The sequence below is a fragment of the Arvicanthis niloticus genome, chromosome 5, assembly GCF_011762505.2.
Source record: "Arvicanthis niloticus isolate mArvNil1 chromosome 5, mArvNil1.pat.X, whole genome shotgun sequence".
NCBI lineage: Eukaryota > Metazoa > Chordata > Mammalia > Rodentia > Muridae > Arvicanthis > Arvicanthis niloticus.
The window spans coordinates 34,582,434-34,703,480 of record NC_047662.1 but is presented as its reverse complement, the minus strand read 5'-3'; the positions used below and the strand labels follow the sequence as shown (position 1 = coordinate 34,703,480).

The window sequence follows — 121,047 nt, the reverse complement described above, 5'->3', positions numbered from 1 at the left end:
TTTATCTCAGGGGCCACCAATGCATCAACCACGGCTCCTGGACTGGGCACCGGGGGCCGGGCATGGCCTGTGCTGGTAGGAGTTGTGCTGGGGGCGGTGGTCCTCTCCATACTCATCGCGCTCGCTGCCAAGTGCCACCTCTGCCGCCGCTACCATGCCAGCTACCGGCATCGCCCTCTGTCTGGAGCAGGGGATGGGAACCGCCCACAGGTGGGTGAAGATGAGGATGATGATGGCTTCATTGAGGACAATTACATTCAGCCTGGGGCTGGTGAGATGGAGCCGACAGGAAGCCGGGATCACTTCTCCCTTTGAGCCCTATCTTTGGACACTTCCCTCCCTGCCTGGTAGTTTAAAGACAACGACACCTCAAGTCTCAGGGTCAGAACTCACTAATACCTAAAGCTTGACCAGGAGCCTGTTTTCTGACACTGGTCTCCAAAGTGACAATTCTGTTTCTCATTAACTTTCCATGGCTCCCCGCTGTCCCAGAATACAGCCTGACAGTGTAGATGTGGGAAAAGGCCCCTCTGAGCAGGCCTCTTGATTTCCTTTCTTTGCCCCGCCTTCCTACTTTATCCCTTCTTGGGCTGCCCTAACACCCCTCATGTAGGCAGACTTGACCAACAAGTCCCAGGATTTCACACATGTCCCAACAGGAGAAGACAGTGCCAAACTTCTTACCAAAATTTTTTTCTTATCAGTAAAGTATATGACTTGGTTATAATATATCATGTTTTACACAATAATTAATAAATCTATTTTCATTTTGGATTAGCATAAGAAGTCATTCTTTTTACATTTCTCTGAACCTAAATGCATTGTTCATAAGTGAAAAACAGCACCCAGGCCTTTTCTCCTTCAGGATGCCTTCCATGAGCGTCTCTGGTTACGGTTCATTTTATTAAAATGGCTCAGAAGGTAAGGGGGCTTGCTGCCAAGGCTGGCGTCCTGAGTTTGATCCCCAGGATCCACATGTGAAAGGAGAGAACTGACTCCTGAAGCTGTCATCTGACTTTCTTTCTTTCTTTCTTTCTTTCTTTCTTTCTTTCTTTCTTTCCTTCTTTCTTTTTTAAAAGATTTATTTATTCATTTTATGTATGTGAGTACACTGCAGCTGTCTTCAGACACACTAGAAGAGGGCACTGGATCCCATTACAGATGGTTGTGAGCTACCATGTGGTTGCTGGGAATTGAACTGAGGACCTCTGGAAGAGCAGTCAGTGCTCTTAACCACTGAGCCATCTCTCCAGCCCCCTCATCTGACTTAAAATAAATGTTTTAAGGGGCGTAACAGTTTGTTAGTAATTGACATGTTCATACATGTGTATTGTGCGTTTTGATCACGTTAACCCCTACCGTACCCTCCCTCATCCCTCTCCCCTCCCTCTGAAGCCCCTCCTCCTGTCACACCACCCCTCCACTTTCAGGTAACCTCAGATTCTTACCCAAGCTTGTGTACTGATACTCAAGAAGCACACTTAGCCCTTCCTGCCCAAGGGTTTTGCATTCACAGACTCAGCCAACCTTGGATGGAAAATATTTGGTGAAGATGCCCACAGAGACCCACATAATTAAGTTTTGACTTTACCCCACACACCATTATTGTGCTGAATCCATAAAACTGGAATAACACGAAGGCATTCTATTAGGAGTCAAGGTGGGGCTGGCTCAGTGGTTAAGACAACTTATTGCTCTTTCTGAGGATCTGGGTTCATTTCCCACAGAGTGGCTCCAATTCCAGGGGCTCCAAAACCCTCTTCTAGCCTCTTCTAGAACTGCATGCACACACTCTGCACAGATGTGCAGGCAAAACACCCATGTGCATAAAATCAAAAGAACTGAAGTATTTCTGAGATGGGAGAATATGCATGAGGTATATGCAAATACTGTAAAATTTTGTGTAAGGTGTTTGTGTACATGGATTTTGGTTTCTGCAAGGGGTTCTGGGGCACATGGTTCCAAGGAACAGTGGCATTTGTTGAATGACTGAGGAATGAATCTAAAAAGATGAGAAAGTAGCTGGGCAGTGGTGGCATACGCCTTTAATCCCAGCACTTGGGAGGCAGAGGCAGGTGGATTTCCGAGTTCAAGGCCAGCCTGGTCTACAGAGTGAGTTCCAGGACAGCCAGGGCTATATAGAGAAACCCTGTCTCTAACACCCCCACCCCAAAAAAGATGAGAAAGTAGAGGCAAATGTGGAGGATATCATCAAGAATCTGTGATGGGAAGGCCAGACAGTGGTAGTGCATTCCTTTAATTCCTTTAAGTGCCTCTGGCAGAGACAGAGGCAGAGACAGAGGTAGAAGCAGAGGAGGCAGAGGCAACCAGATTTCTGAATTTGAGGCCAGCCTGGTCTACAGAATGAGTTCCAGGACAGCCAGGGCTACACAGAGAAATCCTGTCTCATAAAAACAAACAAAGAATGAAAAAGAAAAAAGAAGAAGGAAAAAAAATATATGAGGCCAGCCCAGCATGATGGTCCAAAAGGGAAAGTGCTTGCTGTGTGAGGTTGACAGCTGGGGTCTGAGCCTGGTAAAGGTCTAAGGGAAAGACTGGCTCCCTAGAGCTGCCCTCCGCTTTGTGCATACGTACAAAGGCACAATGTGGAGGGAAGGATGAGGGGTGATTCAGCTAGAGAGGCCAACTTGAAATGGGAGGGACTTGAGTTAAGTGTCTTTTATTATATGCAGAAAGGAATTCGCGAGAAGGACCCTGACTTTGTATAGAAGCAAAGGGACAGTTAACATAGAAAGCAGAAAGCAGGTTGTCCTATCCTTGTGGCTGGTGGCTGGCATTATACTTATAATGCTGTCTGTCGTTTAGAAGGACATTAATGTGTCTCTCCATTCCTAGAATTTCCAAAATCTCAAGTCCAGTTTCAAGCAATCAGGCAAGACACTGGCTCAAACTGGTTCATGGATTCATTTCTGATGTAATCACCCAGGACTTGGGGGATGCAAAGGGCAGGGTCCCGGAACACATATGAGTTGGGAGGTTGGGTGTATCTGTTTGCTTCAGATCATTCCCAGACAAGGAGTCATCCTCACAAGCTAGGCAGCCACCATACTGTGTCTACCCAGCATCAGCACTTAAAGGAAAGGCCCATAGAGAAGAAAAGGGTTAGGAGAAGAAGCTGATGCAGGGAGGGGCTTGACAAAGATTTCAGACAGGCCACAATGAGGTGTCTGAGAGTCCCTGGTCAGCAAAGTGAAGTGGCGTGAAGCTGGAATGGACAATTCAGGTTAGGGCCTCAAGCCCAGAGACAGAGCTCACACTTGAGCTGAGAGCACCTGAGGCATGGCTCTCATCTGTGTCCCCTGCCCCCCCCTTTTTCTTCCTCTCTCTCCAAAGTGGGAATAAAAAAAGAAGCCCTTGTAAGCCTGGTGAGATGGCATAGCTGGTAAAGGCCCTTACCTCATGCAAGCAGCCATCATGCAACGTGGGTTCAAACCCTGGAGCTCAAATAAAGGTGGAAGGAGAGAATCAACTCCACAAAAATGTGTGTGCTGTGGCATGTGTGTTCATCCATGTGTGAGGACTAACTAACAAATACATACACACACACTCACATACATCATACATGCATGCATATATACATACATTTAAAGCCATTGTAGTTGCAGAGCAGAGAGGGGCTGAGGAAGAGGCCAACGATGTGGGACAGGCTCCAGAGACAGGAAGTGGGCAGAGTTACCAGAAATTGCTGACTCTGGGCCTGGGAACTGCCCTTGTGTCTGGCTTGGCATCTGGGTCCTGCGACAGAAGAGCAGATTGGAGAATGACTTTTCCATGTCTGAGGAAGGATTTCCAGGGGGAATACCCAAGACAGAGTGTTCACCTGGGAGCCATCCAGCCTGGGGTCTTGGGTTTGGAAGTGTCAGCACTGTGGTCATAGGGAATAGTAATGTATGACCGTGCCAGAGAGGGCAACTGAGAGATGGTGTGGGGGAGCAGAGGGGAGGGAACACATTGCAGGAGTTGGCTGAAGAGAAGAGCCTGGCCAGGAGACGGGAGGAAAGAGCAAGAGGGGAGCAGTCTGGCTCCTGGGGTCTGAGTTACCAGTTGTTCCTGAGTTCAGAGATGATTTGACCCTTGAAAGCTTGGGGAGAACAAAGGCTTCCATAGCTTAAGACCCTGAAGGAGGGCCACTGAAGACCCTGAAGAGCAGGCCTAAGGGACTACGGTACCTTCCTGCCTCTGAGGGAGGAGCTGCTGCAAACATGGTTTGACCTGCTCTCTCCCCTCAGCCTCCACTGAGGTGGAACAGCCCTGAGTGTAATTCTGGACCTGAGAGCGGTTCAAATTCCTCATTTCTACGTAGAACCTGGGACCCAGGAGATGGTAAGTGCCTGATTCAAAATTAGCAGTTGCTTGTCCTGCCCACAGCACTCAAGGTTCCATAAGTCTGGCTTCCTCTCAGAACCTGCTGTTGGATGCCAGGCCTAGTCACAGAACCTTGGACCCTGTCCTTCTAGGACTCATTTGATTCTATGGGGCAACCTGCTCGCAAGTGTTCCACATGCTTGGTTCCAGGCACAGGGAAGAAACCTGACCTGGGTCATAGGCTTTAAGGGACAAGGTGCTGATCCCTGGAGGAGAAGGAAGCCACTAACCCTCTCTCTCTCATCTGGGCTCTTCTGGCTTCTGGTCCTGGCCTCAGCTTGCCACTGCCCACTCCTCACCAGTAACCACTACATGCTATGCCCCAGAGCCCCCAATCCAGACCTGATTTTTGGAGGAGAACCCGGCTTCTTGGCTACCTCCAAAGCTATGGCCGTGTCTCTTACACTGTGGGAAGACCCAAGATGGGGGTGGAATTGTGAAAGCCACAGACAGGAAGTTTAAGAAATTCCCAGGCTTGGGAGACATCTTGATTGGTAGAGCTTGCTGCACAAACAAGAGGATCTCATGATTAAGTCTGTATCTCAGAAATAGAAAAAGCTGGGCATGGTGGTGCATGCTTGTAAACCCAGCACTGGAGAGGGAGGGCAGAGACACGTGGGAATCATTGTCCAACCACCATCCTACTTGGTGAACATCAGGCCAATAGAGACGTCCCAAAAATTAAGGTGAATAGCTTTTGAAGACACTTGAGATTAACTTCTGGCCCCTATACAAAGGAGCACATATGTGTACCTATGCATTCATGCTCTCTCTCTCTCTCTTTCTCTCTCTCTCTCTCTCTCTCTCTCTCTCTCTCTCTCTCTCTTCTACCACCCCCCCCCCCACCATCTTAGCAGTAATTTGAGAGGACAGGTTAGTTCAAAGCTCGGCTCTGACACTGACACGCTGTCATATTGTTGTTGGTGAGACTGAGTTCTAGATGAAACTTAGAGTAGGTCCTAACTATGCCCCTAATGATTGACTCTCCACAATAGTTGTGTATGATGGGCAGCCAGCGTTCATTCTGAGGGAGGAGCTTGCTAAGTCTCCCTTCTCATTCACTTCTTGCTGGAGATTTGAAAGGTGGCTTCCCAGGACTCAGATCTGTTGAGGACAGTAGAGGATTTGGATTGAAACCTTGAATGCTGTAAAAACAGTCAAACGAACAGCAAGACCAGCATTAATACTGTACCTTCTCTCAACAGCTCTGCTGTACAGACCCGCAGGCTAAGGCTCAAACATCTTAGCTGTCACTTGTTGGCTACGCTCAGCAACTGACACCATGGTCATACCTGGAAGTAGCACAGACTCAGACAAGAATCTCTACCTGGGATGGAAACATGCCTGAGAATATGGAGCTTTACTATAGTCTCGGCGGGGAGAGAACCAAGTTCCCCTCTGTAACTCACCTGCTGCTAATGTTTTGCTCAATGCTGGTTTGGATATTTGTCTGTCTGTCTGTCTGTCTGTCTGTCTGTCTGTCTAGACACTGTGTCTTACTATGTAGCCTTGACTGGCCTGGAATTGGCTATATAGATCAAATGGGCCTTGAACTCATGGAGCTCTGCCTGCCTCTGCCTCCCCTTACCTGCTCCCACCGGTCCCCTTTATCCCTCCAGTTTGGACTTTGAGGTCCTTCATGTCAATCTCTCCACAGTACTTGGGATTTCTCTGGGCCATCTTTTCATCACTGAATGTCCCAGGGATACTTTCCAGCCCATCGCCTGCAGCCTGGCCTCCAGCCATGCCTGAAGATAGCTCAAGTGGGCTTTCAAAACATCTAGGAATCCTGGAGTTTTCTTGGTCTTGCCGCAGGGGAGATCTCAGGTTTCCTGGTTTCAACTCCAGAAGCAATCTCCATTCCTGTGGTGCAGAAAGAGAATTCCAACTGGACCAGGTAATAAAGAGAGCCATGAAGAGCTTACTGTTAGCAAGCAAGGAAACAAAAAACATGTTCTTCAGAAAGGATACAGAGATGGGCATCCACATCCCAGATCCCAGCAGGCAATGGGGCTCATATTTCTCCACTTCCTGATGTTCCCTCCCTTGTACTTCCCCAAGGCCTGAACTTCTAGCAAATGAGTGTATTTTTCTCAGAAGCCCATTTTACCCAGATTCCAGTCTGTTCTAAAAAGATATATAAAATGCAAAAATATATACAGACATTTAAGTGCCCAAAGTTGAAATGTAGGTAAAAGGGGAGTAGCACTCCGGGCATGCTCCCTTGGTCACTTTTATCCTGCTTTAGGGACTTCGAGCTAGCCCAGTGGGAGAGCCTGTTGTTCTTTATGTCTTATTTTGGAAGACTGACTATCAGTCCCTCCTAGAGCTAACCTGCCTGACAGTCATACCTCTGACCCTCCTCCAGCTTTCAGAGAGACTAGCCAAGGGTCAGGGCCTTCCTCTGTTTTCTGCTTCAAACCCACACACATACCTGTGTCAACATTCTTCCTCATCTTTACTGCGGGAGGCGAAAGCTCATTCCAGCCACCTTGTGCCCTGAGGCCACCTGCCTTCCCTGCTCCAAAACTGACTTCTGTCTTAATCTTCAGGTGATCACTGCTTAATCAACCACATCTCTCCTATCTGGGCCCTCCTTTATGGGCCCTACATTTCCCAGCATCCATTGCATCTTGGACCTTTAATGGAGCAGCCCGAATACCTTATGTCTAAGTCCCAGTACCTTACATCTGTACTGTGCATTGATTTCTCAACTACTTCCCTACCTCTATGTCTGCCCCTTTCAAATTCACTATGTGCAGACACAGGCTCACCTGAACACACAGTTCTGACCAGGCCATTTCTCTATGTACAATTCTTACCTGGGAAGTGGCTTCCAGAGTACAGTGTTTGACATGCAAGACTAAATACTAGCGTTTGGATCCCCAGAGCTCAGTGGAGGCAGGGAGTCTCCAAGTCAAGCTGGGCTGCTTCAGAAGAGGAGGCCTCAGGCTCAGGGATAGACTTCCGCCTCAGTATACAAGGTGGAGAGAGATGGGGGAAGATACTCAGTGTGAACCCCCAGAGCTCCACATTCTTGTGTGTGTGTGTACATATGTATCCATGCATACATAATGCACACCACACATATATTCATGCTACCAAACCAGAAACAGCCTTCATTAGCTTCCGCTTGGCCATAAGGAAGTGGGCTACTCGCCTAGCACCCCCTTTCTAGCCTTCTTTTTTACCTCTCCTCAGCCTCATACACCCTCTCTGCTGCCTCTAACTTGCTACAGTCTTTTGCTTCCCTCTCTCTGAGCTCCTCTTCCCAGGTCTGAGATAGCATTTCTGGGATGTTTAGTCAGACATTTTATCTTTTCCTCCTCAGACTAATCCCTATCTCCCAGGAGGAGCCAAGCAGTCTAACTAACTTTAGCCACAGACCTCCCTGGATTAAAATCTTCATGTTTTTCAGTGTCTTGAGGACAAAGTCTAAATTCCTCCCTAGGCTCTCAAAAGAGAGCAAGAGAGGATGCCTCTCACATCCTCTTGCTGTGTGTTTGTGTGGTGGCGGGGGCTGAGTCCGCAGTGGAGACTGAGGTGGGTGGTACACGCAAGGCAGATTTTCTCTAAGGACTGTTCACTGTGGGGTGCTGAGTCAGTAGGGGGCAGTAGGGGGCAGGAGCAGCAAAGGCAAAGGGTGGGCTCCTCGTGGGAGGACGTTTTTGCTGAGAGCAAACTCGGGGCTAAGGAGTAGAGGAACCTGACAGAGGGTGAAAATGGGCAGCAGAGTTTTAACCCAAAGACAAGGGAGGTGAAGATGAAGGGGAAAGTGTCTTCAAGAAGAGACAGCATTTGGAGAGAACAGAGAGGCTAGTGGGCTGCTGTTGGGGATACGGACCAGGCAGAGGTTGAGTGAAATGTTTGCTGCAAGGCAGCAGAAGGCAGTGGGCTGCAGGCCTGCTTTAGTGATGGGAGTAGTAGACAGCTCCATTACCTGACTCAGGTATGGTCGGGTGGGTAGATGCCCGACTTCTACAGCGGTAGGGAGCAGGTCATGGGGCTACAAGCTCTATTCTCTCCCTCACATCCTTCCCTGGGGGCCTGAACCACTGCCACACACTCTAAGCTGTGTGTCCCCTTCCTGTCTTCTAAGTCTCTGTGTTTCTGATTTCCTTTAGTGTCTTAAAAGAGATATTGTCTCAGCCAGAAGGAAAAGAGACCCTTTGCTTACTTAGTCCAGGTGACAGGATGTTCTGTGGCCCTCTTGCCTCCCAGGACTTGGTCTAGGGCTGCATCTCTTGTGAGAATTTCTCAGGGAAAGAGTTAAAGGCCTCAGGAGGAAAGGACTTAGTGTAGTGACCTAACTTTCCTTCCCAGCTAAATGAGGGGGTGTGTGTGTCTCCCTGTCCCTTGTATATACATTGTCATCTGCCCAAGTTACAATGTTTCAGCCACTCAACAGAAGCACCTGTAGCATACTAGGTCTTTGTTGGAAGCAAGAGATACATAGACAACCGAAAACAAAACACACAAGTTGCAGGGATGAACTTACACCCAGCCAAGTCTCCTCAGACACATTAAGACCTGTGAGTTAAGAGTCTGCAGCAGAGGGTGTCATGGGCACCAAAAAGGAGCAAGCCACTAATGTAAGGGAAGAGGGTCAGGGAGGACTCCCTGGAGAATGGAGCTCCCCAGAGACCAGGGTCCTGAAGGATGAGAAGGATGGGACGAGTGAGAGAATGCCGGAAGTGTGTGGAGAGTTTGGTGTGGCTGGTCCAAGAGGCTGAGAGGAGACCACATGACATTAGGAAAAAATTTAAGGTAAAGATTTTAAGGTAGATTTTAATTTTAGTTTTACTATAATCACTCTGAAACATGTATCTGACAGAAACTGGTCTTGAAGACAAAAGAACAAATCAGTGTGGAGGCAGCTGTATAATCAGGACCAAGACAAAGAGTGTCCCTTCTAAAGAATAAAGATGTGTGTTATCAGTCAAGTATCTGTGGGGGTGCTCAGAGATGATGTCATTGGTCTTGGGAGAGGAGACAGTGAAAGAGCCACCACTGTGTGGGACCTCGCTGAGGCCTCTGACTCAGATGCTGAGGGATTGAAGGCGTCTTCAGTCCAGATGCAGGAACTGCTAAGATAGACAGTAGCGATCCCATTTTGAATGAGCAGAGGGACTAAGCTCCATGGAACACCCAAGGTTTCTGTTGTTGTAGGCATTCCAGGGTGTATGCTGTTTTCCTCTCCTGGCTCTGCCCACTTTGCCCTCCTCTCAGTTGGCAGCTCCTTCCCCTTGTTCCCTAGCCCATAGCATCTCTTCAGGAGGCATGTTTGTCCTCTTTGCTGACTTTGCCTCATCAGAGCCTGCAGCTCTGCTGTCTATAGTTGTTACAAGGTTCATCTTTGCCCACCCAACAGAAGGATGCTTCTCAGGATGGGAGCACAGGGGACTTAATGGCAGGCTGGGAGTAAATGATGATTGTGACCCTGCCCTGCCCACTAGAGCTGCCTTTAGAGGCACGTTCTTGGTTATGGGCATGGGCCTAACAGTTGAGGGTGAATCAGGGTTGTCTCCTTTTATTATGGAAAAGAGCCTAAGTGGAGGTCAATCTTAGTGAATAAACTAAGCAGGAACTTTCTCAGCAAGTCTAAACTTTAGTTGTGATGCAGAATTTTCTTTCTCACAGTTTCTAGCAAGCATGGTTAGTGTGCTAGTCATTGGCCAGTCCTTGGCTTAGCTCCTTTAGCTTTATGTAACTTAATATTTCCCAAGCAAGTTTATTAGTAAATCCTTTACAGCACCAATTTTACTACTCCAAGTTTCTCCTGCATCAGCGTCTTTTAGGAGACAGATGTCTCTCTGAGTCTCCGATGTCTTCAGCTAATCTCCACCTTGTGTAGCAGGAAGTGGCCAAAGCAGTAACCTATGTTCTTGTCACTTGGAAAGGAAGCACATACCACGGGAAAAGAGAGCCCTTCCAGGATGACTCCAAGCAGGAAGTGACTTACTGCCTTAGAAGGGCTGTCACACCTCTTCAGTGCCCGGAACCCAGAAGCGGGCTAACTGGTACAATGGCCATAGAGACTGCAGGCTGTTCGTGTTTCACAGAAGGCAGACTATACATAAGGACAGGGCACACTTCTAAGACACGTCCGCTGGTTAAATCTCCCCTTGAACTGCAAGTGAACATGTGTGAAGGACTGAGTTCCTCACTCTCTCTGGGACCAGAAACCTACTGTCTTTGCAGATCTGTGTAATCCTCTTGACCTTTCCCCCTTCTCTCATGAGAAGCGAAACCCCAGGTCTGGCTGAAGACACCATGGCTCCATAGCCTGGGATGAGTGGGCTGTGGGGTTGGGGGGTGAGGGTCTCTGAGGTGAGATGCCGTGGTGAAGACAACAACTACAGCCACCCTTTCCCCATAATTTATTTTTTTTTCACTAGAGTCACCTTTTAATTGAACATTTGCCAGGAGCCCAATCATCTTGCCCAAGAGGCATTTAATCCTAAGAATCGATAGCAACACTGTTCTAAGAAACTGAGCAGCTGAGTCACCTCTCACTGGCCCCGGCTGCTAGGTTACAAACTCAAAGGCATTTCCCCGTATAAGTCCATCTCATCCGGAACCCATTTCTCCCAGCTTTGCCAAGAGTCACTCTTTAAAGAGTGATCGTTGATGTAGTCTTGGATAGGCAACAGTCACCTGTGGAGATCCTCCAGGATGTCATAGGGCAAGGCTGGAGGTGAAGGGTCTTAAGACTGTAGACCCCAGGACTAGTGTAACAGTCCATGGATACAAACAGCCCCAAGCAGGTACCACTCACCTTCTCATAGAATGGATATGTGGGTGCACATGAGCTTCTAATCACATATCATGCAATGCCATGGCAGGGGGACACACATATATGCATACACCTGTGCATGTCTGCTACAAGTTCTGGGGGTACTGAGGCAGGGCATGGGAAGAAGGGCTCCATCTCTGTCAGATGAGGCTGGCAATGCTGGAGGTAGTCTCATGACGCTGGCCAGAAGACAACTGTCCTGAGATGCTAAAGATGCTGCCGCTATCACCGTGGCCATTTCGGGTGGAGAACGCCCCTGTACAGATCGGGGGGCAGTGTCCACTCACACCCACCTGGTACAGTAGCAAACCCAGCAGCAAGACTGAGCCCAAGGAAGCCAAGGTAATGCCCACAGACAGCATGGCAGCCAGTGGCCGTGCTGGGGCTGGGGCAGCAGCCAGCCCAGCCAGGGTCAGACCAGTGACCAGAAGCACAAAGCCACTGAGCAACACGACCACAGCATCTGCCCCTCCCCCGCTGCGCAGCAAGGCCACGTGCTGGGCTTGGCGGATGCAGTTCATATCTTGCACTGCGGAGCTCATCAGCTGCTTCACCAGAACCAGCAGGGCCAGCAGGCACAGCACAGTGCCCACGGCGAGTCTCCATTCGCCAGATCGGCTGCTGGTGGAGGACAGCAGTGCCACGCCGCCTGCCCCACAGCCAGCCACAAGGATCACCGCCACGGAGAAACAGAGCAAGGAGCGCCGGGGCTGCTGGGACCACCATAGCTCCACCTGCTCTGCCAGCACGTCTGGGGGTAGCCCCCTGCCCACTGAGGCTTGTTGAGACATGGCTTGGTCAGGCAGGGTCAGGATAGAGGATCCGTGTCAGCGTTCAGAGGGTGTGTATTGTCATCCTGTGTCCCCATCACCTGGTTGGCAGCTAGAGGCCCAGTCTTTTCTTCTCAGTCCAGGCTATGGTTACTCTCACCTGCAGGACAGGATCACACGTTTTTCCCCACCGTCTGGCCCTTATAGCCTCTCCTAGGAGTCTTAGGGAGGGGCCCCAAGAATCTTCCCTAGGGTCCTCAGGACCTGTTCCTGAAAGCTGCAACCCCAGCACTGCACCTTGGGAAAGCACCTCCCCTGACCCCAACAGAGTTCCTTCTACCACAGAGCCCCACCCCCACCCCCTTTCCCCATCAGAGAATCCCCTTGCCCAGCTCCTGACCTCTCTTGCTCAGGCTGTCTTGGTTGCCCTGTTCCATCCAGGCTGTTGGAGGAAGCTGGTGGTGCCACAGTGGACGATGGGACAAGCCGTCAGAGATAAAGCCTCATTCAGGATCAGACTCACATGGCCTCAGCTGTCACTGCTGGGTCCTGGGTGGGGGAAGCTATGAAGAAGGGAGGCTGGTGACTTAACCCTTCTGGAACCAGCACACTGACCCTGACTCTTCTCTCATAGGGCTGTACCCTTCCTTCTCTGTGGTCAGGACCTGACCCCTAACACCTTTCTTCCTATAGTCCCACCCTATTTCGGTCAGGCAAAAAAAGATGCATGCTCCAAGTTTCTCTTTTCCAGTGGTGCTCTTCCTGCTGGGCCAAAATCAGTCTCTGATGCAACAGGGCCCAACCCAAATTCCACATCTTACCCTAAACCTGTTCCTCCTGTGTTCCTTTCTCAAGATGCTATTGCCACCCTCTCGCCCGCTCTGGGGGCTCCTCAACGCCTTCTGCTGTTGCCAATCCATGGCCCCAGGGTCTGTCTCTTGCCTCCAAACATATCTCTGTTTAGTCCTGTCCTCAGCTCTCATCCAGAACCTGCCTGCTCCCCACTGGTCCATCCCCAGCTCCACGTGTTCTCAAAGGCAGCAAAAGGAGGACTCAGGATTTGAACCGTAGCCTAGTCCTTCCCACCGTGGGAATGTGGGGAGGGATCTAGTGGTGTTACTCATTTAACCTGTTCCCTACAGGACAGGCAGCATGACTCACACCAGGTAAAAATAAAGCTAGCTCTGCAGGCAAGGAACTCAACTTCCTGTAGCAGGAGAGACCGATCCTGTAGGTGTCAGCTGCGAGTCCAGGAGGGGCTTGAGTGGAGTAGGGAAGCCCCAGCTCACCTCTTAGAGGCTTTATCTGAAAATAAGGACAGAGAAGTTTATTCTGAGGAGTGGGAGAAGTCATCCAACATCTTCCTTTCAGACTTCCCATGGGCTCAAAACATACTTTTTGAGTCAGAGAGACTCCGGACCACACTGAACCACACTTCCAAGACCGAGTTTTTACTCCAAGGAGACAGCTGGGGTGCGGGGGTGACAGCTCTGTTCTTTGCAGAGGTTGCCCGGCACGCAATGTGGGTGGGGTAGGTCCCCACGCCCCCACGGGTGGTGGGGGAGGTGCCGTGGGCGGAGACTGTCCCAGCATTCCTCAGGACTGTGGCTTGCTAGTCTGAAGGTGCTGGCACTGTCTACTGGGGAACGACCCTAACGTGGGTGGTGGTTCCCGGTAGTAGAACCAGTGCAAAATGTGGGGGTGGGGCATGTGGGGACACTCACGGGAAGCCTGGCTGTGCCGAATCCGATTTGAGCAGGCAGGACCCAACAGGTGGGGCGCTCTAGGTCTGTTTCCGGGGAGACGCTTCACCTGCCTAACCTGCACCCAGGTGAGCTGGAAGGAGGGGGGATTAACAGGTGCTGTTTCCAGGGCAGGGCTGAGCCAATTGGCTGACGTGGCCCTGTGCCTTCTGTGGGGCTGAGACATTCCTGGGAAGGGAGTGGCTTCTGTCCGCTGCTGCTGTTAGGTCTGAAACACAATATGCAGATTGGGTCAGCAGCGGGAAAGAATGCTGTCCCTCTGCCCTAGTCTGAGCCTAAACCCCCCCCCCCCCCCAGCTCCAACCTCTTTTTACCTTCAGCCCCTTCCCGAAGATCTACAGCCAAGCATGCATGTGATTACAGTCCAGGCCTGTAATCTTTGCACCCAGAGAGGCTGAGGCAGGAGATGAGCCAGTAGGAGGTCCCAACTGGCCTGAAACCTGCCCATTCAAGCTCTAGCTGATTCTGGACTTAAGTTCTGAATCTCTCTGTACCCCCAGTTCCAGTCTAGCCCCTCAAAACCCAGCTTTGCCTTAAAGTTAGCCTCAGCCCCAGCGTCCAAGCATCAGCGATACCCCAAACCTAGCTCCAGCCCCATCTTAGGCTTTCCCTCAAGTGAGTGGCAGGGTTAGCCTGCCCCATGGGTGGGTAGAGGCTTTTCAGGTAGACAGCTGGAGCTCCCAGAGCAAGCACTACGTCCCTTGACAAGACAAAGGAAGCCCTGCCCTTCATCTGGACTGTTCTCCACCTACCTCAGGCCTCTCTCTCTGCCTGAGTCTGGCCAGCTTGAATCATTGAGCTGAAATGCCCCGTCTGACCCAGCAGATTCGGATGCACTCACGGCCTGTGCTTCCTCCATGTTCATCCACAACCCAGATGTGTATCCCCAGCCAGTCCAATTCAGGGCTAGCGACCAGTTTACTAGCCACCATTATCTCAGCAGCCAGCACTTGGTAGCCTGTACATGTAGGGTAATCGATAAATGTTTGTTGAGTGGCTGGCTAAATAAAAGTGTGAGCCAATGAGTGTGACTATTTTGACCTTTGAATATTTGGGATGAAACCAGAAGAACAAGTTGGGCCCAGGCTGTGTGGTCCTTGAATGCCTCAGGGATGCTGGACAATGCTGGGTGTCCACAGGGGTGTTCCGGAGTGGAACTGGGATATGGTTCAGGGCTCTGCTTCAAATGAGCAAATCTGGTTCTTAGACACCTAGGGTGACTGACTGGCTGGAGGGTGTGCAGGCTGCCCCACGTCTTCGGTCTTACTCCTTCTGTAAAGTATACGTTAGTATGTTGTCTCTCAGTTTGATGTGTATTAAACAAACAAACAAACAAAAAAAAAAACACCACCACTACCAAAACCCCCAAACAACAAAACCAAAACAACAAAATGAAATCCAAGCGATCTTCTCAAGATCAGTTCACAAAATAACTGCCTGGCCTGGCTTCTTTGTTTTGTTCTGTGCAGAAGACTCATAGCTGAAGAACAGCGTGGTTTGTATGTATGTATGTATGTATGTATGTATACATGTATGTGTATATGTATGTATACATGTATGTGTATATGTATGTGTTTCAGCTTAGTTATGCATTTTTTACACTTCTCTCACATATTACATCCAAATTCAACTGCAGTTTCCCCTCCTCCTCTCAGAGACTCTTCCTCCCCCTCCCCCAGATCTACTCCTCCCTCATTTCTCAAAAAAAAAAAAAAAAAAAAGAGCAGGCCTCCCAGGTATCTCAATGGAACACAGCATAACAAGTCACAATAAGACCAGGCACAAACCCTGATATCAAGGCTGGACAAGGTAACCCAGTAGGAGGGAAAGGGTCCCAAGAGCAGGCAGAAGAGTCAGAGACGCCCCACTCTCACTGTTAGGAGTCCCACAGGCGCACTGAGCTATACAACCATAACATACATGCAAACATGCAGAGGACCTAGGGCAGACCCAGGCAGGCTCCCTGACTGTCACTTCAGTTTCTGGGAGCCCCTCTTATTTATGTAACTTAAGCCTCTCTAATAGCCTGTTTCAAAAGAACAGGGAAAACTGACACATTAAAATGAATGTGTTTGCTGGGCCGTGGACGTAGGCCAGTAGTTGCTCAGCACCTGGTTCAATTCCCCAGAGCTGCAAAAATATGTGTCGTTGGATTCTAAACTGTATTTTATTCTAGAAGGTATTAATGAGCTCTTTGAAAGTCTTTTCTTATACATACAAACTGTATCTCAGTTCACATTGCTACACATTGAGTAGCCAGTAGCTGTGCCTGTGGCTGTGACCTTACTGGGGAGTACAGCTCTGGCTAGCTTTCCCTTGAAGACAATTTTAGGGCTGCTTGACTGGTGGAGGGCAGGGGACATTGGATGACATAGTATTAATCCTGCCACTCTGCAAAGCATTGTACATGTGCCCCCTTTATAAGAAACAAGCCTGGGAGAGCCGAGATCTGGCAGAGCTTGCCAGCCTGGATTCGATCTGAACTCTTCCAATATCCTGGACCTTAGGAAACTTTGGTCTCATGCTAACCTAATGTCCAGCTGCCCTAGACAAAAGCTGATGCTGGGAATCCCTGAACACCCCTTTTCTCTTCTCTTCCCTTTGGAGTCTATAGAGGAGGAAGCAGAGCCTAAAGCTTTGGTCAGTTTGAATACTGGCTGGGCGAGTCAGTCAGTGTGGCTCAAAGTAAGTGTTTGTTGAATCCGTCCCTAAGGCAGACAGAGGCTGTGGGTGGTTCACATGGGCAGAAATGGAAGGTTAGGAGGTAGAGGTGGCAGTGGGCATGCAGGAAAAGCTGTAGGTCTGAGGGGGTGTACAGGAGGGAGGAGGTGAGCTAGAGTCCCACCTTCCCTCATGCCTAGCCAGAGGTTGAAGTGGGCCTGTTACATCGTAATGCCACTGCCTGCTTGAGTCCCTCCTGTGGCCAGCCTGGGTTCTTCATGATCCTTGAGGCCCTCTTTGATGTCATCCCACTGCCTCAAAACCTGTGTGTGATGGCGGCTCCCTCTGCTTTCCTTCCAGATGATTCCTTCCTTTCGGGAATGAGCTCAAATGTCACCTTTGGCTGTTAAAATCCATTCCCAGAGGAAGGTGTAAGCAAACCCTCATCCTAAGGTCTCTGATTCCATTCCATCAAAGTTTACTCTGGGGGGAAGCAACAGGTTTATTGGGATTACTTCCAGAGCATAGGCGAGGGGTTAGTTACTTGAATGTGGGTGCTGCCCACCAAAGACTGCACTGGAAAGTCTTTACCCAACAGGGATGATGGTTTTCCCACAGTTTCATAGATCGGTCCCCTCTAACAGGTCCCCAGACCTCAGCACAACTGATTCCCCAGTGGAAGTACCATTCAGTAAATAAAAATGGTACCAGTCAAAATGAAAATAAAGACCTAATTCGGCAAAGTCCATAGTTTTGGGAAAGTCTCTAAATGTATTAACCTTGCCTTCTGGTTTCTATAGTTCTGCTTCTGGCCAACTGTTCTTGTTACCTGAAGTGTGTCAACCCAGGACACAGAGTCTGTGCTTAAAAGCTCATCCTGAGAAAGGCTCAGGCCTACATTGCAATTCTGAACACCTAATGTAGTTGCCAGCCGGATAATAAAGAATTCTATTGGCTGAAACCCATGTCTGAGCAGTCTTCTCCGGTGGATATCCCATGCATCCCCCTTCAGTGGTCTTCCTTGGCCGTACTGTAGCCCTTCCCCAAGGGCGCACATAATTAGGTCAGAGATGCATGCAGCAGCACGTGGTATGGAGTGGCTGACACTCAGGTGATGGCCCCCATGACCCTCTCTGCTTCTCTATGAGAAGTAAGCAGGCAGCAAGACCAGCTGGGTTGATCTTTTGCAAGTGGCTCAGCTGAACTCTGATGGTCACTGTTGGACTCCGAGGATAGTCATGTACATCCCCTTCCCAGAGAGCTTTCTGGATGCTGTCTAAAGTCACCATGTCCCCAGCGTTTCTCATCTCCTTACCCCTGCTTCCTTTATTCCTCTGACCTTCCCCTTTTCACTCCCACATACATATTACTGTGGGTTTCCTTCTCCACCTTTATGAAGAAGGATTTGCTTTGTTTGTTTGCTGCTGTGTATTCAACTCCTAGAACAGTAGGTGTGCAACTCAACGTTGTTGAATGACTGAGTGGAATCGTGGTTTTGGAGCTCGGCTGATGTTGAAGTCCTAGCTCTAGTAATGTGACTTTAGAAAACCTGCTGGGTTTCCATTGCTTTGTTAAAACATCATAACCAAAGGCAGCTTGGAGAGGAAGGGGCTTATTTCACTTACTCGTGTGCATCACAGTCCATCCCTGAAGGAACCTGGGCAGGAACCTGGAGGCAGGAGCTGATGCAGAAGCCATAGAAGAGGGCTGATAACTGGCTTGCTCCCCATGGTTTGCTTAGCCTGCCTGAAATGAACACTTAGGACCACTAGCCAGGGATGGAACCACCCACAAAGTGGTGGTTCCTTCCCACACCATTGATCAAGAAAAGCCCTGTGTAGACTTGCCTACAGGCCACCCTGGTGAAGGCATTCTTTCATCTGAGGTTCCCTCTTGTCAAATGACTCTAGCTTATGTCATGTTGACAAACATTTCACCAGGACAGGCTTGGTAGAGCTGGGTCTCTTCATTTATAAAATGCGGCTAATGGCTTAGTAAGTAGTTATGAGGGGAATTAAATGGTAGAATCCACTCATTCAGCAAAAAAAAAAAAATTTATTGTACCCCTTTTGTGAACCAAGTATTGTCAGGAGTGCTCTAAGGAGCTAATGTTCCTGTCATCTGGGAGGAAAGGCTAGGAGAAAAAAGGACACACAGCACAGGGTAGCCACAGGACATCAGTGGATCCATACCTAGTGTGGTGAGTGACCATCCCTCTAGTACACATTTGTGGGGACATAGGCCCCACTTAAGATTCTCATCCTCTCTCCAAAAAAGAGCTCTAGGATTACACATTGTGACCCATCCCTATGTCTACAGGTGATTGAACAGAAGTAAGCTCCTGACTCAAGCTAGGCCCCAAAGTCTCCCTTTGAGCAATTTAAGACTGGGAGAGGTGGCTCAGTGGTTAGGAGCACCCGCTGCTCTTGCAGAGGCCCCTTGTTCAATTTGCCAGACACGTGCCATGCAGCTCTGTTGCTAAAATTCTTCCCTGAGGGGGAGAAGTAATGTCTACCTCTCTCCTAAGGTCCCATGACAAGCTGAGGTACAAATTCCACCATCGTTCACTCTGGGAAACCAATGAATTTATTAGGCTGCCTTGTAGAACACTGGAGGTCATGGGTGGGAGTGTGGGTGGCCTTAAAGCAGTCATGCTGCATGGTCTGCACACAGAATACACGACAACTCCCCCATGGATGCATAGATGGAATTGTTCTCTCTAGTCCTTCAACCTAGATACACTAAATCCCACCTACTCAGCCCCCCCACCCCCCAGTCCACTTAATTAGGCCAGAATTGTATACACCTGGTTGGGAGGTTCAGCTGGCTCCTCAGTGAGGGCCCTATGACCCTCTGGCCGCACAGGGAAGATTAATAGTCAACAAGCCCAGCTGTGGTGACTTTTTTTTTTTTTTTTTTACAAGTGGGCACAGCTGGACTCATGAAGATAGTAGTAATCAGCAGATAGTCCTGTAGAGAAGGCTCAAAAACACCTTCAACCTCAGTTCCAGAGGATCTGATGCCCCCTTCTGGACTCTGTGGGCACCTGCACTCACCCATGTGCTTGTATTTGGGAGAGTAAGGGTATGTGCACGCGCACGCACATAGCAGGCAAACCTTAAAAACCAAAACCAAAACCAAGATTGGGCTGGAGACTTCATTTCTGTTTGGGGCTTCTGAGGAGCTGTATTAAAGTGCCCCTCTGCCAGTTGAAATTGTGATAGGGTGCCTGTCTGCTCAGAGGGTCCCCAACAAGAGAGGGGGATGTGCTCCAGCTGTGTCCCAGGCCCTGGGTCAGTTCCTTCTTGAGGTTTGGGTACTTCTCAGCCAAAAGAAAGCCCGTGAGACACCACCAGTGGCGACAGAAAACAAATTCCTCTCTCTTTGCTTAAGTTGTCTGGAGTCATAGCCAAAGAAGGGCACCTGTAGCCTTGTGCTAGAATTCATAGTTCCAATTTTAGGTTACATTAATACACGAGTGTGTGTGCCTAGAGCATTCTAGCCCTCTTCTATCATGTGACACCTACTAGGTGAGCAATAAATACCTAATATTTATTAGTACTTACAAGTCATTAGTAATTAGGGGGCATTAGTATTTACAAGTAGTTCTTGTAAACCTACCAACCTCAGCAGGTAATCAGTAACGCTGGTCCTGCCTGCTACTTGGCACACGACAAGGTTATATCCTTATGGGTATGCCTCCAGTGTGGCTCCGCTCATGAGAATCTGCCTGCATTTCAGATATAAACAAAGGGTAACTGCTCTCTTGAATCTTTGATGGTCTTGGGGAGCTCAGGGAGGATGAACCCGCTTCTGATCCTGAGATGTCACTTGTCTTTCTGGATCCAGAGCAGAAATTGTAACGAGGTGCTACCTTATTATATAAAATGGCTATAATGATCATACCCAGGACTGCCTGTGCCTTTCAAATACCTCTTGGGAACAGCTGGTTGATGCACAATAGTCAGTCATGCTTTCTGGAAATAATGGAGGAAGGCAGACATTGATGCCAAGACTGGGACTGTGGAGTCTTTCGTGTTAAGAAGGCAGAGAAGGCACATCTGAGATCTGAGCAGTTTATGCTGTCTGGCCAAAACTGATGTTGAAATTCTAGAACTATGGGAGGTGGGCACACACATTGAATATTAGAGGCATAGGGAAAGAGAATGCTCCTGAAGCCTCTCACACTAGGATGACAAGCTTCTCCCAGGGCCACTAGCTGTCATACTTATTGAATCCCCAGAGCTCAGTGATGGAGAGCAACCAGAAGAGCAGGAACTGAGTTCATGTGCCAATGGGTGACTGGCTCGGCTTCTACAGCTGCTGTGGGGGATGGGGCGCAAGGAATGGCTCCTAGATTCAGTCTGCCAGTGAAGGGTCAACCAGCCAAAGAGACCTCAAGGACAAGGTGATTGTCATGCCTTCTACCTCTCCATGAAGTCATCATAGGCAAAGTGGAGGGAGGTCTGAGATATAGCAGCCAGAGAACCAGGATCACCCAGCAGGTATAGGAGCATGGAAGGCAGGATATGGAGAGCTAAACAAGACTGAGCCTCTAGCCTCAGATGCTGAAGCTATGTTCCTCTCTCTGCAGCTGAGAAAACAAGCCACTGACTCAGGCATGAGCTGGGGTGGGGGTGGGGTAGGAGTCTTTCTTAGTCTCAGCTACTTCTTCTGTCTTCTCTTCATCCGTTGGACAGCAGCCACATAGTCATAAGATAGTTCATTTGGGGCATTTTCCACTGTCCCCCTCCCTCTTGTTTAGATTCTCTGGGAGTCACATTCTTTTATAGCCTCCGACTCCCCCTGGCCCATGGTGTTTGTACAGGACCCTCTCCAGGACAGTGCACGAAAACAGGCTTTGGAAGCCACTAGGCAGCAGAGTCACAGTCACGGCCCCACCTATGTGACTGTATGCCAGTTACTCCCAAGCCATCTCGTAGGAGGAAAGTTGATGTCTTGATCAAGCACATTCCCTGGTGACGTGTGTGTCATTTGAATGACAACCTCAGTGAATTTGCCTCTGCTCCTCAGAGCTCCATTTTCACCTGCATATTTCTCCTTTCCAAGCCATGCTTCTTCTCCCTTGGATTGGCTAACTTCCACCAGTACTGAAGTCAGAAGAGTTCATTTCTCTCCCTCCACTCAGCCATCTTCCTGGGCCAAGCCAGCAGTGGGCAAGGGACAGGAATGGCTGTCACACTGGTATGAAGGAGAGGAACTGGCTGTGGTGACAGGGTGTGGGCTGAGGAAGGAAGTGATCAGTAGAGACAGAGCCCCCATGGACAGCCCTCACCCCCAGAGTCCTTTCTAATCTTTGCCGTGTACCTTCCATTTTGGAAATAGGACAGCAGAGTTTCTGGTCTGGCTGTGAAAACACCCAGGGATAGTGGTTACAGTGTGTTGGCAAAGTAGTCTGAGGGAAACTGAGGAGCCATAGGGGGATCATGAGGGGCCAGGAAGGACTTGGGCTTTAAGTACCTGTATAGATATCTGTTCTCTGCAAGAGAAGCCAGGAACATTTGTGCGACACTCCTTTGCTCACTATGGCATAAAGGAGTCTCTTTCCTGGTCCGTACATGTGGCTAGGCTTCGGGGATGCATCCCTGGGGAGAAAAGTATAAAGTGTCCCCAGAAATGGAGGAACCAGGCAAGGTCACATAAACACGGATGTGAAGACAAGAGGAAGGACAGGAAGTCCCTCATTATGTTTCATAAGGAAGAAGAAACTGGAGGAGACCTTGTTTGGTCCTGACTTGGCTGGGAGAGAAGAGAGCCAGGAGGCAAGCAACAGGTGAGTTACTTAAGATGTGAGCAGGTAGCCCTGTCCTCATCCCAGACCCATAAGCAGGAAGCTGGCCCTGGATCCCGCCAATCTCTGCAGTACAGGCTGCCCAGTTCCCACACAGTTAACAGACAGCAGTGGCTTTGGAGACCCCACAACCCCCAGTCCTCAGGCACTCCCTCCTCCTGGCTTTCCTGTGTGTCCCCACCCTAAGCAGAAGCTGGACAGGGTTGTGAGCAAACACCTTTATTCTGACCGTGACCTCAGCTTTCCAGGATGAAAGAAGTTGGTGGGACTCGGGAAGGAGTCTGGCTCGGTGGCTGACACCTGGTGCCTCCCATGCTTCTGGCTGTGACTGGAAATGGCTTACTGGAGGTCACTTGGTATGTATTTCAAAATCCACATCCGAGTCAATGAGGGAAGGAAGCCGAACTCCGGCGATGGTGTGGAAGCCTGGGACCTGCTCCTGCTCCTGGATCTGGTCTCTGAGGCGGCGGATTTCCAGGCGTTGCATCTCGATGATTCTCCCGGTTTCCTCCTGTTCATTCAGCCTCATAGTAGAACTGGTGCCGACTATGTCCTTACTGATCACTGTAGGGACAAAGCAGGATCACTGTAGCCTGCTTACTGAATGAACTGCTGAAGTCCCCACCCCCGCCCTCCAAACATCCTCAGAGAGGGAGAGATAAACAGGCCACTTCACTGTCACTCCAAGTGGTAAGTAAGCCTGCCTAGTGCCTCCCTGAGGTCACTTGTAACTCCCCAGGGGACAATGCTGGAGTCCCAGCTACCAGTCCTCTGGTAAAGATGCTGCTTCTGGATCCAGACTCCTCTCCTCTCTCTGTGTGGCATCTGTTAATGCTTCCTGAACCTCTGATCTTGCCATCTTCCCTGACTTGGGGTTTGCCACCATCCTGGGCATCCACAGTCTGTGGCTCTTGTCAGACCTGGGCCTCAAGGGGCTGGGGTCCCAGCAGTAATATTGGCTCCCATGTCATGCCACCTGCCCCTCTTTCTTCAGTACCCAGAGGTCCCTCTGCTGTCCATGTCCCATGCCAGTGCTCCAGCCTGACTACAGACTCTTTCACTGTACTCAGTAATCAAGACGAGACCGCTTCTTCCTGCAATTCCCTCCTACCCGTGAGGTGGGCTCTAAATTCAGTCTTCTCTGGCCACTTATATCCATGTGAGTCTTTTGTCACCCCCCCCCTTCATTTTCTTGGCACCCTTTCTGCCCTATTTTCCAATTGCTTTGTTCTTCCATTTCATCTACCCTGCTCGGCCTGCACCTGAGACAGCCCAGCCCTTCAGAGTCTCCCCATCTGTGTCTGGCCTGCTGTGTGCTCCTGAGAAAAGTGGCAGGTAAGAGCGGTGCTTCTTCTCCAGCCGACTGTTTCGGCTGCTGACTGTTTAGGCTGTTGCACAGCCCACAGACTTTCCCATCCCCACAGCAGCACACCTGAACTCTGACCTCCATGGTACCGCCTGTCTGTCCTTCTCATAGCCAACCCTTTCCTGTGGCTCTAAAGAAAACACTAGAAAAGAACAGATGTTGGAGGCAAAGGGAAAAACCGTTTCTACAAGGAAACAGTCAGCAGTGGCCAGTGGTCAGCCTTGCCTTGGCCTCTAGTTGGTGTGATGGGGCCAGCATTTAAAGACCAATTGGTTTATCTTGCCCTTCTTCCTCTTTCTGCCTTTACGTCTAGATGTCCTTTGCTGCAGTCCCACGCTCATGATCTTGGTGCCCTCCACCCCCAAGTAGCAACCCTCCACCCTCCCAATACTCATTGTTTCTGGAAACTACTGCCCTGGATTTCTTGCTGGCTTCCGGCGCCTCCCACTAGCCCTCACATGCAGATACTTAACCAGCCACCATCTGCCATCCCTGGGGATGAGGTGCCTGTGAAACCACAATCCTGGAGGCACTTGGGGTCAGCCTGAGAGATGCAGCACAGAGCTTCTCTTCCTGGCTACCACAGGCTTGGCCACAGTGGCTTATTCTCTCCACAGGACCTCTCTATGTGTTCTAAGAATCTTGCTCTAAATTGTAACTTTCTTTTCAGATTTATTTATGTATATGAGTATAGGCACCAGATCCCATTACCAGATCCCATAGTGGGATGCCACCCACTATGTGGTTGTTGGGAATTAAACTCAGGACCCCTGGAAGAGCAGTCAGAGCTCTTAACCACTGAGCCATCTCTCCAGCCCCCACTGGTCTCTCCATTCTTACAGCAAATTGCCTGACTCTCATACTGTTGGTGAGTCTTACAGGGGCTGCCCTCTTTGGTGTATAAACCTGGCCTCTTCCACAGCTGTGGGAAGTGAGTCCTCGCCATGAGGCTCCATCTACCCTTGCCCCCCTGCTCACATCCTCACTCTCCTCTTGCTCCTTTTCTGCTCAGAACCTGTCTCCTTCCAGACCTGGTCAGTGTTCCTCTCTGCATGCTGCTCACAGGCTTCTTTCAATAGACAGATGGCCGGTATTGCTTAAACAATGAAGTTATTATTATCATCACTATTGTAATTTGCAGTGTTGGGGTCTGAACCCAGCAGCCTCATGCATAAGGTAGAGATTCGGCAACGAGCTGCATTCTCAGCCCCAGATCTGATGGAAAATAAGGAAGTGGCCAGGTACACAGTGACTCACTCCCACCTCCTTTGTATGCATTGTCTCACATCTATTTTCCCTCTATTGGTTTGGGAGATTTCTCTTTCTTTCTCCCCTGTCTTCCTTTCTATCACCCCTCTAGACTCTAAAAAGTTTAATATGCTTATGTAACATAAAGAACGCAAAGCAGGGAGGCTGAGTTAGAAGCTCCAGAACACACATGAAGCACAATGTTTATATTACACACATATAAAATACACATGTATATAATATATATCATATGTGTATAAATCATGTATATAATGTATATATGTGTATATGTACATGCAATATATTGTACTTGTATATAATGTACAACACATGTATATATGCATACAATATATGCATATATTATATATGTATATATTATACATGTATATTATATATATATATCGTGTGTGATCTCAGAACTCCTGCAGTTGAGACAGGAGAGTCCCTGAAAAGCTTGTGTACAGCTAGCCTGACTCTTCTGTCTACATGCACTCTGTGGTGCACGTTCACCTGCATTTACACACACACACACACACACACACACACACACACACACACACAGACACAATGGTTTCCTGTTGTGAAACAGAGACACAGGGTGGTTTGGTTCCCGAGCTCTGGCCTTGATGCTTCTGCCCAGTATTTCAGTTCTTCTGAGCTGCTGTTTGGACCCACAGTTCAGCCTGTGCTTCCGTGTACTAAACCAGCCCAGCTCTTCAGCGCCCACATCTGCCTCCTTGACTTACTGTTTCTCCTCGCCAGCACACTTACCTCTGGGACCATTTTCTTCCTGATGTACAATCTTTAAAAATTATTTTTAAGAAGGTTTTGTTGGAGGGCAAAGTTCAATTTTTGTCAATGTTGTTTTCTTTTATCTCCATTTTAAAGAGATTGTTTCCCTGGTGGTCTGTGTCTGGGGATAGCCACCAAGCTTCAGCACTCTGAAGGGACTGTGTCACCCGCACTGGCTCTCACTGTTGTCACTGAGGAGTCACATGACACCTGCCATTATTCTCCTGTGTATGAGCCCTTAATCTCCCCGACTTCCCATAACTTCTTGTCTTCCATGTTCTGTGGTTGTGTGATAAATTTTTTTTTTTTTGGTTTTTCGAGACAGGGTTTCTCTGTGTAGCCCTGGCTGTCCTGGAACTCACTTTGTAGACCAGGCTGGCCTCGAACTCAGAAATCCGCCTACCTCTGCCTCCCAAGTGCTGGGATTAAAGGCGTGCACCACCACCGCCCAGCAGGTTATGTGATAATTAACACTTGCTGTTAATTATCCTTTGGAAACTGTTAGGATTCCTGGACCTGATGGTCACCATCTTCCATCTGTTCTGAAAACTCTTAGTCGCTCCTTGTGGTGGCCTCTCATTCCTCAGAGTCCACTCAGACAGCTGCAGGCTTACCCCAGGCCATCCTGGCTCTGTTTTGTCTGGGCTGAAACCTGGCCACCACTGTCTTCATTCGTTAGTTCACAGAGTGTGCCTTCAGATGTGTGTATCTTCTATAGGGCTCCATTAGTTCACTGAGACTCTAATTATAATAATTACAGTTCTCACTTCTACTAGTTTAATTATTTGTGGTTTTAAAATATAAGCTGTCTGTAAAATTTTAGAAGACTTTTGCTTTAAAAAAAAATTAAAGGGCTAGAGAGATGGCTCAGCAGTTAAGAGCACCGACTGCTCTTCTAGAGGATCTGGGTTTAATTCCCAGCACCCCTATGGCAGCTCACAGCTGTCTTGTAACTCCAGGATTCAACACCCTCACACAGACATGCATGAAGGCAAAATATCAATGCACATAAAACAAGAATAAATAATTTTAAAAAATCAAGCTGGGAGGTGGTGGCTGTGGTGGCAGCCAAACCTTTAATCCTAGTACTTGGGAAGCAGAGGCAGAGAGGCAGAGAGGCAGAGAGAGAGGCAGAGAGGCAGAGAGGCAGAGAGGCAGAGAGGCAGAGAGAGAGGCAGAGAGAGAGGCAGAGAGAGAGGCAGAGAGGCAGAGGCAGGTAGATTGCTGAGCTCACGAGCAGCCTAGTCTATGGACTGAGTTTCTGGAGAGCCAGCTACACATGGAAACTGTCTGAAAAGACTAACAGTAGTGGCAGCAGCGGCCGCAGCAGCAGCAGCAGCAGCAGCAGCAGCAGTAGTAAGATTAAAAAATAAAAATTCTCTCGAAAAACCAAAAAAAAAAAAAAATTCAAATTCCTCTTTTTAATCCTTAAACATCGAATCTTTATTACATTTTACTCATCTGTTTTACATGTGTGTCATATGTGTGTGTATGTTGAGTCCTTGTACAGCTTCAGTGACTCCATCTGCTTGGGGTAGCAAGGAATTGCAGAACGGACAGACAGAGAAAGAAAAGCTAGGACTGAGGGACTGGCTCTCTGACAGAGAAGCCACAGCAACCCCAGCAGCTCAGTGTGTTTATTATACGGTTGAACAGAGAGGCCAGATTATTACACATAGCTCAACAAGGAGGAGGTCTCTGTAGGGAACAGTCTTCAGGTCATAAATATTTGGGTTGGGGTGGAGAAGAAACTACAGTGGGCATCTTTTTTTTGCTCATGCTGTCAACATTTGCACTTGGACCAGGAGGGAAGATTTTGGCATTTCCCGTGGGGCTAAGGCTCTGGGGTGCTGTCAACACAGACATGGCTCTTGACACAGTGTATGTCAAAGTACATATTCACTTGCTCAGCACTTTCTCCATTTCCTGTGTGCATGTGAACACATGTACACACATTCGTGTGTGTGAACACATGTGTGCATGTGTGTGTGCATGTGCATGCCTGTGTTCATGCTGAGTGTGTATGTGTGTGTGTGTGTGTGTGTGTATGTATTTCCATGTATGCCACCACACACATAGAGGTCAGAGGCCAATTCTCTCCTTCTACTAAGCGAGTCCTGAAGATCCAGTCCTTTTACCATCTTGTGGGTTTACTGTCTCATTTTGACAGTCTGACTTTTGATTGTTGATTTTATCCTACAGCTTGACACTTTGAGGGTTTAACGTGTGTTGTGTCTTTTCCTATGCTCTTTATTTTCCGTTTAGGATTTAGTTCCCTGGGCCTCTGCGGTGGGGAACATTCACCCACCCATTTCCCAGTGTTCCAGCTGTCTCTTATCTCCTTCGGTGCTCTCTTTGTTCTCACAGATTATTTGTGCCATTTTAGTTGGCTTTTTATAGTCAGCCTCGGTTGTAAGTTCTAGTGATGTAGTTTTGGTAATTGGAAAACAAGTGGGTCTATCTGCTGGATCTGTTAATTGTCTTGAAAATTTGAAAATAATATGAATGTTGTTAAAACTAAAGTAGTGGTTAGGGAATGACAAGCTCTCTTCTTCAAAGGAATCTTAAACGCCAGCCAAATGGGCCAGGTCCCTAAGCATCTTGAAGAATGTATAGTTTGCATTGACTTGTCTTGGGAAGAGGGCAGGCACATATTTCAGAATCGAAGGTCAGACTTCAGTTGTGCACAACAGAGGTTGACGACTGACATTCCTTCTCACCAAGTGTCACAGCAAGTGTCCCTTGAGTAAAGCTGTAGTGGATGATGGATATGATTGATTTGTTTTCAAACAGCTCGTGCTTGTGTGTGTGTGTGTGTGTGGTTGTGGTTGTGTTGGATGTGTGTTAGGGGGAACAGATATTGATGAGACAAGAGAGGCAAGGGATTGATGCTTCCTGAAGTTGGGAAATGGATTTGTGCAAATTCACCTGATTTCTGCTCTCAACTTTTTTTTGTTTGTTTTGTTTTTTTTGTTTTTTGTTTTTTTTAAATTTTGTTTGTTTGTTTGTTTGTTTGTTTTTTGAGACAGGGTTTCTCTGTGTAGCCCTGTCTGTCCTGGAACTCACTCTGTACAGGTTGGCCTTGAACTCAGAAATACGCCTGCCTCTGCCTCCCAAGTGCTGGGATTAAATGAGTAAGCCACCACTGCTCGGCTCTGCTCTCAACTTTTTATGTCTGGAAATTTCCATATTAATAATATAAAGAGCTGTGTGTGTGTGTGTGTGTGTGTGTGTGTGTGTGTGTGTGTGTGTTCTCAACTAAGAACTTTTCAAAATGCTTTGGCAAATCTGTAGTATTTTCTCCCTGCTTCCCTTCTCTCCTCTCCTTTTTTTTTTTTTTTTTTTTCCTGAGACAGGGTTTCTCTGTGTAGCCCTGGCTGTCCTGGAACTCACTCTGTAGACCAGGCTGGCCTCGAACTCAGAAATCCACCTGCCTCTGCCTCCCAAGTGGTGAGACTAAAGGCATGTGCCACTACTGCCCAGCTTCCTCTCCTCTTTTATGCTTTCTCCTCCGCTCCCTCCTTCCTTGCTGTGTGCACAGGTGCACATGGAGAGGCCACAGGAGGCCATCCCATGTCTTCCTCTCGCTCTCCACCTCTTATTCCCTTGAGAAAGGTCTCTCACTGAACCTGGAGATGGTTGTTATTGGCCAGGCTGGTAACCAGCAAGCCCCTGGGATCTTCTTGTTGTCCTTTCTCCATTCACCCTGCACTGGGGTTATACTTTCATTTTCACCCCGCCAAATGCTGAGACTATAGGTGTGTGCCATTATACCCAGTGACACTTGTGGCAGGCTTTCTTTTCTCCCCCACCCTTTTCTTCTCTCCTCCCCTCTCTTTTATGAGGCAGGGTCTCATTATGTAGCCCTGACTTTCCTGGAACTCACTATACAGACCAGGTTTGTCCTCAAACTCACAGAGTTCCACCTGCCTCTGCCTCCTGAGTGCTGGAATTAAAGGTGTGTGCCACCATGCCAAGTTTGTCTTATTTTAAGAGAAGTTTTGCAGTTGTTGACAGGCATATCTGGGCTTTAACCTCCCCCGACCCTTGCCGACCCAAAGGAAGGTGGCCTTGTCTCTGAGAAATCCACAGCTTGTGCTTTAGGATGGACACTGTGCTCTCATGTTCATGTTGAGGACTGACAACGGTGGTACCGCTCTGGTCCTGTCATACTAACCGTAATCTGACACAACTGTATACCTGCAAACATACATGATGCTTAACAACAGAGTTGCATGTGGTCCAGGAACTGAGAGTCACTGGGTGATCCCATCATTGTGTGAACACCAGACAGTTCAGGACAAGGCACCAGGGTCATATGTGGAGCTCATAATAGACTTCACATAGTCACGTAGCACAGGGCTCTACACAGATTGCAAAAAGCAGCCCAGAGAGTTCCCTTGGCATCTGGAATTCCAAGGCATTACTCTGGGACACTCCAGCACATCGAGTCTTTGTTCTGGAATAGCAATCGACAGAAGACAGGGTGTGCTAGCTTCGCTGGCTTACCCTTCATAGAGATGCCTTATGTTCTTGGTTTGTACTGATTGTCAAGTATGAAGATGAGAGAGTATTTGTTGCCACAGAGCCTGTGGAGACTGGAGGCTGTTGGTCAACATTCCCTTCTTAGGGAACTGTGTGATTTGTTTCTTATGGAATTCGATGCCAGGAAAAAGTTTATTCTCCTGGGAAGCAGCAAACAAGCCAAACCCCTTTCCTTCTGCCATGCGATGACAATTGTGTAAACTAGCCCCTTTGCGAGACAGGGTCTCTCACACCAGGCCTTGAGCGCATGGCAATGCTCTTGTCTCGGTCTTCCAAGTGTGGGGATTCACTATTTTACTTCTCTTTTTTCCATTTTGCCTTGGCTAACAGATGTTCAGAGGTGCTTTAATGTTTCATAGGAGTCACCAACTTAGTGAACATTTCTTATGTAATTTCTCCCTCCCTTTAAATAGTTTCTCATCATTTTGCCTTAATTTTAATTGTACAGGTCTTACACAATTCTAAAATGTAGGTGAGAGGTGGGGGGTAGGGATTGAGATTTTAAAATGGAACATGTTTTTTTTAAATTCATGAAGCCTGCTTTGAATATTCACAAGTCACTGCAGAATACTAATGTGTTTGATTTCAGGGCACTGCCCTAGACCTCCTGGGGAATGTTACATAATCTACAGCGTACACTTTTCTAAAACCTGCAATGAGTTCTGAATTGCAGCTAACACTGAGGATTTCAGACAGGAGCCTAGGGCAGTCAGTGAGAGCGTGTGTGTGGGCAGGTCCTCAGATCTTCTGGAGAGCTGGTGCATGCCTTGGAGAAACTCTGAAACTTCATGGTTTCCATGATGTGACCCTGTATTGAAAGACGCCAAAGGGAGACCTGCTCATGGCTATCACTGAGTCTTGGTCTCGATGCCCAACCCCCAGCGGCATTACCTGATTCTGGAACTTCTTGTGGTCGGGTTTTCTTGGATACTTTCAGGGCTGATTCAAGGTCATAGATTTGGGAGCGGGTTAACTTCAGCTCCCTTCGGAGCTCATTAATTTCTTTGATCAGAGAGACATTTTCCTTTTAAAAAAAAAAAAGAGGGAAGACAGTGAGTGTGATATGCAGGTGATCTGTGGGTGCAGGGTGAGCCCTCCTGGGCTTAAGAACCCAGGGGCCCGGAACTAGGTTAGCCCTCTGGATCCTGCACCCAGCAGTAGTCTCTGCCCTGCTCATTGCCAAGCCTTTCAAGGTACCAGCTAACTTGATTTCAGGTGGACTTGGCACCTTTCCTACCCATCTGTGCTCTTTCAAACATCCATAACAATGCTTTCCTGGGTACTGTGAATGTGCTTTAATGCACAAGCATGGCAGCCCTGAGAGAGGCTATTACTATCATTTGGCAATGGTTCTGGAAGTTGAACCTCGGGCCTTATGAATGCTAAGCATTGCTCTACCACTGAACTAGACCCTATAACCATAGGTTTACAGAGAAGGAAACTGAGGCATCAGAAGGTTATGTAAGTAGCCTAAGCCACAGTGTTAGCAAGTAGCAGAGCCAGGATGTTAACCTCAACAACACTGTTAGGCACTGCGCTACTCTTTCCTCATACCTCCATTGGTTAAACTAAAGGACATCTATTAGGTCCTTAGATGCAACAACAAATTCTTGCCCTCAGCATCATGCTGTTTAGTGAACAACACAGACAAGCCAGCAGCTAGTTCACATCTGCTATATATCCACCTGTTTTATGTTTGCCTGATATCCATCTATTTAGTAAGTCTTTACTAGGTACCTGTGCTGGCTAGTTTTATGTTAACTTGACACAAGCTAGAGTCCTCTGAAGGGACAGAACCTCAGATGAGAAAATGCCTTTGTAAGATCTGGTTGTAGGGTTGTACCATCCCTGGATAGGCAGTCTTAAGTCTATAAGAAAAAGGGCTGAACAAGTCAGGAGGAGCAAGGCAGTAAGCAGCATCCCTCCATGTCCTCTGCATCAGCTCCTGTCTCCAGGTTCCTTTCCTGTTTGGGTTTCTGTCATGACTTCCTTTGATAATGAACAGTGATATGAAATGTAAGCCAAATAAACCCTTTCTTCCCCACCTTGCTCTTGGGTCCTGGGTTATATAGAAAGATAGAGGGAGTGGGGCTGACTCTGACTCCCATGCCTGCTCTGGAGACCCTTTTCCTCCTACTGGGTTGCCTTGTCCAGATTGATATAAGGGTTTGTGCCTGGTCTTATTGTGACTTGTTAGGCCACGTTTGGTGGATATCCCTGGGAGGCCTGCTCTTTTCTGAAGGGAAATGGAGGAGCAGCGGATGGGGGGGGGGGGGAGAGAGAGAAGGGAGGTGGTGGGGGAGGGACTGGGAGGAGAGGAGGGAGGGGAAACTGCAGTCAGGATGTAATATACGAGAGAAGAGTTTAAAATGAATGAAAGTGAGATCTGGTCCCTGCTCTAGAGGACTTTACAGTTCAGTCGGGGTAGGAACATATTTGTGTTGCTCTGGCTTGCTGATGTAACGGTCAAAGGCACATAGAAAGACAATCTTGTCTGAATGACAGATGGACTCTTAGGGGTTGACCCCAGGGCTGAGGCTTAAAGGACTTAGCAAAGAAGAGAGAAAAGAATGTTCTAGGCCATGGAACAGCAGGACAAGGGGACAGAAGTATGGCATGGCTGATATGAGGTGGGGGGTGAGTTTCTTTTCTTTTTTTTTCTAATTTCCTGCACCTCAAATCTTTGCTTCCACTTTACACTTAGCACTCAGGTCCTCAGATATCACCAAGGAGGAGTCTCTATCCCTGTAGGTATGGAGTGACTGGCCTCTTCATTCTCAGAGCCATAGCCTCAGTATGCAGCCTGTTTTACACATGCCTGCAAATAAATCAACTCAGCATAGTTAAATGGAGCTGCTAACTCAGCAGTTCTGGTGCAGGTTCCAAGACTATTTCTTCTTTGTACACTCAAGTGTGTGTGTGTGCACGCATATATGTGTTGTACACATATGTGCATGTCTATGTGGGCATGGAGGCCAGAGGGGGACATCAGGTGTCCTGATGAGACACATTCTCTCACTGGACCTAGAGCTAGGCTAGTGGGCACCAAACCCCAGCTATCCTCCTGCCTCTTCTGCCCACAGCATTGAGGTTATGGCACACACACAGTCACGGCAGCTTTGCATGTGGCTGCAGGAGATCTGAACTGAGGTCTTCACACTTGTGCAACAAGTGCTTCACCTCCTGAGCTGTTTCCCCAGCCCAGTCTCTGCCTTCTAAGTGGCAGTGCCTGTCTCCAGGCTTGGTCTGTGTAGGACCGCACTGGACAGTGCTGGGTGGGGGTGTTGGACCAGAGCTTGGATGGCAAGTCCTCCTCTGCTGTGAGGAAGCACCTGTGGAGCCCTTGGGAGAGCAGGGAATGCTAGAGGCAGCCAACAGACCCCTCAGAGCTTCTCATCTTGGCACAGACCTAGACTTTAGAGTTTCAGCATACCACTACGTTTCAACACTCCTTGCTTTAAGGGTCCCCTCCATGTTGGAAGCCGTGCCCAGTGCTCACTGCCAGTCCTCATTCTCCAGGCCAGGCACCATGCCTGTTTTTCTGAGTTCGAGGGTTTTCTTCATCTAATGCTTTACTTTTTTTTTTTTTTTAAGCCAACCCAGGCCCTGGCAATGGGTCACTCATCTTTCCTTTCCAGATGCTGTCTAGTAAAATTCCCTGCCAGTCTCCCCTGGATCTTTTCCATGCCGGCTTTATATTGTAATGTGATTGCTTCAATACATTTTTTTTTATTGGACACTAAGACCTAGGGCATTGCTCTGCCTGTGAGGTGTGCTCAGTAAATATTTGTGGGCTGGATAAACAGGTGAAAAGCATGGTGGGCACAGAGACAGAGAGAGAGAGACAGAGACAGAGACAGAGACAGAGGGTCTTTTGAGAGCCACAAAGAACTCCTGGGCATGCTCTCTGGCCTGGAGGCTTGGGGGGGTGGGGACACTTTCTTTACCTGTCTTTGCTGGCTCTGTTTAACTTCACTTCTGCCACATTCAATAAAGGAAGAACACTGGGACAGAGACCAGAGGCTGTGGGTCCCAGTCCCTCTGTGGCCCTTTCCTGTTCTCTCAGGTTCCTCTCCTAGGCATTTCCAATCACTGTGTCAGTGAGCCCTGTCAGGTCTGTGTCTGAGCCGGGTCTCCCACTGTGATGTGTCTCAGCTGTCTGGCAGCCCCTTCTACTAGTGAAGTGACTCCAGGCAGAGTCCTATGTTCTTCCACCCCCTTGCCAGCCACAACCCTGTGACTGGGATTTCAGGCTCCTGGTACCCTTTGGTGTGAATGCCTGCCTCTGACCCCACTGCCAGTTTTTTGATACCACCATGATGAGCCCCTGGAATATGGCCCCATCCCCCCCTTATTACTTTATTTTATATGTATGTGTGTTTTGACTGTCTACACCTGTCCATCATGTGCATGCTCGGGGCCCGAGGAAGCCAGAACAGGACATTAGATCCTCTGGAACAAGAGTTACAGGTAGCTGTGAGCTGTGGGTGATGGGAATCAAACCCAAGTCCTTTGGAAGAATAGCAAATGCTCTTAACCACGAAGCATCTCTCCGGCCCAGCAGGATGCCAGCTTAGTGGAGTGTGGCTGAGGCCAGAGATCAAATGCCCAGTACCCTGCATCTGCTCCTTTGTTCCTTCATTGACCCTTTACCTCCAGTGTCATGCTTCCTGATAGCTACCTATGAGCTGGTCTTTCGGCTAAAGATGGAAGTCTCGCTTGGCTGTAGTATCTGATGTCATGTGAGTCTGAAGCATGAACCTAACCCAGTGAGAGGCAGGGATGACAGAGGGTGAAGACAATCTCAGCCAGGAGCCCTTAGGGACCAAACCCAACGAAAGGCACTAATACTGTGATGATAAAAAGAATGCTAAGAGTGACAGGAACTGTGAGGCTCACAGCCTCCACGTGCTCAATCTGCAAGCATCACCTCATCTCATCCTTCAGCAGCCTCACAGGGAAGGTATTCTCAGATTCCTATGGCCATGAGGACATCGAGAAAGTGGATAATGGGGGTTTGAGTGTGGCTGCGTCCGCCTCCAGAGTGGTGCCCTGTTTCTACATGTCTACTGCCTTCTACACTCCCCTCTTTATGTCAGTCTTAGTCCAGTGACTCAGACAGAAGGATAGCCAAAGATACCCCAAGAAAGACACAATGAGTTTCCTAAAAATGTTTTCTAGGGTGGTGTATGTTCTGAGGAACCCAAAGGCCATAGTGATGTCAACTGTGTGTAACTTTGTAAATTAAAAAAAAAAAAACAAAAAACTAGTGAGCTCATCAAGCTTGCTAAGCCTTCTCTTCCTGCTGGCATCCTGGCAGAGAGGGGCTATAAATACTTCCAACTGTCCAGACCTACCTGTCTCAGCTACTGGGCGGCAGGAAAGATCTGATCAGTCCCAAGTTTGGAAAATCCCAGAGCAGTCTGTAGACGCTATGTTTATGTGCAGGCTTTGAAACAAGGTAACCAGGGCTGCCTGAGGCCTTTGGAACAGAATGAAGACTTGGCTGAATTTTCTGATAGCTATGTCAGAGAAGGGAAGGGAATGCCCATAGCGCCCCCTGCCGGCTGCTCTGAGTTAAAGCCTTTCAGGGGAAGCTGATCGTCAGTGTGTGAGATCTGGCCACGGATGCCAGCTGTGATCTTGGGAGCCTCATGGCTGTTAGCAGGATCACCCAACTGCACAGATAAGCCATCCTGTCATTCTCCCTCCTTTCCCCACCATCATCCTGTGCCTGACCTGGCATTTCATTGTGTCAACTCTACCCTGAAATGCCTTTGGCATCGCCACATTCTGCTCCCCAAGCTCTTTTTTGATCCCTAACCTGATGGGCTTTCCTGTCTCACGGGCTTCTTTTCTCACCAGACTGAATTCTCTGCTAATGGGGTCCATCTGTATGAGACAAAGACAACCGTGTCCGAGAAGCACTCTGATCTACATTCAGGGTGAACCACAGCTCTTGGCCACATGATCCAAGGCTAAGACTGTTCATTCCCGTGGGCTCTCGCTGCCTTGGATGCTCTGCAATACACCGAGGTTTGTGGATTCAGGAGCCTCCACTCTCAACCCCACCCCAGCCTCTGCTTTTTCTCAAGCTCTTGCCTCTGCCCAGAAGCAGGGCCCTTCTCCCAGCTGGTCCTCAGCCACCCGCCACCCACCCTGGGGCCAGACTTCAATGGCCCTTACTCCTTTGAGACTTTGAGGACCATGTCTCCTCTGTGGGCCCATGCCACTGGATAAACATAATGGTCTATGTTCCTCAGGAGCTCTCTGAGGGTGGGAATACTTTTCGATCTTGGAATCCTCTGTGGCTGAGACACAGCTTGATGTGTAAGAGGACCTTGACAAATGTGTAGGGAAGGGATAAAGTATGTGTTCTAGGTGTTTGTACTGCACAGCAACTATGATTTCCGTATTTGTTTAAGCATGCCCGGGGAATGGTATGGAAAGGCCCTGAGCACCTATCTGGATATACAAATGAGATGGTGGCCCCATTCTTTTTCCTCGGTTATTTTCCAATGAGTTGCTCAGCCACTGTGCCTGCCTGGCTTTCCTTAGCCAGTATAGGATAAAGCCCTGGAGCCCTGATAGTCACACAGGAGGCTCCTAACCACCATGCACTAAGGCATCCAGGGTTCCGACCCAGCACCTGGGTGTGTGCGTCTGGAATCATCAGTGTTCCTCTTTCCTGGCTCAGGCCGCAGGCCTCCCTAGCCCATGAATGATGGACTTTTAGAGTCATTTATTTCCACAGTGGTTCTTGACTGATTTCTTTGCTGGGGTAAAGGAAAAGAGATGGTAGTTTTGAGCCCTAATTCTGTACCGGGCCAGTGGCTGCTGTTTGTCTTGGCCAAGCATTGGAGCAGCCATTGGAGTCAGTGTCATTTGCCCCCTGTTATAGATAAACAGAGCAGTTTCTGGAGGCCCAGAGTCTCCTGGCCAAAGAGCAGTGAAGCACTGTTACCTTGGTCTACATGGATTCTGTATCTGCTCACGCCTTACACCCTGGGTGAGAATGCAGCTCCTAGTTAGGCTTTGCATGCATGGGTCCTGCAGCCTCTGGCCTGGTCCTCTTGCTCAACCTCAAGATCGAAGAAAATAGTCTTGGCACCCAGAACAGTAGTTCTTTTAAAAAAAAGAACATTCTTTTTAAACGTCTTCTGGGCTGGCCATGTGGCTCAATGACAGAATGTTTACCTGGTGTGCACTGAAGCCCTGGATTCAATCTCTAGCTCTTGGGAAAAGAAGATCTTCCTAACTTTTTGTAAGCCAGTCTTATTCAGAGCCCTGATATAATCAGCAAGAAGTCTCTCTGTGTGTGCATGTGGCGGTGCTGGTGGGACCCGGAGCCCTGCCCCAGGCTCCCTTCTTGTCTCCAGATGTTGTCTGAGTCACTTTTCTAGATCCACAGAAGTCACAGCACACAGGTTTCCTTCCTCCTTCCCTTCCTCCATCCCTTCCTTCCTTCCTTCTTTCTTTTCAAGACAGTTTCTTTTCTTTTCTTTTTGAATTAGCTCAGTAGAACAGGCTGGCCTTAAATTTAGAGGTCCACCTGCCTCTGCCTCCAGAGTGCTGGAATTAAAGGCATGTGCTACCATGCTCGGCTAACACACAGGTTTTAATGCTTTTAAAGACAGAAGACTCTCTGGGATCCACCTCACAGGGAGCATTGGTTGAATCTGTTCTGTTGCTGGCTCCTACCCAGCATTTTCCAGGGAATGGGGGAGGGGAAGAAACTTGGCGGCTGCCCTAGTGCCCTACAGCAAGCCTCTGGTCTCCTCTTTTTTCCTTCCTGGAACTGACTTTTGCTTTAAGCTTCTGCTCAGTGTGGAGAGAGGGACCAGCCCCAGGAGGTCCTCAGGCCTATGGAGGACTCAGAGGTCCTCCACTTGGCAGTGAGACAAGGTGACAAATATGGCTGTTACCCTGGTTGCACTGCCTAGCTAGCTTCCTGTGCTCAAAGCCCATGTTTTAGGTAGGCTCTTAGCAAGGCTGTGTGAGGTTGCTGGTACCAAGGGACCTACCAATCACATCTGCTCCTCTTTCCTGGTCTCTGAACATTTTTATGGTCCAGAATAGAAATGATTTGAATGGGTAGTTGGGAAGGGGTGCTGATTTTACAGTGGGGAGAGACCAGCTGTGCCTTGGTGTCACCTGGATTGCTGTGTGCTCTGCCCAAATGCTTGTAACTCTACAACCTAGTATCTGGTTTCAATCCAAACTGCACCCTGTTCCCATCCCAGTATTTCAATTAGGATGTTAAAGAAATGTAACCATAAAAGTATGTGCCCAGTGCAATTCTGATGTTCTCTTTTGATATAAATTCTTATTAATTGCCTCACATGATACTGACACCCAAATGGAAATCTGGCAGAAGCATCTCGATAGGCAGTCCCAGTAAAGTGCCTGGGTGGGGGCGGCAGGAATGGGGCCAGGCTCTCTGCACTGTCTGCTGAAGGACCCTGGGTGTGGAGAGCTCACTAAGTGCTACCGCCACCAACACTGTGGGCGTGGCTCAGTCTGGACCAAGAGATAAGGCTAAGACCTGAGGCACCAGAAAGGAAGCCGAGGCAGGTGGAGACTAGCCAGAAGGAGGTGGAGATAATAAAAGGCAGCAAAGCTGGGTGGCAAAAGGGAGTTGAAAACAGAGGAGAGAAGGGAGCAAAGGAGTCAGGAGAACTGGGACCTGGATGCATCATGGGTAATGGAGAAGAACGAGGCAGGTCACTAGCTTGTCAGAGATAAGAATGGGATGGCAAAAGGAATAGGGCTACCAGTGGGCATGATGATGCCTAGGGGCCCTTTGGTGGGCCCCAGGTGACAGCTAGGACGAGCTCCGGGAGATCAGAGAGGAGGAGTTGTGAGAAAGCTGTGGGTCCCAGGATGTGGGTGGTGTCAGGCCGCAAAGGGATGCATCCCTGCATCTATTACCTGCATGATGCGGACATAGTCCGTGCGATGCAGCTCGCCCTCCTTGATCACTTTCTTCTTGAGTGTGGCAAGGTTCCTCTCCAGGTGTTCCCGCTGGCGGGCATACTCTTGTTGCAGGTCTGAGTTCAACCCTGCAATCTCCACCTGGCGCATCGTATGGGGAGACACTCAGCCAAGGAGGGGAGATGTGAAGCCCTGCACAGGGCAGTGTGGGAGGGCAAGGGCGGGGCACTCAGAGCTTACCATGTCTGCCCGCTGCACATACTTCTCAAAGAGACCACGAATCTTCTCCTTCAGCAGCCGGGGTTCCTGGATGTACGCCACGCAGTTGTGGAGGTCTGTCTTAAACCGTCGGACCAGTGCTTCCAGGTCCCTTTCCTGTAATCAGACATTTACTCCTGGGACAGCATGGCGTACTCCATGTGGAGGAGCAGGGACTTCAGTCAGAGGCTAATGAAGGGGTCCAGAGTGACCTCATCTGGAATTGACACCTGACTGTTGGGGCCTACCCTGGGCACAGAAACCTAGATGGGCAGCCAGTCCAAAGGTAGCAGTCCTGAAATGCTTGTGCACCTGTCTGGACTGGGTACCCCGCCTGAACAGCTGCCAAGAAGAAGGGCTTGAGACCACACACGTGGCGTCCCTATTGCTCTGGATTCCTTTAAGGGCCTCAGGCGTAGATGATGAAAAGGAACTCAGGTGGCCCCACTTTCCGTTATCGCCAAGATAAATCTGTCATTCTGTCTCACAGGTCCTTACCCAGGGCTGCCCCATGCCCCTTAGGACCTCACTAGTGATTATCTCCTTGGACAGTCAGGAGCGCCGCTGTGGATGGATGAGAACCCCCTAAAGATTGCTGTAGACTGGACTTACTCTCCATCTTCAGCCATGCTTTCTGACAGCTACCTCCCCTTACCCAAGAGGGTGTCTCCTTTCTCTCTTCTCTCATAGCCCTTTACTGACCTTCTCTCTCTTCTCTCTCTCTGTTTATATATACACTGATATACAAAATTTCTCCCCATATATATTTTTCTCTCTTTACATATTTTGTGCAAAGGTTCAAATCACTTATCAGTCCTTTCAGCAAAGAGCAGGGCCACACCCTCTCCTCATGTGTGGCTCTGAAGCTTTGGCAGTGTACGCTGCCAGTATTTGATGTGGACAGTGGAAAAGTTCAGCCTGGTTTGAAAAACATCTCAGTGGCCTGTGGAAAGGGTGCACAGCTGCATCCTAGCCAAGAGCCAGAGGTCCAGGCTTTCCCAGGCTGGTTCAGAGTAGGAACTAGCTGCAGGTACCCTGGTGGGGTTTTCTTCCCGGCTCATTTCTCTGCCTGGATTGTTCTTATTTACAAAACAAAAAGACTGGAATGGGCCAGGCGTGGTGGCACACACCTGTAATCAGCAGCACTTGGGAGGCAGAGGCAGGATTGAGATTCTTGGGCTACACTGTCAGTTTCAGATCAGCCTGGGCTACAGAGGGAGGTACTGTCTCCAAACAGGTAGGGAGCCAGAGAGACGGCTCTGTGTATAAGAGTGCTCGTTGTGCAAGCATGAGGATCTGGGTTTATGGCCCAGCATCCAGATAAAAGCTGGGTGGGTGTGGCCGCACACACCTAAAACCCTAGCACTGGGAAGTGGAGGTGAGAGTCACTGGGGTCCCTGGCCAGCCAGTGTAGCTGAAGAAAATGACAGCTCCAGGCTGAGGTGGAGAGTGATGGAGCAGACACCTGACTTCCTCCTCTGACCTCTGCACATGGGCATCGGTGTACACACACACACACACACACACACACACACACACACGCACACACACACACGCACACACACACGCATAGGCACACGCACACTCACACGAGCACTGCACAGGAAATAAACAAGACTGAGGTGGATGGTCTCTAAGGTTCTCCTAATATCAGCAATTTTGGGGTGGTCAAAGCTTTTAACCACTAAGGACAGATGACCTTTTATATCATGTTCTTCTCCAGGTCAAACAAACAGAAGGCTAAGGGTGTTCCTTCCTATAAAACCAGCACTCTGGCCCTCTCTACCCAAGTTGTTTTATAGTCTTAGATGAATTTGAACATGTAAATTTGTGCAAGCCTGGAACCAGACAGGCCTGTGGGCAAGAGCGTGAGTTAAAATGGGAAGTGTTTCTTAGCAATGGCTGGCTCTGTCTCGAGGAGCCAGCTGCCCGTTGCAGGCAGGTGCCAGATCCTGAGTCCACACACTGCCAGACTCTGAAATCCTCGCACCTTCTGCTGCTCTTTGCGCATCTCCTGATCTGTGGCTCGCAGTTTCTGCAACAGTTCCGTGATGTTCAGCTCCAGTTGCGTGTTCTGTTTGTGGAAACGCTCCAGCTCGGCTTCCATCTACAGAGAACCAGGGGATGGAGGCATGAGTAGGGAAGTCAGGAGCAAAAACTGCAAACTCCTGACAAGCGCAGTATGATGTGTTGGGAATGAGACCTCTCTCCTTACTGCTTGCCATTTTACAAGCACCGCTCTTGACAGCACTCTCACTCGGAGTCCTGCATCCATCTGTGGCCAAGTTTCCTTCTTAGTTGCCTGCCCTTCCCTTAATGGTGCAGATTCCTCTTTTCTTGCATTCTTTCTAATTCAGTTGCTGCAAATCCTGAATTCTCAGCTCCTGCTCCAGTCAGGTCTCTCCAAAGAAACACCTCTCTCACCCAATTTGGGAGGGTGTTATGAGTGAAGCCTGACCCTCGGGTCCATAATCCTTCTCAACAGAAAGTTGAGGCTTGTTTCTAAAGTAGAGAGTTTTGAGGGACCAGAGTAGCACGTGGGCATCTTCAATCCAGGGCATGAAGCAGGGACAAGCTGGGACAGACAGTCTGATCACCTAAGGGTCAAAAGAGTACAACCAAGGGCCATCGCCTATTCAAAGGGATGGCAGGAGACACCAGCGAGCATCTGAACGCCTTTCTCTTCCTTGCTAAATCCATCTTACCCCGGGCATATCTGGTTCAGATGAGCCTGGCTGTGGAGAAACCCAGTTCCCACTCAAAGCATAGGGTGATGTTTGATGGACACCCCAAATCTGATGGGCAGTAGTACTCCGGGTGGTTCTATGGGGGCTCACTGGCTGTTTTCAGGGGATGGGCCAGTTCATTGTCTGGTGTGATGGGTGAAGGTAGATGGAAGGTCCAGCTCCCAATTCTGTCATCACACTTTTAGGTGCCTGTCTACCTCCAGAAGGTCTGAGATGGTGAAAGAAGCTGCTCTCATGTTCTGGACACAGAGGAATGCCTCTTTATTATTAGGAGGCATTTTCCTAGATAGAAGAGCCCTCTGAGGGGATGCCTGGCATCTGGATGGACTCTGTGAACATCTGATGAAGGAAGGAAGAGCAGGCATATGTGCTGGGCAGGACTGGGGAGACTGAGGGCTGGGAGGGGAATTGGGAACTGCCTGCCTCCAGAAGAGGCATGGCAAGATAAACAGGCAGAGCTGCAGAGACTTCCCTCCTCCGGGGAACACACAAGAATGGGGCTTTGCAGCAGCTCAAACCAGAATGAGCACCGTAGCGGTTGGAGAGATGGCTCCATAGTTAAGAGCATGGAATGGCAGAGGACCCGGGTTCTGTTCCCACCCCCACATGGTGGCTCACAACTCTCTATAACTCCAATTCTAGGGGATCTGATGCTCCTTTCTGGCCTTCGTGGGAGCCAGGCACACATATGACACACATGTATACATGCAAGAAAAAAACATATTCAACTAAATACTTTTTTTTTTTTAAGCAATGAGCACTGTAGGAGGCTTAGGGACACAGAACTGATGTAGTTTCTGCATCCTAGAAGCCTCCAGTCTAAAAGAGTGAGAGAACTGAGTCAGAAGCTGATATAAAATGGATTAAACGTCATCTGTGATAGAGGCAGAAGGTGCCTGTGTACACAAGGAACTTGAGTAGGAGCCCACCCTGGGAAGGGGCACTCTGGCTGAATGCATAGGGAAAGTACTGGATGACAAAGTAGAAAAGAGAACGGCAGGTGGAGACAGCCTGCTTACAGAGGACGGTGGGTGGGTAGCCAGGTGCATTTCTGTGGGCTGGCATTGGTCTAAACAACTGTAAGATGGCACAGCACCGGAGGTAAGCTGAAGGGTCCACCACACTGAAGAACACCACCAGGAGCAGCAGCAGCGACTGGCATCTCAGAGGTGGACCTACATAGAGGTTCTATCAGAAGAGAGAAAGCCCGGAGACTAGCTTCTCCAGGGAAGAAAGACGGTGTCCTATGACAGGGAAATGGCGGTTGGAAGAGACAAAGGATGCTCCTGATATTCAGGGCCCCTGAGGTCATGGCTGAGTGGCACAGCCGACCTCTTACCAGTTCCAAGCCAGAAGAGACAGACTGGGTCAGGATGGAAGACAGAAGTGGCTGTGTTCTTTGCCCTTGCCCTTCCCTTCACAGGCAGAGCCTCACATTACTTCAAGTATATAAATATAAGCTGTAAAATATGTAAAGTGTGAGCATCTGGCTGGAAAGCCAGAAGACAAGCCCAGAATGTGGGAACAAACATCTCTCACCCAGCATGGACATCTCATCCACTTTCCTGTGTTATTCATCGTGATAATTCTCAGTGGGGAGGGGCGGGAAGGTGGAAGAAGCCATTTGTCCCTCAGTGGACATTTGGCAGTGTCTGGGGAGGTTTTGGATCATAACAACCTAGGCAGGGGGTGCTTCTAGCATCATATGGGGAGACAAAGGTTGGCGCTAAAGCCCTCGACAGCTCACAGGACAACCCCTCCTAATTCCACAGCAGAGAATCAGCCACCCCAGAACACTGACAGTGCTGAGAAACCCTGCCCTAAAGGAAAAAATAACTGAATTGAAAGGAAACCCACAAGGACCCTGGAAGAGATTCATTTGCTCCACAGAGAGGCTGGAGAAGCAGATATGAAGTGGAGTATCTTAGTCAAGGCTGGCTTTGTATTCATTCACTGAGGCCTCTGTACACAATCCTAGAGTTTGAGCCTGCCTTCCTATAGGAGAAACATCACAGAGACAAGCAGTGGGTATTTCTGAATGTGTCAATAACGCCAAGAGGAAAGGCTCTCGGTCAGAGGTTCCTGCAAAGAACCAGGTCCAGATGACAGCCCTGAGCCACTGGAATAAGGAGTGGGCATAGTGTGTGTGTGTGTGTGTGTGTGTGTGTGTGTGTGTGTGTGTGTGTGTGTATATTTGCGCGCGTGCACACATGTGCATAAGGGTTAGCTAGGAAGGTCCCTGCCCTATTCACCCAAACAAGTAAATTCCCTGCTTAGAATCAAGGTTATGTTCAGCCTCCGTCACTGCAGGGGCAGTGAATGACCCCACAGGTGTGTTGATAGGCAGATCTGAAAGCAGAGCCCTCATAAATGCCTGTATAAAAGAGGCCTGGAGGAGCCTGCCACAACCCCGTCACTCTTCCCTCAGCGTGGGGACATACAGAAGTCAATATGATACAGATTCCCCATGTCCCTGATCCTTCTGATGTCCTTGATCCTAGACTTTCAGCCTCTAGAATGCTGAGAAAGATTTTTGTTTGAAAGTTCTCAGGCTGAGATAGTTTGCTGCTGAAAGGTCAAAGACAGTTGCCATTCCTTGGCCCTGAGGTCACCAGCATATGGCAGGAGGTCCCAAGAAGGCAGCTCTGTGGTCAGCTGGGGACACAGAGAACACCATGCTGATGCCATGGGGGAAAATCAATACCATCCTCTCTAGATCCCATCCCCCGGCTGATCTCTGCTTGATTTCTTTACTGAGCCTCTTGGAGCAAAGGCATTGCAGAGTATACCAGCACCACCATAGCCGGTGGGCACCACCATAGCCGGTGGGCATCTAGACAGGCGAAGATGCTGACAATTGACATACTAGCTTAGCACCAACATCTTGGGAAATGGAAGGGAGAGTGGGGTCCTGCTCTGTACATGGGGTCAGGCAAAGTGTCTTTGAAGAGATGACATTTAAGATGAGACAGGGAAGATGAAAAGCTGGTCCCATGATGATCCAGGGGACAGTCTTCCAGCCAGGGGGGACCCTACCACAGAGATCCTAAAATGGGAGAAGCCTGGCTTTTCTGAGCTGTCAGTAAGCTGGTGCTGGAGGAGGGGAGGAAGGTGTGAGATGAGGCTGCAGAGAGGAGAGATGTGCAGAGCCGTTGGGTTTTATTCTAGTGGGATGGACACCACTGAGGAGTTCACTCTATGTGGAGGCTAGGCCTGAGTCAGGTCCAGACAAGAGACAGTAGAGGGGGGTGTTGAAATGGCTTGGCAGGATAGCCCTGAGGACTTGGGAACCCATATAGTGGATGGAGAGAACTGACTTGTCAGATGTCTTAGGCCCTCCACGTGAGGTGCTGTGGCAAGCACCCCCCTAAGTAAAATAAGTATCAATCAGTGTTTCTTCTAGAGAAGCCATGGTGGAGACTTCTGGAGGACAATAGCATTGGGCTTAGAATCTGGCTGGCTTGGTGTTGGTGACGCTTTCATACCTGCGAGTTAAGTCAAGGGTAGAATTAGGGAAGACTTTTAAATTTGCATTTGACTGAGAAACAAATGATAGAGGGAGAGAGAGAAAAAAAAAAACCTGGTGGAAATTATCAACAATTTAATTTTAGGTCATCGTGGCCCCCAAGTCCTAGGTGTCTTGTACCCAGTGGGAGCCTGACAGGTAAACAGAATGTTACTAAAATGTGCAGGAGCCTGAGGCTAAAAGACACACATCTGGACTGCTGGACTTGGACTCCAGAAATCCTTATTATCCAGCCAGCCTAACTTCTAATCTCTCTCCTTTGTCTTTTGTCCTGTCTGTCCCACAGAACATATTCTTCTTAATTGTTCCACTCTTGGGCTTAAGAGCCATTGAAAACTTCTGATTCCCTGTCAGAAGTCCAAACACTGGACCCTAGCCTGGGCCCCCAGCAACATCCCCATTTGAGGCGTGCTCAGTGCTTGGAGGGAAGAGTACCTTTTGGCTGAGTACATACCGCCCCCTGGTGGCCAAATCTTCAATAGCTGCATCTCCCATTTGCCACTGCAATAGGACTACCCCGACTCTCTACCCCCACACAGCCATACTATAAGCTAAATCCCCATCTAACTTGCTTTGGGGAGCTGGAAGCCTTGCCTGCCTTGGCTGTGTGAAACATTCTCTCTCATTTCCCCTGGGCCAGTGAATGACAGGGTTAGAGGGGACGGAGGTCCTGAAGGGCAGGAGTGTGAACCATAGCCCTCCCTCACCTCCTGGATTTGCTCCTTCATCACTTTGATCTCGTTCTCCTTTGGTTCTATCTGCTTCTTCAGCTCTTTTATTTTGTAGTCGAGGACAAACTTGAATTTCTCTAGCTCTTGGTTCTTCTTCTTCAGATCATAGATTCGCTTCTCCTGGAAGTAAGAGGAGAGAGAAAGAGAAGTGGCTGACGTCACAAGGCCCCCCGGCACATGGGAGCCCTCTAGGTTTGAAAACACACAGACACGAGGCTGCAGATGGGCGAGGCCACGGACTGCTGGCCTCACCGCCTGGCCCTGTACAGGCTGCGTGAGGCACGGACTACTCCACAGGAACTCACTCCCTTCTGTGTAGGTTGTGAAAGACAATGTTTTTCATCCCACACTGTAGTTCTTCTGCCTCATGGCCTTGGTGCATCTCTGCTGTGGGTGGTGTCATCTCTGGACTGGTGGTCCTGGGTTCTCTAAGAAACTGGCTGAGCAAGCCATGAGGAGCAAGCCAGTCAGCAGCATGCCTCTACGGCCTCTGCTTCAGCTCCTGCCTCCAGGTTTCTGCCCTGTTTGAGTTCCTGACCAGTTTTCCTTCAGTGATGAACTAGAGTCTGGAAGTTTAAGCCAAATAAACTCTTTCCTCTCCGACTTGCTTTGGTCATGGGGCCTCCTCACAGAGGACAATGACCTAAGTACACTTGCTGCTGCGGACCAGGGCTGGGAAGGGGGGAGGCTGGTAAATTAAGAGGGGGTTACGACTTTCTGCATTAGGAATGCTTGATCTCTTTCTTGTCAGTTTCCTCTTTGAGAATCTGAAGAGACCCCTGCTCTGTCTCCAAAGCCCAGACCATATACAAGACTTCCTGTGCAGAAACACCATGCAGTCAGAGGCTCACAAAAATCCTTTCAACCCTCATTTCTGATGAAACAACAGGACAGCTTTGAGAAATTGCTTAATGCACAATGCCTGGTCAGCAGAGGGGCCTATGCCAGGACCTACTTATGTAATGCCAATGCCCATGTGTAGACACAGGAGAATTCTGTATGATGAATGGATGCAATTGTGGATGGAGATGTGGGATGGAGTCTGGGTTTGCTCAGGAGGATAGCAACTCCTGGATGTTGAGGTGGAGTGACCGTAGAAAACACATGCCTGTCAGCTGAAGATTCAGCACAAAGCCATTCCCATCTCCCTGGGCTACCCAGCAGTTACAGGACCAATGCTATGGGAGTCCCCTTCTGACCAGCAATACCATGTGGGTACTGTGGCAGATGAATTACCCTCAGCCCCAATAGTGGGCAATCCTTGGATGCCTGGCTCAGTGGAGAGCAGGGATCTGGGAGCCGGCTGGTCTAGGTTCTTATCTGAAGTCTGTCCCTTATAAACTATGAGACGTTGAGCAGTAAACTCAGCCTCCTGGAACTTGGCTTCATGAGATACAACCCCGGGTTGTTGGTGGAACTGAGTGTGGTGTGTTGGCATGAGCTCCATGCCAAACACACAATGGGCACTTTGGAGACTGTTCTTCCTCCACCAAGTCAGGTAGATGATCTCAGAGAAGCCAGAACCCTTTCGGCTCCGGGTCTGTCTGGGCAGTGGCCGGAAGGGCAGCGAGCGGCTCTCACCTTGTCCTGAATGGTCTCATCCCTCTCCTGGATCTCTCTCTTGAGCCCTTGGATGTCTTTCTCCAGGGACTTGATGACGCCCTGCAGCTTCATCTGCTCTGTCTTGAGGATCTCGATGTCATTGGTACGCTCTTCGATCTCCTTCTGCAGGCTGCTGAACTGAGGAAGCAGACAGCAACAGTGAGGACCCCTGGGGCCTCTGAGTGGATCCCCATCTCCCCGCCTCCGGGAGTGAAGAGACCCCATCACTCAGCATCCATGGGCTTTGGGGAATAGATTTCGTTATCACTGTTATTTTCTGTGGGGACAACCTTTTTGTAAATTGACAAATATTTTCCCCCCAATACTTGAAAATTTCATACTGGCATACAATGTACTGTGGCCATACCCACCCCTCTCCTACCCTCTCCTACCTCTGTCCCAGTTCTCACACACACCTCCCTTCTTCACAACTACTTTCCCTCTTACTGTAAGGAGACAAGCTCTTTTTATGTAGCCAGACTGATCTTGAACTCAAGATCCTCCTGCCTTAGGTCCTAAGTCCTGGGGTTACAGGGATAGGCTATCATGCTTATATTGTTTGTCCCAGAGAGTGGGTTTTTCAAGAATTTGAAACAGTTCAGTATTTTTCCAGGTCAAATGAGTGATGGACTCATTTGTACCACTGTAGTAATATCCAGGTCTATTGAAGGTTCTCACCTTCCTAATGCTGCGACCCTTTAAATACCGTTCCTCATGTTGTGGTGACCCTCAACTATGAAATTATTTTGTTGCTACTTTATAACTGTAATTTTGCTGCTGTTAGAAATTTTGATGTAAATATTGATATGCAGGATAGCTGATATGTGACCCTTAACCTGTGGCTCAGAACCATACTCTATTTACTACAGGAGAGAAAAGTCTGTCTATGAGATGCTTTAGAGACCCGTTATCTAGATGGACCATGGTTCTTCTGAGACCATACTGACCTTGGGAGTTGATCAAGGTCACAGAGATGAGCCACTGTAGCCATGTCCAAGGAGGGAGAGCCTGGTTATCCTGGGAGTCACCAAACAGTGCGATTTCTAACAGGAAGCTTTGATTCCTAATGGGCTTGCTTTGAACTTAGCTTCTCTGTGGCTAACCATTTTAGAGGAAGAGAAACAGTTCTATGGGGATCTGTGGATGGAGGTGCTTCCTCTCTCAACATCTGTCAATTAAACGGCTGCCTCATCTTGCAGTTGGAGCATCTTACGCTTCCCACCCACTCTTCTGAGGAGAGGTCTCTGAGTGGGAATGTCCTGGGCAGAGGCATCTCTAAGCTGAGCAGCTGCCCATCTCTTCCTCACACCATTGCCATTCCCAGCAAATCCTACTTGTCCAGAAAGGAAAGTTCAGAGCATCATTTTGTGGACAGGAAGCCCATGAGAAGGAAGGAAAGCGTCAGGAGTGGTGGTACACTCCTGTAATCCTAGGACCTGGGAGAATGAGGCAGGAGGATCATGAGTTTGAGGACAGAAATGGGTGTTGCAGTGAGATCTAAGCCAGCCTGGGATACATGGTAAGTTCCAATCTCATGCTTCCCCAAAGAGGATGGGAAGCCAGATGTAGTCCTTTCTGAGGGCCCTGGAGGAGGGACCTCTGTGTGGTCACCCAGGGCTGACTGTCCACATGCCCCTTGCCCCCAGCCTCCTCCAGGATGCTTCCAGGGCCTAGGTCATGGGATAGCAGCCCCTACCTTCTTCCTCATGATTCCCGTCTCTCCCTTGAGCCGCAGGTTGGACTCCTTCTCATCCCGAAGCTTCCTCTCATACTTGGTTTTGATGTCTTGGATCTCTCTGTCCTCATCTTCTTCAATCTGCTTCTTGGTTTCCTCGAATTCCCGAAGCTGCTGTCGGACGTCTTCCTGTGCCTGGCTCAGAGTGGGGAAGGGAGAGAAAATGTGTGCTGAGGGTCTGGGATCACAAGCGCACAGAAGCCTTTCTCATGAAAGATGAGTCAAATCACAGAAATGGAAGCCAAGGCCCTGTCCTGTCTCCTGTCTATCCAGGTCAGGCCTCAGGGTCTTCCTTCCACCTCTTCCTCTTACCAACAACCCTGAACCCTGCATGTCCTGTTTTATCTCTGTTCTTCTGGGACAGGGTTTCTCTGTGTGGCTTTTTGGCTTTCCAGGAACTCTGTAGACCAGGCTGATCTCAAACTCTGAGATCCGCCTGCCTTTGCCTCCCAGGTGCTGGGATTAAAGGCGTGTGCCACCACCTGGCCCAGACACATCTTTAGAGAGCTCAGCTCACTGTAATTATGAAATTATTTGGTTATCTCTTCCCCGAGATGAGAGTGCCCTGAGGGTAGAAACCTTGTCTCCTGTGTCCATACTTCTAGGGAACAGTGCCCGCTGCACACAGTACCTGGGGGTCAAGCGGCTGACCAACTGAGAAGCTCAGATTACCCCACCCCCAAGCAGATCCATGCTGCCCTTTCTCACAGATGGGAAGGTGGAGTGTGGCTCCCTGGCATCACCTCCTCTAGAAGGCCAGTTTTCTCCTGGAGTTTGGCCTCGTAGAACTCTGTCAGTTCCTCCAGTGCTTGGCTCTTCGTCTCATCGTTATCCCGGAGCTGCTTCTCGTACTCCTCCTGCATCCTCTGTGACTTGAGCTGCAGCTCCTGGTACTTCTCGTATTCAAGGAGCAGCTTCTGGTTGTTACAACACTCTGGGGGAGAGGCAGGGGCGTCTGGGTGGCATGTGGGCAGACAGCGGCAGCCTCCAGAGCCAAGGTTCAATGACTGCCTCTGTCTCGACAAGTGGCTAAGCTCCCTGCTCCCAACTCTGGACAGAGAGGAATCACTTTTATGAAGGTGGAGGTAGGAGGCATTTGAGGGTTCGGGGCCAGGGAAATGTCCAGAGTGTGCAATACAGATTTCATAGCCCCACTTTATCGATGATCAAACTGAGCCTTGGTAAGGCCAGGGGATACCCTGGAAGACAGCAAGGACGGGCTGAGACTGGGACTCAGAAGTCTGTTAGGCTCCAAACCTGAATCTTCCACTGGGATGTAAGAGGTCAGGTGGGTGGGGCTGGAGAGATGGCTCAGCGGGTAAGGGCACTGACCGTTCTTCCAGAGGTTCTGAGTTCAATTCCCAGCAACCACATGGGGGCTCACAACAATCTGTAATGGGATCCAGTGCCCTCTTCTGATCTGGCGTGTCTGAGGACAGTGGTGGTGTACTCACACACACAAAATAAAATGAAATCTTAAAAAAGAAAAAAGAAAATTTTAAGAGGTGCTATGTGTGTATTTTGAGGAATGGGCAAATACACAGGAAGGAAAACCATGGTGACTTCCAATAAAGTAGTGTATTCATAGACAGAGTCCTATCCCCTGACTTCTGCTGTGTCTGGGGTGGGGGAAAGAGGGGCATCTTTCAGATGGTTATCCCTAAACTGCCTATGCCAACCCTGGCTAACTGCCTTTAGCCTCATGGCTCCCCCTTGTGGACTTACCCAGGTCTTGCAGCTCCCGGGTCTGTTTATCCATGAGCTCTTCTAAGCGTTCTCGGTGACTGATGTCCTGTTTTTCTTTCTCTGTTTTTAAAACCTGAAACAGAAAGTCACCGTTTCTCACTTCCGCACATTTGCCAAGGCACCAATAGGTCAAGAGCTACTTTTACTGGCAACACTGTCATTCATAAACTTTTCTCAAGCCCTTACTTTGCACCAGACATTGTTCTGTGGAGCTATGACCACATGGCTACCTTCTATCCACTTCCTATTTCACTTTGAAAGTTCTATGCTTTTACTCTTGATGCACACGTAGGAAAATAGATTCATCAGCAAAGAGTTTGGGTTTGGACAGGAATCAAGTAGATTTTTAGGAGAAAAAATAAACAGGGACTCATTCCAATCATCTACTGCTGATGGCTCAGTGTGGTGGTGCACACCTTTAATCCCACCGCTCAGGAGGAAGTGGCAGGTGGAGCTCTATGAGTTCAAGGCCAGTCTGGTCTATGCTATGAGTTCCAGTCCAGCCAGAGCTACAAAGAGAAACCCTGTCTCAAAAACTAAATCAAACCAAACCAACCATCCGACCAAACAAATCCAGCAAAAGCCCCAACTGGATGCTACCGGCACATGGCTGTCTTCAGTATGTTTGTTTATATGTAAGTATTTACTTGAGACAACCAGCTGCTGGCAGGCTGAGGGTGCCACCCTGGGGCCTGGCTTGGTGTTTAGCTTACAAACAGCACCAAACACTTGATGCCTGGCTGAATGAATTATAAGTAAATACATGAATAAGTTTGACAGCCAAGAGCTTTTCAACCCATGAAGATAAGTTACCAGTACAAACACCCATTGGCCAAAAGATGCGGATGAGCAGGCCAGGCAGGTTTGGTGTGGCACAAAGACGGGCTTGTAAATCTCTGGGCTGAGCCTAAGCACACACTGCCAAGACAGGTTTTATTTCGGACAGTCTGGAGATCAGCGCCTTCGAGTCCCTTCTCTAGCATTCTTGTCATTTCATCTCTCAGAAGTGAGTTTTTCCTGGTTACAAAAATAAATACTCACTGTAGACAATCTGGAAATTACAAAAGTCTATGAGGAACAAAAGATAAGTTATCCGCAACAGCAGCTTTTGGGATAATCACCCGGTACTGCTTCTCCACGCACCTGTTTTACCTGGCAGTACCCTTCACTATAGAAAGCTTTATATTCCGTCTGACCTGCTCAGTCCCCTGTCATACACATCTCCCCCAGCAGCCAGGCTTAACTACTCAATAGTACAGATGCCCTTAGGCCTTGCAGCTGGCCCCCGTGCTCAGCAACGTGGAAGCTGCTTATTGCTGAGGCTGCTTGTTCGGGCTCCCGAAACACACCTGGTTCTTTGTCTTTAAGGACTCCATCTCCTGGATGAACTTATCCGTCAGCTCCTTGATCTTCTCCGAGTAGTTCATGTCCTTCAGCCGGAGCTGATACTCATTCTCCATTTTCAGTTCTTCTACACGTGTCTTCAGCTCCAGCATAATCTGGGCCTTTGGGAGAAGGATGCGGAATCAGGAGCGCTCACAGTAGTGGGAGCTGGGACCCACTGCTCTGACACTTCACATGCACTGCCAGCTAGAACTTGTCACCATTTCCCCCACAAGATGTACAGGTGACATGAGGACACAGAAGAGAGTCTTCCTTTATCTTTCCAATATGTGCTCAGTGGCCCTACTATGTGCCAGTAGCTCTCATGTCTCCCTCAAATTGGCATAAATGTTACCTGTCTGGTGAGGCCCACTGAGACCCTCTATTTAATCCAACTACTTTCCCCTTCTTGTCCTTGGCATGGAACTCTTGACTGCTTCTTAAGCCCATCTTATGCTCTATTTTTAAAAATTATTTCTTCAGATACCAGCACGTGGTAGCTGTTAAATGATTTGCTTTTTTTTTTTTTTAATTCTGTTGTCTTTTTCTTTCGTTAGAATTTAAGCTCCCCACAGGTGATATATTTGCTGGTTTTGCTCTCCACCATAGCAGGTACACAGTTAAAACATAGTAGGTACTCAAAAGACAATTCCTTTCTCTGTGTTTGCTACTGGGAATCAAATCCAGGGCCTCACACCCCTAGAGTCTGATATTGGGCCACACACAACCACAGAAGATAACTTGTCCCCATGAAATGCATAGCCCATTGAGGCAGCCAGATAAACATATAAATTGCAGCTAAGCGTCCAGTGACATGGGTCACTGTCCGCTCTCATGTCCTTTGTTCCTGTGCTTCCATCATTGCCATTACTTTTATGAAGGTCCCATTTGTGCTTGGCTCCGAAGTCTAGTGTTTGTCTGTCCCGTTACTACCACGGTTTTCTGAAGGCCCCGTCACATGAGTCGCCCTCATTTTCTGAAGAGCCGATGCTGAAGACTGGGAAAGGACTCAGGTGGTTTCTTCCCGCTCACCTTGAGATTACACTCCACACACCCCCACCTTGTTTTTGCTGGTCTGTTTCCCATACCTCCGGGTCAACAGGTGTGTGTTACATTTATTTCTGTACTCCTAACTGGCACCTGGTGTGGACTGAGAGGAGGGATGTCCACTGGGGTCCCTGTGTGGTTTGGTGGCAGTTGGAAGCAGAGGTAGAGGGGTGTAAGCTTGGAAACCACTGAAGTGTTACAGGACGCATCCGCGGTGTATGGAGGCTGGCTTTGAGGGGATGCAGACTTCCTGATGATGATGGGCAGCAGAGCGTGTTAGAGGTGAGGTGGTTAGCTGGGAGGTGACTACAGAGTTCAGGTGAGAGGTGGGAGGGGATGGAGGTGAGATGGGGGAGGGGAGCATGGAGAAATGGAGAGAGTGTAGAAAGAGATTCTGGAAAATGTGCCCAACTGGCTCTGTGGTGGTGAGAGGCATTGGAAGACTCCCTGGGTAAACTGGCTGTACCTGGGTTGGAGTTGATCTGTCTGGCTTCACTGCGCTGTCTGCAGAGCCTCGCACAGATGCAACAGCACCATCAGTACTGCTAGGTGTTCTGCAGGTGTGGCCCCACAGCCTGTGCTGGACCAGGGAGACATTTATTGTTGCAAGTGGTCCAGTTTTTGATGTGGGACATTCAAGGTGTTTGTTCATTGGCCTTCTGGATTCTGCCGTTGCACTGCTGCAGGGTATCTTTCCATGGTAGGAATCTTGTCTCGGTACTTCCTGACTCAAGACCTATCTGCCTGAGCTCCAGCCTAACTTTTCCCATCTAAGACAAGTAAAAGCCCTCTGTGGTCTCAGATTTTCTCCAGCTTTCTTCTCCAAAACAGATTCTACTGACAGCTGCTAGGCCCATCTTCCTGGAGGTTCGCCCCTTTGCCCCTCCACACACTGCTGGTTGGATATGGAAGGCCTTTTGTTCTGGTAGTGCTACGCAGGGCTTGCATCTCTGATACAACCTGGCCTGTGTCCCACGGCAGTGATCTCTTGTAATACCACTTCAGCTTGCTTCCCTGCTTTCTTTCCCCTGGCTTTCCTCCCAGGCTTCAGGCACAGAGGGACCCTCTGTGTAACTCTGATGCTCCAGCGTTGGTGGCCTGTCAGGTAGACAGCAGACGCGTCTGTTGCCAGCATGTACACTTGTACGTCCAAATGACTGAGTGAGTGAGTCCCTGAGAGATGGTTACAAGGAATATCAGAGAATAAAAAGATGGGGAGCTGGATTTGGGAGAATGGGGAGTGTCATTCAATGGACATAGAGAGAGGAGGCCAAGAGGGAGCTGGGGAGAGGTTTGCAGAGAATCATCCTGATGGATGTGGGAGACGAGGGAAGCTCAGGAAGTGGGACACATATACACACACACTACACACACATACACACACACTATACACACACACACTATACACACACACACACCACACACCACACACACACACACTACACACACACCACACACATACACACACACCACACACATACACACACACCATACACACTACACACACACACCATACACACACACACCACACACACACACACACTACACACATACCACACACACTACACACACACACACCATACACACACACACCACATACACACCACACACACCACACACACACACAATACACACATATACTATATATACACACTACACACACACACACACCAAACACACCACACACTACATATATATACCACACACACACTATACACACTACACACACACACACACCACATACACACCACACACTACACACACTATACACACATACACACCACACACACACCACACACTACACACACACCACACACTACACACACACCACACACACACTACACACTACACACATACCACATACACACCACACACACACCACACACCACATACACACCACACACACCACACACACACACAATACACACATATACTATATACACACACTACACACACACATACACACCACATACACACCACACACACACACCACACACTACACACACTATACACACATACACACCACACACACACCACACACTACACACACCACACACACACCACACACTACACACACCACACACACTACACACACACCACATACACACCACACACTACACACACACACACACCACATACACACCATACACACCACACACATACACATACCACATACACACCACACACACTACACACACACACACACACACACACATACCACACACCACACACACACACAATACACACATATACTAAATACACACATACACACACATTATATTTTCACTGTGGTGGCAGCAGTGCTGTCATGTCTGGCTCTGGTCAGGGGTGAGGGGTCAGGGGTCAGGGGTGAGGGGTCAGCCAGGACACTGTCAGACCTTGAGCTTATCCTTGTATCACCTATTTAGTTTCTCTACCCTCTGGGAAGAACAAGAAGAAAACAGAGAAGAGAGAGCAGACATGTTTGCCACAGGGAGGCTAGGTCCTCTTCCCTCCAGGGCTCTGTGGAAGGGCTGCCTAACGACCACCAGGGCCCTCCGTCCTGCTGTGCCTTTGCATTGCTGTTCTGGCAGGTTTATTGTCTCTCTCCTCCCATGACTGTGAGCGTCCTGATCATAGTCAAGTCTGACTTCTCCAAACACTCACTCTGGGGGCCTAGCCAACTGCAGGCGGCTCGCTCAGCTACACAGATTCTCTTCCCAAGTGGCAGTGACTGTGTAGCTCTGGGATGCTCTGAGAGCCAGACGTTCAGCTTCAATCATGAGCTGTGCCGGAGGCTATGCACTCAGATTTCAGCAAAACATTTTCTGTGTTGAACTTGTTGTGTGAGCAGGAGAGAGGTTCTCTTGGAATAGCGACCAAGAGCCATCTCTTAGATTCAATCTGGAATCTAATGATGGTTCAATATTTACCAGCACAGTGGGTTTGGATCCAGCACTAAAACTCTTTGAGGTTGATCAATAACTCTTGAGTCATGGGGGCGAGCAACAGTATCTTTTTCACAGAGGCTAAGAGATATAATATGTCACTGGTACTGTGGCTGCTGCATGGCAACACTCCTTTTCTTCTTTCCTTCCTTTCCTTCTTTCTTATTCTGAGACAAGGTCTTACTATAGCCCATGCTGTCCTCAAACTCAGGGTCCCCCTGTCTTAGCCACCTGTGTGCTGGGATTACAGATGTGAGCTACTTACAAGTGTGTGTGTGTGTGTGTGTGTGTGTGTGTGTGTGTGTGTGTGTGTGTGTAAGTGTGGAGTCCAGAGGTTGACGGTGGGTGTCTCCATCAGTTGCTCTAGAGTTTGTTTTCTGTGACAAGGTATCTTGTTGGACCTATGGCTTACCAGCTCAGTCAGGTTGTCTTGCCAATGAGCTCCAGGGTCGTCTTGGTCTCTTCGAGCCCTAGCACTGGGGTTATATACACAGACCTTTGCACCCAGCTGGTTGCTGGTGATCCAATCTCAGGTCTTCATGCTTGCCTGACTGAGCCATCTCCTTCTCATCCCCCCACCCCACCCCACCCTGGGTCACGGATTTTAAAATGAAGGTTCATTTGCACAGGAAATAATTATGCCTCACAGATATGATCTGGGCATGTAGCTTGCCAGTTTAATTTTATGAATGCATATTGCTTATCTTTAAAGTCCCTAGCCCTGGTTTCTGCTCCTACAGTGTGGGAAAGTGGGATCACAGGACTGGAGCACAGGATGATCATGGGGTAGAGAGACAGGCAGTGTGAGGGTGGAGGCGGTCAGGAGGCAGCAAGCGGGATGACTCACTGGTATGAATGGGGTTGTGAAGGGAGCTGTGATAGTCTGTACAAGGGATGGGGATGGGCAGACTTTCAGAGGGCCTTCCTGAGCTTTCTGAATTTAGTCTGCTAAGGAATGCTGTGTTCCTCCTCATTAACCCCAGTTCTTACCTTCTCTTCCATGTCTGTCTTAGTCACGAGTACCTCTTCAGCGAAGCCCACCTCCCTCTCTCGTTTGATTCCCCGACCATCCTTATCAAAGACCTTCCAGGTGAACAGGCAGCCGTCCTCAGCAGCCGTCAGCAGGAACTGGTCATCAAAGGTGAGCAGTATCTGTGGAGGCAAGGAGCAAGAAGAAGAAGCTTTCTGGGGCCGTAAATGGCCAGGGTGGAGCTGGCTACAGGACAGGTCTCTGTCCTCGCAACCCTGCGTTCTTCACTGCGTCCATGGGCTTATGTGCTCTCTAGCAGGGGACCCAGACAGAAGTGCCCTGGTGCAACAACAGACTTCCTTGTTTGAGTATGAGGGAGTCGGTGTTTGGGGAGAGAGAATCTCCAGCTCATTCAATAGCAAAGAGCGGAAGTGTGACGCTCTTCTGGCATCGACCACATATTCAGGGATGATTTCCTGGTGCCACCATGTGTAGACGGGGAGAGTTAGTTGAGCCTGTGTCCTTCTTCATCTTGCCTCTGCATGTCATGCAGGTCCCTGCTTCAGTGTGGCTCTCACTATGCTAATGGAATAAAAGTAGCCCTGGGTAGCCATGGACCTATTGTTGTGACTTCATGATGCTTTTGTCTCTTCCCACCTGGCATTTGTCCCTTATCGGCTACGACAGGCCTTAATTGAGTTCAGGAGCAGAGTGGATCATGACATTGCCTCAGTGAATTTGATTTTAATGATCTTATTTTCTGGGCTTTGGGTTTCTGGCACTGCTGCTGCCGACGAGAGTCTTTGACGGCTGAGCTGGATTACTGACTCCCTGGAGGCTGAGCTACATTTTTTTTTTTTTTCTATTTTCATCCTTTATTTGGAAAGCAGGGCAACATTAAGTTTTAGATTTTTTAATGAATTAACATGGTAATAAAAGTACGGCCTGAATTTGGAGAGTAAGCAGTTTTCCAGTTTGGGGATAGGAGGTGCAAGATCATCTCCAAAGGAGAAGAGAACGCAAACTCAGTGAGCCACTGAAGGGCTTGACTTCCACTCACTGAGGGCAAAAAGTCCAGGCTAACCATCCATGTTCTTTGTCACAGCAAACCAGAGTCTCCAATTTTTCAAAGTAATTGTAGGTACAAGAGAGAAATCAACTCCAGACTGACTTATTAATTGATCTGGATGACTGTGATTGTCCCCCATTCCTGAGATGGCAAAAATCTTCAGAGTGATTGTTGGAGCAGGGAACCTTTCATGTGCTCCCAGTTGTTATACAGTGCAAAGAGACTGGTGAGTGTCAGTCCTGCCAGGGTACCGCGTGCTATTCCTCGAAGACCACCTGTACGTTTATACAACAATCCCGTCATGGTTCCAGCTGCTATTGTGTCGAGGTCATCTTCTGCACCTCGTGTTTTCTCAATGATAACACCAAAAGCAATATAGAGCAAAGCCAGGGAACCTAGAGTATTAGCCCAAAGTGTCCCTGCCTAGTCACCATATTCAAACTCTGTATATTTCTTGGTTTGGACCAGGCCATGCTCTGGGTTTCCTTCAATCCTAAACAAAGACTGTTCATTGCCCTGAATGCAACATCCTCCAATGGTAGAGAAAGCTAATTCAAATCTGCCTTGGGTTTTATTAGCTCCAGTTGGCAAAATAAATTAATCAGTATTCTGAATGAGATAGCGTGGATCCACATTTAAATAAGGAGACAGGGCTCCCATACCAGTCAGCGGGACTCTGGCCAAATCAGCGTTCGAGTAACTGATCCTTCCGCTCTGAAGAAGACAGCTAGCCCACTGGTGGATTCCAGCTAGCCCACTGGTGGATTCCAGCTAGCCCACTGGTGGATTACTTCCTCCACCACCTTCCATGAGGTCACAGCAAACGTCAGTGGGCTTCCCACCATCACCTCAGGCTGGGGTCATGGAGTCGTGTGTTCGACAGCAACAGTGGGAAGACTTGCGTTGCTATTGCCATCTTCACATGCTGACCTTCTGGGTGCCAGCTCAGTTAAGCACAGCACTTCCCTGATCTACATTAAAAAAAAAAAAAAAAAAAAAACTACCAATTTCCTGATGTGCATGTCAACTCCTAAGACTGAGGGCCAGCTTGTCTCAGGCACAGCCACCCAGCAAGGAAGGTTGGAGATCATCAAGAGGGGAGCTATGTCAGCGCTCATCTAGACTCTACATGGGCAGCAGCAATGCTCTCTGCCCCCAGTCATTTCTGCAGCCCCCGAGAAGCATCCGTTTGAGGGACACTCAATCATATAGAAAAATTCTTATAATAATGTTAAATTTTTAAAAAGCAGGATGCAAAAGAGTGACCATATAGTATGATCTTTAGTTCAGACACATGATATATATGAGAAAGGATGAGATCAGCGTCTGAATGATGTTTCTGCTGTGAAGGCCTGCCTTATAATATAAATACACTCTGCTTCTATAATTAAAGACCATCTAACCACAAAACTGAGTAGATCTGGAGGGAAGACAGGACTATCTTGTGGCACTTTACTTTCAACCCAGTGTGCATGTTCAGTACAGAAATGTGTCATAATAAAAAAAAGCCTTTTCTAATGAGTACCGTTACCTACAGGTAAGTGTGATGGATTGATTGAATGAGAGTGGTCCATAGGCTCAGAGATTTGAACACTTGGTCTCCAGTTGGTGGAACTATTTGGGGAGGATTAGGAGGTGTGGCTTTGCTGAAGGAGGTGTGGCCACTGGGGGCTGGTTTTGAGGAAGGCTCATGCAATTCCCAGTGTTAGCTTTCTGCCTTGTGGTTGTGGATCAATGTGTGAGTCTCAGCTGTTCCTTCACTCTGTGGTCACAGACTCTAACCCTTTAAAACTGTAAGCCAAATTAAACACTTTTTTTTTTTTAATAAGTTGCCTTGGCTGTGGTATTTTATCACAGCAGTAGAAAAGTAACTAAGACAGTCAGCCAATACAGAATTCAAGACATAACTAAAATATTTTTCATGTTATCCCATCTCAAATAAAGGAGACATATATTTTCTCAGGATCTATTTTTAAGGGGTCTGTGTAACACCTCCCCAACCCCCATGAATAACTTTTGCTTTTCTACTGGCTCTGACTTATTAGCATCTGTTTTTCATGCTAGAGAATGCTTTTTCATTCACTTCTTCTAGCAAAATACAAACACTGTAAAATTTACCGCTTTAACCATTTCGTGGTATACAGTTTGTAATCAACACATCTGTAGAGCTCTGAGGCCATCACCTCTGTCCATCCCTATTTCTTTGTTCTTCAAATCAAAGTCTGCACAAATGGACAACAACTCCCCTTCTTTGCCCCATCTCAGAGGAGAATAGGATGACCACCATTCTATCTTCTATCATTTTTGACTAGTCTTAAGGATCTTCTTTTAAAAATGTGAATTAAAGCTGGGCTGTGGTGGCGCACGCCTTTAATCCCAGTACTTGGGAGGCAGAGGCAGGCGGATTTCTGAGTTCGAGGCCAGCCTGGTCTACAGAGTGAGTTCCAGGACAGCCCAGGCTATACAGAGAAACCCTGTCTCTAAAAACCAAAAAAAAAAAAAAAAAAAAAAAAAAAAAGTGAATTAAGGCTCTATTGGTCAGTTTGGGCGAGTCACAGGTGGACATGATCTTAATTTGCCGTTCCACACACTCAAATCCTTGACAGTGGGCAATGGTGGGGCGTGGAAAGAACCCAAAGGTCTCAGAAGTGGACAAAGCTTTGGGGACCAGAACTGACACCCCAGGAATAAATCCACATTGGAAAAGTTGCCACTGAGCAGTGGAGATCCTGCAGATGCCAGATCCCTTGTCCACCCTGGCTCTAGGCTGGGAAGCCAGTGACCATATCTTATAAACTTCATGGTTCATAAAAACTGAAAAAGCCCTGGAAAGGACCACAAAGTCCACCTCACAGTGGGACTCTAAGCTTTGAGCCCATTTTCACTACTGTTAAGCAGCTGGTGAGGTCAGAGGGCACTGTTAACCTGTTTGGGATTGGGTTGTTTTATTTAGTATAGTGTACTTAAAACCATTCAGGTTGTAGCACAGTGCAGGGCTCCCTTCCCTTCCAAGACTATTACTCCTCTGTATGTCTGAAATCCGTTTCCTTACCCATCCATCTGCCCCTGGACACAGGCTGCTTTCTTAAGGTAGCACTTTCCTCCATTATGACTTGAACCGTTTAGCCATTAGACATAGACATTACTTCAAAAGAAGAGGGAATAGGACTATTTGCAAAAGCATGCCTATGTTATTATTCCTAGGGGTAGTCTTTATACCCATATTCTCAGGGAGAGGTTGTGTGGTGGCTTGAATAGTTTTGGCCCACATAGACTCATGTGTTTGAATGTTTGGCCCATAGGAGGTGTGGCCTTGTTGGAGGAAGTGTGTCATTGTGAAGGCCGGCTTTGAGGTCACATATATGATCAAACTTCATCCAGTGTGGAATCCAGTCTCCTCTTGGTTGCCTTTGGATCAAGATGTAGAACGCTCAGCTCCTCCAGCACCTCATCCTGCCTGGATGCTGCCACACTTCCCCTAATGATGATAATGACTAAACCTCTGAACCTGTAAGCCAGCTCCCAGTCAATGTTTGCCTTTATAAGAGTTGTCTTGGTCATGGTGTCTCTTCACAGCAATGGAAACCCTAACTAAGACAGAATGGGTCTAGTCTCTTGGGGTGTGACTCCTCTTTTTCTGGGAGTGGTGGGCATCCGAGGGTCATTAGTAGGTATATCTCACTGAAGCTGGGAAATCTGATAGTGATCTAACTGGGATATCTATAACACCCATCCAAGGGCCCATTATTGGGTGTAATTTTGTGACAAATGATCATTAGGTGTGACTCTGGTTACTTTCCAGGATAAATTCACAGTAATTTCATCGTGGGCTTGACTAGCCAGCAGGTGCCCAGAGAATGGGTGACAGACAAATAAACAGAGAGAAGGAATGAGGAGGAGCAGGCAGCACTGAAAAGTTGCTGGGTAGGCAGGTTTGTGAGGGAAGAGCCTGGGCTGGGACCCAGTGGGGAGGCACCTCTCACCTTCGTGACGGGGCCAGCATGAGCCTGGTACTCATTGAATTCTTTCTGCAAAGGCAGTGGGTACTTCATAGCACGGATAGTCCCCACGGAAGTGCCCACAAATATCATGCGCCCAGAATGGGAGATGGTGATGGCCGTGTAGACGACGTCAAACGCTGGTATCTCTCGAAGGATCTGGAACACAGACAGGTCTGTTCAGTGGGAGGGGCTGAGCTGTGTCCCCAGTGTCCCGGTGTCACCTTAGTGGTAGAATTCTATTCAATTTTTCTATTCCTTAGAGTATTTGTTATAGTAGCCAACATGTGAAAGGCCCAAACTAAATTCAAGTTGGTTCCTCTTCTTCCTCCTCCTCCTCTTCCTCCCCTCTTCCTCTTCCCCTCCTACTCATCATCATTGTGGTACCAGGAGTGAAACTCAGGCCTCACACATGCTATGCAGGCTCTCCCATCACTGAGCCCACCTCCTAGTTTCTAAAATAAATAAATAAATAAATAAATAAATAAATAAATAAATAAATAAAATTTTGAGACACTGTGTAGCTTTAGGTGGTCTGGGACTTACTAAGTAGACCAGGCTTGCCTCACAGAGACCCACCTGCCTCTGCCTCCCAAGTGCTGGGATTAAAGGTATGTGTAACCATGCCCATCTGGAGCTCCCAAATCTTATGTGGTGTGTGTGTGTTTACACCAGTGTGAATACACGGAGGCCAGCAGGACACCAGGCACCCTATTCTATCAATTCCTGTCTTATTCCTTTGAGACAGGGTCTCTTCACAGATCTTGGAGCTATACAGATGGCCAGCAAGGCCCCATGATCCTTTTCTCTCTGTCCTGCCCCCATCTGCCCAGTCCTGGGGTTACAGATCACAACTCAAGTCCTCATGCTTGCACTGCTTGCACAACGAGTGCTCCTTCAGCCCCCAGTGTCCCTTCAGCTCTAGTTTCTTGACTAATAACCTGTTGTGGGTGTTAGGAACAATAAGAATGGAATGGCCAGAAATCCTCCTACGGCACTAAATGCAAACACTGTTTGTAGTGGTTTGAATAAAAATGGCCCCATAGGCCCATAGGGAGTGGCACTGTTAGGAGGTATGGCCTTGTTAGAGTAGGTGTGGCTTTGTTGGAGGAAGTGGTGGGCTTTGAGGTGTCAGAAGCTCAAGCCTGACTAGTGGGTCACTATCTTTTTTTTTTTTCTCCTGCCTGTGGATCCAGATGTAGAGCTCTCAGCTGTCTCTCCAGCACCATGTCTGCTGCATGCTGCTATGCTTCCCGCCATGACGATAATGGACTAAACCTCTGATGTGTAAGCCCGCCCCAATTAAACGTTTTCCTTTATGAGTTGTCTTAGTCATGGTGCCTCTTCACAGCAGTAAAACCCAAACTAAGTCACTGTCTTCTATCTTTTACCTGTTGTAACTCACCTGCTCATGCCAAAACCCCTGAGGAAGTTACAGTTAAGTTTAACAAGCAGTAGGAGTCACTGAGGCAGGAAATAACTTGCCTAGGCTCCTAGGTGTGGTCAGTGGTGGCATCTTGACTGTACTGCTGTGCACACACCCCAGGGTGCCAACAAGATGATGATTGTAAATTTATCCAGGGAGTGTTTATTAATGTCTAACCTATGCACCAGGAAACTCATCCACCCCTCTCCTCACCCACCCACTCACCTAGCCACACTTTTGTTAAGGTTTGTGTGTGGGGAGTAGAGTCAGCCAGTCACCACCTAGTGGAGATGTCAGGGGGAGGGAACATGGCCCTGCCATGAGGGAATGTTATTCTGGTCTAGCTTTGTAAAAGTTGCCTAAAAATTAGGTTCAGGCCACCTGGGAATCCAAAGGAGAGATGCCCTGTGTTAACTAGGCTGTGTTCCAAACCTCTCTTAGGTTTATTTGCTCCTCTGGTAGCTATGAGCCTCCTCCCAGACCCAAGATGCCAGTCCATGACAGAAGCTGAGAAAAACCCAAGAAGCCAGAGACCGGCTGTCCCTGGGCTGGGGAAGACTATCAGACGCACTTGTATAAAGGCTCCTCGCTGAGTTCTGTCTCTGCCCTTATGTGCAGGAGTCAAATGTGGTAATATAAAAATCTGTAGGTTAGAGGTTTTGAAAGAACACAGTAGCAAGCCTGGGTGACGGATGGCAGGGGCTTTATCTCAGCTGAGTGCGGAAACAGGGTTAAGAGTGTGGTTTAATTAAAAATTACATTTTAATTAAAATTTTGTATATGCATGAGCAAAATGGTGTGTGCGTGTCTGTATATCAGAGGACAACCAGTGGAAACTGGCTCTCTCCTTCTACCATGTGGATGGAACCCAAGGATCCACCTCAAGTCAGGCTTGGTGGCATGTGTCTTTACTGGTGGAGCCATCTTGGTGGCCCAAGGCTGGTTTAGAGATGTTGCTGATCTCCATGTGTGTGTGTGTGTGGGGGGGGGGGGGGGATGGGAAGTAGTGGACATCAAGATGGAAAGGTCAAGGGGCTCCACATTTTGATCCTTTCAGGGGAATCAAAGAGTGGTGAACTGACATGACCCATTAGAGAATGTAGTAGGTGCTGTCCCACGAAGGAGGGCCCTCTCCCATCCATGCTTCCCAGCAGAAGCTCAGGAGCCTGCCATCTGTGGTGCTGTAGAGCAGCCAGAGTGAGGGAGGGTGGACTCACCAAAGAATCCGCAATCTCCTTGAGAGTCTGGTCGGATCCGACAGCGAAGATAACTTTGGCATCAGGGGAGGTAGTGACAGAGTTGTAGCTACAGGACTTGAGCACACACTCTGTCTCCCTCTTCCCCGTGGACAGATTCCATTCATACACGGCGCCATCCGTTCCAGCAGAAATCAGTTTGCTGTCATCTAAGTTCCACACAAGTGATCGAATCTGCAAGGGATGCAGACACACCTGGGTAAGAAGAGTGTGTGCGCACACACACACACACACACACACACACACATGCACGTGCATGCACACATGCATGTACACTCACACACGCACCAGCCTGAGGAGGAGACAAACCTATACACTATAGCAGAATGTCTGTTCCTGGTAGAGGCCTGTCTGTAGGCATAAAGCATGGCTTCCTGGCCACATTGACATTCTGTTTTCTGAGATGTCTGTAAAATACTGTACACCTATTTCATTTCTGACTCTTATCACCTCTAATTTCAGTTGAACCACAGATTCATCCCATGCTTTCCCTTCCCTGTGTACTTGTAGACCTGGGTCCTATTATCTTTAACATTTGCTTTCCTGCTTTTTCTATAAGTAGCCAATCTCCTGATCCAATGGCTCCTGTTGGTGACAATGGCTATCCCCTCTCAAGTCAACGTCACACTTCAGTTGTTTAATGCTATTATCGGAAAGCCAAGTGATTTCATTTCCAATAATACTCCTAAATGCATATATTGCTTTGATACTGGATCTGAACACCCTTTGGATCCTGTGCCTCCCCAATCACGTTGTCAGCAGTGGTTTTATTAATTGCCATTTGTTCCATCTTTCTTGTGCTATTGCACTGATCAGGAAAGGTTACCAAGGAAACCACAGTGTAAAACATGTAGGAGATCTACAAGGTTCTATGCACTGGGGGCTCTGTAAACTGTCGGTTCACTGGGTGTTGCCTGATAACTATGCTTTATCCTCACAAACTCTGTACCTCTGACATGCCCTGTGATCTATCTGCGGGGTTTGCATTCCATATGTAATGGTTATGGCCACCAGCTCTGTCTGCATGTGTAACTCCTGACCACTTCCCCAGGATCAAGCCTTTGCAAGCATCCCAGCCTAAATTATGCCTACCTCTTCAGCAGACTGCAAGCTTTTCTTTCACTCAATCAGTTGCAATTTGTCTTTGCAGGCATTTTGTGGACCCCTTTGCAGGCATTTTGTGGACCCCTCGGTGCCCCTTGGCCACAGGCCACTGACTTACCTTCCCTGTGTGGCCTTTCAAATTATTGATGTTCTCCAGGTTCGTGGTGGTGAAGATGTGAATCACATTTCCATTGACTGCAGCAAACAGGTGACCTCCATTGCTAAAGGCGCACTACAGGGAGGGAGGGGCAAGTGAGCATCTGAGTGGAGGCTACTTTCCCAGGAGAGTTCAGGCAGAAGTCTGGGTGGGATTGGGAAGGGCTGTTTCCAGACACCAATAATAAAGAAAAGCAAAGCTTGGCCTGATGCCGTTGTCACAGAACCTCATGGTGTCTGCAGAAGCTCTGATTTGGGCTGGGGAGGTGATGCTTTACGTCACTTGCTTCTTCAAGCCATCTAGGGGTAATCTGATGGGCTGCAACTACAGCTCACTGTTGACTCAGTTTTCCCAGCTCCTCACAGTCTCTACTGTTCCCTTCCTGGCTGGGACTCTCATCTTGGTATTGCTTTTCTTCTTTAACCTTTATTAAGATGCCCAGGCCTATCATAGATGGAATCCCACAAAGCCCTAGGTCCAGTGAAATGGTTTTGGGGGTGTTGAAAAGCATGGACAGGGGCTGGAGTGATTGCTCAGTGGTCAGCACTGGCTGCTCTTGTAGAGGACCCAGGATCAATTCCCAGCAACCACATGGCAGCTTGAGGGGATCTGACACCCTCACACTGACACGAATACAGGCAAATCACCAATGCACATAAAGTAAAAATAAATGATTTTTTTTTAAAGAGAAGAATGAATAAGTAAACAAATAAAATCACGGACAGAACCATGTACTTCATGAGTCTGGTGACAGGTACTCTGGCTGCTGTTTTACATCACGAGGGCCCCACAAGACAGACTTAGGTCCCACAGTCTTTACCTCTTTGCATCCTCTGACAGAATATTCTTTGAAAGCACGGATGTCATCAATGAGCAGATTCATAAGGCGCAGTTTGTCAGCAAACCCCACCACAATGTAGTGTCCAGAGGGGTGGAGGCTGACTGTGTAGGCCTCTTCTTGGTATTCCTTATATAACTCCAATGTGCTGTGAGAAAAGCCAGCTACTGAGTTATGAGCTGAGCCCCCAGCCCTCTCCAGTCCCCTATTTCATTTGCTTTTGTGTGTCTGAGTTATTTCATTGTGTGTGATTACTGTGTTCTGGATTCTGATTAAAGATAATGGTCAGCACTGAGTACAGCCCATAGGGAAACTGGTGGAAACGCTGGCCAGTGATGACCGCATAGCCCTGCTGAGAGCCCAAGCATCCCAAGGACTCTGTCTACAAACAGTATCTGCCAGCAGCCCCTTGTATACATAAGAGTAAAGAGGAATATAGGTCCAGTCTGCGTTTAGAGATCGTAATGGAAGCTGTACCGGAAGACTATAACTGGTGGGGAGCTAAGGGTGGCTGGGACAGGGATGTGGAAAAAGAGAAGGAGCCAAAGGTCTAGAGAGGTCCCTGGAGCAGGGGGGACTGGGGAAAGGGAAGGCTCAGGAGGGCTGGAGAGACAAAGATATTAACAGAAGGCGAGCTATTGTGGGGTGCTCACCTCTATGGTTCTATAGTCTGGCATAGTGTCTGGCGTATAGCAAAGCATTTAATAAACCAGAAAGTAATTTTCTAGTTCTTGCAAGACTGAGAGGCTGCTGACTAATCTGGTTTTTAGTAAAAGGCTTTTCCAGATGAAAGCATCTAGGTTGTTGGATTGCAAACCTTATTAAATTAAAACACTTTGCATAAACAGACTTAACCGACTGACTTTCTGAGCACACGATAGCAGTAGAGCCTTTTTCTCCTTACTTTGATTCATAATTCCAGATGCGGACAGAGCGATCCAGAGAACAAGTTGCAATGAGGGGTTTTCGGATGCAGGTAGCTAGACCGGTGATGGATGCTGAGTGCAGTGGGTACAGCAGGTACTCGAAGTGGGCAGCCTCTCCCTGGAGAAACCACACAGAATGAGATCCAGCAGGGTAAGCAAAAGGCCGACTGTGACCTTCAGCAGGCATTAGTACCTGGCCCTTTATTAGCCTGTGCATACAGAACTCATGCTATGGCAAAGTGTCTCAATGTTACGCGTGGGTTTCCTGAAGCAGTATACTGGTGAGGCCATGGAACCTACAGGAGAACCTACTACAGCCCATTTTTTTTTCCTAAGCCGGTATAACCTCTAACTGTATTCTAAGTAGTTATCCTTATACACACAGGTAAGGGCAGCTCTCACCATCGTCAGAGAAGCTTCTTTTTTGCAGACACTGGAGAACATTGCAGAAATCCGCAATGGTCAAAGTGCAGAGAACAGCTGACCTCAGTGTGCCCACTCTCAGCTGATACATCTACAATACATCTCCCACACCAAAGACTCAGGGGCCATCCCAGAAAAGGGGGCAGAAAGACTATAAGAGTCAGAGGACCAGGGTGTGTGACAGGAAGGGGGATGCAGGGGACAGATCTGGGAGAAAAACTGGGAGGTGAATATGATCAAGATTTGTTGTATAAAATCTTTAATAATAACTAAATATTATACATATATAAATATTATATATATTATATATTATAATCTACCTACCTACCTACCTACCTATGTTATTTTAGGGGCTGGAGAGATGGCTCAGTGGTTACAACCACTGGCTGCTTTCCCAGAGGACCCAGATTTGTGTCCGAGCACCCACATGGTATCTTTCAATGGTCTGTAACTTTAATTCCAGGGACTCTGATGCTCTCTTCTGGTCTCTTACAGTACCAGGCATGCACACATGGTATACAGACACACACACAGGCAAAACTTAACCATACACAAAACAAACAAATAATCATTAAATACAACTTTAAAAATTTATTAATTTAATGGCGACACAAGTCTATCATCCTAGGCTTTAACCAGTCCTCCTCTGTGGGAACATTTATGTGGCTTCTAACTTTGTTATTTGAGAATAACACTGCAGACTGAGTGTCCTTACACATGTCTTTGTTTATCTCTCATTACTTCCTTAGGATAAGTTTCTGGATGTGGAATTCTGGGTAAATGCTATGAATGTCTTTTTAGGTGTCTTAATAAACAATGCCAAATTTCTGTCCATAGAGACTTTTCAAATTATGTGAAAACCATTAGCACCTGAGCACTGGGTGGGTGGTCTTTTGGGTGTTACAAATGGTCTATCATCTGAGGCATTTTATTTAGTGACAGAGGAGAGTGACAGTTGGGAAACTGAAAGAGGTGAACAAGCTGGGCGGTGGTGGCGCACGCCTTTAATCCCAGCACTTGGGAGGCAGAGGCAGGCGGATTTCTGACTTTGAGGCCAGCCTGGTCTACAGAATGAGTTCCAGGACAGCCAGGGCTATACAGAGAAACCCTGTCTTGAAAAACCAACCCCCCCAACAAAAAAGAAAGAGGTGAACACATGCTAGGTTTGTTCTGAAACCAAGACAAAGGATGAGATGAGAATTCCTGTATTTATGTCCACCCTCCCTTCTGCTTTCCTGTCTAAGACAGAGACACCTCACAGCTGTTACTCCTTTGCCCTCAATGTTTGGCAACAGTGTTTCTACTAGCTCACAGGTAATACTAGCTTTTAAACATACTCTCACCTCCCTTCTCACCTCCCCACTTCCCTCCACCCCCAAGGGAATCATCTCTTTTCCTGTAGGCTTAGTAGTTGTGGAATGTCAGGGAGCCAGTCCAGCAAGCTCACTGGTCTCCCTCAGAATCCGTGGCCAGGGACCTCTATGGCCTGCTGATGTCCTGGAATGCATTTACTTTTTGAATTTCCATGATACCTACCTCGTACTATGTATTTTCTTTTTTCAAACCTCACAGTCTGGATGTGAAATGTTTCCCATAGGATCATGTGTTTGTACACTTGGTCCCAACTAGTAACACTTTCTTTCAACTGTGTAGACCTTTTGGAATGTGGAGCCTTCCTAGTGGAAGATGGGTAGGGGTGCTACTGCCCTGCCCTTGCTTCTTGTATTTGCTCAGTTTCTCCTGATCCACAGAGATGTGAGCAGGCAGCCTTGGCTCCTGCTGGCACAGCCTAAGCTATTTCTGACATCAAGGCTTCTCCTCCACAATAAGCTGTACTGTCAAACCGTGAACCCAAACAACTCCTTCCTTGCCCAATTTGCTTTCTGTCAGTTATGTGGTCTCACTGGCAAGCAACTAATGTACAGATGCCAGCCCAACTACACCAGTAGTAGCACTAACTGGGCAAGACCCAGGCTAGAAGCACGCTCAGTGGCCAAGCATGTGTGAAGACCTAGATCCAATCCCTACCTGTTTCAAACCTAAACAGGCATAAACGTCCCAATTTCGAGCTTTGTATGGGAAGTGTATTTTAGAATGAAAGCTCAAATGTATTGAAAAGGATTTAAAAAGATGACTCATGCAAACAGCAACCACGGGAATGCTGGACTCCCCCACAGTAACATCAGAGAAAGTAGCTTTCAAAGCAGAATATTAGTAGGAACAGAGTTGTATTTTGTGATGATAAAAGGGTCACTCCATCAGGGAGGTGGTATGTTATAAACATGTGCATGCCTAACAACACAGCACCAAGACAGGAAGTAAAAAACTTCACTGGATGGGGGGCTGGTGGGCGGGAACGGCAGGTACTTCAACTCCAAGACCTGAAGATTTCAACAGCCTACTTCCCACAAGGGTTAAGACAAACAGAGAGAAGGTAACAAAAAGTTGAAGAAGTGAACATTGACAGACAGAGAGACAGACAGTCAGACATCAGTTGAACATCCATCCTAGCAATACCAGAAAGATTAGAATTAAGACTCCAGAAACAAACCTGTGTGCCAACGGAGTCCACCATCTAATAGAACCAGGACCATCCAATGAAGAATAATCCTTTGACAAATGGTGCTGGATTAATTGCACATCTGCATGTGCAAGGATATATTTTGGTCCTGTTTTAGGGTTTCTATTGCTGTGAGGAGACACCATGACACAGAAAGTCTCATAAAGGAAAGACTTTAGCTAGGCATGGCTTAGTTCAGAAGTTTACATTGGCAGGAGGTTTGGCAGCATGCAGGCAGACACGGTGCTGGAAAGGTGGCTGAGCAGTCTATATCTTGATTGACAGGCAGCAGGAGGAGAGAGTGACACCGGGCCTGGCTTAGGCTTCTGGAAACCCACACTCACCCACAGTGACTCGCTTTCTCCACCAAGGCCACACCTCCCAATACAATACCATTCTTTGTGAGCCTTTGGGGGCCATTTTTATTCAAGCCACCACAGGTCCCATATTCCATGTCACACACACAAACTCAAAATAGATCAGAGAATTAAGTCTAAGAGCTAATACCATAACACTCTTAAGCACAGGGTTAAATTTTCATCACCCAAAGCTGTGGTGAGGATCCTTAAACATGTGCTATAAGGATAATGTCTAGAAGAAAAGTGGACCAATTGGCCTTCATTAAAATGGGAGCTTTTATAAACTACCAAGAAAGTGAGAAGATTCTAGAAGTGATGGTGCACACCAATAACCCCAGCACTTGAGAGGCTGAGGCAGGAGTCCATGACAGAGTCATGCCTATAACACACAACTCGTAGACTCCAGTAGTAAAAAGACAGCACAGAAGTAAAAGATACATTTGATATAGATAGATCTGACTAGAATTTCTTCCAAGAAGATGGACAGATGCGGGGGAAAAAGCCCCTGAAGAGATGCTGCTATTATGGCCACCAGGGAAACGCAAATTGAAATGATGATCGTGAGATACCACTGTTCAACTTCTGGAATGGCTGTAACCAAAAAGTCAGATCATCACAAGTGTCCATAAGGATAAAGGGAAACCTGAACCCTCACAATACTGCCTCTTGGAATTTAAGCAGTTTTTCAAATGCCCAACATGGAGTGACCAAGTGTGGTGGTTTGAAAGAAAATAGCCCCCATAGACCCACAGGGGGCTGCACTATTAGGAGGTGTGGCTTGGAGTGGGTGTGGCCTTGTTGGAGGAGGTGCATGACTAGGGGGTGGGCTTTGAGGTCTCATAAGTTCTCATTCTGCTGCCCGTGGATCAAGATGTAGAACTCTCAGCTCCTTCTCCAGTACCATGTCTGCTCTATACTTCCATGGTTCCTGCCATGATGATAATGGACTAAACCTCTGAACTGTAAGCCAGTCCCAGTGAAATTCTTTCCTTTATTAGAGTTGTAGTGGTAATGGTGTCTCTTCACAGCAATAAAACCCTAACAAAGACATCAGGTAGCCAGTATTTCCACTATTAGAAAGAGAAGTAAAACAAAAACAGAAACTGGTATGAAAGTATCCACAGCAATGATATTCATAACATCAAAAAAATAGAGATAACTTGAATGACTCAAATTGATTTGCACATAAACAAAATGTGGTATGTTGGAATAATACACTGGACTATTATTTGGTCATGGGAAGGTTATGAAGTGCTGATACATGCTAAGGAGTAGCTGAGCCTTTATGAAAGCTTGTTACATCAAAGAAGCCAGTCATCAAAGTCTACATACTGTATCATTTCTTTTATAAAAAGTACAAAGAATAAGCAAATCTATAATCTATAAAATAGATTAGTGTTTGCTTAGTGTTGAGGTGGGAGGGTGGGTGAGGGATGACAGTTAAAGGGTATGGGCTGTTTTCTTGATGAGGTGATGAGTATATTTCATAATTAACCGCAGTATTCTGCGGTTTTCAACTCTGAATAACGAGGCTACTATAAACCACCACTGGGCTGGAGGTGTAGCTCAGTTGGTAGAGTGCATGCCTAGCATGCACTTGAAACCCTGGGTTTGATCCCAACCATGGTATGAATGGGGAAAGGTGATGAGGGAGAGGCATGAAGGTCAGAAGTTCAAGGTCATTCTTAGCTATTAGGGCTGCATGAGTCCCTGTCTCAATAGCAATAATCAACCCCCCCCCCCCCCAAAGTATGACTTAAAAGGATATGTTAAAATCCTTGACTGTGACTGTAGGTGGTCCACTGTCTTCACTTTATTATGTCTGAATCCATGCTGCTAGGGGCACAGGTCTGAAACATCTCTTAGTGAAGTGTGCAGCGAACAGTGTGCATTTTGTTAAGTTGCCTGGAGTGTTTTATGGTAGTCTCTTTTGCAATTTCAAAACAAGCCAAAAAAGCAACCACAAAGATTTTTGTTTGTTTGTTTGTTTTTGAGACAGGGTTTCTCTGTGTAGCCCTGGCTGTCCTGGAACTCACTCTGTAGACCAGGCTGGCCTCAAACTCAGAAATCCGCCTGCCTCTGCCTCCCAAGTGCTGGGATTAAAGGCGTGCGCCACCAATGCCTGGCACCACAGAGATTTTTATATCTCCACCTTTGGGATGTGAACAGGGATGGGAGTAGATTCGGTTCCCCGAGATACAACTCATGGTGGGATGTGGGGTTGGAATTTGATAGGCAACGTCAAGGTGGCACTCCCACCCCACCCCCACCCCGACGACTGCTTCCTCATGCTCAGCTTTTCTGTTTGCTTGTATGAATAGGGTGCCCAAACTGTACCAAGCTGTGCATGAATGTCTACCCACGTGGTGAGCAGCCCTTGGATGGGCATCCCAGCCTTGAACCGGAAGGGGGCTGATGCCCTTGGGGGAGGCTTACCTTGCTGATCTCTGTCAGGGACATGGTGATGGAGTAGAGTTGATTCTTACTGGTGCTGGCGACCAGGGTTTCTTCTGATGGGCTGAAGCACAGGCACAGAACATCCTGTTTGTCTGACTGACTCGGGTCATTGCTTTGTTGGTCGATAGGGATCTGCCCAAGGTATAAAACAGCCATCAGTCATTCTCAGTCAGGGTCCCACCCTGCCAGCGTGTCCATGGCTACAGGGGTCTCAGGGGCACTCTTAGCTCGCAGACTCCTGAGCACATCGTGCTCATGTCTGGAGAAGGGAGGGCTGGTCCGCCTCTGTTTCTGCTGGTTTTAAAGAGTTCATTTTGCAGCTAGTAGCATCTGAAGAGTTAGACGACCACATATGTGGGAATGAGTAGACCAGGCATCTCAGTGTGAACTCCATAACAAGCATATTCATTTAAAGCCAGCATGGAAGCCCAGTGCGTGGGCTCTCTTGGCCTCTTGGCACCCAGAACACCTGTGTGTACTTCAGGGCATTGGAAGGGAGGTGGTCAGCCGGGCGGTGGTGGCGCACGCCTTTAATCCCAGCACTTGGGAGGCAGAGGCAGGCGGATTTCTGAGTTTGAGGCCAGCCTGGTCTACAGAGTGAGTTCCAGGACAGCCAGGGCTACACAGAGAAACCCTGTCTCGAAAAACAACAACAACAACAACAACAACAACAACAACAACAAACAAAAAAAGGAAGGGAGGTGGTGGTCCCTCTACAAATGGGGAAAAAGGGTTATTGCCAACAGCAGGCTTGGAGAGGAGCTATCGTTCCCAATGAGACATAAGAAAATTAGATTTTCTTTCCCCTTCTATTAGCTTCTGTTAGTGACCAAAGATGTTGATGGGCCAGCCTGCATGCACCATTTCTGCATCCTTGCCATCTGCTTTGGCCTTGGTTTCTTAGAGTAGTGGTTCTCAACCCGTGGATCTCCCCCTCCCCCCCTCAAGGGGGTTGCATATCACATATTCACATTACGGTTCACAACATTAGCAGATTTACAGCTATGAAGTAGCAAAGAATTAATTTTATGGCTAGGTGGGGGGGGGGTGTCACCACCACATGAGGAACTGTTAGGAAGCATTAGGAAGGTTGACAACCACTTTTTAGAGTCTGGCTCCCCCTGTGCCATTGCCTGACAAATGTTCAGAAAGATGGGGATCTGCTTGTCCCCAAAGCCAGAGCCTCCACCCAGTCCCATCTCCTTGGTATTTCTATACTCGGTGAGTCCCTGGGGTCTGGGACACTGTTGGTGTCATGTCTATGTACACAGGCCGACCCTCCTTCACATGGCCAAACAAGTAAGCCTACCAGCAAGCCTTCCCTGAGCATCCTGGGATAAGGAGACAGATAGCTCCAAAATGTACCAGTAGCCCTTGGGAGCCCCATCTTGTCACACTCTTCACACTATGCAAAGCAGAATGGGAGCTGTGGGCTGAGGAGCCTGTCCACGCTGTTCCAAAGATATGCCCCAGTGTGTGCACACGGGCCTGGAATGTAGCAGGCACGCAGTGAATCGATGGATGCAGTAAAGGATGGGTCCCTGTTCTCCTAACACAGTAAGTTCCTGCAGAGAAGAGTGTCACAGCTGACTCCACTGTCTCAGCCACCAAGCACAGGATCTGTCCCCATGGTAAGTGCACAACACATGTGTGTTGAATGAGGAAGTAAATGAAGACGGACCCTTCAGCCTTCTTTATTCTCCTTCCCGTTTCCTCCTCCTCCTCCCCCTCACTTCCTTTTTTTCTTTGTATATTTGGAGGTCTGTATATGTACATGTTCATGTATGTGTGTGCACCAATGTGTTCACATGTATGACGGGCAGAGGTTGATCCTGGGTCCTCCTCTATTGATCTCTACCGTGGTTTTTGAGGTAGAGTCTCTCACTGAACCCAGAGCTCACTGACTGGCTAGACTGTCTGGCCAACCTCCTCTCAGGATTCAACTGTCTCTGGTCTCTTCCCTCAGTTCAGGGTTATGGATGCACACACTGTACCAGCCTGTCCTCCGTCTCAAACAGCAAGAGCTTGAGCTACTGAGCCATCTCTCCAGCCCCCAACTTTTTTCTCTATGTTTTTTATCTTTTAGTGATTCTCCCCTAACATAGGGGCTTCAGTGAAAGCAGTGGTAGTGCCTACAGTTGTAACTGACAGATACCTGAGACAGTGGGAGCAGGGTGCCAGGGACTAGACAGCAGTCAGGACATGGGAAACACTGACTTTCCTGCCAGTGTCCAAGCCCACGCTCCTAGCTGCTTTTCTTAGCTCTGATTTCTGACCAAATGCCACCTTCCTTGGAGAGAGTCCATTCTTTGTGATGATTTTCATCTGTCACCCTTTCATTTTTGCCTCTCTTGCTTGTTGAGTCCTGAGCTGTGGCTCTTACATGTTGATGTCCCCATTGTGTGTGTCCAGCCCCCAACGCTGAGCCTGCCAGGCTCAGTCAACATTTGATACGTATCTGCTAAACAAATAAGCAAACCAACAGACAAGGCAAAGTAAACTCCCGCTGAGTCTGGCTGTGCCTTATCCCCCACTCTTCGCTCTTCTCCAGTTCCCTATTCCTGGCCTCTTTCTCAGGCGCCCCACTCCAAAGCCTGGGTATCATTCCTGGATGTTCTTTGACAACACTTCTCCCACCTTTACCTAGAATTAGTCTTTCCAAAGACACCCTCTCTTCCCCTGGCCCCTGACACCCACTGCTCAGATCTTAGGCCTCGCTACCTTTGGGCCGCTCTAATCGAAAAGCTCTCCAGCAATTCCTGGTTCCAGCCATGTGGCCATTGCCATTCTTTGATCCCTGAGTTCCGAGCGAGCGTTTGTGAGGGGATCTACAAAGCCTCCAGTCTCATCTCTTCCAACTTCACCTCTCATGGCGGGGTTATCAAGTTATGTTACAAACAGAGAAACACAGTGTTCATTGGCAGGCACAACAGCTCGTCTCAGCCAGTGCCACAGAGTCATGTCTGACACTGGGAGAGCAACTGCTCTTAAACATAACTCCTTTCTACCCCAGAGCCTTGTGGGCCACCTAAGTATGTTCTAGACCACCATTTGTTACACTGGTCACAATGTTCCTCTTTTCCTTTCAAGTGTCATGAGGTCCCTCTGTACTGGGCAGCAGGCTTTGTTCTAAACACACCATTGCCTCCCCTGGGCTGCCATGGTGCCTCTGCTTAAGCTGCTGTATCCACCTGGAGTTCCTGGTTTATACCCTCCTGTCAAGTATCATTCATTTTCTTTAATCCCTCAAGAATAGCATTAAACACCAAGGAGTCTCCTGGATTCTTTTCCAAGCTGTTGTCTTCTATCTGTTCCTAGGGCTGGGATAGTCTGAGACTTTCTCTGGGACCCTGATGTATGGAAAAATAACTTGTTCCTTGTCTAAAACCAGGTGCATGCTGGCCAAGGCCAGTAATGGCTGGGGCCAGGGTCTCGGGAAACTGCATTTTTCTGGGTCCCGAGAACTTGATCTTTTCCCCTTGAAGGGCTGTGGTTTATCAGTCCCAAGGCCACTGAGTGCTTGGTCTGTGATGCATTTGAGACATCCCGTGTTCCCCTTGTGCAACATGGCTTGATTAGCGTCCTGCTGACTTCCCCCCATTGCATGATAGTTTTCTGGTGACTCTGTCCCCTTTCCCCCTGTAAGCTGTATGTAAGATGCTGTATTTCTTAACAAACTTGCTTACATGAGGCATCAGTGTAAGACCTCTTCATCCCAAACGTTCCTGTCCTCTTTCTCATCTGCTCCTCCCCACTCAGGTCCCTGTCATTGAAGAACAACCTGCTGGCCCAGATCATTTCTGTACCATTTATTCCACAAATATGTATGCTGGGAAGTTTGATTAATATCATGGTTATAATAATGGAAGGGTTGTGGGACACCAGGTTCAGGGAGGGAGTGGACCTGACCACATTTCCCCACAGGACTCAAATCCAGATTGTGCTACATTGAAATCCCAATCCAGTTTACAGGCTTCTAAATTTCTGAGGGCCGGGTTCTCTGTTTCTGCTCAGTCCTTCCTGGTAAATGCTCTGTCACAGCTATGCAGAAAGACACCCCTAAGGACCCCATTTGCTTTCCCCTTCCTGCTCCCCTTACCCGGATTTCCCTGCTTTCCCGGTAAAAGTCCTTCTCCTCCACCTTCTCAAACAGCAGCACTCTTCCAGGACCCGCAGAGCAGGCAAAGCCCTTTGAATAGGCTGCAATGGCAAACACCTGGGGCATGGTCTGTTGTTGGGTGTAAGTGGTTGTCGTGATCTGCTCAATAGAGGAGGCCGGGGAGCTGGGTGGTGGGAACTCGACCAGGCTGGAAAAGGAAAGAAAACAGAATATTTTAGGAGACAGTCTTAAGGAGAAGAAATTCTGGAGGGGGGAGAGAGAGAGAGAGAGAGAGAGAGAGAGAGAGAGAGAGAGAGAGAGAGAGGTGCAAAATTAATTCCAGGACATGAGAAGCTGAGGCAGGTGGCTCACTGTTGAGTTCAAGGCCAGCCTGGTCTAGTTACTGAGTTCCAGCACAGTAGGCAGACACATAATGAGAGCCTGTCTGCTCTGGGGTGGGCTGAGGGTGTCTGACTGAGAGCAATGCGACCCACTGGTCTCCTTTCCTGTAGCCAAGTGCTGCTTGGAACTCTACTTGGAGCACAGCGGGAATGCTCGCCAGACCCAGGGTGGTGATTCTTACTTTGTTTAGGAATAAGTTGTTCAGAAGATGAAGTTTACTAGGTTCACGCAACCCCAGCTGGGCTGGCATTTGAACCCAGGTTTCTCTTTCCATTCAGTCACTTAATACAACAAATAGTTACACCTGTCCATAAATTTTGATTGAGAGTTATAATGGCTCTTTGAAACGACAGATGATCTCAGTGGGAAGCTTCAGGTCTTGAGCTCATGTCCTAGGGACTGTTAAGGGACAACTAGGCATGCCACAAAGAACTAACCACAGGTATCACAGAGACCGAGTGCTCTTAGCTAGGCCCTGCAGGGCAAACAGGAATCCTGTGTGTCTGGGTGATGGGGCAGGGGACAGACAGAGGGCACTGCACCTGGCTGAACCCACTAGCAAGAAAATGCGCTGGTCATGAGAGGTGCCCAGAGATGAGAGCTGATGTTCCTTTTCAGGAGAGGAGAGAGGCAGGGCTGCTTGTCCTGAGCTAAAGGGCCTTTGGGCTGGGAGTCCTGGACCCACTGAAATACTGTGCATATAAAAAGATGTAGACATGTGTCCTCGTCAAATGCTATTATAAAATTCCAAAGTATGGTGGCATATAAAGGATAATCTGAACTATCTAATGTAAGCAGTAACTAGGAGTGAGGGAAACAATTCTATCGAGAATTCCTTAGGATGCCCTTACACAAGCCACAAGATAAGGAGGCTGGCATGGGGAGGGGATTGTGGGTAAACAGAAGTTATGGAGGAGAAAGAATCCACAGGGTGTCAGGTGGCAGGGAGCTTGGGCTTTGAGCTCGGAGAGAAGGGAAATGGGATTCTAGTCCCATCACAGAGCAGTGCTGAGATCTTAGGCAAGTGACTTAATTCCTTTGGGCCTTGGTCCCTGGTCTGTAAAGTTGGCATGATACTGATATGTTCTGTGAAGGACAGGACTCAGATGAGTATGTCAGCAGAATCTGACACGTCCCACAGCACATTCCACTGTGGCCACTCCTGTGGCACTGTGGATGAAGCCAAACACTCCTCCCTGAATCTCCTCCCTGCCCCCGTATCACACAGCCTTCTGTTAGGCCTACAGAGTCCATTTTCTTGCCCCTCTTTGTTCATTGTTGCCTCCCATTGAACTGCCCCTGCCTGAGGGTCCGAGTTCCTAGTACATCACAGCAAGGGCCTTACACACTATAAGGGCTCCAAAGGCATTTACTTCTTGAAATTGGTAAATTACACAGCCATCCATAGAAAACATGCTTTTGAAAAAGAAAATCTACCATTTTGATAGATTAATCTGCCACAGTGAACTGTGTGTAAAGGTGAGATTAGACACAAGAATAAAAAGACTTGTATGTGGGCTATGGTCGGAATCGTTAAGGTTTGTGCTTGGATGCAGATGGATGCTAAAAGTGAAGGAAGAAATCAGTACGGCTGGTTTTCAAGGTGCAGTGGTGGTGAGTGGCTTAAAAAAAGGTTTGTTTGCTTTTACAGCTTGCATGTATTTAAGTGCACTACATGGGTGTGTAGTGCCCTCAGAAGCCAGAAGACGGCACTACATCTCCTGGAATCTTTGTGTGGCATCATGTAGGTGCTGGGAACCAAACCTGTATCCTCTGCAAGAGCAGTAAGTGCTCTTACCTGCTGCACAGCCTCTCCAGCCTCAGGAGAAGCCCATTTTACATAACTTTGGCAATACAACACAGGTGTGCACTAGCCCAGCAGAGGGCTGTTACCTCTCTGACTCGTGGATGATGTCCAGGCTCCTGGAGCTAGTAGGCTCCTTGACCACTATGCTTGTCTCCCAACGCTGATCTCCAGATTCAAAGAGAAAGAGTCTGCCAGTGTCAGTGCCAACAATGATCCTGTCATCAGACACCCAGGCGTGGGCTAGGCAGTTTGGGGATTCTCCCCTCTGGAAATTGGTTTGCTTTAGAGTTCCTTCAGCAAAACGGAGAAGTTTAAATACTCCACTTCCTGTGATACACACTTGAGTATTATCCTGGGGATTGATGCTAACCTGCAAAATGTAAAAAGATAAAAACAAAAAAACAAACAAACAAAAAAGAGAATACTCTGAATCTTGATGCAAGTATTCACTGCTAGATTATTTAATACTCATTTTACACAGCTTGTACATATCACAAAACTATGAAATTTTATACTATATTTGATAAAGATACATATCTATGTCTATAGAATGGACTATCAATCAACAAAAAAAATTTTTTTTGTTTGTGTGTAGCCTAGGCTGGTTTTAAATGGTTACTCCTCCTGCTTCAACTTCCCCTGTGCTATGATTACAGGCATGAACCAACGTGTCTCCTCATGAGCAGAGCTATACTCTGTTCCAGCGCAATGGAATGAAGTTTGGCTAGAAACAGAGACATGGGGTTGACCCGGTGTATGGAGGCCTGTCTATGGGGAAGAAACCACACATCAGGAGGAATTATGTGGTCTCCCACCAGAGCCCTTGTCCCAACATGTACTAATAGCAATTAACCTGCTGTCTGCACTAGACAGACAGTGGCTTGAGGGCATGTTGCTGCTGAGTCCCTGTGTCCCCAGGGCTGGGTTCATAGTGGGCACCTAGGAAATGCTCACTGGATCTACTGCAGAGGTGTTCTCTGCTCTGAGAGGGCATCATGGGAAGCTGTGGCCTGGATGACACAGCCTTCTAGAAGGAATGCTCCTTCCTTGCCTTTGTGATTTGTCGATCTACACTCATGTCTGTACTGAAGATGGATGTGAGTGTTGATGTTTGGGCTCGTACATCAACCTTTGGGTGAAGACTGATATGATGAATGCTTGAGGCTCTGATGAGCTGGTGTCTCTGAACACAGAATGAGCTGACTTCCTGAAGGTTTGAACATGAGTCTAGGATGCTGGACAGGGGTTGGGGTTCCTACACAGCCAACCAGTTTCCTAAAGGGTCTTCGTTTTGCTCTTCAACCACAATAGAAAATTCTGTTCTCCACACTACTAACTCCAGTGGCACTTTCCTACACATCTGCCTTTTTGGCTGGGCATGCTGACATCCACCTCGAATCCCAGCACTTGGGAGGCAGAGGCAGGCAAGACTGTGAGTTCATGGATAGACTGAGCTATGTGGTCATAACCTGTTACAAAACCAAAAGTAATGCCCCTCCCGAACAAAATAAAAACCTAAACCTACCACTTTATAAGCCATTCCTGAAATCCTCTTACTGCCCAGGAGTCTACTGCAAAGGGGCCAAAGCCAGGGAGAGTCAGTTTTAGTCAGCACAGCTGGGTCTAACCTGTGCCTGGAAAGTAGTTCTGGGACAGAGGAAAAAAGACAAATGACAAAGTTGGGCGCCAGCTGGTTGTGCCTCTTCACCACTTCTGCAGCCTTGAATGAGTTACTTAGTCTCTTAGGGGCTCAACTCCCATCTCTAAGCTGGGATAGTAACCACATATTCCTGGTATGGTTATTGTGAAGCTCAATTTTAAAAAATGCATGGGAGAAGTGAGCACTGTGGCACAGGGCAAGTACTAAGAAGAAGTCAGCACCCACTGCTTTACAATGGGCAAGGCACTCATGCTAGGAGGTACCTGGTAGATGGGGTTGTTCTGAATATCAGCTTTAATAACGGCCATGACTTTCTGCTTTTCCCATAGCCAATAGACGAGGTTTGACTCTGGAGGCGATGTCTGTGTCAGCAGGTATTTAGAGTCTGGAGAAAAAGCCATGCTGGTAAACTTTTGAACTTGGAAATCAAAATTATTCAGGACTTTGCGTTTCCGGCAAGGGATGGATGACAGCTCATAAATAGTGATGATGGGTTTGTCTTGCACAGTCTCGGAGATAGCGAGGTATCGCCGATTGGGACTGATGGACAAGGCCAGCATGCCCTGACTCTTGTCTGAGCCTGCAAAAGGAGGTAAAAATGGGGACTAAGGACAGACAATGCTTCCATCAAAGTCCAAACAGGCTTAGCAAGGGGCACCATTGACAGAGGAGAAAGGTGTACAAATATACAAAGATCTGTCCTTGGCCACCCCTTAGCTTGACTGTATGTGGGTAATTGTAAAACTTGGGATGGGCAGCTCACTAGGTTGAGCTGGGATGCTGAGGAAACTTTCCTGCATCAGGACCAAAGAGGTTGAAGGAAGCTGCACATGGCAGGAAGAGTTTATGAGGTGCGTGGACTTAACAGAAGATGCAGTATGTCAAGAGAATCCCAAGGAGACAGATTGCTGGAGTATTGTGTGGGAGTCAGGCGTGACCAGGGAAGGGCCAACAAGGGCCAAATTGTATAGGCTTTAATGTCTTAAGAATCCAGCACTCAGTACTCTCCTGTTGAGGCTGGGTGCTAAAACTACTCAGCTTCTCAGTCTGGCAGTTAGACAGATGCAGAAGTCTTTGTGATAAAGCTTTGTGCTTCCTTGATTATTGGAGACACATGCATGCTATCCTCCCTTTTCCTAGAGCTTAGAGACGACAGCTGGACATGCAGCCAGCATCTTGCTGCTTTGTAGTAACAAGCATGAAACGAAAGCTGTCAGGTGAAGCCATGAGAGGGCAACAGCAGGCACAGCATGTGGGTCCAGGCACTCGGCTGTCATGGGTCTCTCCCTTCATTAAAAATGATAAATGTAGGGATGGTTGACTTTTCCACAGGACCTGAGTCAGTTCCCAGCACCCACATCATGTGGCTCACCAGCACCTGTTAACTCCAGCTCTGGGGGATTCAAAGCCTCTGGCCTCCACAGGCACCCACAAACATGTGCACAGGAGGCATATGCACATACACATACATAATTATAAATAAGAAAAAATAAACAATAAAAATAGGGCTGACACGATGGCTTGGTGGGCAAGAGTACTTGCTGCCAAGGCTAATGATCTAAATTTGATCCTCAGGACTCACTCACATGGTAAAAGGAACAAATTCCCATGAGCTGTCTTCTGACCTTCATATGCATGCCATGCCATGCCATGCAGGTGTACAAGCGCATGAATATATACATGTTGGACATACATACAGTCACATATTGGATGGGTGCACTAACATAGAGAGGAATAGGATCCAGGCTGGATTCATGACCATATAATCATTACTGATGTGTTCATTTTCTTCTGATATTAATACAAAGTACAACCTTTCCACATAGGCCTTGGGCACTGAGCATAGGACAAGTCATCATGGATGTGGGTTCCACACAGGGAGGTTGAGTGAGACAGGGGAAGACACACTAGAAGGTCGTATGGGAGTCCATGATGGGCTCCATGCTGCTGCTTTCTAGCAAGCTAAGGAGGGATGAATATGTTGCCCTGAAGCACATCAGCCAGGCACACTGGACTCCCACAGGAAGGCTGGAGGGACAGCTGAGTCAGAGAAGATCAAGGCTCTGGGTTGGTGAAAGCTTTGCACAAGGGTTTAGGCTGTAGCTGGGAAGACCCTGGGAACCTTCATGAAGGGTTGGGGAAATCTCCCTGGGGCTGTGTGGATCTCCCTGGAGGCAGAGGATCTAACTGATCAGCAGGTGATGCACAAAGCAGGTAATATGTGAAGGCAGCAGGAGTAGTGGGCATATAAACGAGAGGTGACCAGAGAAACGCTAAGAGGTAGAACCTGCAGAATTTTAATGATTGTCTGGGGGGAAGGCATGAATGACACTGAGGCTTCTGGGACCAGTGCCTCGGAGAGGTAGGATACCAACATAGGCTGGACAAGTTACCAGAGTTGGCTTTTGCTAAAATGGTTCCCCTGAGCCACTGGACGTTGTGTGTATTTGTTTCTAGTTTTTAATGATTTGACTGATTTTCATTTAAATCTTCAATCTATTTTGGATCCACGATGATAAAGGATAATTAGTGTGACTCTAGAGTCTGAAGAGATGGCTCTGAGGTTGAGAGTGTTCTGCTCTCCCAGAGGATCCAGGTTTGATTCCCAGAATCTGAGTTGGGAGGCTCAAACTGCCTGCAACCTCAGCTCCAGGGGATCTGATGTACTCTCTGGCCTCTGCGGGCACCTGCACTTGTACACAGGCACACATACACACATACACATTTTTTAAAAAGAAAAGAAGCAAGACTCTATGTGGCTTTCCAAGCCCATGCTGACTCCTCATGCTACTTCTACAATATATTAAAGTTACATATTTATATACAGATTTACTGGGCTTCTGGGATATTTATGCTTGAGTTTCATTGCTTTTATAATAATGTCTTTAACACAGGTCTGAGTATCCAGCAAGGAAAACCACAAGGGAAGAGAAAATAATAAAACTGGAATTTGAATGAACACTGTGAACTCCATAGTGTGAGAATCTGGGGTAAAGAGATGTAGAAGTTGAATAAGATTCTGAGGCCAAGGTTTGGGCTGATGCAAGGATGCAAGGGACAGTAAGAAGTTACAGCTGGGATTATGTGGGGTCATGGTGGTGCCTGGAGGTGGCAGGTGTCAGAGAAGCGCTCTCAGCCAGGCTGTGCCATGGGAAACATTTATGCTCCTCATTGATACAACACTACAGAGATACATTGATACAATGACAAAATACATTGATACAGTGCTACACAATGCTATAATGATACATTGACACAATGATAAAAATACACTGATACAAGCCTGTGTGCTGAAAAGCACGCTTTGTCTCAGCTCCAGCCCAGAGCATATGAAGGGCAGGGGCCATGGCTTTCTTGCCCATTCATTCACTTGTTCACTTACCAGGGATTGGCTACCTAGCAGGTACTTAGTATAGCCATGCCCAGTGTAAGAACAGGCACATGGAGAATTGTGTCCTTAATCGAGCTGGGTGAATAACGTAGTAGGGACTAAAGCAAGATGGCTACAGCATCCCTAGGCAACACAGTCCTCTGGGACCATGGTTATAATCTCAGTTACTAATGATATTTCTATGCAGCCAGTGACTGGGATTTTTAACTGATTCTAGTTTGTCAGACACTTTTACATTGCTTTCAGTCCAGTTAATTCGGTTATCCTTCAAATAGCTATGTGTCTCCCACAAGAGGATGCGCCTCTTCCTACCCGAAGTCTTCTTGGTCCCCCTTCTGCTAGTTCTTCCTCAGCTCCTTAGCCCTAAATGGAGGAAGGTCCCAGAGATAACAGAAGTCTTGCCAGTGCAGGAGCTTTCCATTTCATCCCTCTGACCAGATTCCTTTCTCTGAACTATGCTTTGTATCTCTTTATGAGGAAACTGGGCATGTCTACCTCCAAAACAGACCCCAGACTAGTCACTATCCCCAAGGTCTGATCCCATCCTGCCTTACATGCCTCATCATCTTGATGACATCAGTACCTTATTAACAGGGCTCTTTGTTAGCCCTTGTTCTCCTTAAGTCCATCCCCCTCGGCACCCTGTGGAGTAGCCAGGGTGAACTCAGAAAGGTCAGCTGCATTTTGCTGCTCTGATGAGAATCCCATGGCTTTTCATCACAAGCTTGTGTAGTGTTGTGCCTGCCATTGCCTTGCCTTGGCCCTTGCTCCCTGCTTCCCATTCCCTCCATCCCAATGGTGCCTGGCTTCTTTGAGATTCCTCTATCACACTCATCACCCTCTTGAGATGGCATCCTTTTTACCCATCCCCCTCCTATGTGAGCATGGCCAGCTCCTTGACAACCAGGACTCATCACCAAAAGTCTGAGCCAACTCCAGCACCCTGCCCACCATCCTCAAGGGTCTTCATGTTTCAGGTTCCGTTTCCTTCTTATCAGCATCCCCATTACACTTGTTGCTCTCCCTGAGTGTAACAGAGGTACCATAAAGACAGGCGTGCACGTGTGCCGTGTGTGTGTGTGTGTGTGTGTGTGTGTGTGTGTGTGTGTCTGTGTGCGTTAAGAAGTACCTAAGACATTTTTGTTAAATGAACAAGTGTCTGAGCCTCATTATTACTTGGTGACCACAGCAAGCTGGACATCACCTCCATTTCACAGAGAAGGACATATGAGCTTATAAAATGGGAAGCCAGGCCAGTTCATGACATTTATACTTTCTCTCTCTGTCTCTCTGTCTCTCTCTGTCTCTCTGTCTCTTTCCCCTTCCTCCCTCCCTCCCTCTGTCCCTCCTTCCTTCCCTCCCTCCATCTCTCCCTCCCTTCCTTCCTTTCATTTTTGTTTTTCCAAGACAGGATTTCTCAGTGTAGCCCTAGCTGTCCTGGAACCCCCTCTTGTAGATCAAGCTGGCCTTAAACTCACAGAGATCCTACCTGCCTCTGCCTCCTGAGTGCTGGGATTAAAGGTGTGTGCTACTACTGCCTGGCAGACCTATTTACTTTTCACTTTACTAGTAATGGTCTGAGCTCTGCCCACCATGGAACCTGCTCCAGCCCTGTATGTTAGAGTGGTCCTTTCCTGGCTGTAGTTCTTACCAGGAGATAAAATTCAGGACATATGGAATTCTGAATTGCCTTTCCTAGATTATGTCCCAGATGCCTCAGTGCCTGGAATGCTGTGCCCAGCTGGTCCTGAGCTTACTGGCTGCACCAGCTCCAGTTTTGTCCTTGCCTGTCTCTGCTCTTGGCCTGGGCTTGAAGGATGCTCAAAGGGTGGCTGCTTCCAGGATGTTGGAGGAGACCCTGAATGTGTACCTGGGACTACTCTTACATGTAGGTGAGGCTCCTGGTGATACAAGATGAAGCTCCAAAAAGAAGAAAAATAGTCAGGACTAGATGCATGAACATATGAACAGAATCATGGCAATTCAAACCTCTGGATACAGGGCTGAAGAGAGGGTTCGGTGGTTAAGAGCATTTGTTACTTTTCTAGGGGGCTGAATTCAATTCCCAGCAACCACATGGAGGCTCAACCATTTATAACTCCAATTCCCAGCATCTTATACCTTCTTCTGGCCTCCACAGGCACTGCACAGGTAGTACACAGACACAAATGCAGGCAAAACACCCATACACAGAAACAATGGATCTATTAATCAATCAATAAATTGAATAATTTCTGGATACACTAAGCAATAGGAAGCTAAATCCAAATAAGAGTCACACACACACACACACACACACACACACACACACACACGGGAAGGGGACAGCACACAAGACATTTCAAATATCCAGGGGAAAGATTGTCAAGAAATATGAAGACAGTGAAATAAAACATGTATCCAAAAATTTTATACACAGTCAGACTATCTTTTTAAGAATGAAGATGAAATAAGGCATTTTCAAACAAAGACTTGGAGAGTTGAGTGCTATGTTTCACCACTAAATGTAAAAGGAAAGAAGATCCCAGCTGGACTATGTCAATTGTAACAAGCAGCAGTAGCAGAGTCTAGTAACTATGAGAGAAAATATGCATAAATATTGTCTGAATAAAATGGTGGCTAGTTTAGTGTTAGAAAGTCATATGTAAAAATCTATATTAAATACAGAAAATATATGCTAGGAGATCCATTATCTGATTACTGAGGGAAAATGCATAAAAAACTGGGAAAAATAATTTATTTAACCTGATACAGGACATTGACACTTGTTCATAGAAAATACCATTCTTAAAGAAATATTAATAGAATTCTCTTTATGACTAGAAACATGATGACTGTGAGCAGTATCATTGCTTTTATTTAACTCTTAAGATGCTTCCCAGTATAGTGACACAAGACAAAACAACCATTATTATGGGTCGATGTGACTGTCTGTGTAGAATACCCCAAAGGAATCTACAGGGAAGTTATTAGAATTAGAAATAGTCCAGCAAATATGCTGGACATAAAAGCTAATAAATTAAAGTCCTCTCTCTCTCTCTCTCTCTCTCTCTCTCTCTCTCTCTCTCTCTCTCTCTCTCTCTCGCTCTCTCTCTCTCTCTTTCTCTGTCCCCCCTCTCTCTCTTCCCCCCTGTGTGTGTGTGTGTGTGTGTGTGTGTGTGTGTGTGTGTGTTTGCCATGGCATTCCTGTGGAGGTGAGAGGACAGATATCCTGATGTGTAGTCTTCTACCTTGTTTGAGGCAGGGTCTTTTTGCAGTTCACTGCTGTGCATGGCAGACTAGATAGCTCACAGGCCTCTGAGGAGTCTTCATCTTTCCACAGAAGCAATGGGATTATAGATGTGTGCTATCACTCCTGGCTTTATGTGGGTTCAAATTTAGGTCTTTCATTGCCTGGAAAGTGCATTACCTACTTAGCCATGTCCCTAGTTAATGCAGTTTATTCTTGCAGAATATTTACATGGTGTTTGATGACTTTTACTTCATTAAAACTAAAAATTATTGTTCATTCATAGATACCATGAGGAAGAAAAAAAGCACAGGCTTCAGAAAGGAATTATTTCTTTCTTGCTTTTTGTTTTGTTTTTGTTTGTTGAGAAAGGGCTTCTCTGTGTAGCCTTCGCTGTCCCAGAACTCACTCTGCAGAAGAGGTTGGCCTTGAACTCAGAGATCTACCTGCTTTTGCCTCCTCAGTGCTGGGATTAAAGACACCACCGCTTGGCTAATTATTTCTAACATATATACTTGACAAATGATTAGCATACAGAATATGTAAAATGTGTCTAAAACTAAATAAGAGAGCTACCCTTAGAATAAAACTTTACAAAAGTAATTGAAAAATTGGTAAAACTATTAACATAAAACTAAGGATATTCCATAAATATGTGAAAAGATTCTCATCTTAATTAGTAATGCAGACATAAATCTAAAACAACAAGATTCATTTTTGGAGTAATAGAATTACACACATTCATACAAAATAGGAAGTTGGACAATAACAAGAGTTAATGAGGGTGGGGTGACAGGGACCCTTATGCACTGTTGGTGGGAATTTATAAACCAACATGGTCACATTTCTCAGTAATCTTAGTTTTGGCTGTGTGTCCTGGAAAATCTTTGCTGATGTGTGAATGGAAGGTTATGGTGTAATGTTTCTAATAGCAAACAATTGTTATTTCCCACATGCCCCTCAAATCTAGAATGGCTATGTAATGTCTGTGTATGGGTGTCTGTATTCCCAGATTGGAATGCTATATTGCAATGAAATGGACTCAGTTATATGTACAAAGAACAGACTATTATTACATTTGTAACAAACAGAAAAATTGTGAAAGCAAAAGTATACTTTGTATAAGGTTACACAGATGTGTGGTTAATCTGTATAAGACCCAAGATGTGCTGGTGTGGGTGTGTGGGGTGGGTTGAGTGGAAAGAATGAAGCAGCCCTGGAACTGGCTGATCCTGGGTGTCTGGGTACACAGGTCTTCATGTAACTCATTAATGATTACATATATGTAGTGTTGTCTTTTATATATGCATATAAAGCAATAAAATGGTCAGTGCAAAAGAAAAAGGTGGGGAATGTCATGAATATCATTGCCTAGACTAACGTAAAGAAAAAACAGAAGGCAGGTTCAAAGAAAGGTTATTTGTCACTTAAGATACAATTTCCAGTGTCTCCATCATACAAGGGTTCAATGAAAATCATGTACTCTCGAAACTGTTAGACAAAAGAGGGTTCTGGAGAGGACAAACCCAACTGCAGGAGAATACAAGGAAAACACTTCTCTGAACTCACTGTGAAAAAGTACTTTTAAAATGAGTGTTATTTTATCTGTCATTTTGGCTACTTGTGTCAGGTTAATCTATGATTAAACAGTGTAAACTGACATTTATTTTGCCTACATTTGTAAAACTATGTGGATAACCCAGTTAACAAAAAAAAAAAAAAAAAAAATCTTCCCAATTGTTGAGACTGTGCGGTTCTGTGTATGCAGCACATGCCTTTAATGTAAGTGTCAGGATGGGAAGGGGTGAGTTTTTTTCTTTTCTTTTTTCCTTCTTTCATTTTTTTTTTTTTTTACCTGCAATGAATTTTTGCCATTTCTGATCTAGGTTGTACTTCACACAGTGATTTCCTGAAGGAAATATAACGATCTGTTCATCAAAGAAGAAGATATTGTTGGTCACGTGAGCCCGAAGACCAAAAACATGAAGCGACTGAGCTACCACGGTGGACATGGTACCTGTCAAAGAGTATTGCAAATGAAGAAAGAAGCAAGCAGGTGGGAGTGAAAACACACAACGCATCTTCCTGCTCCGCTCCTCCCCTCCCTGACCCCGCCTCGTCCCTCTATCGCCCCGCCCCCAGACCCCTCTTCCTCTTCACCCCACCTTTGGTACTCTTTCCAAGCCTTGCTTCCTTTCGTGCACTCCCAACGCCCCCAGGCCATTAGGAGGACCCCAAAGAAATTATTCACCTCTTGCTTCACTGCTCTGGGTTACTAGACTACGCAGGGATCGGTAGGTGCTCTTCCTAAAGATCCGGAGTAATCTGGGCACGCCCAAACGCCAGAGCAGTTCCTATAGCAACGAGAAAACCGGAAGTGTGGCTTTCCACCCGGAAGCGGAAGTCCCTATTGAAAAGCCAGACGCTAGTGAAGAAGTTGCTAGCCTTGGTGTATTTTGCAGGCACGTGGAGTGGCCGCTGAACCTCTCGGGACGGGAGGCCGCGAGATGGAAACCCCTCCGCTCTCAGACTCGGACTCGGAGTCGGATGGTTGCCTGGCCTCAGATCAAGAGGTAGTTGGCAGCAGAGCTAGCGGGGCAGGGAGTGGGACGGGGACTTTATTTAGCTCTTCGGTACTGAGGCGAGCCCGGTTTGTAGTTGCAGGATGCATTTTCTCGCGGACTCTTGAAGCCAGGCCTCAATGTCGTACTAGAGAAGCCGAAGAAGGCGGTGAATGACGTGGTGAGCTCGCGCGAGGGTCGGGGACCTGGGAACGGGATGTGCACAGGCGCTCTGCTTCTTGGGAGACCGAGTCTTGTGGGAAGGATGTACCCTGCGCTGCGGTCGTCATCCTGTGCGGGTATTTGAGTTTAGGACTGGGTTTGAGAGAGAGAGACTCGCGGTTCTCATGAGCGCCGTGTCTGACTTACTTAGAATGGCCTGAAGCAGTGTTTGGCTGAATTCAAACGGGATCTGGAGTGGGTTGAAAGGCTCGATGTGACCCTGGGTCCAGTGCCAGAAGTCGGTGAAACTCAGTCAACACCCCAGAACAAGGACCAGAAGAAAGGTGTTAATCCAGAAGACGACTTCCAGAGGGAAATGAGTTTGTATGTTTGTTGTGGGTTCTACCATAGAGTTACAGGAAGGGGATCTTAGTTTGTCTGCAACCTCAAAGGCACTGAGGTGTTAGCACGAGCCTGAGGGTGGAGGTAAGGGTTCCTCTGGTTGAAAGAATAGGTTCTTGGTCACCATTTAACCAGCACCTTGCTTGAGGGGTGTTTCAAAATAATTCATTTGAAGTTTGTGTGGGTGCCTCTAGTCATTAGAACAGACTTTGCCTAGGGAATGTTTGAGTGGTCTTTCTGGTTGGGAAACAGTTCTTAGTTTTTGCAGTATTTTTTAATAAGCTTGTTGTTTTAAACTGATTTACTCTTGGAAGCATTTTTCCATTATAAATAAACATAAAGTAAAATTTCAGCTATATGTGAAATTAGTGGAGTTTTTGTTGGCTTGCTTGTTTTATCTTGCCAGTGCGGGTGGGATGTGATAGCTCTGAGGTCATTTAACTTCTGAGAGGCAGTAAGAAGAAATGAATGCCTTTCCCCTCCCCTCATTTCACTCTGTCCTGTAATTTCAGCTACCGCCAGGCCCAGGCTGCAGTGCTTGCAGTATTACCCCGACTCCATCAGCTTCAGGTCCCTACGAAGAGGCCCACTGATTATTTTGCAGAAATGGCCAAGTCTGATCAGCAGATGCAAAAGGTAAATTTTCCCTCTGGAAAACCAAGGTTTCCCCTGAAGTCCATTCCTTCAACTGGCTCATATCCTGTAGTCGTTAAAAAAAAAAAAAAAAAAAAAAAAAAAAGATTTGTACTGTTTGTAAACAGTGTTTCTACAGCCTCTGCTTCAGAGGCATGCCAGTCACCTAGATAAAAGAGGGAGAGAAGGTCTGGAAGGAGTGTGGTCCCTACACTAAGAAGGCTTGTGTATTTCTTCCCTGGCAGGGTGAATGGAACGTACAGACACAGTAGTCTTATAGTTCTGGGCCCAACAATGCCAAGGAGAATACTATTGCTTGTAGATGGGTTTTTCTTCTCTGGGCCTTTAGCTTTCTAGAAACTGAAGGCTTGCTGTAGCTCAGACAGATATAATGTGATTTAGAGTTAGGGGATTTGATCTTCATTCAACTTGGGGAAAATATCTTGACGTCACATCCAGAATGTATTTAAATTATTCCTTTGGTCTCAAGTCTTTATCTTAGAGATTACAGGTGGTACCCCAAGAAGCTAACCCTGAGACAAGCACAGATCCATCTACATCTGACAGTCACACTGATAACTACTTAACGCTTTCAGTACAGTGTTTGTGTGTGTGTGGGGGGGGGGAGGGAGGGAGAGATGGAGGAATCGAGGTACGAGTGTGCAGGAACTTTATTACAGATGTGGGCCATTAGAAGAGGATGTTCAAGTTTGGTCTTAATCTGTGGAGGAACAGGTCCTGTATGACAAGCAGGCAGCTTTGTGATAGAACAAGCATGCTTGGAGAGGCAGGGCCGCTTTTAAGCTCTGGCTGCCCACTGACACTTTTGGTGCCAGGGCCAGCTTTGGGACTGTATTGTCCTTAATGTGGAAATCTAGGAAAGTACACAAGTTCCACAGCTTTCAGAGCTAGTAAACCACTGGAGCCCCGTTCTAGTATGCTCCAAAGAGTACCTAACAACCTCCTGTGTTTTAGATTCGACAGAAGCTGCAGACTAAACAGGCTGCCATGGAGAAATCTGAAAAGGCCAAGCAACTTCGAGCGCTTAGGAAATATGGAAAGAAGGTGAGAGAGAGCCCCTGCATGGAACAGGGCATGGCAGGGCATGCCAGGGCAGAGCGTGGTGGAGTTTGCTTCTGGCCCTGTGCATATTTGATCCTGGTAAAGTATGTATCCCTGAGCCCAGGTTCACTTAGCACCATAGGACACCTGGGTGTATCCAACATAGTGTGATAGCAGCGGCTGAGCTGGTAGTCTCTGGAGCCATGGTTTGGGATGCAGGACTGACTTTGTGTCTGTCTCACAGGTGCAAACTGAGGTCCTTCAGAAGAGGCAGCAGGAGAAAGCACATATGATGAATGCCATCAAGAAATACCAGAAAGGTCAGTGTGTCTGTCTGCAAAGAGTATAGGGGAGCCTGGGTATCAGTACCTTAGAACTGAGAGAACTCTCTGGTGCGTCTCGGTTATCTTGGTTTTAATTGACTGGGCTTAGGTTTGGGAAATGGCGTGGGAGACAAGATGTGTTTCTTTAGATGCAGTTAGGGAATAGCAGCCATGTCTTGAATGCTCTTAGACATACAGTGGTGCTAATGGGAATGCTCTTCCCTGCACAGGCTTCTCTGATAAGCTGGATTTCCTTGAGGGGGATCAGAAGCCTGTGGAACGAGGTGCAAAGGCAGGAGCCAAAGGCCAGCAGATGAATAAAGGGTAAGTATGGGTTTTGGTTTGGTTTTGTCAGTCTGGTGAAGGAGCTCCCCAGGAAGGCCTCTAGTGTGGGCTACTGCCACTCAAAGGTCAGAGACTTTGATACTGTGGGGTGGGCCCCTGACCATAGCAATATTTGAAGGTGGAAATTGGTACCTGGATCATTTGAGGTTAGTGTTAAATGACTGTTCTACTCCATGACCCTCAGAGTGATGGTGGGGAGTCCAGCCAGAGAAGTCAGATCTGGGTCCAGCCACCAATAGGGAGGCTGCGAGCACCTCCCGTGTAATTGTGTCATTCACTATGACGTAGTGCTTTGTGCCCCAGTGCCATGGAGAGTGAAAGGGAGCTGGTGGCTCACTGTTATTCTTTTCAGTATCACGCTCTGCATAGGTGAACACAGACCTAAGGGTGGTGATTTCCAGATATATCAGGGCATTAGTGTGGAAACACACTTAAAGTCCTGGCACAGTCTGGGGATGGCATCCTGGTGAACCATCCCACCTCAGCCTCATGTGAAGGACATGAACATCTGGGCAGGAAAGTGGGAGATAAGTGTTTAGAGAAGGAAGACCTTGGATGAGTAGAGGCACAGAGACGTGAGGCCAGGACTTAGGGAACCTTCATCTGTTGGCATTAGGGGGACAACAGTGGTTTGACTCGGTTATGGGCAGGTCATGCTCCTGTTTTGAGAAGGTAAAGTTGTATGTGTAAATAAAAGGTAGTTAGGGTAGTGGTGGTGTAGTCTCCACTCTCACAGAAGCCCCAGCGAGCAAGGGTAATGCCTTACAAGTGCCATGCATGGAAAATCGGGTGAGGGCAATTAAGATGTTAGACAAGCAGGGAGAGGTTTGTGCTGGGCCAATGGTAGGAGGCACTAATCGCAAGTTGGCATTTCCAAGGAAGTGGAACTAGTCCAAGAGGGGAGGCAGCATGGTTTGGCTAGATAGAATTTGCGAAGTTTTTAAAACTTGTTACATTTGAGTGCTAACTGTGGTTTTGTCCATGAGAGGAATATAAACACTTAGGGCTGAGCTAGCCTGATGGTGTTACAGTGGATGCTGAGGAAGCAGGACGCTTGTGGTGTTTATAGATCCTTTCTGCCTTTTCTTTGTTAGTTGTCCTTCTCTGGAGTTATTTCATAAGTTTGCCTGGGTGGTTTATAGAGTGAAAATATAAGGCCTCGGAGAGCCTAAGGACCGCAGAGATGAGCCTGCGGCTGTCACCCAGCCATAAGGCTCATGGGGTTTACTGTGTACTATCTGTGGGGCCACCTTTTTCAGGCCCAACGCCAAACGAAGATACAAAAATCAGAAGTTTGGTTTTGGTGGAAAGAAGAAAGGCTCCAAATGGAACACTCGAGAGAGTTACGATGACGTCTCCAGCTTCCGAGCCAAGATGGCTCATGGCAAGGGTCCCAGGAGGCCTGGGAAGAAAGGGGCAAATGTAAGTGAGGGGTCCAGGTGGGGGCCTGATAAGTCTCTTCTCAACCCCCTTTCTTCTCCCCTTGACTCCTCCTCACCCTGGCACAGAAGGCCAAGTGCTGTGTGTGACAACATACGGTTTTTGTTTTGTCTGTGCAGAAGAGACCCGGAAAACGGACAAGACAGAAACTGAAGAGCAAAACCCGCTGAGCAGCGTTGTCCTCTGTACAGAGCCAAGGAGAAGCGGGTGTACAGCACACTCCGTGTTTGTCCTGACTTTTGTAGAAAATTATTTTAATAAATTAAGGTTATGGAAAAAAAGATACTCTGGTGAAAACCAATACTTTTTAAAAGATGGAGAAGTTTGCACATTTAAGAATGTTCCTGCTACTGGGCTGTGGTGGTGCACATCTTTAATCCCAGCTACTGCTGGGTTGTGGTGGCGCACACCTTTAATCCCAGCACTTGGGAGGCAGAGGCAGGCGGATTTCTGAGTTCAAGGCCAGCCTGGTCTACAGAGGGAGTTTTAGGATAGCCAGGGCTACACAGAGATGCCCTTTCTTGAAAAAAACCAAAATCAAAACCAAAAGAATATTTCTGTTTACTGGTAATGCCTTTCTTTTGGTAGCTGCAGGTTGAACCTACATCTAACTTTTCCCTCATTTTTCAAACTGTCCTTTTACATGAGTCCCTGAACGGTTGGTTTCCTGTGAGAGCCCAGGTCTGGCAGAAACTGTCACTCGTCTCTGTTTTAGGCTCTCTGACTGGTCCCTTTCTCCTGGGCCTGGTATTCTCTTCTTACTTTATGCCTTTTGCTGTGCTCCAGTTTTAGGGTCTCTTAAAGAAAGGAAACAGGAAAATCTTCCACCTCCCATTCTGAAACCAACTTTAAATTGACTGCTATGAATTGTGGCTTAGATTTGAGGGGCCCACCCCTTGTCCTGCTGTGGCTGTGAGGTGCATGGGGCTCCTCATTCCTGTCCCTCCCTCCTAAGCTCTTCTGGTGTGGGAAGCCTGTGGTGCTCTGCTTTCTGGGCTGGTATTTTTTGATTAGGCTATCTAGAAAGATTTAGGCTTTAAAAATATTTTGGTGTTTTTCAAGCCAGGGTTTCTTGGTATAGCCCTGGCTGTCCTGGAGCTCACTTTGTAGACCAGGTGTCCTCAAACTCAACAGACATCGTCTGCCTCTGCCTCTGCCTCCTGAGTGTTGGGATTAAAGGTGTGTGCCATTATAAGATTGACAGATTGAGGCTTTTACCTGCCTAGTAACCCCGTCCTGCCATTTTATCATCTTGGAACTTCTGCTTTCTCACAGTTACAGTGTCCTAATGTTTTCTGGATGGGAATGGTAAGTTTTGAGAATATTTTCTTCTGTCCCCTTCATCCTGTTTGAACTATTTTCTTCCATGGACATTTGGCTCCAAATTATATTTTGTTTTGAGACATTCTCAGACTGTAGTCTAAGATGGCCTCAAGCTGATCCTCCTCCCTCTACCTCCCAAGTGCTGGGATTGTAGGCTTGCTGGCATCTCACTCAAATGTGATACTTGAGTATTTATGGCTATAGTGTATGTGGGTACAGTGCTGATGGTAATTGGTCAAGGTAACGGACACTGTATCACATGCTCACTGCCTTGTGTCCAGAGCTTCCTACTTCTAAAAGGGCAGATGACTATGGATTAGGCACCCCCACACCCCTGTGCTGTAGACACTGCAGCTTTTATAGTCCTCTACCCTGTCTCCCTTTCACACGCAAAACACTGCCCACTTCACAATTAAGGTCCAACCCTGTATTCTTTATCCTTAAGCAGTCCCTTGTTAGGGTTATTCTGCTGGGGTTTTGTAGTAATATACCTATGATGGTTTGCATATGCTTGGCCCAGGGAGTGGCACTATTAGGTGTGGCCTTGTTGGAGTAGGTGTGGCCTTGTTGGAGGAAGTATGTCACTGGGGATGGGCAATGGACCCTCCTAACCAGATGGGAGCCAGTCTCCTAAGACTGCAGGTGAAGATGTGCAACTCTCAGCAGCCCATGCCTGCCTGGACTCTCATGTTCTCCTTGATGATAAAGGACTGAGCCTCTGAACCTGTAAGCCAATATCAATGAAATGTGCTTTTAAGAGGTTGGTTATGGTGTCTCTTCACAGCAATGCAAACCCTAACTAAAACACTACCTTGTTGCTCTTTCAAAATATCTGAGTTAAAGTACTTCATAAAGAAGGGTTATTTACCTCAGCTTTGGTCAGTTTAGGTCCAGGATGGTTGTTCCTTCTAAGCCGATGAGGGCAGCATGGCCCTGTTGCAGTGTGATGATGGGAGGTCTTACAGGGAGCAGAGGTTGTGGGGCCGGCCTTGTTTAACTTGGTTTTGTAAGAACTAAATTTGTGACACAGGTACCAACTTCTACCAATGTCAACGCCCCGGGGACCCAATATCGGCCCTGAGGACTTATCTCTTAAAGGGACTCCCCATCCCACCACCTAAAGGATCATGTACCTTCAGCATGTGAGCCCCTGGGGGACAGATGATGGCTGGATACAGGGGCAGCTTTCCCTAATGTCTGCTGAGCCTTGATGGTCAGGTTGTGAGAAGCTGCAGTGTGGCGTGTGGCCCCTTTTGGTGCTGAGTCCTATTGCTAATGGGGTACTAACCAGCTTGTCTCTGCTCTTCTTTGTCTGCTTCTGAAATCATGCTTTGTTTTTAAGAAAACTGAAAATAAGAACCACATGTATTACTAAGATGATTTTCATGTTTTCTTATGGCATACTGATACACACACGAGACAGTTCTGGTTTTGTACACTAGTGAATTTCTAGAAGCAAATAAGTAGCTTTGATGAGCTCATTCCAGCTAAGTTCTGACGCACAGGTATGTTCTCAGAAGACCCGATATTAACAGTTGACAGCACTCTGGAGTAGGAGTGTGACACCTCACTATTCCAGTGGGAGCTTCAGAAGCAGAAGCTTTGAGTTCTGTGTGGAACAGACTGAGGTTTAGGAAAATGGTTTGCCGTGGTGGGTTATTAATGTTACACCCTTTTATATAAGGCTTAGAAGTGACTTCCCCCTTTTCTTGAGCAAAGGCATACAGGCAGAATCCATTTTACTAATTCAGTTTCTTTTGTAGGCCGTCTACCATGTTCTCTCTCATCATTCCAGCCCTGAAAAGAAACTGCCCAGCATGCACAAGTCTCCGTATTGTTGTGCATTGAGAGTGAGGTTGTTCCCGAGCCAGGGCGTTTGTACTTTGTGCTGTGTGCAATTGCAACATGCATGGATTTCACTTATCAATGAAATTTCTGTCCCTTATGTGTCCCTGGGAGTGGTTCTGTTATGCAGGAATCACTCTGCAGTTCTTCAGTCTACAACACCATCATTATATAAAAAGCTCAGCTTGGTGATCGATCCCTCAGCACCTTTTCCAGAGTCCATCTGTTGTCATTGTGCCTGCTACTCATTTTAAAAATGCTCATGAACAGCACAGTTTAGTTCTGTTGCCTTCTTGTCCCCAGTCATAACTCACATGTAATTTAAGTCATTACGAGAAATGACCGGCAAAGACATGCATGCACAGAAATGAAATGCTGGCACAGTAACACAGCAAGCAGTGGTGTTACTATGGAAATAGCTGATATTGGGGTGTTATAACTAGATGCTCTGGACATGAGACATCCACTCAGAGACACGCAGTAAAGGAAAGCTTAGTCACATGAACACAGTGATGTTCCCAAAGAAGTGACATTGGCAACAGACTTCAATGAAACACCTGCAAAAACTTTGAAACGTTGAAAGCACAAATGGTTAAAATGTTGGGTGGGAATCTAGACATAGGAGATAGAAAGACAATTTGCCATGGCTGAGAAAAGCGGGCCAGTGAGATGGTTCAGTGGTTAAAGGTGCTTGCTGCCAAACCTAATGTCTTGGGTTCAGTCCCAGGGATCCACATGGTGGAAGGGCAGAACTAACTCCTCCAAGTTAACCTCTGACCTCCACATGTGTGGATACACACATGTACAATACAAAGTGTAAATTTGAAAACAAGATGCTTCATGGTAGAGCATGGGTTCAGTCTGAACCAAACGGAAAAGCTTACTCAGTGTCAGTAGTGATGTGGTAAAATAGATGAACACTTGGATCACAATGTGCTATTGTACATTACAGCCTACTCATCACACACTAGTTTTACACGTTTTCTTCTGCACTGAACAGTCACCACTAATGACAACTATACTTTGGGTAGTTAGGGGAAAGGTGAAAGCAGAAATATGTTGACTCTGAAAAGGAACAGTCCTGTGGGAGCACAATGAACACTTTCAGTGGGCTGGAGAGAGCTCAGCAGTTACTAGCACTGGCTGCTCTTCAGAGGGTCCCCAGCATCGACATAGCTTAGAACTTTATTTCCAGGGATCTGATGTTTTTATATCATAAAGGTTCACCTCTGTACCTCAACTCTACTTAGGTACTCAAGTGATTGGAATGCATTCCAAATCGATGTTTGACCGGATACCCAATAGGCTGTTTTCAGTATAAGATACTAAGTAGAAGTCAGTGGGCCTGAAATGAGTGTGAATGGACAACCAAATCAAATGATACCTGGCCACCCAGTGCTATTGTCTGAGCTGCTGTTGACAATGTTCATATGGTGGTGTTCTGGGTGGTGGTGACTTTGGTGATACCAGGAAGGTAAAGGCTTTGGGCCAACAAAAACAGGCACAGAAAACAAGGAGAGTGGATACTTGGACTTTATATCTGCTGACATTTCCAAACCAATCACCCAAGGGAAGATGAATCTCTCCCTTCCCAGTCTGTGATTCAGGCAGAAGAAGCATGGCTCTATGTAACAGCTATAAGGACCTGGCACACATGCTGGATCTCATTGTGTATACCAGTCCAAGGTTCATATAGAGGCTTCTGGGTACAGAATAGAACTGATCCTTAATCAGACCTTATGTGTCCTGTATTCTCAGAACAATTAAGCTCCAAGGATGAGATCTGCGTATATTGGAGTGTTACTTTTCTCATTGCTGTGATAAAACAACCCCCCCCAAAACATTAAAAAGCCCTGACTAAGCAGGGGTTTAAGAGTTTATTTCTGACTTATAGTTTAAGGATACAATATATCATGGCAGGGAATTCACAGCAACAGGAGCCAGAGGCAAACTGGTCATGTAGCAAAGACAGCCAGGAAGCAGAGTGATGTATGCTGGTGTGCCACTGGGTTTCTCCTTGTGGGATTAGGGCAGCCCACATCTAGCGTGCATCTTCCCAGTAAAACAACCTAATCAGGATACCATTCACAGATGTCCCCAGAAGTTAACCCAGTCAGGCTCTCATAGGCGTGCACAGAGGCTAGCCTAGCCTAGATATAACCCCCACAGGCAATGCCAAGTGATCCTGTCAAGCTGACGGTGTTAACATCAAGAGGGGAAAATGTTCTCAGAAGCATTATTATTATTTTTTAGGTTTCCAGAGAGACCATTGACTTTCTTTTCAGTCAAGTCAAAGGAAAAGCTACAATGATTGTATATTTCAAAATTCAGTAAATTTCACCTTTCTCTAAGCTTTCCACATAGTTCTGTACTTGAAAAAAAGTAAAACTATTTGTCTTATAGTCCATATTTACAATATCAATAGGAAAAGTCTGAAAATATTGATGGTGTATTACACTAGTTTCTGATGCATTTGTCATAGGGATGAGAATAGCATCAGAATTTTCTACATTATTATTTTAAAGATTTCTTTATTTTATGTATAAATACACTGTACCTGTCTTCAGGTATACCAGAAGAGGACATCGGACCCCATTACAGATGGTTGTGAGCTACCATGTGATTGCTGGGAATTGAACTCAGGACCTCTGGAAGAACAGTCAGTTCTTTTATCTCTCCAGCCCCTCTATACTATTTTTTTTTTACAATGAGGACAGAGTCACTTTGACTTACTGTGCTGTCCATAGCTGATCTGGGTGTTTCTCCTCCCCTTGGAGAAAGAGACAGACAGACCAACAGACGTCATTTTTTTGTGGTAGTTTGAATGAAAATGGCCCCGCAGGCTCTAGGGAATTGCATTATTGGGAGGTGTGGCATTGTTGGAGTAGGCGTGGCATTGTTGGAGGAAGTGTGTCATTAAGAGTGGGCTTTTTGGTCTCAGATGCTCAAGCCAGGCTTAGTGTGGCATTCTGTCTTCCTTCTGCTTGGTAATTCATATGTAGAACTCTCAGCTGCCTCTACAGCACCATGCCTGCAAGTGTGCCATGATGATAATGGACTAGACCTCTGAAACTGTAAGCCAGCCCCAATGAAATGTTTTCCTTTATAAGAGTTGGCATGGTTATGGTGTCTGTTCACAGCAATAAAACCCTAACTAAGACAATATTTTTCATACAAATTTGATGATATTGAAAAGATCAATGGCTTTTTGGTACTCTGAAAATCTAACATCTCTGTTCTAAAAAGGTCACCATGACTTCTAGGTCCTTCAGAACTACAGAACTTTATTGCTCAGCATTTTATGGACCCAAAGGATTTCTGAGCATCAGGGCCACTCTGTCCTACTTCTCTTCCAACTGTGTACTTTGAAAGCCACAGCCAATACCCTCTGCCTTCCGGTGTCCACTAGAAAGCAAGCTGCAGGAGGCGAGGAGCTGCATGTTAGCGGGTTCCTCCGTCCAAGGACAACATCCAACACACACTAGGTATTTGGTATAGGTTCGTTGAAATTGTTGAAGGAGTCACAGAAAGCTGACATGGATTTTACAGAAATGATACTGTTGCAATAAATGTAATCAATATATTTTAAGCAAATATAAGGAGGCATGCCGAGATGCCCCCTCAGCATGGCTTCCCTCGTTCCCATATTGAAGTTGGGGGTACTCTTCCTGAATAAGATGAAGGTTTCCCTCTCATGCCAATGCTCCTCAAGTTGATTCTGTTCCCAGGCCTCATTCTGAAACCAGCTGAGATACATCTTACAGGTCCACAGTACCTGGATCTAGTGTTTTGGAGAGGATAATGTCTTAGGTTGTCACCAGTGTCACCTGATGACATCGTTCCCAAGTTTATAATGAGCGGACATGTAGTGCTTCAGACCTCTTGTGACTTGGACAAACACAGTCTATTATCTGCAGGTTCCAAAGGGGTCTGAAGCAAGGCTGGCCTGGCTGGGCCAGCCACACTGGTCCTTTGTCAGAAGCCAGGACCCTCGCCTCTTACCCTCACTCCCTACTTCTCCCCACCTGCACAATGTCCCCTGTAGCTTCATCTCCCTAACAACCACAAGGTTCTGCTTGATAGTTACGTCCCCTGCAGCTTTATCCCCCTAGCAACCACAAGGTCCGGCTTGACAGTTACAGATAGACTTATAGACTCAAAGCAGTGTACCGTATCTTTTGAGGAAAGCAGTTAGACTGCCATTGTTTCAGGGCACAGGCCAAGAAGATTCTGTACTTTCCCATCACCTGGATCCCTCTTACTCCTCCCTTTGCAAACTGTATTATAAATAAGAGCTTTGTGCCCAAATATATGACTCTTGACAAACATTTGCTTCCTTGAGTCCTTTCACCTGTCTCGCCCGTTCTTCTTTCAGGTTGCGGTCCTTCTTGTGCCCACAAAATAACTAGACCCAAGGGCCGGGTCAGTCCTTCCTGTCACGTGCAGTGAGCTTACCATAGGTGTCTAGGAAGGTGGACGATGCAACATGTCCATGTGTATTCTTTTCACCCGAGAGCCAGGGCTTTACTCTTCAAGAGAAAGGAGAAGGAAGTGTTAAATCACTTAGACTCGCTAACATTTTTCCAGGTTGCCCGATTGCTTAACTTGGATGATCTCTATCCTACTCGCCCCACGAACCCTCCTTCCTTCACAGCCCCTCTTGTTAGTTTCAGAGATTCCATCATTGACCAAACTCGACTCAGGTGATCCTGAATTCTTTCAACTAGGCCAGGACCCAGAAGCCTAGAACAGCATTGTACAGTACTACACTGATTTCTGGGTATGTGGGGACTACTTGAGTTTCAATGGCTAAGATTGAACACAGTTGTTAAAAAGAGTAGTGTCTGAGTCTGGGGAAATGGGCTCAGCAGGCAAAGTGCTTATTTTGCAAGCATGAGGCCATGAGTTTGACCACCAGAACCCACATTTTAAGAGCTAGGCATGAATGCACACATGTAATTGCAGTGCTGGGGAGACAGGGATGGGTATATCCCTAGGGCTTGCTAGCTAGCCAGTCTAGCCTACTTGGTGAGCTCCTGGCTAGTGAGAGACCCTATTCCTCCTCAAGAGGTGGACACAATTTGAGGAATGAGACTCAAAGGATATCCTGAGGTCTTTAAAAAAATACACAATCCATATTACCCAATACATAAATTTGTCTACAAATGTACATGTACACACACACACACACACACACACACACACACACCACGTCCAGTTCTTACTCATACTAGTCATGTTCCAAGTGTTCACTAGTCACAGTGGCCACAACACAGATCTAGAATATTGTCACCATCAAAGAAAGTTCTCTTGGATCAGAGCTTTTGTTTAAGTTATTAGAGCACAAAACACATTATCTCTCCTATCTCTGTGTGCTTGGCTGTCTGACTCTTTTGTTAATACCATTATATAAACCTCTACATCATCCATACACACTAATGACATCATGCTTGACTGGGCCAGAGATGGACCTTGTCATTGTGGGCATGCCTGACTCCTCACTGTGTTCCTGAGGCAAACAGGAAAATGGTGTTCATTTTTAAAAGAAGCCACTTTCTTAGTTTGGGGGAACTAGCAAGAATGTTTGTGCCCTAAAAGCAGAGTTTCTCCAGCTTGAGTCCACTTGACTTCTAATAACCAGAATTGCCCCAGAAAGCTTCAGTGCTGGGTTGGGTGGAAGCTCAGAGAGAAAGTTGTCAGGGTTGGGGTGATAGCTCAGTGGTTAAGAGCATGTATTGTTTTTGTAGAAGAACTGGGCTCAGTTTCCAGTGCCCACATGGCAGCTCACGACTGTCCGTAATCCCGATTCCAGTTTATCAGATATATTCTTCTGACCTTCGAGCACCAGGCACACATGTGGTGTACATTATTGCAGGCAAAACATATGCATGAAATAAACCTTTAAAAAATCCAAAATTTGAAAGGGAAAAAAAGAGTGGTCAAAGACTCTGAAGCTTCTCTCTCCACTCTAAGCTCTACATTTTTGTTTCCCAGGTGCTCTGATAAAGACTCAGCTACCTAAGACATCCCGGTGGCACCATGTGACTGGCTTCTGCTTCCCTGGAGCTCTTCCAGACCACCAGTATATTCCACAGTCTGTTATTCCTTAAGGGAGACAGGATTCATTCTTGTCTGGACACTGAACCAAGAAATACTGGAATGGTTTGACACACCTGGTGTCCTTAGTGGGCTGATTTCTCCAGAAATCTCTGGGCTCCTGCTCAGTTAGATCAGCTGCCAGGACCCAGACAACCGGGAAGTCAACTGGAAAATGGAAGATAAAGTAACAAGCCATTTGTGTCAGGAATAAACTATTATCCAGGTGTTAATCTAAGAATGAGTTCATGTGTCTACATATAAGTCATTTCTGGTACCCCATGGTGCATTTGTCTGTTTGTATCAATTCCAACATCACAGTTACTATAGTATTTAGATTAAAGTTTGGGGGATTAGCTATCTTATCTGGAATAATTTCTCTTGTGAGGATTTTGACTATTTTTAATACTTTGTATTTCTGCATAAATTATAACGAATTATTCAAATTTTGCTAAGATCCATTGGGATTGTTGGGGTCATCTGCTTGGGAATTGTGGCACATGCCTGTAGTCCTGGCACTTGGGAGGTGGAGGTGAGTAGATCGGGAGTTCAAGGTCATCTTTGGTTACATAGTGGGCCCAAGGGGATTCTGGGATATCTATGTGAGACCCTGTAGGTGGGACAGAACACAGTACCTGCCTTCTTGACTTTGCCACCTGTCCGTCTTTGAGATAGAGGCAGCTGATAGGCCCTCCCTCAGAATCTTGATGAAAGCATAATAGGACCCCCCTCACCCTTGTGGCTGGGACTGTTTCCCAGGGCAGGTGCTTTCTGGCCTGATTCTGAAGTGTGGGATGAGGAAGAATGGACTAGCAGATTCTGGGAGGAATCAGACCAAAACACAACAAAACAGGCCACATCTCTATGACAGGAGCATGGGCGGATCCTACTATTTACTTTAGTCCAGGGCAAATCAGGTCTTGCCCTTCTGTGTTTCTGTTTCCCTGCCTCCCTCTGCTCCATCTTCAACTCTTCTCCTGGGATTTGAACTCTGGTTATAGCCCAAATTTGCTGGAAATGCAGATGCTCGCAGGAGGCGGCTGAGCAGGCAGGAGGAACGAAGGGCAGTGGCTCCCAACTTTCCTAATGCTGTGACTCCCACCATAAAATTATCTTGTTGCTACTTCATAATGGTAATTTTGCTACTGTAATGAATTGTAATGTAAATCCCATAGCCGATATGAGACCCTGTGGTGGTTGAGAACCACTGCATTAGGGCCACAGAAGTTAAAAAACCAGATTCTGACCACAGACTCAAGACTAACTAGAGAGGCACTCCATACTGGCTCCATGGTCCTGCATTCCTTGTTTGTAAGGTCAAGCTTCCAGGTGCCCACAGCCCTGGAACTTCTGAATGACAGTAGCAGTAGGGGAACCTTTCCCCAAGATGAGATTGGTGGCTCACCTGGTGTGGCTGAGGGTGGGTGGGAGGGTTGAAGGTGGGGACTAGAGAGAAGGGAACTATTCAACAGGGCTGTTGGGGGGAGTAGGAACAAGGATGGAGGAGTAGCAAGAGAGGGGAGGAAGATGGACAGTGTGCTTAGCTGAGTGTCTGGAGGTGGTGGGCATGGAGATCCTTAAGGTGGGGTAGTAGGAAGGGGCAGTCAGAGGAGGGAACGAGGTGGGACAGAAAACGGAGAGGGGTGGGTCTTGCTGGAGAGCAGGCTGAAGGCTGGAAGACTGAGTAGTCAGGAGAGGAAGGCGAGCTTTATGATGATGAGAGGCTGGGGAACCAGGTGAGGAACCGGGCTGCAGCCGAGCCGAGAACATACGAGGAAGCTTTCTGGTCATCTTTTCATAAGACTGCAGCTTCTCACTTCACCACAGCTACTGTTTGAGCATGTGACAGGCCTGCTCCAGCATCAGTGACATACATCACTTGTTGCATCATCCATTATGACCTTATTCCCCACCCTTTTGGTTTAATGGGTAGATTCAGCCGGAGAGCTGGCCCCATTGCCTAGGTCTGAGTGATCTTGTGCAATAACAAAGAGAAGTGGTCTGTAGCCTTAGCCCCTTCCTGTTCCCCAAATAATATACATATTTTGCCCTCAGTAGGTAAAGCTTGTTCAAAGGGGGAAAGACAGAGCCAAGAGTTTGCAGCAAGCAGCAGCCATCCTGATGGTGGAATTGGGAAGGTGGGAAAAGCTTAAATTGTCAACTTCATACAACCTTGCGTCACCTGGGACGAGAGTCTCAGTGAGGGGCTGTTTATTTTGGCTGGCCTGTGGGCACTCTTGCAGGGATTTGTCTTAACTGGTATGGGAAGACCCATGCCACTATGCGTGGCACCATCCTCTAAGCAGGGAGTCCTGGAGCATGTGAGACTGAAGAAAGAGAGCTGAATCCAAATAGGCACCGCTCAGCCATCCCTCCAGCTCTGTTGTCTAACTCTTAGGTGGAATCATAAATCCAAGGGGCAAGCTGGTAGGATGACTGCTGCCTCCTGAGTGTGTAGTGACTAACACCTGCACATTCTCACTGTTTGAGGTGCCTGCTCCACGAAGATGATCAAGGGGTTTCCCACACTCCTTCGTCTCACGTGGCACCTCTGCTCCCCACCCCTGATTTCTCTCACCACCACACGGATCCCAAATCGTTCTGTCTCTTCTGAACTCACGTCTAGAGTATTCTGATTTTTCCTTCCTTGGCCTGGCCCCATTCCTTTCCCTTTCCACCTTCAGAAAGCTTCAGTCGCGTGCTTAAGCTGTCCAGCCATATGACAAGTAGTCTTGGCTCCGTGTCCTCACCGGCTGTTCCTTGCTTTTCCTGGATTAAACTACAACCTGGATGTCCCTTAGGGGACACATTGCTCCCCCCGAATTTATTAGCACCTCCAGTAGGGCTTCTGAGTGGGAGTTCAGGAGGCAGGAGGGGTGTGGTTTGTAGTGTGGGTCTTTGTAACAAAAAGAACAAGATACGATCTTAGTGGTCTGGAGTGAAATGTAGGTGGTACAGAAATACAGGAGGGGACTGGAGAGATGACTCAATGGTTAACAGTATTTGTTGCTCTTCCAGATCTGGAGCTTTTGTAGTGTGGCCCTGGAGGGTTTGTAGTGTGGCCCTGAAGGGTTTGTAGTGTGGGCCCTTTCTTCCAGGGCCTTTGAAGCTGCTGTTGCTCTGTTCTTATTTGACAACCTTTTGGTTTTCTGCGACCCACCACTGTTTGCCTTGTCCTGTCCTGTTCTGGTCTGCTGGATCCTCTTCCTAGAAAACTGTAACACTTTTCTTAATTTTGTTCCTGCTGCTTCTGTAATGTCCATGTAGATCTGAGGCTCTGGCTTCTCCTTTCCATGATTTCTGTTTTTTTTTTTTTTAAGTTTTAAAAAATATTTATTTATTTTATTTTATGAATGTTTTGATCATGTGTGTTTATGAGCGCCATGTGTATGCCTTGTGTCTTTGCAGGCCAGAAGAGGGCACCAGATCCCCTGGAACTGGAGTTATGGATAGTTATGAGCTGCCATGCAGATGCTGGGAACTGGCTCCAGGTCCAGAAGAGCAACACATACTGTTAACCACTGAGTCATCTCTCCAGTCCCCTCCTGGATTTCTGTACCACCTACACTTCACTCCAGACCACCAAGATCATATCTTGTTCTTTTTGTTACATAGGAATTACCCTGCTCCAGAAGTCACTTCCTTAGACTGTCTATCGTTTGACCCACACTTTATATCTATGTGTTTATAATATAGTCATGATTGCTGCTATTTCTCCAAGGCCTTTCTCATGAGAGTTCATTTCCTGGGGAGATAGAAACATCTACTCCTTTTCATAGGACCCCAGTGAGAAACTAGATTGTAATTCCACCCTACTTCAAACTGGGGAGCCAGTGAGATGATCAGGCCTGCTTAATGAGTGTGGGTGAAGGATTGCTTGCAAGGGTGTGGGTGGTCTCAAAGCAGCCACAGAGGAAGGTTCTCCCCCAGCATGGACGGTGCCTTTCCCATAGCAGCATAGATGGAGGCCTCCTTCAGTTAACTTTCCCTTGCTAGTGTACTGTACACCTAGGAAGATCCTGTGGCCAGCAGCTGTTAGGGCAGTGTTACATACAAATGGCTGGGAGGAGCTGATAACACTCACCCATTACTTTTGTGAGAGAATGTCAACAGTCAACAATCCAACGGGGGTAAACTCTGGGAAGCAGGCAGAGGGGTTCTGATGAAGATGGTGACTGCTTTGCTCAAAGAGCTTCACTCTACAGAAGCCCCCAGTCCTTGTGTCCTTCCCATTAGTCCCCCCTTAGTTACTTTGAACTGCATGTTTTTAGTGACTTTTCAAACCATTCTGAATTTCCTTGCTTTATTCTTTTTTAAAGTGTATTTATTTTATGTGTATGCTTGTGAACCTGTGTATATATACCACATATATGCATTAGCTTGTAGAGGTCAGAAGAGGGCATTGCATTCCCTGGAACTGGAGTTACATATGGTTTGAGTCACCATATAGGTGCTGGGAACCCAACCTAGGTCCTCTGCAAGAGCAGTAAGTACTCTTAACACTGAGCCACCCTCCAGCCTGACTTGGGACCTCCTTTTACAGCCTTATCAAAATGTAGACTCCATACTGCTCAGATCTGGATTTTTCTGCTGTGTTTACATTACATTTGGGCTCCATTGCCAGCTTTGTTTCATTATAGGGTTTCTGAATGTAACTGGTTTTATTCCTCTATTATTTCTCCAAAAACACTTACTGCTCCTCAGGAGTGATTAAGGCTATGGGACAAGTTCTCTGTGTTCACCAAGATGGAGCTTGGCACCTCACATTGGTAAAAAGATTTTATAGTCTCTTTGGCTCATCTAAATAGGTTGGCATTTTTTCCTTTCTTTTCTTTTCTTTTCTCTTTTCTTTTCCTTTCCTTTCCTTTCCTTCCCTTTCTTCCCCTCCCCTCCCTTCCCCTCCCTTCCCCTCCCCTTCTCTCCCCTTCCTTTCCTTCTTATATCTATTTTTTGGAAACACACTCTCTTCTTTTTCAGGCTGACCTTGAAATTGCTATGCAGTAGAGAATAATCTTGAATGTCTGATTTTCTTACCTCTCGCCCTCAAGTTCTGGGGTTATAGGCATGCATCACCATGCCTAGGTTGGTGTTCTAGTGTTATGAAGAGACATGATGACCAAGGCAACTTCAAAGGCACTTATAGAAGCAAACATAATCGGCTTTATTTTTAACTTGGAGGTTTAACTTATAATCTACTGTGCCTCTTACCTTCCACGACATGACCTTCCCCTTCCCCAAGGCCTCTTTTCTGTGTTCCTGCTTCCACTTCCATCCCTCATGAAGCACTAAGCAAAAGACTTGAAGGTAGGATCCATATGTGAGAGAAAACATACTGAGAGGACAAAGTTAGCTGGAGCCAGGGTGACCCCATGACAGGCTACAAACTAGCAGTTTGGGAGAGTAGGCCTAAGTTTCTGTTTCCTAGAACTGGAAAAGTCCAAATCAAGTCAATTCCAGGAAAAAACCTCCCCTCACGGGCAGCTAATCAGGAAGCTGCTCCACCACCTAGCCTGAGCAAGCCTCATGGGCAGCCAATCAGGAGCTGTAGAAGCTGCTCCACCACCTAGCCTGAGCAAGCCTCATGGGCAGCCAATCAGGAGCTGTAGAAGCTGCTCTACCACCTAGCCTGAGCCTCCGCTGATTAATCAGCAAAAGTCCACTATCAGCCTTAACCAATCACAAAAGTACCCATATCCCTGGAGATGGAGCCAACCAATCAAGTGGAAGAAAGGCAAAAGTCACGCACTCCTACCCTAACAGGCTTTAAATTGACCCTGTAGAGTCCACACCTCTGTCTTCCATACTGAAGTATGGTTGACCCCTGCATGCAGGTTCTCTGCAGAATAAACACTCTTTGCTGTTGCATACTATCGGAGTCTGGGGTATCATTCTTCATGAGTCATGGTCCCTTACAATAATACCATTTGTGTCTTTCTGAGTTACACCACTCATTCTAAATTGTTCCAGTTCCACACATTTACCTGTATATGTCATGATCCCTTTTTTCTAACAGAGTTGCATTCCACTGTATACACGCACCATCCATTGTTCTTATCCATCCATCCGTTGAAGGACATCTCGTTTGAGTCCATTTCCCAGTTGATTGTGAACAGAGCAGCAATTGTATGGCAGTTCTATGTCTACTTATTAGAAACCTCCACACTGATTTTCCAAGTGGCTGCACTAGTCTGCACTCCCACCAACAGTGTGTAAGCAGTTCCGCTCTCCCCAACAACAGTCTGTTTTCATTTGCGTTCTTGAGGATGGCCAGCCATTCTCACTGGGGTGAGATGGAATCCTTATGTAGTTTCAGTTTACAAGATCCTAATAGCTAAAGACATTGGACACTTTTAAAAGAGTTTCCTAGAAATTTGCATTTCTTCTTTTGAGAACTTTCTATTCGGTTCCATAGCCCAACTTTAACTGGGTTGTTTGTTTTTCTAATTGTAAATGTATCTTTTATTCGTCTGATATAATAATTGTCTAGGAGGCTTTGTGCCTCTGTGGGCTAACGTAGGCCTAGTCTGGAAGCTTCTAGTCTTCGTACAATCTTATCTAGGCCTAGAATGTTTTCTGGCTCTGAGACTTACTGATGAATAAGCTCACTCTTTCTTGTTCTTTCTGATCTCTGGCTGTATGGTTCAACTCAGCTGTTCTGGTTCAAACTTCTCCCCAAGATGACTGATTCAGTCATGCTTCTCTCTCTTGGCCTCTCCTGAATTGCTCTGCTTGGACTTATACTGACTTTGTCAATATGTTCTAATCTTCTGGATCCTTCTCTTCTTTGGCTCATTCTGTCTTCACCTGTGTCTAGCTTGTTCTCTATCTGCAACCTGTCTCCGTACAACTGTCCAGGTAAAACTGCCTCCTCTCTCTGCATTGCTCCTCAGGTTGCTTAACTTTCCTCTCTCTTCTCCTCAGAGTTGGACAGATCCTATTCTGTCAAATCTTTCTCATTTCATCATTTTGTCTGCCACTCAACTAGGTATCAATCTCAAACATGGCTGCTTCTTTCTCCAAACTAGCTTTACCTTTATTTGGGATTGAAAGTATATGGTAAGGGCTGAGCCACACCACAGCTAGAAACAGGTTTTTTTTTTTTTTTTTCAGCAAATAACACAATGTCGGGGTGCACAGTGTGATCAAATATCCTGCAACACCTAACGATTAGTGTTTTGGGTTCTTTGTATGTTCTGGTCACTAATCTTCTGTTGGTGACTGGTTAGCAGAGGGTGTCCCCACTCTGTGGGCTTCAGTGTCCTTTGCTGTATGGAAAACCCATTTTTGTAAGGTCCTTCCTTCTATTAATTCTCCAGAGATGGCCACCTCCACTTACTGTTTACTTCCAGGATGGAGTAACATAAGTCATCTTCCCTTCTGTAGTTACTATAACTTTCTATTTCCTGAATCTTGGAGATTATTTCACTTTTTTGCAAAAGGTCATTTTTCCCATTTATTGCTTCCAGTACTAAATTAAGTTTACCTTAATTTAATTTTTAAGTGCACAGCCCAGTGTAGCTCAGGATGGCCTCAAAAATCATTTTGTAGCCATGGATGTTCTTGACATCCTTGTTTCTATCCTCTCAGCTGTATCGCCATGTCTGCCTTCTGTTTGATTTTATATGCTTAATGTCTATTTGTCTCGGTCTATCTTTGTTTTGTCTCCTGCACCTGGTTGGAATTACAGAACTGTTGCTTTCCGTGTCCTTTAGCTCTACATTAGTAGTGGCTGTGGGGTAGCGGCATACTGAACTGGTATATCCTTACCGACCACGGGAATGCTGATCATAAGGAGGCTGCTGCTGAGGTGATGGGTTGGGTGGTGATGCTGAGGTTGATGATGCGGTAGGGGAAGACTGATAGTTTTGGGATGATGGTGGGTAAAAGTACTGATGAGAACCTAGGTGGGAAGACAAGGCTATGCTGATGTAACTTATGTTGAAAATACCAGGGTGGTGGTGGTGGAAGAGAAGGTACCTTGGGTATGTACTCACTACCTAGTATACACAAGGGATGAAATTAGGAAAAAGTTAGGGCAAGTTTCCTCAGGTACCTCCAAGGGATACTGTGTCATTTCTGCTTTTCTGCGTGGCTGCCTAATAAGCCAAAGTTCTTAATGACTTTTCTTTCATTTTCGGAAGCAGAGAAGCTAACAAGCCTCCCAGGAATCCTTAGTTCAACTGCAGCATAATTGGTCCACAGACAGAACGGAGGACTCCTGGGGCAGCGGAATGGAGGAGGAGTGGCCTCTGGAATGGCGGGGTGAATTGGGAGACTCATAGCAAGAGGGGAGAAGAGCTGAGAACTTTCAACTAACATTACTTTAGTTTAATTGGGCTTAGAGGCAGGCAGATTTCTGTGTGACTGGCAGCTATTATATCCTCCGGGAAAGTGCCAGGCTAATGGAGAGCTTCTGGGAGTTCCCAGTGGCCCAGAGTCTGGGCCTTGTAACCGCACCTGCGAAATGACACACACAGTTATCCTCAGGCAGGTCTGTCAACCCAGGAGGCAGATGCTGCCGACTCAGAAGCTTCTTCCCCTCCAGCTGGCCTTGACATTGAAAGTCAGTCACTAGATATCAGAGTTTCTAGAGCTTTGAAGGTTCTTGGCTAGTTCTTACATGATAGTTCAGAGATCAACAACAGGGTCACATCTGAAACCCCTGAGGTTTCTATTGCCATTATTTGTATTTTCTTTGAATTTTTTCTCTGTACAATGAAATCATTACAAACAGCCAACCAGTTCAACTCCCTCATCAACACCAGTTCCCACACCAGACTTCAAGTCTGTCTCCAGAGTTTTAGAAATACATATGTATACACACACACACACACACACACACACACACACACTCTGGCTATCCTGAAATTCACTATGTAAATCTGGCTGACCTTGAACTCTCAAAGGTCTGTCTTGCTTCTGTTTGGAGTTAAAGGTGTGCACTGCCACGCCTGACCTTAGAAATAAACTTCAACATTGCATTGGTAAGAACATATAGAAATAGTTTTTACACCTTTTCTCAGGATGGAGGCATACAGTGACTTATAACAGTGTGACATAAACGTAAGCAACAGGAACATGATATCGTTGCTTCTCATCTAAGACATATGCACCCTCAATAGGTTCTTCCAAGAGAATGCCTGGTGTTCTTAGAGTCTCATCCCAAAGAGTAAATTATTCAAACTGAACCTATGAGTTGAACCAGTTTGTCTCTGCCCATGTTGGGATGAAGCCAAAATTCACCCGGAGCCCCTTGTTGGCAACAGTTTCAAGATCATAGAGTCATAAGTGATTGTGATCATGAGTGTGGTGACACAGGCCTGTGACTCAGCACTGGGTAGCTGGAGGTGAGAGGATGGGAATATGACGGACGCCATCTTGGCTGTGCAGCATATCCAAGCTCAGTCTGGGCCAAAGGAGGCTCTATCTCAAACAAACAATGGCCAAGTTAAATGACTACTGGGTCACATTGTTTTTTTGTTTTTTAACTTTGGGAAGGGAAAAAGGAAAATATCTTAAAGACATAAGTGGAAATTATAATTAACAAAGGGTTCATATTCTAAGACGAAAAAATATCTATAAATCTATTCATTTGGTTATCTCCCATCACTGTCCAAATGGCAAAGCAGTCACTTTTTTCATTTTTGAACAATCTAACAAGGAGTTAACATATATTTTAATTTGAATTCCACTGATCACTAATGAGGTTGGGGGTTTGCAGGTATTTATCAGCTATATTGTTATTTTTTGAAGGATTTCTGTTTATGCCATTGATCTACATTTCCTACCAGTTTTTTCCTTTGACATGTTACTTACGAGTTATAAATATTTGTCCTTTCCACTTTATGTATATGGTGTATATTTTAATGTATACTCTGTATATTTCATGTATACTATGTATATTTTATGTATACTATGTGTATTTTTATGAATACTATGTATACTATCTATATTTTTATATAGACTAGGTATGCTATGTATATTTTTATGTATACTATGTATATTTATCACTGTTAGGCATCCCTCCTTTCTATATATTATATGTCACAAATATTTTCTCCCAATTATTTTTGAAACATTCATTTTTTTTTTTGTTTGTTAAATAGGTCAGTCTCTTCCCTTGTGGCTGTGCACCTGATTCTACTCAGGTTTATAGTTTGCACCCTCAATTTACAAGAATATTCCAGGGGCTGGCTCCGTGGTTAAGGGTATGTAATGCTCTTCCAGAGGACAATTTTGTTCCCACTGCCCATGTCAGGCAGCTCACAACCACCTGTAACTCCAGCTCTGAGGGATTTGATGCTCTCTTCTGGTCTCCATGGCATCTGTATCCACACACAGACATGCCTCCATATAATTAAAAATAATATGTATATAGTACACTTACACAATGGAGTACTACTCAGCTATTAAAAACAATGACTTCATGAAATTTTTAGGCAAATGGATAGAACTAGACAATATCACCCTGAATGAGGTAACCCAGTCACAAATGAACACACATGGTATGTACTCACTGATAAGTGGATATTAGGAAAAAAGCTCTGAATACCCACTATACAACTTACAGACCATATGTAGCATGAAGTGTGCATGCTTCAGTCCTACATAGAAGGGGAAACAAAATAATCTTGGGAGGTAGAGAGTGGGAGAGACTTGGGGAGAAGAGATGAGGGAGAGTGGAAAAAACTGGGGCAGGAAAGGTGTAGGAAGAGACAAGACTTAGGAGATGTACAGAGGGTCAGGAAAATAAACAGAGGTGTGTAGCAATGGAGATGGGGAACTTCCAGTAGCCACCAGAAAGTTCTAGATGCCAGAAAAGCAAGAGGCTCCTGGGACCCAACAGGGATGACATTAGCTGAAATACCGAACAAAGGGGAGAGAATATGTAGAGACCACATCCAAAGGTTAGGCACAGGTCCTGGTTGAGAGATGGGGCCACCCACCCTTCTCAAAAAATTTTAACCCAGAATTGCTCCTGTCTAAAGGAAACACAGGGAAAAAGAGTGGAGCAGAGACTCAGCAGAGCAAAGGCCATCCAGAGATTGCCCTACCTGGAGATCCATCCCATATGCAGCCACCAAACCCAGTCACTATTGCTGGTGCCATTCTTGGAACCTGATATAGATGTCTCCTGAGAGGCTCTGCCAGAGCCTTATCAATGCAGATACAGATGTTTGCAGCCAGCCATCGGACTGAGCACAAGGACCCCAATGGAAAAGGACCGAAGGAGTTGAAGGGCTTTGCAACCCCATAGGAAGACCAACAATATCAACCAACCAGACCCCTCAGAGCTCCCAGGGACTAAACCACCAACCAAAGAGTACACACGGAGGGACCCATAGCTCCAGCTGCATATGTAGCAGAGAATGGCCTTATCTGGCATCAATGGGAGGGGAACCCCTTGGTCCGTGAAGGCTTGATGCCCCAGTGTAGGGGAATGCTAGGGAGGTGAGGCAGGAGTGGGTGGGTGGGTGGGTGGGTGGGTGGGAGAGTACCCTTATAGAAGCATGGTGGAGGGGGTGGGATAGGGAGTTTGCAGAGGGGAAACCAGGAAAGGGAATAACAGTTGAAATGTAAATAAATAAAATAACCAATAAAAAAAACCCAGCCAATACTCTACATATTTTTTATTCTCTTTAGAAATTTACTTTTATCATAGTGTGATTTTTTTCAATATTGTTCCAGTAGTATTGGTTGAATAGTATATATATATTTTTTTTTTTAAAGAAAAAAACTTAATATGTTTTCTTTATCTTGGCAATTGTCTTAGTTTGGATTTCATCGCTGTGAAGAGGTACCATGTCCAAAGGCAACTCATATAAAAGACAACATTTAACATGCTGGCTTACAGTTTCAGAGGTTCAGTCCGTTAGCATCAAGGCAGGAAGCATGGCCGTGTACAGGCAGACATGGTGCTGGAGGAGCCGAGGATTCTACATTTTGATCCGAGGGCAAACAGGAGAACTCTCTTCTGCAGGCTAGAGCCTAAGCATAGGACCTCAGAGCCCACCCCCACAGAGAGGCACTTCCTCTATCAAAGCCACACCTCTTAATAGTGTCACTTCCCATTGACCAAGCATATATAAACCACCACATTCTACTCCCTGGCCCCCATAGGTTTGTTCAAACACATGAGTCTATGGGGCCAATATTTAGCCATAGTACACGTAATGTAAAATACATTTTTTCCCCACTTCAAAAGTCCCATAGTTTATAACAGTCTCAACAATGTTTAGAAGTTCAAAGTTAAAAGTCTCTTCTGAGATTCATGCAACCTCTTAACTGTAATCCCCTATAAAATCAAAATCAAAAAAGCAGATCACTTTTTGCATTCTCTAGATACTTCTAGTATCACAGGATATACATTACCATTCCAAAATGTCATAATGTGGAAATACTAGACCAAAGCAAGACCAAAAATGAGCCAGACAAACTCCAAACTCTGATGTCCAACTCCTTCCAGTTTTGATGACTGCAATACAATTCTTTCTTTTGGGCTAGTTCCACTCCCTGTTAGCAGCTTTCCTTGGCAGCTATCCCATGGCTCTGGCATCTCTAACATTTTGGGGTTTCCAAGGCAACTTCAACTTCACAGCTTCTTCTTCCAATGTCTAGGATCCACACATGATCTTCTGGGCTCCTCCAAAGGGCTGTGTCACTTCCACTCCACTGCTGCTGCTATTGCTCGTCCCATGGCGCTGGCATCTCCAATACACTAGGGTCTTCTGCTGCAACTAGGCTTCACCAATAGCCTCTCATAGGCTCTCTTCATGGTGCCAAGCCTCAGCTCCTTTGCATGACCCCTTCAGTCTTGGGCCATCAACTATAACTGAGGCTGCACCTTCACCAATGGCCTTCCATGGCCTCTCACAGTGCCAAGTCTCAGCTGCTCTTCATGACCCCTTCATGTCTTCAAAACCAGTACTACCCGGGTGATTCTTACATATTACCAATTTGGCTGCTAGCACAATGTCTGTCTCTGGAACACAGCTTCTTTGTGATCCCAGAAAATACTTCCTACAAGATTTCACCTCAGTGATGCTAGTCTCTTCTTAATCACTACAATTTTTAGCTCCAGCTAACCAGCATCAATTGTCCCAGTAGTCCTTTCTATTTTTCACTCTAAAGCCAGAGACACATGCCCGAAGCTGCTGAGTTCTGCTACTTGCTGGGGCTGGAACATGGCACCCTTGTTCTATTACACCATTAACAACTTTCTGTTTTCCAATGGCTTTCTTCACTGCCCGAGCTTGGCCGTTCTGTAGCTGACCTTGAACTCAGAGCTCTGCATGCCTGTCTCCTGAGTTTTGGGATTAAAGGAGTGTTGTGTACACCTGGACCTAAACTTTTCTTTACCTAGAACTTGTTCTGTAGCAGGCTGGCCTCGAACTCAGAGATGTGCTCACCTCTCTCTCTTGGAATTAAACGCATGTACCACCATGCCTGGACATAAGCTTTTCTTTAATTTCTTTTCACAAGATCTGTGTAAGCTCTGGATTGTAGTTCATTCCAGATATAGTCAAGCTGACAACCTTTAATAGTGATCACAATCCATCCCTTGCCAATATGACACACAATTATATCGCCTTTTGTCCAAATGAAATAACCAGGTCCTAATAAAGCCTACCATAATTACCCTCATATAACTGCAAACACATGAGGAATCAGCTTAGCTGGGTGGGATCTTGCTCTGAAGTTAACCACTCCCTTAATTCCATTTAATATCTTTGAACACAGAATTTAGCTCCATTTCACTCAGATGCCCCTTTAATACTTGAACCATACATTTTATATTTTTCCTCTCTCAGTTTATTCCGTCCGACCAAAGGCTCTTCATAAGAGTGAACCACAGGACAGAATCTATGCTAGATCTGAGATGCCATTTTGAGATTTCCTTTGTAATTAATCTCAATCTCTTCACTTTAGCTTTAGGCAGACTCTTCAGACAAGGGAAGCATGGCAGGTTGGAGACAGACATGGTGCTTCTACTCACGATACACATGTTTTAGAGGAGCAAAAGAAGACTGCTCCTTCTCCAGAGGAAAAACCAGCTGCTCTGCTTCCCGGTTCTTCTTAACAACAGAATCCCATTTGGAGAGGGTTTGTGAAGTTTTACTGAATGCCACTTCTCTTTGAATCTGTTCAACCTCTCCTTTGTGAAGAGGTAATTCCAGAGGCTTCTTTGATTTGACTCTATTCAGTTGCTTTTTAACAGCAGCCAAAGAAGATGGTTTAAGAGATCCGAGCAGTTCAGAAAGGGCCAATTTTTCTCCAGATCCTTCAGAACTAACATTAAACTCAGAAACTTTCAGACCAGCCTCAGATCTCTCAGACAATTTCCACCTATTTTTTTTCCATTAAGGGAACCAATTGCTTCCAGAAGTTTTTGATGCTTTCTTTCTCCATCACTGTCCCCCTCATCTTCACTGGCACTCAAGGGGTAGTTTGTTGACAAATCCATAAGATCGTCCTGCTGGCTCAAAGCCAGAAGGCTCTTCGTAGCTTTGATCGACTTCATCACAGTAGCCGGCAACTCACATGAGTCAAGAACGGAAGCCAAAGAGAGCGCAAGCTTCTTGCCTGCCGCGAATAGTATATTTCTTACCCTATTGTTTTAAAATTACATGATTACTTTTAGCCAAAGTTTCTTGTAATTATGACTCTATTTTGTACTTAATTATTTCATTGGTTCATCTGTCAGTTCCTGTTATTAATACGGATTTTTCTTTTTAAATCTTGTTTTCTCCTTTGACTACATAAAAATAGTTTTTAAAAGATGCTTTTATGTGTATAGGTGTTTTGTCTGCTTATATAGCTCTGTACCATGTGCATGCAGTACCTGTAGTAGCCAGAAGAGGGCATCAGATCTCCTGGAGCTGGAGAGGGTTGTGCGCCACCATGTGGGTCCTGGGACCTAGACTCATGTGACTCCACAAAAGCAATCAGTGCTCTTAACCACTGAGTTGTCTCTCCAGTTCCATTTTGAGTATGTTTATATGCTTAATAATATATTTAGAGTCAGCTCACCAAGTTCCATAAAAGAAGGTTTGAAGCTTAAGAGTGAATTGGGTTTAATACATTTGCAGAGGTAACATCATTACAGAGTGGAAGCTTCTCATTCAGATGCCTGCTGGTCTCACTTTTAAGTAAAGGTTTATACAGCTCTTCCTTTAAACCTTAAATGAGATTATTTCTATCTATCAATGAGCATATTTCTATAAATAATGTATATTTTGTAGATATTATTGATGGTAACCTTTTTGTCCATTGTACTGACAGCATAAAGATATTTTAGATATTTTTGTCTTTGTCTTGTATACGGCTTTATCTCTTAAATATTATTTTATTTTATTTTTGGTTGAAACATTTTCATATGTAGCCTTGAGTGGTCTGGAACTCACTTTGTAGATCAGGGTGGTTTTGAACTTACAGGGATCCACTGGTCTCTGCTTCCCAAGTGCTGGCATCAAAGGCGTGTGTTACCACGTCCAGCTTTCTTAAATCTATTAATGTTCTGTGTTACATAAAATGTTTTCTAATTTGGAATTTTTTTCTCATCTAGTGGGTAGGTTATTCTTGGCTATATTATATTATCATTTTAACATGTGGCTAGATTTCAGTGAATACTTTACCAAGGATACTTACATCTAGTATTTGTTCTTAAGATTATCTTCAAGTTTGCATATGGGTGTGTGTCTGTGTGTATGTGATGTGCACATGGGTGCAGGTACCAGTGGAGGCCAGAGGCATCTGATACCCTGGAGCTAGAGTTACAAGGCCACTTGATGTGGGGGTTGGGAACCAAACAGGTTCATTGTAAGAGCAATACATGCTTTGAATCACTAGACCATCTCTCTAGGCCCTGGACCTAGGATTTGTGAGAGAAAGTTGGCCTTAAACTTTCATATTTTGTGGTATCTTTGCCCAATTATACCAACCTTTTGAT

The 121,047-nt window shown here is 47.0% G+C and overlaps 4 protein-coding genes and 1 pseudogene across 20 annotated transcripts in view; 2 read left to right on the top strand and 3 right to left on the bottom strand.

Moving 5' to 3' along the window:
* C5H1orf210 (chromosome 5 C1orf210 homolog) overlaps positions 1-772 on the top strand; it is a 3,254-nt gene extending 2,482 nt beyond the window's left edge. For all 4 annotated transcript variants that reach the window (XM_076934332.1, XM_076934333.1, XM_034503233.2 and 1 more), the window contains one exon: positions 1-772. This exon is cut by the window's left edge and continues 2 nt beyond it. In XM_076934332.1, the coding sequence (XP_076790447.1) occupies positions 1-315 (315 nt within the window). In that variant the 3' untranslated portion in view covers positions 316-772.
* A 9,978-nt stretch (positions 773-10,750) lies between these two features.
* Tmem125 (transmembrane protein 125) lies at positions 10,751-14,708 on the bottom strand. Of its 10 annotated transcripts, none has more exons than XM_076934323.1 (5): positions 14,557-14,708; positions 13,677-13,923; positions 13,114-13,257; positions 12,353-12,515; positions 10,751-12,112 (listed from the first exon to the last, which is right to left on the bottom strand). In XM_076934323.1, the coding sequence occupies exon 5, from the start codon at positions 11,971-11,973 to the stop codon at positions 11,323-11,325; it is 651 nt and encodes a 216-aa protein (XP_076790438.1). In that variant the 5' UTR covers positions 11,974-12,112; positions 12,353-12,515; positions 13,114-13,257; positions 13,677-13,923; positions 14,557-14,708; the 3' UTR covers positions 10,751-11,322. The 10 variants fall into 10 exon arrangements, with proteins under 10 accessions (XP_076790438.1, XP_034358820.1, XP_076790440.1 ...); XM_034502929.2 differs by having other exon boundaries at positions 14,468-14,684; XM_076934325.1 differs by having other exon boundaries at positions 13,157-13,257; positions 14,468-14,684.
* A 7,683-nt stretch (positions 14,709-22,391) lies between these two features.
* On the bottom strand, positions 22,392-91,272 carry Cfap57 (cilia and flagella associated protein 57). Of its 5 annotated transcripts, none has more exons than XM_034503723.2 (23): positions 91,158-91,272; positions 90,762-90,923; positions 82,550-82,866; positions 80,713-80,996; positions 78,418-78,625; positions 74,298-74,450; positions 68,498-68,637; positions 67,576-67,741; positions 66,717-66,830; positions 65,456-65,668; positions 62,798-62,971; positions 57,766-57,927; positions 52,768-52,923; positions 51,398-51,491; positions 50,416-50,606; positions 49,634-49,807; positions 47,917-48,075; positions 46,312-46,455; positions 41,322-41,438; positions 39,314-39,448; positions 39,071-39,214; positions 31,031-31,163; positions 22,392-22,752 (listed from the first exon to the last, which is right to left on the bottom strand). In XM_034503723.2, exons 2-23 carry the CDS (start codon positions 90,916-90,918, stop codon positions 22,538-22,540), a joined length of 3,750 nt encoding a protein of 1,249 aa, XP_034359614.1. In that variant the 5' UTR covers positions 90,919-90,923; positions 91,158-91,272; the 3' UTR covers positions 22,392-22,537. The 5 variants fall into 5 exon arrangements, with proteins under 5 accessions (XP_034359614.1, XP_076790435.1, XP_076790434.1 ...); XM_076934320.1 differs by having other exon boundaries at positions 82,550-82,671; XM_076934319.1 differs by having other exon boundaries at positions 91,072-91,207.
* Positions 58,854-59,624, bottom strand: LOC117709386 (mitochondrial import inner membrane translocase subunit Tim23 pseudogene; annotated as a pseudogene).
* Positions 91,273-91,300: 28 nt separating the features above from the next.
* Positions 91,301-96,119, top strand: Ebna1bp2 (EBNA1 binding protein 2). The gene is made up of 9 exons (XM_034503724.2): positions 91,301-91,479; positions 91,565-91,648; positions 91,841-92,013; positions 92,544-92,667; positions 93,640-93,729; positions 93,971-94,046; positions 94,280-94,373; positions 95,654-95,816; positions 95,954-96,119. Exons 1-9 carry the CDS (start codon positions 91,414-91,416, stop codon positions 96,002-96,004), a joined length of 921 nt encoding a protein of 306 aa, XP_034359615.1. The 5' UTR covers positions 91,301-91,413; the 3' UTR covers positions 96,005-96,119.
* The last annotated feature ends 24,928 nt before the right edge of the window (positions 96,120-121,047 follow it).

Bases quoted from the DNA above. Each gene is read 5' to 3' on its own strand.
- Tmem125 (XM_076934323.1), bottom strand. From the start codon at position 11,973: ATGTCTCAACAAGCCTCAGTGGGCAGGGGGCTACCCCCAGACGTGCTG.
- Cfap57 (XM_034503723.2), bottom strand. From the start codon at position 90,918: ATGTCCACCGTGGTAGCTCAGTCGCTTCATGTTTTTGGTCTTCGGGCT. The intron at 78,626-80,712 runs GTAACAGCCCTC...TTCCTTTTCCAG, and splicing joins ATCATCCACGAGTCAGAGAG to CCTGGTCGAGTTCCCACCAC. The intron at 41,439-46,311 runs GTGAGGGAGGGC...GGTTCTCTGTAG, and splicing joins TGAAGGAGCAAATCCAGGAG to ATGGAAGCCGAGCTGGAGCG.
- Ebna1bp2 (XM_034503724.2), top strand. From the start codon at position 91,414: ATGGAAACCCCTCCGCTCTCAGACTCGGACTCGGAGTCGGATGGTTGC. The intron at 91,480-91,564 runs GTAGTTGGCAGC...CCCGGTTTGTAG, and splicing joins GCCTGGCCTCAGATCAAGAG to TTGCAGGATGCATTTTCTCG. The intron at 92,014-92,543 runs GTATGTTTGTTG...CTGTAATTTCAG, and splicing joins TTCCAGAGGGAAATGAGTTT to CTACCGCCAGGCCCAGGCTG.